At 42.0% G+C, this 144,179-nt stretch overlaps 3 protein-coding genes across 4 annotated transcripts in view; all 3 read right to left on the bottom strand.

Annotated features, from left to right (window-relative positions):
- Positions 1 to 72,572: 72,572 nt before the first annotated feature.
- On the bottom strand, positions 72,573 to 117,135 carry foxo6b (forkhead box O6 b). The gene is made up of 2 exons (XM_034600360.1): positions 115,855 to 117,135; positions 72,573 to 76,751 (listed from the first exon to the last, which is right to left on the bottom strand). Exons 1-2 carry the CDS (start codon positions 116,350 to 116,352, stop codon positions 75,054 to 75,056), a joined length of 2,196 nt encoding a protein of 731 aa, XP_034456251.1. The 5' UTR covers positions 116,353 to 117,135; the 3' UTR covers positions 72,573 to 75,053.
- Positions 117,136 to 132,829: 15,694 nt separating this feature from the next.
- On the bottom strand, positions 132,830 to 137,285 carry LOC117770528 (replication protein A 32 kDa subunit-like). Its single transcript, XM_034600063.1, has 9 exons — positions 137,138 to 137,285; positions 137,007 to 137,046; positions 136,799 to 136,900; positions 134,907 to 135,020; positions 134,743 to 134,814; positions 134,505 to 134,612; positions 134,103 to 134,195; positions 133,679 to 133,776; positions 132,830 to 133,255 (listed from the first exon to the last, which is right to left on the bottom strand). The coding sequence occupies exons 1-9, from the start codon at positions 137,152 to 137,154 to the stop codon at positions 133,171 to 133,173; spliced, it is 729 nt and encodes a 242-aa protein (XP_034455954.1). The 5' UTR covers positions 137,155 to 137,285; the 3' UTR covers positions 132,830 to 133,170.
- A 983-nt stretch (positions 137,286 to 138,268) lies between these two features.
- pdik1l (PDLIM1 interacting kinase 1 like) overlaps positions 138,269 to 144,179 on the bottom strand; it is a 13,157-nt gene continuing 7,246 nt past the window's right edge. The window contains exon 3 of one of the 2 annotated variants that reach the window (XM_034600061.1): positions 138,269 to 142,981. In XM_034600061.1, the coding sequence (XP_034455952.1) occupies positions 142,241 to 142,981 (741 nt within the window). In that variant the 3' untranslated portion in view covers positions 138,269 to 142,240. The remainder of the gene's footprint in view (positions 142,982 to 144,179) is intronic. The other variant, XM_034600062.1, reaches the window with a different exon arrangement.

The following is a 144,179-nucleotide window of genomic DNA, read 5'->3' on the forward strand; positions in this document are numbered from 1 at the left end:
CCCGCACGTGCCCTTGGGCGAGAGCCTGTGTGTGCGTGCTAACGTGAACGCGGCTCCAGGAGGATATCAGAGGACATTTAGGCTAAAAACGTGGCGTAATGAGGCCATTTCGAGTCGAATTTAAATGTCGGGGGCTTCCGAACACCACACAAGCAGTTTGGAGGCATGTTGTGGTTTTATCTTTTGTTTTTTGTTTACATTTGAAGAAGTGGTCACCAGTTTCTTCAATTTTATTTGATTTGGCTGCAATGCTGTTTACCCCTGAAACTCCCAAAGTGTTTTTTGGACTCAAACACTTCACCCACTCCTCCATCGGCATAGTGGTGAGTAGATAATGAGTTTTTTTGGGTGAACTATCCCTTTAACATGTGCAGAGATATCCTACTGTTTAATGCACATGTGGCATGATTCTGACACGTGCACAACAATGCACACAAACACCGGCACTGCTGTCGTTAATGGGCTGTCTCATCAAGGCTGATGGAAACAAAGCCTGCATTTATACTTTATGAGGTGAAGTGATGGTAAAGTATGAGGAAGACTGCTTGGTTAATCTTTTACTCCCAAAGTGCCCTTGAGCAATATCCCATGTGCAGAAACCCTGAGATAAAGGTCTGGAAAGTGTTTTAAAATTGCTCATGTTTCTGTGAGAAAAGAAAACAGCTTATTTCCCTGTTTGTTTTATCAGTCCTTGTAAAAGCTCCATCCACACAGTACCTGTGAGTCTGTACTGTACACTGTGCATTTATGATTTACACTCTTATGACGACACCCGGCCACAAGAACAACAAAACACAACGTGACGCTCGATGTGTGGGCAGGCTGGGAGGAGGGAGCCAAAGTTTCTGCATGGTAAGAAGACTTAGTCAGCCGCCCCCGTGAAGCTTAGCTGGCTGATCGACAGTTAGCTCACAGCTGCCGCCGCCGCCGCTGCTGCTGCTGTGTGCGTAGTTCTGCTTGCGCTAAGTCAACCACACAAAAAAAAACATGTGAGATAAGAAGAAGAAAGAAAACCCCCCCCACAGATGTTTGTTGCAGGGCTGAAAGAAGAACAGAAACGGATATGTGACATGAAACCCGAATCAGAAAGGGGAAGCAGCTGATGAAATGTGTTGGGTAGACTGAAACAGTGAAACCAGGTCTACAAAGTTAGCAAAAACAAGTCTTGTATACTAATGTGACATAGAGTTTGATTTTTATTAGAACTAAAATCAAAGACCATGCCGGTGTCGATATGCGAATTTCAAGTCATTTAATCCAAAATAAACTATATTAAACCCTAAAAACATTGTGTCTTGGACTGCTCAGTTTTTTTTCCTGTAATAATCACTCTAACTGTTCTCATACTAATTCCATTTACTTGAGAGAATTTGGAAGAATTTGGTGGCAAATACCATTTAAATACCAGGGACTTCAGTTGCGCTGACCCCCGCCTCGAGTGGAGGGCACTGGTGCATGTTCTGAATGGATGTGTGCTGTAGATAAATGGACAGGCGGGGGCCCTGGCAGCACAGCTCAGAACAGGCAGATTCATGGCCAGACAGTAGAAATCTGTCAGCCTCCTGGCAACGTGAGAGGACACCTGGAGGTAATGTAAGCAGAGCCCTCCCCATTCCCCCCCCCCCCCCCCCCCCTCTCCCCTCCTCTCACTCTCTCTGTTGCTTCTTTCTCTTTATCTCTCCGTCTCATCCCTCTCCCACCCCCTCCTCGTGACTCATCACCAGAACCTTAATCACCAATGAGTGGGCACTGCCTCCCCCTTCCACCAGACAGCAGTGCTGGGGGGGTGGGGGGATGTGCTGGTGCTCTGTTGCCCCCTGCTGGGTGTTGGGTTGCACTGAAGCACACCCCACATGGTGGAGAGATTTTGTGTTTGGCTTTCATGGGAACAAAGGAGCTGTAAGCAGCGACCTGTTTGCATCCAAGCACCTCACAGGGGCACTCCACCAATTTTACATGTCAAAGTCACTTTGATAATGTCTCCTGTGGCTCTGAGGGGGGGGGGGGGGGGGGGGGGGGGGGGGGGGGGGGGGTTGAACCCTGATGTCGCCATCGCAGTGCCTCTGTCAGTGAGACAAATGTATAACAGAAAACATTCATGGCAAAAGACATCACTTGCCTAATGAGCAGTGCTGGGAGTAATATGCCCTGTTCACTACACACACACCACGGTCACTAGTAGAGTAACCTATTGTGTTTTCAAATTAACATAATTACAATTTAAACAGGCTTATAGTTACTTTTCTTCTAATAGACTGGAGCAGATAAATGCTGTCATCTGCATTATTCCATACAATGTCCAAGAGTCTGATCTTTTTCTCAAGGAAATATGGACGTTGCTTTTACCTTCTTAAGCTAAAGGGAAAAAAAGACCGGGTGAGGACTTTGTCCACATCAAACCTGGTAAAAATCACAATGTAGCTCAGTTTATTCCTGCCTTCTGCATTTAAAACTAAAGTGTAAGTAGCTGCTAAGATCTACTAGTCACTAAGTCCCATGTTTGGTCACATGTTGATGCAGGCCAGTCTCTGTTCCAAGCACAGACAGTATGTAAAGATTGATGTAGATTCTGGGTCAGGAAAGTAAAGCCAATGTAGAATTGCCTGAAACCTGAATGACCAGCAGAGGGCGACTCCAGTGGATGCAAAAAGAAGTCTGTTCTATAGAAGTCTATGAGAAAATGCCTCTACTTCTCACTTGATTAATAATGTCAATAATCATTTTATGTCTCAATCGGTAGTTTCAATTCTTCTTTAAGCTACTACTGTCCAATGGATGCAGGTGGCAGAGTTAAGTGGGGGTGCAGTGCAATGTGTGGAATGAGTGCTAAGTTGGAGGAAGGAATTGTTGTCTTTGCCGGTCATGCCGTGGTAAGTGCAGCTGTAACAGGAAACAAAGCAATTTTCGACTCTAAAAGAGACAAAGAACAACTGCTATCACGCGTGAATATTCTAATGAGTTTGTTAAACTCCTTCAGGCATTTGTCAAGAGGTTTCAGGACATTAAAAGTAAACAGAAGGAACTAGAAATATATGTTGGGTCGTTTAATTTGGAACCAGCAGACGTTCCTGACAACCTACAACACAAACATACTTGAGCTGCAAAGCTATTACAACCTCAAAGCTGAGTACAACAGCTTCACTCTGCTCACGTTCAATATGCTGTATGAACGTCCTGAGGATGTCCCCATTGTGAAGAGACGTGCACTGAAGTTTGGGACAACTTACTGCTGAGAGCAAGACTGTGCATCAACACTGACTGAGCGAAACAAGACGTATTGGATGATGCCTGATATGTCAAACCTCATTCCCTGGAACCTTCCCCCTCCTTTTTGGAAGTTTTGGGCTTCTAGCTCGATGATGCATTTTGCTGTAATTCGCAATAGCTTCTTGATGAGGCAGCAAACAATAACATAGAAAGCAATGAATTTCACAAGTCAACACAGGGGTTTGTGCACGTACAGAAGTTGCGCGGAATCTTATCGCGGATGATCCGGCAGCAAGATACACAATGTGAGATGATAATAAGGGGGCGTCAGTGCACTAAATAGATGAATGAACATGAGGAGGCTTGATAAATCATAGAGTCAAGGCCGATCAAAACAATGATCAATCAAAGCCGTGAGGCATTGCGAGGGAGCAGTGCTGCCACTGCGCTGATGATGACAAAGCTTATGAGCATGTGCAAATCTACAACAGTGAACAAAGCATTTTACATTTTCTGCTGCGCTGCGCTGGGGAAAGTCAACCTGCTGGGGCTTTGTCTCTGTAGACTGGGGATGAACCTCAAGTGTTGTTCCACACTTCGACAAACCACATCACGACATCGTTACAATGACACATTAGGGACTAGAATTCTGCTTTGTTACCATTAGAATGACCAAACTGGACCTCCTGTCTGTCTCCATGCGTGGATTTCACTAAGGCAAGTTTTGAGCTTTTGGAGAACAAGCAGATCAGATACAATTACTTGACCACAAGCTTGATGTATGAATTAGACCCACTCTGACTCTATAACAGTCCCAGACAAGGCCTAACAACTGGCCTAATGGCTCATGACCATAGGGGACCCAAAAGCACTTCACATAGATTCTTGGTTTGAGTGATGACGAATACAATTTTAAAGTTCTGTTTATAATATAATATTTAAAGGTACAATATATAATTTGGCCGCAAAGAGTCTCTGATTCAAAACAATAACTAATGACCTAGTTTGATGATGTGAATTAAAGTTTTATTCACGTGACTCAGCAAACGGCAACGAATAATTGTGATCCATTACGAGTAAACAATAGAAAAAGTGGGAAGAAAAAACAGCTGACTGGCTAACTGGCTAACTGGCTAGCAGTGTCATACATTGTTTGCCCCAGAAGTTATAGCACAGATTGGCAAAGCCACCGGTAAAGCAGAAATAACATTAAAAATGGCAACTATTTTAAATATAGAATGGGGTCTCTTTGGGTTTCTGGGATTGTAGTTGGATAGCTCCCCAGTTGACCCCAAACTCAAGTTACAGTACATCATAGCGTTCATAACACTGTTGCTACGATGATGGTCAGTCCGCTGGGAAACACGACACCAGACATACACTCAGTGACCACTTCATTAGGTCATGTCAGATGGCAGAGATAATGATGATGATGATGATGATGATGATGATGATACTACTCGCAACAGTTTTAGCCCAAATAACTTACTCAAACCCATCCTCCTTTCAGAGCCCTGCCTGTAGTAGACAGTAATTACTCCCTTGTATCAAACTCCGTAATAAAACAGGTGAGTTGAGTAGTATTTGTTATATTTGTTGTTTCATCACATGCCAGAGAGAAAAACTGTCATTCGTTGTGTTGTCCTTTTATGTTTTGTTAGTATTTTGTGCCATTTGTGACAGTTCTTCGAGAACCTGCTGAATGAGGTTTCACCTTCTTATGTATCCGTTCACTCACCTTTAATCTTGCCTGTGCATCATTGTCTCTGTCTGATCGTGGTGTTATGAAAGCTGCCTATTGGGCCCCAAACTCGGCTAAAGAGCGTATATTTCATACAAGAACAATGGTGGTTTCAACTTATTCAGTTAAGCTGCAAGTTTCCAGTTGTAATGACAATGAGATTGGTCTTTTTCATCAATGGGAGTGTGTCACCACAAACTGGACCCACTGGCTTGTATTTTACTTCAACAAAAATAATTTTCTGTCAATTATTCTCAGAAAAGGGGCATCATTGTGAGGTAATATTAATTGAGGGTGTTGTACTGTATGGTATTGAGAAGTGTCCATTCCCTCATGTATGTGAATGCACACAACAAAAATGTAGGAAGCCTGTATAATACAACCTTTAGCTAAAATATGGGCATCATATAGGTAGACTTCGTGTCACTTGCATTTGATCTGTACAGGTGTACCCAGTAAATAGGCCACTGGGTCTAATTATTTAATTATTTAGAATACAAAACAATAAAAGGCAAACCATGATCTTTGCCTGGTCTTAATCAAAGTGCTTTTGCTGCTTAAGCTCATTCACAGTCCTGTGCACGGAGACCAGCTCCCATACTCCTGTATGCACCATTTGTACATTTCATCTACAGTTTCATGTTTTATTTTTAACATTCTACCTTGAAAATTAAATCACAACAGCAGAAAATCATGTCTTTGGACATTTTATTAGACAATGTGCTTGAGAATGAGATGCAGTGTGTCCCAAAGCCTCTTTTGTCACATGAAGCATGTAGCTTTCTTACTGTTCATTGTCGGACCTTGGTCTGGTTTTGTATATTGTTAGCGTACATGATGAGGTTGATGATGCAATATGAGTCAGTTGTTAGCTTTTCCGTCTTTTACTGCATGTTTCTCTGCACTACATTTGACATAGTATAAAATAATAAAGATGCAATTGTGATTTGTGTGGTAAACAAATCATTTATAGACTTTCACACTTTTCCCTACTGTTTTCTTTGGCGTTGTTAATGGTTCAGTTTCCTGAATGATTTTATTGTGCATTACAACCAGTTGAATTAAAAAGGTGGAAAAACAAGCACATTAACAGAATCAGTCTCTCTTGCTCGTGCACTTGCTCGCTTAGTAGTTGTACGTATGTGCGCACGTTGATTGGGAGGTTCTGTTCTTGTGCGTACTATGAAATGTAATCCTGGCGGCGCCCCTGGTCCTGTGCATTGTATGATTACCAGCCACAAAAATGTTGCACTTCCTTCACAAAAACAAAAACACTGTCTCTCTATATAACTGCATGTGCTCAGGAATTCCCCTCGAAATAAAACTGGCAAACCAAATGAGTTGTTTGTATTCATAATTTGTAGAGATTAGGGTTTTGGCTGCGGGAGGAAATAAACCCCAAAAACAACAATGTTAAAGTGGATCTTTCCTTGTCTGGGTGTTCTTTGTTGTAAACTGTCCAAAAAACATTGAACTCACAAAAGACTATTTTTTTAAGGTACTTTAATATTTCAGTTGCTGTCGTGTTTAATGGTAGATGTTTCAAAGTTTTGTGTTTGGATATGGTGTGTGATTTACAGGATGGGAGTACTGGTTCGTTTGTTTGGGCTCAAGGCCCAACATGATTACCCAGTATACAGGATGGTGTGCACACAGAACATGATGGAGCCTTGTAAACACATGGCACATCTAATTGAAGGAGAGGGAGTCAACAGGGGCCCTCGTCTCATGTCTGCCCCTGGGCCTCCTGCTCGGTTAATCCTGCCCTGTATCCAAAGTATTATTTACAGAGACATTTACTTTAGCCTCATTTATTTAAGTTCCTTTCTTTTTCCATGCCGTTTACTGACTAACTAGTGGAATGCACACAAGCACATTCTGTTTTCACAGGAAGTGAAACAGAACATTGAGCACAAACCGTTTAGTGTGACACAGTGACACTCTCTTCAACATCAAAAGGCATCACAAGAGCAGTACAAGCATGTTGTAAGTGCTGATGTAACTAGTTATTAGTAAGTAATGTCATAATTACATTGTATCATGAAAACAATATGAGGGAGTGTTGGAGCAGGGCCCCAGCCTGTTTAATGAGATGTTCTGGAACAACCACTTGAGGTCAGTGTTGTTCCAAGTTAAGAGCCATTTCTCCCTCCCGGTTGTGCCGATGTCCTGAATCTGAGGTCAACGTGTGTACTTCCATCCCGTGACCTGAGCGAGGAGAGGCCATGTGCCGCTTCAGCCTCAGAGGAGCCACGGCCAAGATGATAATATGATCACCTCAGTGGGAGCGGTGACAAACTGATAATGCCTGAAACAAAGGCTCACTGAAGCGCGGAGCGATGCTGAGGCAATAATTTTTATGCAAAGGAAATGCAGAGGGAAGAAAATAGCTTACAGTAAACCAGTAGAAGGGGATTACACAAAAGGTTTTATGTCATTTTTTTTCTATTAATGTAAATAGGATTTCAAGCCAAGCGTTGTGAAGATTGGTTTCGCTTGTATAACCCTCTACAGTGTATGTTTGTGTGTGTGTGTGTGTGTGTGTGTGTGTGTGTGTGTGTGTGTGTGTGTGTGTGTGTGTGTGTGTGTGTGTGTGTGTGTGTGAACATGGTGAGACAAACAGTTGTGATTACAATATGTTTAATTCTCTAACTGGAATTATGTCTGGTGAATAAAATAAGAAATAAGTTGATCTGTTTTTCTATGGAACCTCTTTAGGAAAATGGTCTGCGGTCTGTGAAAGTACGTGCTTGTTCTATTTAACACACAGCATTGTATTAATTCAATTCCTTGTGCAATTTATCCAAATGTTTTCTCCTTAAATGCGGTCGGTATCATTTTCTAGGTTTAAATCAAATTAGAAGATCTTAATCTGATCTGTGACCAGTGAGTGATATTTGTGTCAGTGTGAACTCAGGGTTCAAGACACAACAGTTAGGACGTGACCTCTGTGTCCTCAAACGTAGGTGCCATCCTGCTGCGTTCTTTCTCCTTAACCTGAGACAGATATGTAGGTGTAATTACACCTCGACACAACAACAATTTTGTAAAAGTGGCCCTAAATATGTGCTTGATGTTTACATACATTGTATTGTTCCAAAAACCTGAGGCTAAAGCAAACAGGTGCCAGACAAAGAGTCAAGTTTGTTAACATAGCTGATCATGAGCTCACTGGGAAATGATACCCGATTGGGTATCGGGGTCCGTAATGGGTCTTTAATCATGATTTAAAAATGCCTGGAAACAGTGAACAATGGCTTTCCAAGTTTCCCGAATAAGGGTGATTTTCTGCCGATCAACTAATCGATTAATCGCCTCAGCACTACACCTATTCCCGACAATGAGGCTAAACTAGGGAGGGTGAGGAGCAAGCGTGAGGACTTGGGACTCGGGTTGGTGAGTGAGCTGGACTCGCTGTGCCCCGGGGAGAGGAGAGTCACTGACCCGTGGTCAGTCTTCGTCCAGCAGCAGCACACCTTACATATTATCACCCGAGTGAGTCATCAGCGGCACGTCAACATCACTGAGGTTCTTCCAGCCAATCTTCCTATTGCTTTTTTTTTAATGCCCCCAGCGTGCTTTGTTTGAGTGATTGCTCCCTCTCTTTCTTTCTCCCTCACTTGTGCTTTATTTCCTCTAAACAGCCCCCCCTCACACACACACACACACACACACACACACACACACACACACACACACACACACACACACACACACACACACACACACACACACACACACACACACACACACGTTATCCACCCCTGCATGCTTCCATCACATTCTGCTGAAAAATTTGGAGGTCTGCCAACAGTGTTACATCGCTGCTGCCGTGCATGAAAGTGGCGAGTGTGTAGGTGTGTGTGTGTGTGTGTTTTTTTGTGGGCCTGTGCCTCCATGAGAGCACACAACAAAGTGTGTATGTGCAGATGCACATTGTGTGTGTGTGTGTGTTCACCAGTTTTAAGGACACAATGTTTTCTTGCAAACATGTGAATTCAATTGACGAATGAAGGGAGTAATCACGATGAAGTGTGTGTGTGTGTGTGTGTGTGTGTGTGTGTGTGTGTGTGTGTGTGTGTGTGTGTGTGTGTGTGTGTGTGTGTGTGTGGACAAATGGATGAATGGATAGCTGGTTTTGTGGTTTTTAGGGCTTCGTTTGTGTGTGTGTGTGTGAGCGCATGAGTTAGAGACGATATGTTGAAAAGAGTGAAAGAATGTGAGAAAAAGAGGTATTAGATGGGTGTTGTCTTACAAGCAACAACAGCACATTGCAGAAAGAGGCATTTTCAACCAATTTATTAATCCTTTTAGGCAATGTTCCCTGTTCAGAAATGCAAATTGAATCAATCTGAGTCTGACTTTTAAGACTTTCAAGTGGGATTTAATTAGAAGCCGAGGCACACAGTTTTAATGAGAGAGGGGGTGGAGAAGAAGGAGAGACAGAGGGGGAGAGAAAAGGGGGAGAAGGAGGGAGCTAGGGGAGGTGGGGTTTTAATGCTATTCCTACGGGATGAGGGTGAAGGACACATAAACCCAGCGCTGACGGCTTTCCTAAAAGAAGAAATTCCATCGTTCCATGCGGCCATCTGTCCATCCGTCCCCGCTGCCCTTCACCTTCGACTCAGCTGTTCTCACCCAGGGAGGCGTTGGAGCTCGGGGTCTGTGTGGTGACATTAAACAACACCCGATCCACTCCAAACCCACACTGCCCAACAGCAGGGAAATCGCCCCACTTCCCCTGCCAGTGGTTCTGCAATCTCCAGCCCTGAATCCTTTGTCCTTTTGTGTTGTGTTATTTACTCCAATGCCATTTTTCTTTCCTTCTCCTCCTATCCCTCGCTGAGATTCTCTAACCCTCCTCATCATCCTCCCATCATTTTCCGAGCCCTAAGCTGACTGAGCCTCCCAAAGCTATCAGGTCTGATTGTCTGATCTCGAGGCATCGAGTCCGCCGGCTGAAATGAAAAATGAGGATTCCTCTCAGCCTCTATTTTTATTCTGTTTTCATTCTCTTTTTCATTCGTCTCTCCTCGGTCTGCACCTTTTTCTTTTACCACCTCTCTTTCACAATCTCTATCATGCCTCCCCTTCGCAAACACACACACACACACACACACACACACACACACACACACACACACACACACCTCACTGCTGGCTCTTTCACTCATGTTTCTTCACCTTTTGTGGCCCTCCACGAGCCTGCCAATCTCAACCCCCCCCCCCCTGTTTCTGTGCATCTCTGTCCTCCGTCCTCCGCTGGGTTGACTGGTGAATGCTCTGACATGGGAATATGTGATGGCAGCTGAAATCACTGTTTAGTACTTTGGATTACAGCCTGCAAATCACAGTGTAAATATTGTGATCGTCTGACAAACAAAGGAAATAAGTGACAGAAAACAGTAAAAGAGGGAACACTTTAATTGCAACAAAGAACAATGAAACAGTTTATTTTACTGCCTGTGTGTTCTGTGACTACAGTTTAATTACAGCAAAATGTGAGCGGACCATAAAACACTCGTTTAAATTTCACATACTCTGTAGCTGCAGTGTAATTACAAATAAAAAAAAGATGATCATAAATAAAAAAACATTTTATTTTAAAGCCCATATTTTCTGTGACTACACTGTAACACAGTGCAAAATCAATCAATCAAATTTTATTATATAGGCCATATTCACAAATCAAAATTTGTCTCTAAAAAATTGGGCTTAAGATGCGACATCCTCTGGCCTCAGTGAGAGCAAAGAAAAACTACAAAAAAATCAGGATGGACAAAAGTCATACATTTAAAGTAAATGATGAGTGGAAAACTAATTGAGTACTTTCAATATGTATCTGCAATGTTACCCCCATTTTTTAAATAAACCAGCCACTTATTAACAATACTAACAATAATACTAATAATACTATATTATAACTATAACAATTTTATCTTCTAAGCTTTTTGAAGTACCCAATGTGACTGAACAAGGAACAATTAAAAAAAATGACTTACATGTGCACCTTACTGAGGCTTCATCCATACCACAATGTTTTCAGTTGTAACAACGCTTGTATATGATTATCCATCTTCTGGTAGCCGAGGCTAATGCCGGTTGCTTTCTTCCAGAGGAGGGTCATGTGATAGGAGCCTGATGAATCAGTGAAGATTATATCAAGACTGAACAGTCCAGATCTGCGAGAGGTTGTGAGTGTCTACGTCATCGTTTCCGAATGTCTCCACCCCTGCGTATTTAAACTTCTCTGTTTTAGTGGCTATACAACTTCACAGTAGATTGGATGCCAGGTACACATATCATAGGTGATGCATTTTCAAACAAAAATCTAGTAATGTGGACGTAGCCTGAATCAGTTATCTTGCACGGGTGTTGGACATATAATTGGCCCCTCTGTGTAAATTGTGGCCCCTTTATGACCCCTGTTTCAGAAAAATCCTAGATCTGCCACTGGGTGTATCCGGTGATTAATAAACAGGTAGTGATTACCCCCTCATTACCAAACCACTTGCCTTCTTCCCTTGTACTTGCATATATGTAAGTAATGTATTGATAACCTGTGTACAGTAAATAATTACAAGGTCATTTGCGACTGTAATCCAGAGCCTCACTAATCACTATTTTCCATGTACCATTCATTACAGTGGTCAATAGAGTTGTTTAAAAGGTGTCTTCTCTAATGCCACTGCCCCCATTAAGCTTATTTCTGTTGATAAGGCACTCTATCTTTCACTTCCCTATGACCTTGCAACTGATAATTACAGCCCCACGATCATTATAATGCCCTAGGAAATCAGTCATGCCTTATGGTAATGTTATTTTTCCTCAGTCGCGAGTAGTGTAACAAATTTATATCTTTTTTATCTCCTCTAAATATCATTTGAATTATCCCCAAACTAAATCCCAACCTGATCCCTCCGCCCGTTATCAGGTCGTCCTCTCGTATTGAGTCGAATTCGGTGAGATGTGACTCGCTGTGGGCGGATGTGCCTCGGCTTTACTGAGCGAGGAACTGTGATCAATCACAGGAAAGACAACAGGCTCATAACTAATTTTTGAAGGGGACACAAGATGTCGTGATTAACAAGGCGTCATGGAAAAAGATGTGTTTTTGTGTTGCTACATTCCAGGGAAAAGATGACTAATGACTTATTAGGACCTTACTGAGTTAAGAGACAGACTCTAATCACATTAGAAAGGAATTTTGAGACGAGGTTGCATAATCTGAATTTTTTCACATAACCTCACGGACAAAGACACTGACTGACACCAATGTAAGTTTCACAATTTAAAACACATACATCACAATCAATATTAAGGTATGTCTCCATGAGAGCATGGTACCTGGGCTCTTTATCATTCATTTGCTGTTTGGTTATGGGTCAGGCAACGGAAGTGTACCTGCTCAGGTGATACTATTTAAACTGACAAGATGTGGTGCGTGAATAGTTCCATCGCTGGACTTTCCCCCCAGGGCAGGGAGTTCGACTCCTCTAACATTATTAGCATTGACACTTTTCACTCTGACATTTGGTTGTTAAAGCAAAAAAAACACTTGGTTGGAGAAAGCTCACAAGATCGATCCTGTGATTGTCAGAAGAAACTAAAAATATGTATCTACCATTTGCACATCATTACAATATTTTGCATACTAATTAGGTGAACCTAACCTCTCACCCTGGGGAAGACCACAACCAAGGCTCTAAATGTTTATTTGTCTGTACGCACCTCTGATATGATGGACGTGAAGCAGCCCTTATTGATCACTGTACTCTGCTGATCAAGCAATTTGTTGCTGATGCCGGTTTCAAACATAAACTCCGGAGGATGTCCGCAGAATCGGGTCCGGACTTTCTCTGGAGGTTGTCTTTCATGCATGGACAATGCAGCAGGAGACACGTTCACAACAACACAGTAATCTACGGAGCGATCAGGTGAGGGGGGGTGCAGCAGGCAGAGACGTAACATCCTCGTCTGTGTCCTCTATGTGTATGGAACCCCTTTCTCATTTTTTTTTTTCAATTCTTATAAGTTTTACATTTGTCGAATTTTAGAAATGTCATCAACAATGCCCACTTGCTTGCATTGAATCCTGCAGAGGATCTCATGCTGTTTTTCTCACATGAGGTCATTAGGTCGTGTTTTTACTAAGGGGTTGGCAGATGAAACTCCAGAGAAAGTCCGGGGCCTCTCACTAAGACATTTTTGTTCCCCTGAGAATGTCAGGAGATTTTCTGTAGTTCAGGGTATGCTTGAAATTAATTAATCTAGAAGAATTGTGACAATAGATCAATCATTTTATTCATTTATCAGGCAATAAAGCCTGAAACTGACTTTCAGGAAGCTTCATAATGTGAGGATTTGCTACTTTTTATCATTACCTTTGAAGTCTGTTGTTGTTTTGGCTGAACGGAAGTTTTGAAGGCAGCATGTAGAAAAGTTTGATGGGCATTTTTCACTATTTTCAGATGTTAGAACATAATATCAAATTATTATGTGAAAAAATAAGTGACACATAAAACTAAAGGTAAAATAACTGTAAAATGGGTCAATACTAAATTGTTGCCTGTGGAAAAACCCATAACCTGACCTTATCCTGATGAATGTGTTCAATGATACTCCACAGAAGAAGGCATGAATAACTAATCACCAGGTTTATTAGATTTAAAGCTGTATAAAGTAATTTCACAGCCAGTGAAATAAGCTGTAAACACAACATTAACGTACTAAATTATTAAGTTGTTGTGGCTGACATGTTAGCAAACACTTGCCTTCATACACATCCAGCTGAGTCTGAACAACATTAGCATTTATTTAGCATTTATTGAATAGTGGCGTCCGGTATTGCCAACTTTGTCTGTTGTTGTGCAGGTAGTGCACAGTGGGTGGATCACAGCTTGTCCAATGAAATGAGGTTAATGACAGCAGAGTGTATAGAGGAGAAATCCAAAACAAAGAGCTAAAAGAGGCTAAAAGGCTTGGTGGAGCTGAGGGGAACTGCAGAGGTTAGTGATCATTCTCTGTGGGTTTGGGACACTTGACACATTGTGATTTGATCCATCACTGTGATGATTATTGATTATTGAACACTTCAGCTGAATTTTAGGGTTGAATCTCAATACCTTATAGGCTTGATTGTGATATGATTGAATGTAGGAATAAAAAAGATTAGCCACTGACAGATTTAATCCGAGGTGACTGGTTATCACCTGTAATAGATCAAATCTTTTTACTGCGTCGACCTCAGTGTCATAAAAACAGACAGAGGAGAAACTCCTGGCTGAGACGTGGCTGACAGCCGAGCCAAAATGTTGTCTGGGGTCCCCTGAAAGCATCGCTCCTGTCCAGGGTTGATGGTGAGGTGAGGCAGGGCGAGGCGGGGGTGAGGCTGCCTGGTGCCACTGTGGTAGACGAGCTGGTGGTGTGTAAGGCACAAGGTGATGGAGTGTGTGAGGTCCGGTCTATCGCTGTCATTAATAACCCAGACAGGTCTGCCAGCGCCTTGGAGCCCTGCTCCCATACATAAACCTCAGAGCAGCCGCCAGGGCCCCTGCACTGGCCCCCGAGGAGACGCACACACACATATCAGCAAACCAGTCGGACTACTGATGTTAACGTGATAGAGAGGAGTCATGTGTGGTGTGAGGAATAGTGCTGCACCTGGAGTGAAAAAGTGTCTCAGCAGAAATACCGAAGCTTATGGTCTCATCTGTGACGTTCCTACATATTTTCCTTCCCTTCACCGGGTCCACTCACCCGAGACAGACAAACCAATACAATATCTGATGGAGCCGGGCAGAAGTGTCTCTGCACTTGTCTTTGTCACAAAGCAACTTTCTTTACCGGTGAGAGTAAATCTATTAAATCAATGTGCACAATGTCCTGTGTCATTTTGGCTTTTGTCTTACTTCAGTCTCTTGACTGTTAAATCTTACTTTGTGCATCTAGTCTTAGTGTCGGATTGTTTTGCACGATTCAGGTCTTTTTGAACACTAACGACAGAGCATTTGGAGCTGTAAAACCCTTTGTTTATGAGGGAAGCAAAGATATGGCCCAGAGCGGAGACGGGATGAAGACCGAGCGTCTTCAAGGTTCCACAGCTCTTATTGATCAGTAAATCTACACAGATTTTCTTATTTTTGCCAGATATCAGCTTCGATCACTGGGTAGCTTCTCTTTTACCTTCTCTGCCTTTGAACATAGTTGAGCACCTGTCCTTCAACATCTCAATACCCGGGGGGGGATTGGTTGATGGAAAATGCAAAAGGGAAAAAGGAGATGGAATGGCAAAATAGCTCTGTGTGTTTGTGCGGGAGGAGAGGGTCCTTACCGATGGAGATGGGGGAGATAAAGATAGAGATGGATAGGAGAGGAGAGGAAAGAGGGAGAGGCTGTAATGAATTAATGACTGTTCTCACAACTAGATGCCTCCTCTCTCCAGCTCAGACGCAGCCGATGAAATAATAAATAAACACATGAATAAGTGAAAAGGCCTGGATGAGACGGCACTCCAGAGGGGGAGAAGATGGGAGTGGGGTGTGGGGTGGTACTGGGAGAGGGGGGGTTGATGGGCGGTGGAGAGGGGGAGAAAAGGGGTGGTAAGGCGGATAGGCACGCGGTGAGCCTCTCTGGTGATTTGCTCCAACATCAAGCAGCTGGAGGTTACTGAAAAATTTAGCAATGTGCAGGGAGCCAGTGAATGCTAATAGTGCAGACTGACACCCCCCCACCACCCCAACCGCCTCCCTTTACCCGCACCAACTCACCAACTCCGACCACCTTCCGTCTCTGGTGACCTTGCTCGACGGCGAGATCGAGCGGCCACCAGCATGCTAACGAGATGCTGGCTCTGGGTGTGCGGGGTTGCCAGACGCAGCAGGGCGCTAAAAGGGCAAGCAGGGGCCATCGAAATGACATGTTAGCATGGCCGGGGCCTGGACGGAGACGGGCAGGGTGCCACTCATCCGGGCCAACAAGGGCTAGCAGATTATATCAGAGAGAGAAAGAGATTTCACTTCAAGAAGAAGGCTGTTAATGAGGAGCGTTGGACTTGAAAACCACTTACAAAGGCACACAGACTGAGTCAAATGTCCAGCTCACCCATTCTTTCCTATCAGTCATAATAGATGTGTGACGATGAACTGATATTCATCCAAAAATAAACAATACAAGAGACAAAGATTTGGTTACATCCGTATCCATCTACAGATCCAACCTGAATTCTCTATGAAACTTTAAAAAAGTCAATATGTCTGGATAAAGCGAGCTTGCTTTGAGGCCTGATCACATACCAGCTTCAAGCCCTCACAACATTCATACACTGATAGAAATGCTGGACTCACATTGAAATCTTTACATTTGTCTTCAAAAGGCCATGTAGTTTAAGCAAACAGGACAAATATGTTTCTATAGGAGCCCAAAATGTACAGGCCCTTTTGAGTCTCAACGTTAGCTGAAGGCTACTATCGGTTGTCAGTTGGTCACAGTCATAAACTGTAAATAAAGATGGACAATGTGTCTCCACTTCCTCCCACTGTCCAGAAATGAAGCCAAAACATTCCAAATAAGAATGCTGCCGTCTTGGAGCCAGAAACATGCGCTCGACCAATCGTGAGTAAGTCTAAGCTGTCAATCATGACATTACTGCACATATTTTATCGCATCAAATAACTAATTACGACCAAATTTACCAGAAAAATTAACAGTTGAACATAATCATCAACTCATCAGTGTGATAGGAACTACCGCCATTGACAGAAACCATTGTTGAGAAAAACCTATGTTATATGTTATATGCATGGAGATCCTGAACTGACCCTTTAACTAGTGGACAGAAGCCGTTTATGCAAAGCAAGTAATGCTTGCTTCAATGGCTACTGCTACTTCCGAACATCAGCCATGTGATGTTTTGATAACAGGGACCCACGCTCATACAGTGTTACTAAAAAATCTAATTAAGAAGGATAGTAGTGTCCCAGGATGAGAAGAAAACACCAACCATTAGCATTTTTAGCAGCATTTTAGTGAAGAATTTAACACTACTTACTATTTTAGCCTATTATATTATTAAAGGATTTAAAAAAAAAACTGACCTCCTAATCACAGCTGAATTGGTTCACAATGTATCTACCAAACAAATCATCAGACAAGGAGACATATATGCCCATATGAGTTCCCAAGACTTAGAAGTTGTAATGAGTACAAAAATAAAAAACGGAAATTAATATTAAAAAAATGTAAGACCAGTTATTGTATTTTATTTGACCACATATAGAAAAGACATGTCTGGTTTATTGTCTCTGGTTTAGATATTAGATACCCAACATACGAGCACTGAAAACCTGATTAAATCAAGTCCTCCCACTTGTCTTTCCATCATCAGCCCAGAAAACGTTCCAAAGTTAAATATCAATGACTCTCATCCGGTAATATCATATTGTGTCTTTGTTTTAAGGTTAATGTTGAACTTGGCCAACTCCATCGAATGCTTGCTGGTGAATGACTCACGGCAAATCAAAATCTCAAATCACTGTGGTTCGTAAAAGGGGTTTCAGCTAACGCCTCATATGAGAATAAGAAAAGAGAGCAGGTCGTATTTCTGTCTTTCTCCCAACCGCTCAACCGATCTTCAGAGCTGAGGTTTATTTATCACCAGGACAGTGCCACTATTAGAACGCCAATACCATAACCTGAGTTTTACTGAGAAACAGGGTTGTTAATCATTATTGGAGTCGTTAACCGTAGTGACACAGAATCTCAAGACTGCTTGTTTCAAACTCAATGATTCTTTGCCGAACCGCAGTGATATGAACAACCATTTCGCCACGTTTCTATACGGAACATTTCTCAAAGCTAACCGAACACAGTTATGCAACAGAGGATGCCTAAAGGACCTTTTTTCTATTTGACAAACCCTTTTTGTTAAGAGTGTCGGATTACTGGAGGGTAAGCAAGCGTTACAAAGCTTTAACGTGTCTGGGCCAGTAAGCCCTCATCAGAGCAAGTGAAATGCTACTGACCCTTTGTGACAGTCGTGTCCCCTTCAGTGAACCCTCTGCAGTGTTGGTAATCTGTCATTTTCACTGCTATTTGTGGGATATGACACCTTTTACTCTGCTTGATGAAATGAAGGATTGAATTTGGGCAAATGTGGTCTTTTATAATTTTTTATAAAGAAGAGAAAAGGCTGATCAGAGGAGTTTTTGTCCACTCTCATTGGGATTTCTCCTCATTTGACCCTGATCTGTCCCCAAGCTGAGTCAACTAACACAGATAATGTTGTTCTGATCTGGGATTTCTGTTGTCACATTATGGGAGCATCACAAAATTCTACTTTATCCATTTTTCATGTTTGGAATAGGGCCAAGGGGCAGGAAAGGGCTTTGACTTATAGGAAACATTACATTCAACTGTGACAGTTATGAGTTATGAGTGATTCATTCTATTTTTGAAGGCAGGTGAAGTGTTTCTTTAGACAACTGTGACCCAAATGTCCTCACCACCAGCTCTGGTCCTGCAGGCCCTTTGGCCCGGATGGCCCCCCGGTCTCCGTCCTCCGACAGGGATGCTGACAGACTGGATTGGAGGCTCTGGGCGCCGCCGAGGAGCCCTGATGACATGATTTACGGGAAGAGCTGCCGGGGTTGCTGGGCGACGTCTCGCTGCGGTCCCCCGCCACTATAATCGGAGCTCCTCGTCCGGCTCCGAGGAGTCTGCCCAGGCTCACATCACCTCCTCCCCTCCTCTCACTCCTCCTCACCCCCTCCCCTCCTTTGCCGGCCTAACTCAACGACTCACTCCCTCTTGCCTCCCCTCGTCTTTGTAAGACAGAGGGAGGGAAGGTCAAGAGGCTCGCAACAATAGTAGCTATGTTATGAGGGCCACTCCTTTGAGGTGAAGAGACAGATGAACACGCAGACACACACACAAAAAATGCACGCACTCAGGCACACATGTACACACAGACACAGATATGCATGCAATACATAAAACAAAGAGCAACACCAACACAATGGCGCTGTGTTGTCTCTCCTTCCACTGTGGTGTGGATTTATTGGCTGCTCTGTGGCGTGCACATCCATCCCTCCTGTAAAAGCGCATTGTCTGGGCTCCTCTGAGCAGCAGCTCCAGTGCACCGGCTCTCCATATCTGAGCCTAACACCTCCACTGCTTTCCTACCCGCCCACTATAATCAGCGGAGAGCGCTGGGGAGCGACTTGGAGTCTGGCTGGCTGGCTCGGCTCGCTCCAGAGTGCTGGCTGGGAGCGAGGTCATCTGTCCAGAGCGAGTCTCCAGGGAGGGAGAGGGAGCGGGATGCAAGGGGCTATTTGAGGAGCAATGGAGGATAAGGAGAACCCTGTCCTAAGTCACGCTGGTCAAGGTTTTCCTGAGAGACTCAATTCATTTTCTCTTTGGATCTTTTATTGGCTAACCTTGGAATACTTTTCAGGATAATGTTGTTTTACCACGCTAAGATTACATAACATAAGTTCCTCACTGTTCTGTGGATTCAGATAGTTTGTTTAGTGCATTAATTGGCCAGTGTTTTGACTTTCTGACCTTTTTTTAAAAGGATGACAGAGGAAACCGCCTGTAGTGATCAAATTCATCTCGATAGGCTGACGGTTATTAAAACTTTTTTCTTCATTTCAAATGCACTTTGCCATCCAATTGACATTTGTATATATTAATTACATGAATACCAATGATAGATAAAATAACTTACTCTGTGCCATTGTCCTCTCCTGCTCTATGTCTGAATAGTGAGGGTGAAAGTATTACACTCATGAAACACACCCGCTACTGTGAGAGAACAATAGTGACGCACTCTAAAAGCTCTGGATCAGGAGGAAAGATCTCAACTGGGCCCCAAGATGCTAGGTCCATGAGCCCAGGTCTGATCAACCTGTGGTGGGCCGGCCGTAGAAGAGGGCTCCTTGTGATTAAAAGGCCGAAACACCTGATGACCTGATGATGTACACAACTGAAGATATGTCCCTAACATCTGCTGGTGGTCAGTATCATCCGCTAACATCAACTAGAGGTAGGCATTATTAAGTGCTGCAGAATATACAAGGGATATTCTCCATCTTGTCCTAAGTTCTAAAATGGGAACGTGTTTAATTTTAAAAGGCATTGAGGTATTGCTGTCTGATCTGCTGAGTGGGCCATATGGCTTTCATAGTACTGCCATAGAAGCCAGTAGCCAGACAGATTTCGGTCTGCATCATTGATTACAAGGCCAAAAGACTTGATGATGCTGAGGTGCACAACTGAGGTTATGTCCCTAACGTCCACTGGTGGCCACTAACACCTGCTAACATCTACTGGTGGTTGGTAACCTAAATTGTGCAGCAGACCTTCAAACGTACAAAGGGACATTCAACATCCTATATTCTAAATAGTACCACTCTATTATGGTGCAGCAGGCATGAGGTATTTAGCTTAGCTTAGCATAAAAAAAAAAACACCCATCAGCATATTTAAATCTCAATAATAAATGTATCTCATAATATTGTTTTAGTAGAATTTGGCCAAACAGTGCAGAACCCAAACTCCTATGTGCTATCTCTCTGATTCTTCAGTGTCCATTAATTATTTATAGCTTATGTTATTGATATGTTAACAGGTCATGCAATCGGTCAAGCTACCGGTGAATTTGATTTGCTCCAATTTACATCACTAGCACAAGATGATTGCACCTCGTGTCATATTTTGGATACAATTTTACAGTCGGAGGAAGTGGAGTCATCCATCTTTATTTACAACAGTTTCAAACATTCAAATATTTAATGTTTGTCAAGATTGGATTTAAATCAAAGAATGACAGCCTTACTGCACACACACAAGTAAACCCAGTTTTACGGTGGTAATGCATCCATTATAAAATGATTTTCAGGATAGATATTGATGGTGTAAATATAGCTTGTTTCTCTGACAAGACCCATCTTCCTTGTCATTTGCTGCATTTAAACCAAACAAAAATATTACAGGTGTATTCGCTTCAGGCAGGGCTGTAAATACACCACATCAAGGAGGACATGAGTGAAAATATAAATATAAGTAAAAGCTTTAAAATGCCAATATCCATGACATGACACATCAGTCTGCGTTTTACATTCAGCACTTGTCGACAGTGACTGGCTCTTCCATACTTTAATGAGATCAGGGCCAGTGCTGGCTCACCCATATATCGCTGTGACCCCTGTTATGGCAATCTATTCATCAGACAGCTTGTGTTTTCTCCAGCTGAGCCTGTGAAGCAGCCAAAGAGGCCGACACGACTGTGATCTGCCATGCATGAAAACGTGCGGCACATGAACAGGAAGGGGAAGAAGAGGGGAGTACTGAGGAGGCTGTGCGAGAGTTGTCTGCGCTGAGGCCTTCAACGCCGTCAACAACACAGAGCCCTGATGGAAGCAGGCCGACGAACGCTGCTGCTGGAGTTGTGTGTGTGTGAGTGTGTGTGTGTGCGCACACGTAGGTGCACGCGTGTTAGAAAGAAATTGATGGGAGCCAAAAAAATATATATATATATTTTTAAAGTTTTGATAGAAGGTTTGTCACCATAGAGCCTCTCATCACTTTTCAAAAGAGAACAGACACTTCTCAGAGATATAAACCCACTTTCTCTGCATTTTCTGAGTTTTATCACACTCGAAAAGAAACCTTCAGCTACCCCCTTTACTCTTTCCCTCTTTATCATCAATCATCTCGCTCTCTCTGACACACACACACACACACACACACAAACACATACCGTGTTGAGAGCCCAAAGTGTTGAGGTAATGACTTACACATGTCCCTATTAAGGATCTGGCACATGGCGGGGAACTTTCCCACCCGTCCATAATTGATATTAATCCCTGCTCTTTGGAGTGGCTCGGGGGAACGGTCGGAGGAGACGTTAATGCTTATACAATGCCACAGTCCTAGACCCTGTGAAAAAAACCTCCCCTTTGAAAAAAAAGGACTGGAATAAATGAGATTAAACCCCGGCAGACAACGAGGGGATGAGACAAAAATGGCAGAAAAGTGAAAATAACAAAAGGAGAATAGAAAACTCCTTCAAATGTGGACATAAAAGTAAATGAAAAAAATAGAGCCAGAATTAGGCTTATTAAATCTCTAGTATCAGATAAAAATACCTTTTGTTTGGATACTCTACCATTGAAAAGCTTTCTATTGAACCCTGGCTTTAAAAACTGAAATGCTACCTATTCAAAAAGGTACTCCTAGAAGTCATTATAAAGGGACAAAAATATCTATAGGTAGAATTTAGAGCTAAAGCAAACAACAAGATATAATAACTAAACATCTACTGCATAAATCTGTAATGCAAGGAAGGCAAATGCACCATAGTCGATCGTATTTGTAAATATTTTTGGCTTGGTTGTACTGTATATTCTTACTTACCTCGGGTGGTGTCTTTCCATGCCTCCACTGTAGCCAGATAATCAGATTGAATTAGCATTTTGTCATTCAGGCTGACATCATGTATGTGTAATGTCTATGTCCAACATCCTTCTCATCCAACATGGAAGCCGAGATTGCATTTTTCACAACAGCTTTACGAAATATGCAGAGTTAACTTCTATCTACTATTCAGTTTACAACAACCTACACTACTGTGTCATTTCCATTTCATCATTTTCTGTGTACATTATTCTGTCATTACATTTCATAAATGTAGCTTGGTGTGTGCAAACATGATAGAACCATTGAGAATATAGGATGAGATGTTAAATATACCCTTGTACTTTTGAAGGTCTTCTGCACAATGTAGGTTACCAACTACCAGTAGATGTTAGCAGGTGTTAGTGGCCACTAGCAGATGTTAGGGACATTATGTGTGCACCTTAGCGCCATCAAGTGTTTTGGCCTTGTAATCAATGATACAGGCCGGACTTGAGGGTACGCTGAGGCTAAAGGTTAATCTGACGTGGTGTGTACAAACATGATAAAACTTTATAATCCAATTATCTAAAAAACATAATCTCCATACAAACCATAATCCTACATGTTTTTTTATTGGTTTGTCTCTCCAACCTGGGGTCAGGTCAATGAGTCAATGAACCCAACACCAGAGTAACTTAATATCACTGAACAAACTGTGCAGCTATAGTGGTCTGGGACATCATCACTCTGGGGATGAACTGAATGTTGTGCTCAGTGAATTCCTGAGCAGAAAAAAAGTTTTATAAAATCAACAAAACCAAATGCAAGTGAGTTGATTCTGTCCACTGACAGGATTACTGTCTAATCAACAATATATTGATAATGTTAAGTTGGCTAGTTGGCTAATATTCAATGTTATGTTCAGATGATGACAATGTAGTGTGTATCATTGTGTGCTATCATCATCCTACCACTTAGTATTAAATATCAGCTTAATGTATTTAGCATATTTTCTCAGGGGTTAGCTTCAGCGTCCTATTCGGCAGTTTAAGATAAAGATGAGTGTGAATGGGACAAAAAGGGAAATCAGCATTTATCGTGTTAACTCTCAATCATCAACTCTGGTTAGAAACTACATAAGTAACTAAGAAAAAATGTTCCCCCTATTTTGATAAATCCGAATTAGATAATATTTTAGAAACTTTAAAGCTGGACTCAGATCTGTTTTCTATGGCTGGGTTCTGTTCTTTTGTCGGTTTACCGGTAAATGGTCTGTGTATATATATATATATGGCTCTTTTCTCGTTTTGATGTTTTACAGTACAGTTGTGCCATTGATCCATTCACACACATTTATACAGTCCATCTATTCCGTACCTTTCTATCAAACATCATTCGCACACAGCCATCAGGGGAAATTTGAGGTTCCGTGTCTTGCCCGAGGACACAGTGGCACCACTGACCTTCTGGTCAATGGACGACCTGCTCTACATCCTGAGCCACAGCCTTCCTTCTTATAATCATTTATGTATTACCCAAGTGGATCTGAGAAGCCTCGACTGTGATCAGACAACACTGATCATAATGGAAGGGCAATGTGTGTGTGTGTGTGTTTGTGTGTGTGTGCCCTGAAAAAGTGTACCTGCTCAGGAGGTGAGGTCAGCTAACAGAAGTCAGATTTGTCTGAGAGCACAGAATGACAACAATAATGTTAATTTGTGCAGCCTTGGTAACAAACGAGAAACCGTTATTATAGTTCCAAGTTAGTTATATTGTACTAGATGCAACAAAGCTGGATACACCTGCACTACGGGGTAACAGGAGGGTGTATTATAATCTGTGGCTTTTGTCTGTCACAGCTTTAGACCACATTTTAAGCACACATGCTTAATATGCAATAACTTAGCATCTATTAGCACACACTCCTGTACCTTACTTAGCCCAGATGTCAGCCTTACTTTGTGGTTGCATTTGCAAGCTACCACTTGTGTTCGACTGTCTTTCCCACGGCTCAATGTCGAGCAGATTCAGCAGCTGCTGGTGTACAGGATCCTGTCAGCTGGGTCGCTCCTTGCATCTCTGTCCAGTCCAGGGTGTGAGAGAGTGGACAGAGTTCAGAAATGAAAGAGAGTCACCTATGGTTTCCATTTCAAACTGCGTCCTTGCTATTGTGGTTGCAACAGTTTATTACCTAGTGATCTGAGTCGGTTAGTGTAAGAAATTATGGTCCTTGGTTTTTTTGTCCTTTGTTCTGTGGAAAAGTGGCATCTCCTTACTCCTCACTCTGTCAAGCAGGCTTGACAATTCCTATTATCTGGTCTACCCAGAAATGTCATAAATCAGCTACAGCTGATTCAGAACTCTGCAGCCCTTTTGCTGTCCAGGACCAGAAAAAGAGTCCACATTACTCCTGTTTTTAAGTCCAAAGATACATGTCTCATGTCCTTACAGTTTATGAACCTGTATGGCTCCTTAGTTCATCTGGTATGAGTTTGATAGCTGTTCCCAAGTGGAACTAAAACCTTTGGTGATTGTGTGTGTGTGTGATTGATTGATTGATTGACTGATTGACAAAAACAAAAACAATAGGCCCCATTAAATGAACATACAACCCTGCGGAGTGTATCTCCAAGTGTATATGTGAAAAAGACGACTTCAAGTGTTCCTTCCACTCTTTATTGAATCAACTTCTGGATGTTAAATACAATGAAGCAGAACAAATTTTATGGACAGTTATGTGCATCTAATAGGTTTGATTGATTCATCCTGCTGACCAAATTGTTCTGATTATATATATATGTTTACTGGGTTACTTGATTATATGAATTCAAATTAGAAATATCATTGGCAGTTACAGAAAAAAACTTTCCTCATTGCTTTTGAACCTGAGTGCCCAGGCTCCCTGAGGGCCCTGCACTGAGTTCCCAGCTGAGTGTCAAACACACTCTGGAGTCTGCCTGAATAGACACCCATCTGCCCCTGCTGTCTGCCTGACGAAGGAGGGAGGGAGGGAGGGATGGAGCAGTGGGGAAGGGCTGACATGGAGGTCGACCAAGCCCTTACAGTTGTAATCCGCAAAGAGGGATAAAAATGAAACTCTCCCCTCACTAAACATGACCTCATACTAGTGATTATATCAGTTTCACTCGAGTGAAGTGTTATTTCTCAAGTAAGATTAATAAAGTCATACTTGTGCAGTCAGGCGACATGCATGCTCTAGGAATATCAAAGCAAGATGTATCAGGAAACAATGAAAGGGTTGTGATCTTCACCGCTAAAGAATGACAGATGAAAATGTAGTTCTCTGAAGATTATCAGCAAAACCCAATAAACAAAGGTACAGAGCCTGACAATACATTCCCAAATACATCAGTGCAGGTCAGCTTCTAATTGTCTAATTGTCAGACTTTGTTGTAATGGACAGTCTGTTGTAAATCGGATAAAAGGTAAAAAAAAACAACTCATTTCTGAACAGTAGCCAAGAGAAAGAAATCTGAAGTGCCAGCTCAAGGAGTAAGTGTATATCTGCAATAAACTGGAAATCTAGCGACAATAAATCTCTCCAAAACTTTGAAAGTTTAGCGATTAGCTCGCTCACTGCCAGATTCGTGCTAAACTGTGGTCTTGGTAAAGCTGCTTGTCGGGCAACCAATCTCCAGAGAAGAGCATTAACTTTACACAAGTGCATTTGTCTTTGCAACTCATCCGGATGTGCTCCATGTTTCCAGCTGTAACGACGCTCAGGAACTGGACTTTGTCATCACTGTAAGTTCATCTCTATAAAGAATAAACACTGGCTTGTTTTTAACTTCTACAAAAAGATTCAATTTCTTTCAGGCAATCTGCATCTACTGCTTGTTTCTTGTAAGTCACCACGATGATCATCTGCCACACATAAGAGTGTATTTTCTTCACCCTAATCACTATTCCCCCGAATATCTCTGTATGTATTTATTATCATTAGATTTAAATAATCTCACACAATTTTGGTTGGACCACACACTATTAACCCCAATCTGCATGATCCATTGCACCTCCTCCTTCTCTTAAAGTGCAGCCATTCAGAGCAGCTACTTTTGTCTTTATAGTGAGGAAACATTACTTTGTATGTAGGATATATGCATTTTCTGCGTAGTGAATTAAATGAAATCAGGGCACACCTGCATATTTTGGATACAAATAACCAACTAATAAGTGTAATAGAGCATTTATCATCTGTCATCAACAGCAGAAGTGACCCTCCATTTCTCAGTTTGATCCTCACTTGTATTCTTTCTGTTGTTTTTCTTTCCCACAGAGTCCATTGATTACGTTCATTTATTCCTTCACAATAAAGGCTTTGACAGCTTTGTCACCGTTCTCCTGGCAACCACAGTTGCTGCCATCATGGAGAGCCTTTTGGAGAATTGACTGCACTCATATAATAGCTAAATATACAACAGGCATTCAGGAGAGACAGATTTACCTGAAAATGTTAAGAACCAAACCCTCTGTAAGGGGAATAAAAAGAAGATGGAAGTGCCGTTGCTATATTGCTAAACGTTCAGTGGTTGTATGATGTTTGGTTAAGTTTCCTCTGACACACGGGCGAGCTGATAATGACCAGATTCTTCCATTGGGCGGAACACTTTGTTCAAAGGTGGAGTTTTTCATCATTTTGTTCCGTCTGATGGCCTCGAAGATAGATGCTCTGCTGTGAGCCCTGCTGTTTCTCACCACACTGATTGGACTTCTGCAAAGACGCCCTGACCGCTCAGTGGCCCACTGGCATCCCAGAGTGATGCCTCGGAACCACACACTACTAACAACTACTACAAACAAACACACAGACACACACACACACACACACACACACACTGGCTTTTCACCATACGGATGAGCACAAAAGGATTTCAATTAGGGGCATGGATTAATGCTTTCAAATGTGTCAGGGTTTCTGTGGATGCTGTGATCTACTGTGTGTCAGAGGTGGATGTTTGCGGAAATTTCAAATGTGTGTACTTGTGCTTGGGATTGAATAAAAACTAAAGAAGAGTGGGAGAGAATTCTTAAGGGAAAGTTTTAGAATTTTGATGTGGGAACTGTTGGGTTTTCTCTTCAAACTTGAGGTCTCGACCTTATTATGTTATGATCTGGCTATTAAATTGGAGTGAACAGAATATCTTTTATTACTATCGATTCTTCATTTTTGCTATGGACTTTTTTTGTGAAGCACCTTGTAACCTCGTTTAGATAAGTGCTATGCAAATAAAGTTATAATAATTATAAATATTTTTAACATTTACATCAGCCACATTTTCTGGCTGATGTAAATGTTAAGTCATGGAAATTCAGATTACAGAATGAGGCAGTACGCCCCTGACGTAAATTATATCCACGCACCTTGACAGCAGGGGGATGATCCCTGCACGTATAGAATATGTAACAGAGTAGAGAGATAGTGTCTTTACTCAGCGTTATTTGTAATATGGTGCAAAGCAGAAAACACACAGCAAGACTGAACCAGACTAAAAAAAGTATATGTTTTTAGACCGAAATTAACCAAATACAATTTGACAACAACTTGTATTGAATGCTCACAGGCGCTTACGGTCAACCAGGAGCATTGTACGAGTAAAATATTCTTATATAATTAAACTATGTTTAACATTTGAGGATGTTGGAGGGGGCGGAGTATTAACCAGCCTCCACTGGTTCACTTGCTAGCAGCAGTTCACCAGCTATAGCCCAGTAAGATTAAGCACTATTGCTGCCTTCATATGGTGTCGTGTTTATTGTGTTCACAAGAAGAGACAATTTAAATGTCCAACTTTGGACCTCAAAGACTTCTTGAAGCGCGGAGTTCACAAGTAGCAAGGTGTTGCTGATGTTTCAGTCATGGTCACTGAAGTTAATTTTCTGTTGGATGATAAATTGTTACATTGTCATTTCAGTTGTAAAGACCTTTTCTTGTCATTTCACCATGTATCAAGTGTTGAAATCCCCAGTGGCCTTTTTTCTCTGTCCTTTGTGTTTTCTACAATACTGCTAGCTTGTTTAAGTGTGAGCCTTTGCAGCATTCATGTTGTCAAGCAGCTGTGTTCTCAGTACATCACTTGAATGCCAAGCATTTTGTGTATGTGACTTCCCATATTGTTATCACAATAAGCTCTTGAGTTTCACTTGAAGGCAGATGTGTCACCAAGACTAAATATTCTGCAAAAATGAGCAGATTACTTCACTATACCCCTTCCTGATGTGACCTCATGTAAAGATACTACTAAATCTGTGTCCGTTTGACAAAGAAATCTGTATTTGGACTTAAAACAAGTCTTCAGGGTAAACACTTGACTAGACTGCTTGATTTCATGTCAACAGTTTTTTATATATGTATATGTCCTTGGTTTACATTAAATTGATATTTACTGCTATTTACATACATTTTGCATGATGAACTTCTGTTCACAAAATGTTCATAAATGTTGGTAGTTCTCCCTGCAAGGCAAAGTACTTATTTAAATATTTGGTCAATAGCCACAGTTTAAAGTAGTCATGTTTCAACAAAAGCTGTTCCATTCACTCTCAGGCAACATCACGAAATGAATTAGTTGGTTGCCAATAACAAGAAAAGGATGAGGACCTTACCTCAACCCCTGTGGGTTTGGCTTACTTCCTGCGGTCGCTCCACTCATCCCCTGCAGCGACGTACACTCGCCATGTGCTTGGGCCAGCCATCTCTGGTCCTCTTCTCGTTTTAACAGCTGTGATCTGACCTCGGTTATCCTTCGCTTGTCATTACAGTTGCAATGAGAAATGCTCCTTTTATTCATCTGCAGTACATCACTCTCATACACAAAGAATCTCCTCTTTTCTTCTGGCAGCTACACTCATACTGACTGATATTACATCGCAATAAAAATCTGTGATGAAACCAATGTAACAATTAGAACAAAAGACTTTTCTCCAACATTTCCTCCTATGATTTAGGATGTTTGTTTCACCAGAAGATGAACGTAAAAACAGAAAGTTCTATAGCCTAGTCATGGAACATGCCGTGTAATCAGGTAATGCTTATGAGCTTTTGTAGTTTCTCTGTAAACAATTATTACACAATGTAATATTTTGACTAAAGTATTATTCCAGTCCTGTGTATTTTGTTAGGTGCTACATTTGGTGCAGACCCCCTGGAGTTGCACAGGATGTGTGTCAATACTGTTTGCTGTTTAACTTCAGGCTTTCAGCCAGTTCCTTCATCTGCCACCCTCCACCTTTTCCCTTCCCCGCTCCTCCAGCTGTTACAAGTCTTGATACCCAGGTTGAGACTGACCCTGGCTGTCGGGACCTCCCAAGGTTTGGCCTACTGGGTCAGGGACCACCAGTCAGGGGCTAACAACTCAGACGGCAGAGGAAAGAACCAAAACCAGACCCTGCACTGAGCTGAGAGCTGCTCCCTTTAGCACCAAATCAGTTTTCGGAGTGTGGAAAGACAAAAATCATTCTGAACTGCTGGGAGCCTAATTGTATAATTAATGTTTTTTTGTATAATTGAAAAGTCTCCTTGATTAAAAAAGAGCTAAGGAAAAAAGGAATAGGCTAACACACAACTTCAGGGCTTGTTATCAGCAAGCTAATGTGTTAGCTTCATCAAACCTCAAGTTCTGGATCGAAAAGAATTTGCCACCAAAACTTCCATATCTCAGGGTGTGCCCAGTCGTTCTTCTTTTAAAGCATATTTACAACTGGCTTTACGTTTTTAAGTAATTACATATTTATTATTTATTAAGCGAAGTCAATTTTTGCAGTGAAGCATTAGAGTGATAGCTAGCTAGTTATTAGATGAGGAAGAAATTAATAAATGAGATTCACATTCTTTAAAAATGTTTTGCAAACTTGACATCCAGCATCCACACAACTCTTGTCAACAACTACATGAGCTAGCAGTCTGGGCAAGGTTAGTTGTTGATTGGTTAAATTTTAATTTTAATGTGACAACACTTTAAAAAATTGTTTTTAATACACCACGCTGGTACACTACCATTGATCAGATAACAGGACAAATATCTTATTATCTTATTCACATTTAATGTTGGAGGACTTGTATTGTATAGGTTGGGCAGGGTTCGCCAAACCTTACAGCCTATGGCCCCCAATATAATGGTGCCATAGACTAAGAACCCCCATTTATCCAAAGGAGATTGATTTAACAAACTTTTATTTAGTTTGGGGATCACTGAGGGTACATCCACATTCCCTTTTAGTTTTAAAATTCATCACTGTTGCTCAATAAGGCCTTGCATCCACACTTCTCTGGAGTGTCCAAACCCCTAAAATGTAGATGTTTGGAAACGCTGCTGCTCCTGTTTTAGTTTGAAAAATCTGGGGTTGTATTGTATTGTATTGGCAGAAATTGAGATATTGGGAAACAATGAAACAGTCACCTGCATTCACCTCCTGGTTTGGTGTTATCGATCGGTGATGAATTCAAAGCGTTGCTAACACCTGCTTGCAGTACAACTCCACCTTGGTGTTTGTCCGAGAAAAGAAATGGTTACGCTTACCTTTCACTGTTGCTGATTCTCATAACAGTATTTTTCCACAACGAAGCAAACAACTTCACATAGACAATCTGCGTCCTATACATCTGTCACATAACACATAAGCCATTTTCGGAACCGGAAGTCTGTGTCATGTTCCCAGCATTGTGTCAGTGCTTTCTGCGGAGTTTACCTTTAAAACATGAACCCATTAGGAGGTTCTCCGCTCAGACGCATTCACAACGACACAGACATTTTGGGAGCGTTCAGGTTAGGACTGGTATAGCAGGCAGATATGTAACGTATGAACATTGCTCCAGAGATCACGTGTTTTTATTTACAGCACATCAATACCAGTATCAGACCTTATCACCAAAAACTCTCTTGTATGGCACTGCTGTTTTATCCTGTTTGTATTCTTTCTTTTCTAAATCTGTCGCGTGTTAGAAGCACCATCAACACGCCCACTCGCTCGCAGTGAAACCTCCGGGGAGAATATCTTGCTGTATTCTCACGTCGGCTAATTCCGACATGCTTCTCACCAGAACATTTGTGTTCTCACATACAGCCCCTCTGCAGAATGTCAGGAGATTATCCAGAGTTCAGTGCATGTCTGAAAGCAGCTTTGGTCATTTGAACCAGTGCTGATATAATTTTGTTTCTACCTTTAGATGGCGAGGATACAGTATAGTTTTTTATTTGGGTTGGAGGACTCTTCTCTTCTAACATATTTTGGTTTGAATGTGGTCCCTTGATGGTTATTCCAAAACCTCTTACACACAGCTTTTTTATGCAAGAATAAGTGAAAAGATTTCTTTTCAGATAATAGGACAGAGCGTTAGTCAGGAATGCTCTCTTTGTTCTAATATGGCTTCCAAATGCACTCTTATTATTTTGACGGCCTTTGTTCTCCAGACTGCCTCTGCGTTCTGAGGAGTTTCACACCTTCATACATACTGTATATATGTGATAATTGTCCACAGACTGCTCGCCCTCCCACCTGTAGCGTTTTCATCTTGGCAGCTTCTCCTCCATAACGATCTTGGCTCGTTTCTTTTGTGTTTTTCCGAGCCCCGCCGCCCGCTCCCTCATTCACTAATCAGAGCTCGTGCCCCTGCTGGTCCACAGTTAACCTCTAGGCACTCGGGAGATGCTCCTCCACCTCCTCTGCATATGGCCATTGTAGATCTTGGGTGGCAGCCAGAGTGCCCCCTCTCGCCGGCCCCTCCCCCACCATACGTTGGCGCAGTACTGAGGCATAAAGGCATTTGTATGCCAGTCATGTTTCGAAGGGGCCGCTGGCTCTTAAAGACTGTGGGAAAGGGGGCATTTCTGCACTGAAACAGCCCCGTTTTCACACATTCCTGAGGAGGGCATATTGAGCTCATTATCATAGCTAACTACAATGGCTCTTTGTGTGGGATACGGGATTTGGTAATGTGCCAGATATCCTTGGGTGCATGTGTAGATGCACATGTGTGAATCTCTTGTCACATTTCGGTGTGCGCTCCGAAATGTAACAGATAAATTTAGAATTGCCTGATTTGAATTATCCAGTATAACAACCCAATTTCAAAGCTCAGTTCTGTTCTTCTCACCAGAAACAAAAACTACATTCTATGTGATGCATATTATAAGAAAATGTACTAATAATTAAATTCCACATCTTTTTGTCCAATACATTTAGTAGACAAGGTTATCAAATGACTTAGTATGTATGGGTAATGTTATAATTAAACTGACTTGAGTATGAATCTAGGTAAAGCATCAAAAATGTTATTTCCAAGGTCTAATTCAAACTCTCATGCTTAATATGTATAGTACACTGATGCGTTAACTAGCAATTATTTCAACACACTTATTTACCTTATCTACTCCACTTTAAACAGATTTATCACTGCAGACTTATTTCAAGGTCTCCTACTGTACTAATGTTTTAGTGTTGTCCCTCAGCTTTAAGTCGGTTTGAAAAAAAGCATATATAGTATATTTATAGTATATTTCAATTTGAAAAGTTCAGAAACAAGTCTGAATTCTTTTTACCATTCACAAAGCAAATTTGCTTTGGTTTCTCTCCACAGCCAGAAATTACAGGAGCAGAAAGTGCAACAACCAGTATTCATAATAAGTTTGGATATTAGTGCTGTTTTACCAAATTATTTATTGACCATTAATGAGGGTATAATAATTGAGTTCAGTACAATGGCCTTTCATCAACAACAAAACCATAATTGTCCTTCCCTGTCTGTATCTCCGCCCTAAGCTCACATGGTTTCCACTGACAAGGTCGTATTTTGACTTTTAAAATAACATTTAAAACAGCTGTGGATTTTTTCAAGAAACCTTTTAGAAGATGTTGCTCAAACAGGAAGAAATACTGAAGTTGTTGGGAACTATTTTCTACAGAGGATTCATCCAGATTTGGTGATGTAGCAAATACCTCAAGGAGCAGGACAGTGTGTGTGGGATTGAGGTCAAATAAACTCAATGTTAATGAATCAACAAAATATATTGCAACAATGGGACTTATTGTTGTTCATGCATTTCTTTGGCTCCCTATTTGCTGTTACTGGCTCAAACATGACTATCCCATGATGACCCTGTTTCAGAGAACGAGTTTATTCTGAGTTTAACTCAGGACTTGGACTACACTGGAGAAAATAGCGTTCACCAATGGAGTATTTTTTTCTTTCTTCTGACACACAGTAATGTTTCCACCTCCACTGGATTAAAATGAAGGCTCCTTATTTACCTGTTGCCATGGTGAATGGTGGTATTGAAGCTTGATTGATGGAGACTTTTTTTTTATGTACAAGGTACGAGCCAATTCAGAGTGAACTTACTCAGAGATGATGTCAGGCTCAGAGTTTTTAAACCAGCTACAACTGTTTCATGTAATCATGTAAATAAAAATAAGTATTGTGCATATATACAGTACATGTGAATGTACACGCACTTGCATATAAAACAGGTAATAAACAAGAAGGAATAAAACAAAACAAGGTACAGCAGTAGTTTGTAATAAAACCAGGAATACTCCCACTGCAATCAAATGTCCACAGCTACAGTGATAACAGCACAATAAATGTGCTCATTATAATTTTGTCAGAAAAGCCTTTTGAGATGAGCTTTAACTGTTTCCACGACTCATTAAAAAGCTCTCCAACTGTTTTTATGCCTCTGAGCCGGCAGCAGCCATATTCAGAGCCATTATGTTTTCAGGTTATCCGTGCATCTGTCCGTACGTCTGTCCCTCTCTCTGCAACAGGATATCTCAGGAATGTTCCGAGGGAATTTCTTTAAACCCGGTACAAAGGTTCACCTGGACTAAAGGATGGACTGATTAGATTTGAATGGTGATGTGTCAAAGGTCAAGGTCACTATGTCCTCACAAAACAAAACGTTGTTTGCATCTTTAGTGCAGTATCTCAGGAACACCTTGAGGGAATGTTTGCTTAGACTTGAGGAGGAACTCATCAGATCTTGGTGCTCAAAAGTTCAAAGGTTGCTATGGTTTCACATTTTGGCCTATTATATGGGATCGAGGTCAAGGTCACTGTGACCTCATAAAACACATTTTTGAACATGATTGATAAGTAACGCCCAGAGGGAATTTTATTACATCTAACACAAATATTTACTTAGACTCAAATATGAGCTGATTCAATTTTGGCCATCAAAGGTCAAAGGTGACCCCACAGCACACACTTGTGGCCATAACTCAAGAATGCACATAATTATTATAACAAAATACTTCATACATTTAATTAAATTCCTTTAATTATAATGTATGAGTCTAGACAGACGGATGTAAACCAAAACTTTGAACAATCGTAATCAGGGAATATGAGGTGGTAAATTGGTAAATTCTTCCATTGAACAGCCATCCTGAATAGACCAGTTTTCTTTCCAGTATTAATTCTGTGTTGTGGAATAACCACGTTGTTCACTGTTTCTTTTCTGGTTTCATTTTAGTGCTTCCTCCTAGAAAGGGGTTATTATTTAGAAAAAAAACAGTGTGGCTGTTTCAGAAGAAATAATCCCCCTGAGGGATGTTAAGAGACAACACACCGCCCTCCTCCACCTTTGGCAGGACGTACCGAGATGCGTTCCCCCATCATCGTGTCTGAAGCGTCCAGCGTGTTGGAACAGACCAGCTGCAGATCTAAATAAAATCACAGACTAATAGTCCAGATGTGTCAAAACGTGCTGCATAACCAGCTGTGAATTTTTTTTTTATAGTTTGAGGTATTATAATACCTAATAATTAGGGAATATCAGGATTTGGGTACACACACTATAATTGTTAGGAGGCTTCTCTGATGCTTTTGGTCTTTACAGCCTAACCCTTCAATAGAACCCATACAGATCTTTGGTGTTTGCTAAATAGTTAGCGCTGTCTGTTTGCAGCCCTGGTGTGATTGCACATGCAGTGTGGTAGGTATGTTTGACTCCATGAGTGTGTGCTGTAGTAGAGCTGGTGATGGCAGACTTTGAGGAGTGTGTATTGTGTTGCACAGGAACACATTAGCAGCGCGCCACTCTGAAAGTGGCGCGCTCGTTTCCTACCAGGATGCTCCCAGCAGCCGCTCTGATCGAACCCGACATCAACGACTTTCCCTCAGCTTCCCTCCCACAACACACACACACACACACACATACACATGCAAACAGACAAACACACACATACCAGCAGCAAATCATTTTCCATCACAAAAATGGCGACAGCAGCAGAATCAATTGGAATCTTCCGTCTCCAGTGACAACAGGGAAACCGAGCCAGGCAGAAGTTACTGAAACAGATGCAGTGCCATCATCGCCGTCATGTTTCACTTTGTATTCCCACTTGCAGTCTGAAAATAGAGACCCCCACCCACCCAACCATCGCCAACGCATCACCCTATCATCTAAAGACCCCCGTCTCCGACTCGCTGCATGGGGCCAAACAGAGACGGGGGGGTGATTCTTCCTCTGCTGGGAAAAAGGTTAAAAGGGGCTGTCTTTCATCAGCTCATCATCCTCAACTCTCCCTGCATAATTTATGGGCTTGTTACTGTAATCAAAAATTCTTATTTATTTATATATTTATTTATTTAGTAATGGGGAGTGGTGGTGGGGGGGGGCATGGTGGTGGCTGTCCTCTCCCACACAAACAGTTTCCTTCGCGCCCGGGTCTTTTCATGTGAAATGAGTTTCGGCTGTGATGTCCCTCGGGTAAGAGAACACACACACACACACACACACACACACACACACACACACACACACACACACACACACACACACACACACACACACACACACACACACACACACACACACACACACACACAAAGTTGTGGAGGAAAAAAAATAAACTGTGTGTATATTCATGCAGCACAATATCTCAAACTTCCCTGTGCTCTGCTCATGAATGTTAATGAGGGCAGGATGTACAGACAGAATCACACACTGTAAACTCATCCAACGCCTGTGATGGTGTTGGTTTACAGCCTTTCATTGGTCAAACTAATTGATCACGAGGTCATGTCGTGGGTGTATCTTTTTTTTTGTTGTTGCCCACTTTGTCGGTAACAGCTGCACAGCTTCATCATGAATCTCCAAGGAACCGCTCTGGCATCCGATAAGGAGACGGCTGAGGGAAAGTCAAAGAAACAAAATTGGACAAAAATCGAATATACTACAAAGATTCTATATTTAATGATATATTCCTAAATGTGTATCATATAAAGTTTAGGAGCAACACTGATGATCTCTCTAAAACCCTATACTGAATTTGAATGATAAGGACGTCCATAATTCAAAACCGAATATCATTTGTGAAATGTTACTTAGTTTATAACCATCAAAAACTTTTATTTTAATCTGTGTGGTTAGATTCATAGAAATGATTAAACATTTTTTGATTTAGGAATTGGATGCCTGTTTTTGGATCATCAGAAGGTTTCAATTACTTATTTTCGATAAATATGACTGACTGTTTGAGGTTTGGCAAAAGCACTTGATAGCTTTATCTTAGCAACACAGATGCTAAAACATGAACTCTTGAATTTTGTGTCTGAAATCTGAAAAGCCAGTTTGACTGGACTCCAGTTTAAAATAAGAAAATATGTCACTGGATTTAAGCAATTCAAATCTATCTAAATATCTGAACCTTCATAATAATTGATTTTGAATTTGGCACAATTTAAAAAAAAGCTTTTAGACATTTTTAATGAGAGAAATTCAAACTATTTGAAATTACTCACACTATTTTCAAAGTAAATACATATATAATGTTATGTAAGATATATACATATATTTACATATACATATTATTAGTTTTAAAACATTAGTAAAATGTTAATACTGTGTATTCAATTGCTTATGCAATTCTAATCTTTATGGAGTGTCTTTGATTCCATAGATGAAGCATCAGTGTAGTTAAGAGCACTGAGTGTGCGCCTGCTCTCAGGTGATTATCTGCCAACTCTTGCAATCAGCGACTATGTTTAAACAAGTAAATCAGGAGATGTTGACGATGTCACACTCTCTCTTGTCAATCACGCGGCTCATTCCCACCTGCTACATGCTACTGTTGCTGCTCTTATTATCCTATTTCCTCTGGCATCTTGCCTTGTGAGTTACAGTTCAGTGACGGAGCTGTCTCGACATCTCTCTGGAGCTGCAGTCAGAGTCAAGTCATCCAGATGCAGTTTTTATGATTATTATCAGGGAAGGTGTTACTTAATACCAGTCATAGTGTGTATTAGACCTGACCCTAACCGTGATTTACAGACGGTTGCCCTGAGACGTCTGAGGGCCTCTGCAGGAATGCCATAGATTAGATGTTTTATGTTGGAAGTTGCCATCCTGTCTCTGCTGCTGTGATAAGGTGATCCTTAAGAGATACGCCACTTTCATGAGGATAGTGGGCATCATAACATGACTTATAGTGAGCTTGACTGTGATCTGTTCCCATTTGGTATAATACTGAAATATATAATTTACACCTGACTTAAATGTGTTGTCGGTGATCAGATTACATATAATAATCAGGTAGAGCTTGACCACATTACTATTATGTTTTTTTATTTATTTAACTTTAACTACAAGACAAGAGACAAGACATTGGCAAAACAACACAAGCAGGATGAGAACAGTGAATAAAACAGAACAGAATGAAATGACAAAGCAGAGTGTGTGTGTGTGTGTGTGTGTGTGTGTGTGTGTGTGTGTGTGTGTGTGTGTGTGTGTGTGTGTGTGTTGTTTTCTATTAAATATAATGATTAAGCAGGTAGCATTAGAGGGAGGTTCAAGAAAAAAAAAAAAAATATGAATAATCTTTTAAGTATAGGAATGAATTGATTCCTTGTATGAATATAAAAAGTGTACAGCTGGAATGCTACTTATATAGAAACATCTGTAACATGTATGTAATGAAAACATTTTTTAATTTATTTTGTGTAGCATCTTCCAAAGCAGAGCCTTTTCTGCCAAACACAACTGTTGCTCTCCACATGCATCAACATCGACACGTTGAGTTGTTCTATAACAACTTTACTTCTCCACTTCTTGCTGAGTAGCCAGGAAGGAAGTGTACTTCATCATGTTATATTGCTCTATAGATTGTCCACAGATTCAGCTGGGTGATGCTAAAGTCCTCTGCAGTGAGCCGTGCCACTGACGTCCCCTGCAGAGGCACAGAAGGGCAGGGAACGCTCTATCACTACAGCTGGAAGGGTGAGTGTTGCATGTGAACGTGCTGCATGAAAACACGCATGTGGGTTGGAATGTTGGTAAAATGTGTTTATAGTGTGTGTGTGTGTGTCAGAGAGACAAAGCTGCCGAACATGTGATGAACACTCAGGCATCTCACACTATCGGAATCTTTAACCACAGCCTTAAAATACTGTCCTGACAGTGACCGGCGGGGGGGGGGGGAGTTGTTGGCCACAGAGACCGGCGATTTCAAATGATTCAGCCGCCGGTCACCCACCTCATCAAACCCTGACCCACACCAGGGCTCTCGACAACGCAGCCTTCCTTCCCACAGGGCCACTGACGAGCTGACCTGAGAAGCTGGGCGACGAGTCTCGAGCCTGCGAGACACATTCCTGCCCGGCCACTAGACTCTCCACCCTGTGGGCTGGAGGCCCGAAGCCCATTCCTGGGCTCAGGACTTTTGGTAGCTCACTGTGCATGTGCGGAAGAGTTTAAGGTGCAACATTTTTGACAAGATAACATGAAAAGTACCCTGATCCACTGAGACAAATTAAAGCACATTTAAACAGTGAGGATATACAGTTGAGTTGGGCTGCTACGAAATAGTCACATTTGTTTCCTAACTGCATAATGTTATTTAATTTTCTTGTTTATCCTCACATCTTTAGCCTTTTGTTGCATCACTAAATATGTCTAATTTCTAAATGAAATTATGAGTAGTTTGGTTGTTGGTTCACAGTTATTTTTAATTCAAGTGCTGATTTAAAGATTAAACAAGGTGTAAATCTGCAATAAGAATTTTTTTTTGTTGATGTTGTGAACACAGTATTCATTTAGGTTTTAGGTTGATATGGTAAAAAAACAGTTGCTTATTTTACACCTTCAGCAGTCACATTATCTTTCATTTGCAAAAGAGTGAGAAATCACTCTACTTTCAACTCACCTCAACCCAGAGGACGTATACATATACATAATCAATTAATTATTCTATACATATATAAGAATCTATTGATTATGTGTAAACATTATGAATTCTGTCCCCACACCTCTTTACAGGGCAGCTGGACTTATATAAGAAACTGTTACATCTGTAATAACATTTTCTAATTATATGGGTGTAATTTGAATTTTAAGGAAATTTTGGGTGAATTTGGTGATGGTTCATATTCATCAATGGATGGCACAGGTCTTCTGACCCCGCCCTGCTCATGAGGATTTTGCTGACTCCAAGCTAAAGTTTATGGATGAACACCCCCTATGTGGAGGAGTGTTTCTACCACTGTGATACTAACTTTTTTGCTTGTCCTCCTGAAAACAGGTGCCATCAGCTACGAATGATAGAAACTTCAGAGGGAAGAGAGGCTGAGGGGAGATGAAGAGGCCTTTGAGTAACAGCTCATCTTTTATTTGGCAACACTTCAAATGTAGCCCGTTTACCACGTCTAGACGAGACAGCTTTCAAAGCCAGTGTAGGGCTCTGTTTCTTTTTTTTAACCCAAGTATATAAAAGCTATTTACTGTAACAGCAGAAGACAGACATCTCTTTTAGTTTTCCTACCACAGACACTCTGCTTCTCCTCTTCGTTGCAGATGAGTTTGTCAGATGCCTCCATCCACCTCTCTTTCTCTCAGTCGAACCCTCCTCCTCCCTCCTCTAGCAGTCTGTTTGAAGCCGTGAGAGAAGTGAGACAATCTGATCGCGTTTGATGGATAATTTGAAAAACTCCGTGTGCGAGATCAGGGCTGCGGCGATGTTCGCTTTCTGGTGGCCGGCCTTCAGAAGACAGGTCGCACAAAGGGACTTGTTCTGCTTCTTCTGCGGCCCTTTAAAGCCGACAGTCAGCGCGTTGAGACCGCTTATGTACTCCTAACTGCAACCGCCAGCTTTTCATGTGGCTCTTCATGCTGCTTCGCTGTTGAGAAACCTCGTAGTAAAAGACGTGCGGTGCAGAGGAGACTTTCTACTTCAAACAGTTGTGGTTTGAAACGGTGTTGAAACGGACGCAGGGTCGATCCCAGCATCCCTCTGTGTTCCTGCTTCCTTCAAATACAACTTAGACAAATGTCTGAATAATTAATGACAGCTTGTCATTATTTGTCACTGATATGATGGAGTTTTATAGATGGTTTAACTGTGGAATTATTCACTAATAATTCACACAGAACTGATTCCACTGAGGCATTTGATCAAATTCAACTAATGTGTGCATCAAGATATTTTATTCATTTTTATCACTGCTGGTTCTTTGAGATTTATTGCCTGATAATGGTGTCAATGTCGTTCAGCAGGTTGTGTAATCAAATATATTCTGGAATAAACCTTTTTGAAAGGTTTGAGTATCAAATTAAAAGAGTTTGAATATGGAAAGAAAATTGATTTAAATAAAAAAATTTTAAACCCATAGAGTATATATAAACCTGTGTTTCGCAATATTTATGCAAATATAATCCCACTGTGCCAGACTTACTGAAGTAATGAGCTATCCTGAGATAGAAACAGGTATGTACTCTATATATTATACATATTCGGAAGACAACTTGTTTGTTCCATAACTGTAATGGATGATGCAGGGGCAGTCAACCATGCAGCGCAAACTTCGAGGGTATTATTCCACTTTTACATGGGCACTAACCCCAAAAAATCAAACAAAAAATATCAGTTGTTAATTCACACAGGCTATAATATATGTCCATGGCATAGCTGCTTTTTAAGGCTGATTATGGTTGTCTCTCTATTATTCATCTCCATAAATAATAGAGAGACAATTTAAAGCCTATATTGATCAGATAATTATTCCACATCACATCACCAGTGACATCATGAAGAAGTCAGAAAAGTCAGAAAATACATCTTGCATAGTTCAAGAATGCATTTCATAAATTTCATTATAGAAAAAAAAGGTAGGGAGGTGCATTGAAGATACTTTAATGAAAATAAACAGGTTTAGTTAACAGTAACTGGATTACACTGTCAAGCTACTACACATTATTCCACACCATCCACCCAATCAGAATTCAGAACTTTCAGGTGCCCTTTCAGACTCCATGTCTGGTGATATTGTGGGCATCCTTCACTGCTCAAAAGAATTAAGGGAACACTTAAATCACACATCAAGTTGAAAATCTTGTGAACATTGTATAATTTGTTGAGAACAAAATGACGTGACAACAGTCGGTGGAAACAGAGATCATCAACCCATTGAGGGCTGGATTCAACACCACACTCAAAGTCAAACATTGAAATCACAGGCGGATCCAACTTGAGTGAATTTCCGCATGGCAACTCATAATGTGACTCAGTAGTGTGTATGGCCTCCACGTGCCTGTATGCACTCCCGAGAACATCTGCCAATTCGGATGTTTCTGGTGAATGCCAATCGAGCTGCACGGTGCTGGGCTGTGAGCACAGGTCCCACTAGAGGACGTTGGGCCCTCATGGAGTCAGAAACATGCATGCCAGTAGCCTGCTGGAGGTCATTTTGAAGGGCTCTGGCTGTGCTCCTCCTGTTCCTCCTGTTCCTCCTCGCACAAAGGAGCAGATACAGGTCCTGGTGCTGGGTTAATGCCCCTATCCAGCTCTCCTTGTGTAACGGCCGGTCTCCTGGTATCTCCTCCATGCTCTTGAGACTGTGCTGGGAGACACAGCAAACCTTCTCGCAAATCCCATATGGATGTGCCGGGTACCGTCTAATGCTACCAGTAGTGACAAGGACACTAGCAGTACACAGAACTAAAGAAGAATTAGTCAGGAAGGATAAAGCGAGAGCAACGGTCTGTGGCCACCACATGTACAATCATTCCCTTTTTGGGGGTATTCTTGCTTTTGCCTACATTGCACCTATTCTCACTTTCATTTGCACCAAAGCAGTGAAATTGATTCACAATCACTTGTACTTCCGAAAGGGACGGATTGATATCCCTGAAGTTTAACTGACTTGGTGTTATACTGTGACGATTAAGTCTTCCCTTAATTCTTTTTGAGCAGTGTCTATGTTCAGTCTATAATGCTAAGCTGATGTCATCATTATGACAGGATTATTTTTATCAAACTAGACAAAATCTATATAAACAGATTCTGAATTTGAATATGTAGAATCAGATTTTGGGGCTGGAAGAATTCTGGTTTCTGTTTCTACTTTGACCAATCACGTTTGAGCAGGCTTTGGTCGCCCACAGGAAAGAGGCGGGAACACTTTGACTGAAATGCTTCAGCATAGAGTAGCCAAAATATCCTCTGGACCTTAACACCTACAAAAACTTAATATAAAAAACTGTACTGTTTGTGTTTTGTGTGGATAAATGTTTGACTCATGTGATTAAAGATGGAGTCTTGGCCCCAGATATCCACTGTCTACACTGTAAACCCCCATAATATTGGCTGTTGCCCCCAGTGGCTAATTTATTGTCAGACACTAGCCAATGGTCTCCTAGAAGACATGTATGTATGTATGTATGTATGTTGTTGTTGTTTTTTCCTCATTAAAAATTCTTTCAACGATATCGACTCCTCCTCCTGCAAAATCCAGAATCTATGAATATGCAAACATATTTGTCTCCCTTCACATAATGGTCCGTTCCCAGTGTGTGTGCACTGGAGGCTACAAGTTCCCACATCAGACTGGTGTCAGCTGCACACTGCAGGCCTCTTAACTGGCTGTGGTAAAACAGATGCACGTGTTAAACAGATATTTAAGATGAGCACAGAGAAACTCTCCTCCTCCAGGAGATCAACACAAGACTTTGCACACACATCATTCTCCAAAAGCTCCAACATCCCAGTCAAAAAGAAACAGTTTCTGAATGGAGGGTTAGAGGACCACATGCTCACTCACCATGAGGTTAGGAGAGATTGAAGGCTTGAAGGCTACATTTCAAATCCTGCAGACCTGCCACACTAACTGGTGAAGTAGAGCTATGCATCCAACCCGCAGGGTGTCCTTCTCTGCCTCGCCGGTGGGATCCTGGGCTTCTCTGATGACGGGGTGCGACTGTGGCTTCTGGGGAGTGTCTGGAATGGGTGCCATCTCCCTGCGGTGCTCCACTGAGGCCTGATGACGGGAAGTGAGGGGACATTTCACCGTTTTCAAAGCGTTTATTGGCCGACATGGGAGGACGAGGAGGAGGAGGATGGGAGGTGGGTGAAAGCGGAGGGTGCATGGGAATGGCTTATTCTCTCCTCCACCGCCCAGCAGATCTGGCATATCACCAGCGTTATGGCGGTAATTGATTCTCTCTGTGCCATTAGTCTCTGAGACAAAGATGCGCCAACGAGAGGGGGTGCTGTCACTTAGATGCTGGCATGGCGCCCAGCCACACACACTCAGCACACAAATAGATACATGCAAAGATATACTCATTTTAGAGTCGCACGCACACAAACACACACATGCGCATTCGTTTTTCACACAGATGCAAAGTAGCATCACTGTAATGTCAGCTGTCAAGGTCTGCTGAAGCAAGAGCTTTGCTCATTTGCAAATAGGCCAAACATCAACAGTATATCACAAACATGGTTAATGCAGAACTCTACACACAGAAATCAAAGAGAATACAAATGACTGGTGATCAGATTTGACATTCTCCTCTTATACATGACATTATTCTGTTTGTGTTATGTTTGTGAGGTTACCGTGGTTGTGGCAGAACAACATTCCTCCATCAGACACACACACACACACACACACACTTGAATATAAAAAGAGAACTCCCCAGACAAAGAGCAGAGCATGTCTTTATCTCATTAAAGTTAACGAGGGGCTGCTGTCTTCTGCCTGCAGACCAGCGGTAATCTGATACACAGGCTGCGCTGCGGACATCAGGCCTCAGCGCCGTCACTGCCAGCGCTGTGCTGCTCATCCCATGTCATAACGCTCCTCACCGAACACGTCTCTCTCGCCGCTGCAGGCTCCTTAACGCTCATTGTCGTCATAACGATGATAGTCATCGCTGCCGTGACGGTCGTTACAGAAATCCTCACCGTCACTACATCACCATATCATCTTCACTGTTGACGCATTAATGCCAACCACTGTACACCATCTCCATGGCAATTGACTTTTGTCACCCTCATCCATGCCGTTTCTCATCACCATGGCCACGGCGGCAGTACCTGCTTCACGCAGAGGAAAAGAGGCGGAACAAAATCAGGTAGTGCACACACACCCACACACACACACACACATAAACACACACAAAGGGGGGCATGCACAGAATGCCAATTGAACAAATGAAGGATAAGCTAGCGGAGACAATAGCGCCTCAAAGTCAGTTACAAACTAATTAAGGAACATATAGCATACAATCTGAGATCACTCAGATCATTTTGCCCTTGGGCGCTGCGAGCTGCTTGATAAGCCTCCTTCCACATCTCTAAAGTGAGCCGTGCTTTTAAAGACTGGTGTAAAAGCAGGGCTATAAACTGGTGGCACCCCTCCATCACACCGGCAGAGTGAAACCAGCCATGTCTGACTTTATTCCTCTCGCCTCTCCAGGCCCGTTACTACTTGGATGCTCATTTGGAGTCTGTAATTAATTGGAGCCTCTGTTTTTTTCATCTATTTTTGTTTGGCTGCTGACCGACGTGTGGTCCTCTCACGCACTCGTCTTCAGGTCGACGTGGCTCCCTAATTAAGACTCCAGAGGACAGCTAATTGCTGTTGCATGCCTCTCGGCGGAGCAAGGGAGCCTTCTCCCGGCGCTGCCCGGAAAGAGCGCCCAAGCGCTGAATTAAAGGGGCTTATGTAAGCTTGCGGTGAAACTATTAAACACCAACCAACTTTTCCTTGTGAGGAACTGCCACTTGATTTAATGGGCCTCATTAAAAGTGCACATCACAGAGATCCAAACCACTCTCTCCAGCTTCACACGACAATGGGATAATGGTTCCTCCTCCATGCTGTCAAAGCCTAATCCTAAATATTGGACAGTGCTATTGCTCCCGCAGAACAAACCAAAATGGGCTGCAGCGTTCTTAAAAGGAAGGATTAACATCATTTGTCTTTTTTGACAAGGGGCAGAGAGGAGCAACCGAAGGAATAGATGGCACTGAGTGTTGTTTATTGGGAGAGGTAAATAGAGAAATAGGGAGCAGAAAGAAAAAAGATCCTGTACCAAGCTGAGATACTATTTTTATTGCACTCCTTAAAATTTGAAATAAGCTTCTGCGGATGGGACAAGATCAAATGCATGTTGGCGTGTTTATTAGGAGACTGGCAAGGCTGAGATGTGATTAAATGTTGCATCTATCAGTTTACACGAGTCCATTGTAATACCTTTACACGCGTGCAGAATAAAAACTACATCTGTCCTAGAGTTAATTGTTCTGCAGCGTCTTGGATTTTTGGATTTCTTATCAACGTCCCTCTTTTTTCTCTTCCTCTAAAACACATTAATACTTTTGATGACTCATCCTGCAGTCAGAAGAGAAAATATGCATTAAATTTATCAATTGCGATTTGGAGTAGCCAGACCTAACCTCTCCCACCTTACTTTGCGTTAAGTAACACATTGGGTCCTAGCTCCCTCTACAGCTGAAGGCGTCACTATGCTAGCAGATCAACAAAGGCTATAAAACAGTTTGCTACAGTCGAGCCGTTTCCAGACACAGTTGGTTCCAGACTTTCTCCGGAGTTGCCTCTCACATTTAAACAGCGCAGGAGGAGATTCTCCGCTGAGACACGTCAAAGACAGAAATCGTCAAACACAGAGCCTTCAGCTGAGGGGTGGCGCAGCACAAAGAGGAAGGAAGTCAACTATTTATTAAGCTTCGGTGATCGCACGTTTTTATTTACAGCACATCAATACCTGCCTTGGCTCTTATCACAAAAAGCTATTAAATCTAGATTTTCCAATTCGACATATTCGTTGGTATCTTCTACATGTATGACACCTCTTTTTCCTCATTCTTGTGATATTTTTCTCTTTTGTGCGTTTGCCGCGTGTTAGAAAACATCAACTCACTCCCTCCCTCACAGTGAATCCTCCCAAAAATCCTGCTTATTCTCTCAGAGGCCTCGCAGGAGAAACTCCAGAGGAAGTCCAGAGAATGTGACTCGGACATTTGCGTTCTCACATAAAGGCCTTCGGGATTAATTTCTGGAGATTATAGCCGACCAAGTAAAGGCTTTGGTCCAATGAAAGACGAGGAAAGTATAGATTCTGTGGGCGAGACCAAATGAGGAAACATAGCAGCAACAATTACTTAAAAGACACCATTTAGGCATGAGAAATGTAAAGACCACTACCACAATGGGCGCTTCGCTAGATACCCTTGAAACATTCCTTCACTTCAAACACATAACTTGTGCGTCTCATAGAAAAAAAAAATATCTCTAAGAGAAGAAAGAGATGGCGGGAGAAAAAAAAACAACAAAAACAAATCAGGAAGAAGCTGGAAATGAGTCCAACTCATGCATAACTTCAAACACGCTATCTTCAAAGTTGCATAACATTAAAAACCAAGCCCACTCCGGGTTCTCAACATCAAAACCCAGGCAGCATCGAGGGGACATTGCCGAGCCTGCTGAGCCATGCCCTCACTCTGAGGCACAACATGCACCCACCCTCCTCTTCATCTCCATCCTTTGTCGTCCCTTGCTGTCGTCCTTGGGGTATTTGTTACCACGGAGCAATACAGCATTGTGAGTAGGAGAAAGGCAAGGTGGCAACACGCACACTGACTTCCCACCCCGAAGAGCAACACAGCCAGAACACGGCAATCCTCTGAATTCTTTCCACTCCTCTCTTTTATATCACATGCATACATTTTTCTGTTTGTGTGTGAAATGCCTGTGACTACAATGGAGGCTATAAAGCCACATTTTCTGTTTGAAATACTCTCACAGCCTAAAACTCATGTTGCCCTTCAGTTTCCCCCCCGTTATCTGCTCATTTGGATTTTGAATTGATTTTAAACTGCATGTTATTTAACAATATTGATTATTGATCATTATTTTTTCCACTACGAGGTTGGTTTGGTTACTACTAAGTGGCAGGAGCTGAATGTTTCCACCATGTATTCATTGCTAAGCCTGTATTTATTTCGCTGAACAGCAGCCAATGATGCCTCATGGGACAATTACAAAACAACAGTACATGCTAAAACACACTGGAACAATAGAATGCAAAAGAGCCACAGGGCCCTACGTTACAGGGCCGCAAATCAGTGAAGAGCAGCACAAACTGGCACAAAGTGTCTTTGCTGGTTTTAGAGCAATATAGTTTTATTTTTCTGGTCAGCACCGATGTTGTTTCAATGGTAAATCTCCCTCGGAATGTGTGTGTTGGTCTTAAAGTGTGGTCAGGTGCATCCTCAAGAAAACCATACACAGCTACATAGAAGGGGGCACAACACACTGTGCTTGTTCCACACAGGGACACAGCTGTCCTTTTTCTGAGGTACAGAAATCCACAATAATGATTATGGATATGCTAGCTCCCCTGTTTTTGAAAGGGAAGGGGAGATGGCTTCTTGCATGTTACACCCAAAATACGAATGGATTTGGACATGTCGTGTTATCACTTAATACACTCAAATTGTTCAAATAGAGCCCATAAAGTCAGATATCTCACTCAGATACTATCTATCTTTCATCTATATAACGCAGTTGTAGCTAACATTAACTTACCATAAATTACTAAGATTAAGATTGTTTGATTTCTGATGAATTCAACTTTCACGTGTAAGAATGAAACTGTTTAAATGTATATTTTATAGTCCTGTTAGGGTTAGGGCCATCTAAACTTACTGTTTGACTTATTTTCAACATTTATCCAGTACTTTTAAATCACTCTAAAATAAATTCTCACATAGTTGCCAAGGTGTCCTCAGTGACAAACAGGAGTAGATTATCTTGATCGGGAGTTAATGCTGTGCAAAGGTACATTATTCAGAATTTAGCAAGTGACTTGTTTTTGTAGGCCAGAGGCAGTTCCAGCATCTGGACATCTAGCATCTGGACTTTATCTGTTTGAGCTATGAGTAGAATACTGGCTTTTCAATGACAAATTATAACATTTGAACTATTACCAATTAATTCAAGCTAATAATTACTTAAGTTTCTGATCCAGTACTTTTGGCTTTCTCAGCTGTACAGCCGATACTTCCTGATAACTTTTTGAACCATTCATATATTATATTAACCTAAATATGAACTGTAAATTCATAAGTTCTATCTAATTCACTTACTTTCAACTAACACCTTCTCTGCTGACTTGTTGATTAGGTTTGAGGTATAGTTTTCTGTAGCTTTGAGGTGCTACAGGCAGCAGCAGAATAACCACAGGAGGCACAAACAGTCCAACATGTCACATAACAGACCTGAACTCAAAGCTGCATCTTTGTGCCACAGATTTGTTCACAAAACTTTGAACAGGGGAAAGGAAGCTGACGTTTACAGCGGGGGGAGAGCTATAGGGTCAGGTGTGACGTGACAACAGGCAGATTGCAATCAGCACTTACAAAGTGTGATCGTGTAATTGATAAAATGACAAATGTATAGGAGGCAACGTGGGATAGAACACACAGCCGAGGTGTAAATATACATGGGTGTTGGTGTCTTTATGTCTTCACTTGGCTTTAAACCTTCTTTGTCACTTTCAAATGAACCTGACAAATTCGACGCTACGCTGATAAACACATACAAAATCCCGCCCACACGTTTAAAGAGAGAAAGCTCTTCAGAAACGCACCTTTCCGCCCACATATGTTGACATACGCTCATGAACAAACTGGTAATGTTCCATCAAAGCTTATGGCGCCCATTAAAAACGCAGAGACACACATGGAGCCATGCTCGTCGTTCACACCCACACACTCTTGAGTGCCGTGCCTTTCCATCACTGCAATTGCCAGTGACAATCATGTACCCCACTCAATTACACCTGGCTAATTGTTGAGATGCCACATTACCACAGAGAAACTCACTAAGACAAGTCACACACTTTCATACTTAGTCTATTTATACATTAACTTATACAATGCTGTGGTATTTCTGAGAAAATGTAAAGTATTGCACTTTTGCATAAGCCTGCAATGGCCTCATGTACTCAGATAATGGATTATTTAAGCAGCTGCTGTGCATCTCTCCATGCTATATAACCCGGTGGAGATACAGTAGATTTAGTCTCTTTCTTTCCCGGTCTCAAACAAACACATATAAGCACACACTGCACACAGTACACACTTTGCCTGAAGGATTTTAATTTGAGATGCATACTCCAGTGTCATGGTGAATGATATTAAAAGTCGTATCATGAATAAATCAGGAGACAGAGGATTCACCTCAGCAATGTGACAGATAAGCAAAGAGAAACAGCACACAGGAGGAGACAGAGTGAGGGAGTGGAAGAGGTTCCGAGTCTGAAGGGGGAAAGGCCAATAAATAAAGCCTCTTGCTTTTGAACAATACAGACAGCGGCAGTGTGCGATGTAGGCCATTAATTTATGGCAGTTCTTAACAAGGCTGTAATGACTTTACTGCTAAATCCACGACATACTTTCATCTGTCATCTGATCCCTCACGAATGCTTTTTAATGACTATTTCCAAACAAGGAACATGTTCTTAATGAAACGCTTCGTTTGTCACAAATCACTCAGCTGGAACACCAGTCGGAATGGACAATTTGTCAATTTGTCATGTATTTACCGAACAAGACAGTGTCACAGCAGGAGAGTGGTCGGCAAAGTTTCTGAAGGGCAAGATTTCATTCAAACCTGTCAAAGACTGAAATGGAGAGGGACCGCGGATGATGGAGTGATGTGTTGGTTTAGGTGATGCAAATATGTGGGACCTTGGTAGAAACCTCTAACTCGTAACAGCTCTTACCATCCTACTCTTAAGCATCACAGGTTTTAAAATAAAATGTAAACATAGGTTCCATTTTGCTTCCTCTACAAACTTAAGCTATGATTGCACTGGATGAACTGTGCTCGCTTAAACCTTTGTGCCATAAAGAAGTATCCCTTTTCACCATAAAGGAATATAACTTCCAAACCAGAAATGTATTTGATATTTAAATCAGTGGCTGTTGGTGATCGCACGCGCCAACTGTGATGTCAACGTCCCGTCTTTCCCATTTATACTCGCAAATTACTCGCTGCAGTCCTCTCCAGTGTCTTAATAACTGTAGAGACAGACCTGTATTATATATACAAATTCGATCTCTTGACTGTCCATACAGTCAGGGATTACTCACCACAATCCACTTTAATGACTGTATTAACATTTGCTACATTAGTTGTATTCTTAAGTTTTTTGTACTTTTCTTTTGTTTTCCGCCAGACTCCTCTCCTTTATATATTCTGTCACATCCAGGAATGGGAAAACATAGAGTGACAGTTTCAAGTTCAACATTTAAGGTTGTGAGGCAGCATGTATGTCTTTGCTTTGACTTTTATGCATTTACACAACCTAAACTGAAATGTATCCAAACCTTCCTTCACTGGGATGATCAAGGCCACTTTCCACGTCCATATTGGACCATTCTACCCTGTACACTTCAGAGTTTAGTTTACATCCAGTACTCAAACCACACTTTTCCAAAACCAAACTCAACTGAATTTAACACCGGACTGAAAAGCAGTGTTTTCCGTCCTTTCTGCTTCAAAATATCAAGCCTGTTGCGATGTGCTTTGTTACCTGTAGCCCCAATAACAACCAACAGTCACGACTCTACCTACGTCACTTGGAGCAAGGTAAGTTAGACCGCCGGAGTTCAGCCAAGGTAAGATTACTAGAGGATGTCAGTTTCTCCTCAACACCCAGATTGGATTGTCAGATATTGATCTTGTCATCATTTTTTGTCTGAATACACCTCACATCTTTTCTTGATGTTCCCAACACAAGAACACACAATGTCAGATATGTGAAGGACTATTACGAGATCAGATATAATGTACAAACGATGCATATTTCTTTTGCAATGAAACAAAAAGGTGAACAACACAACATTTTAGTTCTTGTTGTAGCAACCTGCCATAACACACCATACATTATTTTCTAGGAGTTGTATATAGCTGTACATATGCTAGAGACTAGAATTTCTTGAAGATGTTTCAAATATCATCCAAAAGGCTTAATCAGTTCTGACTAACTGGTCAGAGGTTACATGTCACAAAGATTTCTTGTAGTTTTATGTATTTAACACAAAGGTTTTCCTAGGTTTTCTGTTCTTTCTAGGAGTACGGACCACTGCGGCGTGGTAAAATGGGAACTGAACCTTGGATCTGAATTATGAAGTTGGCCTTCGTTATCCTGTATGTCCACAATCAATAAGCTGTTATTGCTCAGAACATACATCAGTATGTCGTTTCTATACTGTACATAAAGACACAAAGGCTTCTTGGCTGTTGTTAGAGGACAGCTGCAGCACAAGGACATGATGAGTCACTTTAACAAGGTGGAAAAATATACTGAGACCAATGAACATAGGCTGAAATCTTATGTATGTAAGAGGGAACAATGCTTGCAAAGCTTAATTCATAGACTACCAGGGGGATAATCCTGCTTCTGTAAGTACACAAAGCTTACAGTCTGTTCCTTCCAGAAAAAGCAACACCATTGGTCATTTTTTCAAATGCTGTTTCAAATAAAATTTAAAAAAGATTATATAAAAATATCTGCCTGCTCAAATAACTCAAAAGCAGCCCAATATAATGTCCTGTACTGTGTCCGCCTAAGACACATTACACTAAGTCACTGTTTTCCCACCTCTGCCAATCCAATCTAGTTTAACTGAGCAGAAAGCCAACTGTGGTACGGTATCATTAAGTCCTTGAGTGAAACTATCCTGATGTTAAAGAGTGACCAGGAGGTAAGAAAAGGCAATGCCAGAGATAAGTGATGGAGGTGCAGAAATAATATATATTTGGCTCTTTCCTCTCTGAAGGATTATTGCATAATTAAAATGTTTTGAGTAAAAAAACACTTAGTATCAGGTAATCATATAAACAGGCTTTGAGCGGTTGATGTGAGTGAGTTCCTGAGTTGCTTCACATCTAAAAACATTGAAAATTACAAATGCATATTCTCTTTTTTTTCTATATAGTTTCTCTTTTGTGTGCACAATTAAAACTTTCAAGAATATCGAACTAAATATCGGAATTTCCTACAGCAGAGGGTGTAGACATTTGTTAAAGGAACATTCTCAGAAGACTTTGATGAGAAGCTTGTTTCCACAGTCTGTGGATCACGTATAGAGCTGGAAGGCAATTAGCCTGACTTAGCAGAAAGACTAGAAGCTGTGGGAAAGAGCCAACTCCAAATTTTGAGCCAGTCTTTATGTTAAGCTGGGTCAAACCCACCCCGAGTGAAACCTGATGCTTAGCACACAGATTTATATCAATCTTTCCAGTTACGTTTTTTAAAAGATAAAAACAATTTTTTTAAGTAAGAATAGATTAATTGCGGGAAACAATTTCATCAATTACCCAGGAAAGAATGGATGGAAAACAGGCATATTTCAGAGACTGATATCTATGAGTGTGCAATTTGGTTGAAATTAAGGGAACTCTTGCAGAGGTATGTGCTCTATTGAGGGCTGTTATTGTTTTGGGACTTTTTTTTATTATCACTGCAAGGTTGAAGGTTTCCTTGCAAGTGAGAATTCCTCTCTGCAGTCTCTGAGCTACAGTACTTGTTTGTGGCTGAACCTCAGTGGTTCAGACCAAATCATTGTCCTATGAGCGCCGAACGACTTCTAGCTAGAGGCATGTCTAAGGTTTGACAACAACTGTTCGTTAACAACAATGGCAGCTCCTAAAGAGGTTACCATAGATACTGCCGTAGTATTGCTTGTATCAGAACTGATACAATATTGTCAGGTTGGGTTAGGCAGATGGACCCAGGATGCAGAGTTTAAACAAAAAGTGTCCTTTGAATGGCCAACAGAAAAAAACAACAAACAAAGGAGAATCTCAAAAAGTCAAAAACTGAAAAAACAAAAAGCACACAGGGGAAAACACTGGAAGCTTACAAGAAGACCAGAAGAAGCAGGGGACGCAAGCACAGGAGATGAAGCATAAAGACCGGAGATTACGGCAGGCAGTAAGACAGACATTAAGACAAGCACAGGAGATCACGACAAACATTATGACAACGAGCAGCACAGAGACTTATATGCACACACAGGGAAGGCAGGGGCAATTGAACACAGGTGGAACACATGAGGACTGGTGCAGACAATCACAGAGACAGGAAGTGAAGAAAACACACTAGGAACAGAGCCTACAAAATAAAACAGGAAACAGAAAACATGCGACACCGAAACAACTCATAGACAAACATAAACACAAGGATGTACAAGAAACACGAGGTAATAATTAAACAGAAAACACTCTTCATAAAGAGGCGGAACAATAAACACTCAAGGAAGACAAAACCATGACAAATATAAACATTATGACACTGAAGGCTTTTCTTCCGACTGGCTTCGATGGCCTCGGTTTGGTCCTCACCAACTCTAAGATAACTACGAAAACTGCTTGCTAACTTTGTCGTTCTTTCGGTGAACCCAGTGTTTATTGGAAAACAGTTGTGTGCAGCATCTGAAAGCAGATTTGTGAGAGAATGAATCAAAGCAGTGAAGCTGCAACCTCAGTAAGCTCCTCTTCTTCAGTAAGCTTGAAGAATCTGAAAAGATCCATTAGTTCCAGGTAACAGCAAATTGGGTTCTTAGGACTTATTGCACATACTGATTTGAAGTGTTGTATAGTTATATAAATAAATAAAATGATGATAAATAATAAATGAAATAAAATTAATTGAAAAAAAAATGTCGAGGTTGGTGGATGTTCTTCCATGGCCACGTCTTAATTAAAAAAGTCTGGAAGCCTGCAAAGAAATTTGATTTGCCAAATCCCTTCCTATTTTATTCCTCCTTAAGACTAATAATTATAAATAAAATAACATTGAAGTGAGTTGTGAAGGGGAGTTGGCCCACACTGCCTTAGGGAGTTGCAATCACTGGAGGAAATGTCTGCCATGTCTGTAGTCTGCTGAGTTTTGTCTCCCATGATGCTTTTCTACATCGCCACCCATGAGACCCCACCTGGAGCCATTAACGGCACTGAAAAGAGGGAGACAGAGAGAAAATCCTTCTGCTTATAAGCGTGTGCTGCATTTCATCTTTAGCTCTGTCTAACTAGCCAAGAGGAGCGTCCACCACGTCAACTAGTGTCTGCCGTGTGTACGTGCACGTTCGTGTACATGAATATGCATGCGTGTTTTGTGTGTCTGCGCTACGGCTACCTCTGAGGGTGAGGCAGCGGCTCTGTCGGCAGGTTAATCCAGCCCTCAGGCTAAGCATCAAACTTTCAGATCAGAGAATCAATAATTCAGACAGCAGCTTGTCAGGATCTATCACAGAACACAGACTGAGAGGCAGGCAGCGGCACGACAAAGGCACAGAGGTGATTTACAGCCTCGTACAACTCACACACACACAAATAAAGATGGACGCAGACTCCCTGCGTAATTGTGCGCCGATACACTCGCTCTAATCACAGTTACACACACGTAATGCTCAAAAGCGAGGAAACATGCGCATACATAAATTTACCGGCGCACAAAGAGCCACACCTTGACTTCCATCCTCAGAGATATTACAATATTTGTTGGCAGGGAGCTGATTGATGGCTACAATCACTTTTGTATCCCAAACCTCAGAATCTAAACTCATCCCTGACTGTGGCGTGTCACAGATCTACTGCTGTGCTTAAGATCCACCAGCTAGTCCTTGAAGCATACACCACCCTATTAATATGGCCGTGGCACTGTTGTAAATCCCCTGCAAATCAGAGAAACGTAGCAACAAACCGTGTCTGTTTAGTGTGCATTGTGGGGGAGTGAGCTGGTAGGGGGTAAGAGAAACTGAGGGATATTTCAGCGTGTGGGTGTATAATGGCTATCAGAGGTGACTTTCAGTGGGATCAACTCAAAACACTCGCACACAAACACACAAACAAGCGCTTTTATTTTTTTCCCTTTCCTCGCAGAGTCACAGAGCATTAGCTTACACAGATAACTATTTCAAATGATTGTGCAGCTCTGTGGGTGTAGGTCTGTGTTTGTATGTATGTGTGTGTTTCTGCATGAGGCAGTCATAAAGTGAAAGTGCTGACGCTCAGAGACATTTACTTGGAGCTGAGTGAACCCCTGCAGGCCTGGTAACCTTGAGTTCCATGCCGTGTATGAACAAGCCTAATTACGCATGTTTGTGTGTGTGTGTGTACATATATTACAACCAATCACAGCTCACCTTACTCTCTAGCATGTAACCCTTTACTACCGGCTTGGTGATCCACACTTTGGAGCGTGAATCTGTGGGGGTTGCACCAAACTAAGAATTTCCACCTCACATCGGCTTAATTTATTGACTTAACCGTTTCTTCTCAAACTGTCCAACCACCGAAATCCAGAGAGAGCAGAAGTAAAGTGCGTTCAGCCCTGCAGCTGCAACAGTTTGCCATAAACCTCCGACTTGTTTGCTTGTTGGGTTCTATGGAGCTTGATGGGAGGAAATGCATATGCTACTCCAGCCTGGAAAAATGACTGCCACCCCATCTTCATATATTCCATGGGAAGAAAAAATATATATATTATTTTGATTTACAGGTGACAGTGTTTAATCACAATAGTTAATAAAAAACTATATTCTCCAAATTCAGCACTATGCACCCTTAGACTATAGAGTGGTCACAGAGAGCATATGGACCCAGGAGCGAGGCAGGAGGCAGGTCCAATTCCCAAAAAACTGAATTATATGGAAACATAAAATATGGAGCAGGCCCAGCAGGAAACCAAAAGGCAAACTCGAACTGTTCAGGAAGAAACAAGGCAGGATAAGGAACTTGAAGCTGGCAGGGTCAGGGCAGCTGTATATAAAGATTGAAAACACACTCCCCAAAACTTAAGCCATAGTGTCCTCATCGCCACCGGGTGGCTGGCTGCATTATAGTTCATAAACCCTACCTCTTCCATGGTAATGGATGTCACATGGACCCAACTAAAAAGACATAAATGTTTCTTAAAGTTGGTGTCTGTTATGTTGAGAAATTGCTAAAATGTGCAAATTTTGCCGGTAATTATTCAATGTTATAAAAATGGGGTGAAATGTAATGATTGACAGCTGAGACTGACTCATGATTGTTGGAAAATGTGTGTCAAAGGTACCTTGACACTGTGGCTCCATCCCTCATTGCTACTGCACAGACTCCGGCTCCAAATGCACAAGATGATGGCGTTCGTATTAGGGATATTTTAGCTTCATTTCTTGATAGTGGGAGAAAATCAAGATGTGTTGCCCATCTTTATGTACAGTCTATGGTCAAGACCCCACAAGTGGTTACTCAGGGAGGAAATTATGTTATTTTTACATCATCCCTCCACACTTGTTCTTTATTATTTTAAATACTGTATAGTTTCACTTCCACTGTCCTAAAAAACATTAAATTCAAACATCAGACAAAGTGCTGTGGAACAGGAAAGTGCTGTTTTAGTGAAATTGCAAACAGATAATACAGATAATACAAGGATCATTAAAATAGAAGTATAAACATGAAAGTAGGATTAGTGCATTATTTACTACAATTAATACAGCATTTTTTTTAGACTACTTTTTTTAGTGTGGGCAGAGACAATACCTAATTTCACCATGAAGTATAATTGCAGGTTTGAGATAAAGTAAATGGATAAATACAGAAAACAACCCTCTATCCACATATATGATATGCCACATGACATATATAGCTTTAGTCAGGGTCTTAGTCTTCAAGGATAAGAATCAATTTAGAATTGAATCTCTCTTCAAAACTGCTTCAATAACTAGAAAAGGGGACACTGTTCCCAGGCACTTACTCCAGTCCTTCTTTGGTCCTGTGACTTGCTATAGGAAACATGACTGGCTAACAAAGGCCTTACAATGAAACAAATTAAACAGAAAAGTGTGTGGGAGCACGCAGCATACGTTTATTTAGTCATTTGGAAAAAGTTACAGTCTTCTGCCTGTCATTATGTTTACTGTGTCCCCAGCATCTGATGACACACTGCAACTGGGAAAGCCATCATTATCCTCAATGCAATGTGTTTCTCCTTGTGATCAGAACTGGCTGTAAGTTTGGTAAAGTGGTGAAGTGCTTGTTGGGTCTTTGGCTCTTTGGTGTCTCACTTAAGTCTCAGTGTGATGTTGTATGATGTTTCCATGAAATAGTAAAGTCAATATATATAAAGTAAGCAAACATTTCCACATTTCCTCTTTGGTCAAAAACGATTTTTGGAATCTGTATTAAAAAAAGTTCCACATTGTGGGAGAAAAGAATCCCATTTCTTATTTGAATAAATACTTCCAAACCGTAGGCCCCTTAGATCCTAAAGTTCAATAAAGAAAGCAATTCTCCCAGCACAAGTTTTTCTTTTGACACTTTGCTGTTTGTTCCATGAAGGAAAGGTGTAGAGATATTTGACTGGCCTGCACTCAGCCCTGACCTCAACACCCACCAACACCTTTGGGGGTAAAGTGCAACAGCAACTGTAAACCACAAAGCTCCTGTAGCTGAATGCCAGGAAATGCCTGTAGACAAGTTCCAATATCTGAATATCTAAATCATAAAGGTTTTAAAATGTAGGTTTTCAAATAGTTATGACCAAGTATAGCAATGGCCACAAACATATAGTGCAGCATTACCATAGTCTTTTATTTTATTAGTCGAACTTTTAGTTTATTGTGTCCCTTCACGTTTGATACCTTACCTACCTGAACTCATGAGGGAGAGAGCTGGGGAGCGAGTTAGAAACAAGGAGAGAGACAGAGAAAAAGAGAGGGAGGGAGAGCAATCTGACCTGAAGAGGAGAGGCAGATAAAGAGATAAAAGGATAAAGAGGGATGAGAGATGGAGGATGCAAGACAGGAAAGGGAAGGAACAGCCTGTTTGCTTCCTGTGTTCATCCATATTTCACAGCACTTTCAATTAGTACCAGTGTGGCTGCAGAGCGGCTGAGAGAGATAAAGAGCGAGAGAGGCGGAGAGAGCGAGCTTTGCTCCAGGTCACTGTGGCCTGGCACTGGCATCTCTCTCTCTTTAAAGGTGTTTGCAAACATAAAGTCTGTTTGCTTTGCCCTGCAGCAGGGCACCAGCTCCTGGTTTGTTACATCTACATATTGCTCAGGTTATTATTAATGGTGCAAATCTTCCATCACGCTAGAATTTATCAAGGGAAGCCACATGTCTTTTTGTTTGCTCCTGGGAGGCGATCAATTTCAAACTTTTTCCTCCAACACAGTGCGAGAGGAGGTCAAGTCCCCAGTACGAACAAACTCAAACCTCTGTGTTACCATCATGTTCACCAGGTGCAGACAGTTTTTGAAGTTCTTGATGACTTTGGACATAGACTTTCATTTTGGTACATTTGCAAGTTGGTAAAATGTATGTAGATTGTAGACATTACATTACATTACAGACATCTATTCAGTTATGATAAAAACATTTTTATAGAGTTAGATGACATGTTTGACCATGTCTATATGTAAAGTGTGAAGCTGCAGCCAGAAGTCAATTAGCTTAGCTTAATATAAGGACTGTTAACCATAGATGTATCAAGAGAGCTGAATATGGTGCAAATTTGTGTCTGTGGACATTTGTGGTATTGCAAACTCCTCTGTGTACCAAAAAGCCTTTTTCCAATAAACCACTTAATAAAAGGGAAATATGTATTACTAAGCACAAAATAACCAAAAAACTAACTTGTATTATGACTTTGTAAACCAAGGAAACCAAATTTATTCTAAAGAAATCTTGAAAACGTGTAATCTTGCCAAAGCAAAAAATAGAGTTTGGACCTTCAATAGAGCAATCAGCTCTATTCTCAAAACTGTGGACCATTGTGTTCAGTAGCCCTATGATTCATTATCTTAAATTGCATTTTGAGGAGGTGGCTACCCCCTAACACCTGATGGATTTGATTTTTCCAAAACCTCTTAATATCATGATCATCATCAGGAATGTGTTCCGTCTTAACATAGCACCTGCCTCTGTCTGTGTCTGTTTCCAGCCATTTCCAGCTAAAACAATGAACTGAAAGACTTTAAGAAGCACATCACTATTGAGCATTTAAAAATTGCAGACTGAGATAATACACTTTGCTCCCTTGAAGCACTGACCTCCACCTCCCAAAGTGCAGTGTGCACATGGCCAGTTGAACCTCTCCAAAGTCAAAAGCAAGTGGTCTCTACCAACTACACAGCAGAACCTGTCAGTCAAATAACAGGCTTGTTGTCAGAGCAGATCAGATGTAGTAAGGCAGTATTGATGCTACCTTCTCTGACCTGTCTGAGGTGACTGCTATTGAGTCTGAGTTCTCATCTGGGTACCACTGGCAGTACCACTGGGATTCAAGGGTCAGCAGGGTTTGACTGTAACCACTCATTACATTCACACAATCCACAGTCAGCCACAGAGGGGAGAGTCATCACTAAAATAAACTCATGTTGTTTTTTGTTAGAGTACAACTCTGAGGTGGCCTCAAAGCTAACAACGTCAAGTTGAAACATTTACTCCTGCGGAGATGTTCCCTTGGAGAAAACAAACCAGCACCAGAAAACATCTTTGAAGTTTGAGATGGGCTGCATGCTGAATATTGTGCAATCAATTACGAGATAAGAAAGTATTTCTTCTTTTGAGCCGTGTGCATGAAAGGCTTTACTGTTTCAATGAATCTTAGGCCGGTCGATGTGTGTTTGTACACCAAAGCCTCTTCACTTCATCTCCTGCAAGAACCGTTTCATCCAACATCCATCCTCGGTTTGAGTTATATTAGGAGCTCATTTCAATTTTTACGTTTCAAAATAAAATCCGCAAAGCCATCGATTGTCACAAAACAGCCAAAGGTAACAGAAAGAGATAGAGATAAAAAAAAGAGACTCTATCCTTAGAACTTGTATTGAGTGATAAATGCGATACCCAATGTGGCAACTTAACATTAGCTACCATTAGCTAGGCGGTGGTCAAAGTAACAAAACGTCAGGGTCACAAGGACTTTTTCAATCCCTAGATAAACTTTAAGTCATCAAGTCAAATTCACATTACCTTACCTGTGGTTGTTTCTCCATCTTTTACAGTATGTTTACATAATGTCTGACTTTAACATTATGGTATTGACGGACATGTCTCAGTTAAATAGTTAAATCATCATATTTAAACTAAAACTCTAAAGCAGGTGGGCAGCTTTTTAAACAGCAGTACCACAGAACATGTGGTACAGTCCTGTAGAAAACATCCCAAATTAGCACACTCGTCTGCAAGTACTACAAGAATGTGCCACAAGTATGTGTAGTGCATGTACGCAAAGGCTGTTACTGTAAATCCATCCAACAGTTGTAGAGACATATCCCTCTGAACCACAAATGTCAACATGCAGGTGGTGATCATCAAAGTCAGCGTTTATTCACGAGGGGCCATGACAGACCATGGTAATCCCCCTAATAGATCTTTAAGTTGAGACTAAAGTGATGTGGCCTTAGAAGCCTGCTGGCTTGGCTTAAAGTGCCAAGAGAGAAGATTTAAAACTGTAATATCAGCATTTTATTGCCACATTAATAATAAGAGGAGATGATAAAGATACGTGTGGGTTCTGTCACCTTTAAGAGCATATGTGTGTCACAGCTCAGGATGCATCAGAAAAGAAAACACTAGAACATCTATACGACTGAGACCACGATCTTATTTGATGGCACAACCACAAATCGCAAACATGTGACTGAAGACTTATGGATGTATATAAGAATGTGTAGTAAGAGTACCCTTGGGCCTCCATGACACCCTGTTCAAAATCGTTGCGGTGTACTGGTTGGACTGGAGAGAAGGGGAATCAGAGGTGCATGTGAGGAGCAGCCATTTCAGCTGCATCCAGCAGCTGCTATCTGGCAGCACCTGTTTCTCCAGGGAGCCGAGGCCTACAGAGAAGGGATGCCAGCCCCCAGGCATAACCCCAGGCAGTGCATGTCAGCCATATGCACGGCCTGCTGTAGGGACCAGTGCGACAGGGAAAGAATGACTCCAGTGTTGGGCTTGAGACAGAGAAACAGTGTCAGTTCAGGCTGCACTCTGGTTGATAGCTCTGCTGACGCCAGGCCGGGTCAAACCTCGGCCACGGAGGACGAGGGGTTCAGGCTCACCCCTTCAGCACTGCGGCAGACAATTTTATTGTCAAACATCCCGCCGCTTGATAAAACTGGAGCCACAGGACATAGCGCAGATCACGGGACTGGGGGGAATGATGAAGAGTGACGCATTGGGAAATTAATTAAGGTGCGGAAAGGAGTGAAGCACCTGCCTCTGGGCGTCCAGGGCAGAGCAGGCATCTGAATCAATGAGGCTTTATTCAGCTCTCTTTGACCATTCGGCCAACCTGCGGGAGTTAGAATATGAAAGTGTAATGAGATGTCCATCGCCCGGCTCAACGTCACCCCCTCTGTTTCAAACTACCCACAGCTGGATTGCAACACTGTGATATTATAGTACCTGTGACACCTTGGGAATTGCAGAGAATTGCACCCCCCCCCCCCTTAAAAAAATAAGCGAGCAGAGTCTGGAGGCGGACAGTGTTTTGAGGGAGATGATCCCTCTGTGATAGATGCAATCTACCTGCCATCCAATCTAACACTGCTGCTCTCGGCTCATCTCTCTCAGTCTCATAGTGCAGGTTTCCTCACACATACTCTGAAATGGAGCTTTAATCGTGGCAGGGTGGAGAAGAATCAACATTCCTCACCTTGGCAGGTTCGTCCTATGTCTTATGCAAACCTCAGTTTACCTAACACACATGGTGTTCCACACACTGTGAATTGTAGCCTATTATAAAGACTATTTACTTTACTGCATCCTTGGTGCTAAGTGGTTTGTGGTGGTGTTTCTCCAATTGATTTCTCAGAGTATTGTTAATCAAATTGTGTGAGGCTCCCCGTCTTTTTTTGGTCTTGTGAAGCTAGTCACTTCTTTTTTTATTAAAAATCACATGCTATTGAGAAGACAACATTCAGTCATAGCTCAAATATTCCAGAGGAACCAGAAGAATGACTTTACACATCTGTTTTGCTACCACGTCTGTGAAGAAAGTTCGGTAAAGCCTCTCATGACTCCAAAAGGAAGCTGGAAAGTCTAATAAAAGATGTCTCTTGAGTCAGTGGTGGCTGGGGTGGAAGACCATGGGGTTGTGTCTCCCTGGGTATGTGGAGCTACACAGAAGTAAACTTACAAGATGTCTGTAAATCCTTCCTCCCCTCTGCTTGAGGCTGGAGGCTCCTGTGACATTGGCCACCAGCAGCACGGAACACCCACATCTTTGACCAAACTGTCAGCGATTGAGTTAGATTTGGGGTGTCAGGGTATATTTATATCATCAAACACAGACATCTGAGCTTTCTAGCAACTTTAAAGTTGAATCACGAGCGAACCACCATCAGAGTCAGTGCTGTGATGGTAGTAAGCGCGAGGTGATGATGTCACTCTTTTTTGCCTGGTTTGATCTTTGCTCCTCTTTAATAACACTCCGTTCTCACAGCGTGTCCATCATCTGATATGGTGGTTCATTGATCTGTTTTCTCTCCGGCTTGTTTTGGCATCTCAACATGGACCCAACAGAGACGAGTCCCGGGGGCGACAGGCAAAGGGTAGAAGTGGAATCACTCAGTTCAGCCCGTATTACAGGTCAAGAAATAAGATATATGCAACAGTGTCCAGTTTTTAGTCCTTTGAGAGCTGGTTGAGAAAGAACTTGATCCCTCCTTGATGAAGGTCTCCTATTTTCTTCCTCCCGCTCTAATGTGTCAGCTGGAGACAGAAGCACCTTCTCATAACGTTATCATGAGTTAAAGAAGTTAAACATCCAGACCGTATGTGTTCATTGTATTTTCAACTAAATGCTGTTGTTCTGATTCAATTCTTTATCTTGTTTTTATTTTAATTTACACTGGAACTAATTCTTAGTCATATCCGAGTGTTATAAAGACAACATTATTATTACCGTCATTATTATTATCATCATGTAAGTGTATAGATTATCAATGACACAGATTCCGCTAACAGTAAAAGTGTTCCTCTGGGTAGGTTGACCCTTCGGTATTGTTGTGATCTAAATGTGGAGGAATTGTTGAGCACAACAGCCTAATTCCATTTATTTAAGTGTCATTTCAAACCACAGGACTGAAATGCTCATCAACTGTGACGGTAAATGGTTTGTATTTATAAAGCACTTTTCTAGTCTTGATGACTAATCAAAGTGCTTTACAGTACAGTGTATTGCCTTTCACCAATTCACACACACATTCATGCAGTGCATCTATGGGCAGCATTTTTTTTCTATGAGGGGCAATTTGGGGTTCAGCATCTTGCCCAAGGACACTTGAAAAAGTATAAGCTGTTTTGTCCAGGATCCAAAAGGTGACACTGGACTTACATTAGAGACGGGACGTGTTGGAGACCCAGTGAGATGTGTCTGATTTAATGTGATTCACCATTCCACACCAGGAGGAGAAGATTTACTTACACTTTAACGGCTGATGTGTTTCTCCCAGGGTCCACATGGCATAACTGGTCCTCAAGGTCCTCATGGATTACCAAGGAACGTGGTAGGTTTCTTTTTGAGCTTTTTAAAAGAACTTAAATTGCAAGTTATTGATGCCTGCTTGCATTTACTGTCACTGAAAAATGCTATCATGAATATGCTCACAAAGAAAATGTTACCATGCTGGTGTTTATGCCTCCAGATAACTGTCCAAGAAGCTTTACATACTAGAGGAGAGGTCAGAGGATCACTAAACTCAGGGAGATTCTTTCTGTGTGTAACATAAATTTCCAGTACAATTAGTTGACAATTTATTAGGTACACCTCCCTAACAGTAATTCAGGCTAACTGCTACTCTGCAGCTCATGTTCCGGTGTCATATTCTCAATTCCTCCATTTTGGCCAGGCCTCCACCAAAATCCCCAAACTCTTATACCAGAACACAGTAAAATAAAGACAAGTTAGGGTTATGGAAAGGATTTTGACAATTATCACATGTGAGAGAGATTAGAGACTGTAAACCATTGAGCAGCTGCAGACAGCAGGCGAGCCAGAAGGTACTCGCTGGACCTTTTTTTTCCAGCAGACTATTGTCAATAGTAATTAACCAAAGAGATGCCTAATAAATTTCATTAGCCAAAAACTGGGACAGTGGTTGATTATCACACCCTTTGCTTTGTTTCCACAGTATGATGCATAATGAACACTTGTCTGCGAGACACACTGTATGTTTTTCAGAAACACACAATGAGCTGGGAGGAATTCTGAAGATCTGGAGGCATCAATAAGAGATGTAATAGAATCACAGGGTGCATCTTTGACCAAGTAATATTACGTGCTGTTAAATAAATATGAATAAAATAAATAAGCTGTTTCTCTTTTTTAGCCAAAGGTATTGGAATAAGACCACTTTTCACACTTGTTCTTGCTGAAGATTTTCATTTCTGAAGTGTTTTTGTTATTGCCAAAGTCCACTAATGCCAGCATTTGATTAACGCAAAACCAACTCACCATCAATGCACCCACCTCCATCAGAACCAGCTCTGCAGCGGATGTGCATGCTCATCTGGAATTCCACTTCAAGACCAAGTTGCATCCAGTGCACGTTGTAGATCGTCAAAAGTTTGTATGAGTATGTAGATGTAGATTTTATGTGAGGCATTATATCGTTATAAATGGAGTAATGTGTGAGTTTAAGTTTTGACAGTGATCCTGCAAATTAAAAGGAGCATCAAATATCCAATCATTCAAACTTAGCTGTTATCAGGCCATTCAGTCTAAAGTTACTGGCGTAATGGTTTATATAATGGAACTTGAAATCTTCCCAGTTGACATCATTATTTAAGATAATTGTTTGTGTCATATCCTCCTCGCCCTGCAGGTGATTTGAAGGACCACCATGACCTGCAAAATGATGACCAACTGAAAATCATCATCAAGAAGCAGATAACATAACTTTGTGCAGCAGTGATAAAAAGACAGTAATGGTGCACACTGCCACATTTTATTAATTATTTCAAGGCAATTTAGTTTTGACCACAGAATGATATGAACAGAATGATATTTTTCATAGCAAGCTACTTTCCTTGTAAAATATAGGCTATTATCTAAGCTGTTTTCAATAATCGTAAAAATAAATAATTTAAATATTGTTTTAGATTTGAATTTTTAAATTGTCTATTGACACATGTCAATGACATCAGAATTATTAAACAACAAACGCCATCTTCAATAATTTATTTCCTCGTAAAACTAACCTAACAATATGTGTGTGTGTGTGTGTGTGTGTGTGTGTGTGTGTGTGTGTGTGTGTGTGTTTTTCAAATACATACTCATTTAAACCATGTAACCTCAGTCAGAGTGGCCCTTTGAGAATCTTCTTTGGTCTCAGCAGGTTATACATTCGCATTGGTTTTGCATGCTATTTCAGGAAGTTTCCCTAAAATAACATTTGTTACTGGGTTTAAATATTTTTATACTAAGAACAGCTTTGTATGGTTCCTTCGTAGGGTTTCAGATCTCAAGCCAGCCATAACTAGCATAAACTGGGGGGGGGTTATTAAAAAATGGTTCATGGTGTGACTACCCCATGAACACACATCTCTAACTTTTTACTGGTGAAACCAAATTCATTTTTGACAGCTGTTCGAATAATTGCTTCTGATTTAAATGATTTTATTAAACAATATCCTTCCCCACATCCTGAGAGCAAGATGACTGTCATATTGCAACACTGATAAAAGGCATTTTAAGGCCACTTTACCTCTGTATATGTCATTGTAACTTCCTTTGTCTTTCTTTCTCCCAGATAAGACCAGTAATGTTAATAAAATATGAAACACAGTGTATTTTCATACTGACTGACTAAGACACACTTCTGTGCAAGAAAAAAAATCTGTTTTCAAGTCCTCACCCTCCCCCACAGTGGTAAGAATAAACTTCCAGATCAATTAGCAGTCAGTATCAAATCTCACACAGTATGTTCTAAGCCTGTGCTGCGTATTATTGAGGGGATAATTGTTGCCTTGCGGTGGTTTGAAGTTGCTTGCTGACTGACTGACTGACACTGATACATACACATACATGAAAAGTAATTACTAACAAGCACATGAAGACACATAAAGAATGAGTGACACTGATAATTAACACACATGCAACACATGCTCTCCCCTTTGTTGTGCCTTTCAGAGGGTCCCGTGTACACCCCACTCAGAATAATCCATCTCCATCGTGTCGACACAGCGCTCTGTCTCTGGGATTGTCACACTCTCTCACTTTAATTACTCTTTAAGATAATCAGCCTGTGTGGCTGGAGATGCAGCTCCCCTCCGTGGCTCCGTCTTCCCAGGGAATGAGAGGGTTTAATCTGTGGCAAGATCAGAGCTACTGGGAGCAGGAGGAGGAGGGATGGGAGGCGGACGGAGGGAGGCGGGTGGAAATGAGAAGGAATTTGGGCATCTTAACAAACTCTTAATTACGTTCTCTATCCTCTGCTGGTGGCAGGCATAAATGGCAGTCCCCAGGGAGCCTCTGATCCACTTTCTGATCTGCTGAATTCACAGCCGAGCTGCTGATCAAAAAGATGGAGCGGCCTAGATGCTTCAAACACATGGGACCTTTTTCTAGCGTGGGACTCATAGCTTGTCACTGAGCGGAAGTTTGAATTGTCAAAATTCATGTTTAAAAAAGCAAAAAAAAAAACTCTACTGCCTTTAAAGACAAGGGATTTTTTTTTTTTTTTTTTTAAAGAAACACAGAGGGTTCAATGGCTCCATGAATTGATAATGAGCATTCATGCAACGCGCTGAAGGCGTTTGTCCCATATATGAGGCAGAATTCATTGGAGATGACCTCCACCCACATCCTCGCTGTTCTGATGCGCCTGGCACAGCTTTGATGTTCGCCATCAGCTGAATCCCTGGGGAGACTCTGCTGTAATAAACTACAGCAGGGAGCGTACTGTAACACTCTTGCCAGCAGGAAGCCCCATCAGCCTGTCCCACTGGTTCAGGAGGCCACTGAGACTGGATCACGCCACATTATTGTACAGTATGCCCGCTGACCACCAGTGTTACATATCATATCCTTTCAGGATGAGAATGGCAAAAATGTGCTGTCTTCATGCTACTTTATGGGCTGAGACAAATGATCCAAATGTTTAGACTTTCAGTCTGTAATGCCATGGCCATGAAAGAAACTAATTTCTGATTGGCTGTAAGGTTTCCATTAAGATTGCATAATGGAAAACATAAAACAAAGACATAGAGCACAGTTTGACCGCTATTAAGGTATATTATACTGCAAGTAACCATAGCAACAATGCTTCTAATTGAAGTGAAAGTGGCCATCCTTCTTTCTTTTACTCGATTTCTTTCTTTCTAGGTAGCCAAAGAATACACTCAGCAGAGATTAGTCACAGTATTCGTATTGTAAAGTATTCTGTGAAATATCGGTCACTGAGCGTAATTAGTTACTTTACTTCAATTTCAACAGTTCGATCTGTTGAAGGTGCTGCCAATTCGACCAGGGCAACGATCTCATAAAGTGACACAATGCAAGATTCATTCTCTGCTATACTCGAGCTCCCCCTACAGGTGGGATACATAATTCACTCTTGTAAATACAAGTTGCGATCTAAACCTCCCAATGTTCCCACTGTAATATTTTTTGAACGCTAACCGTCTAAACCTCAATTGAAATAGGTTTACCTGGCTTCTGACGATTAACTAGCAAGTCGACAACTTCACCTCCACAGCCCAACATTAAACAACTTTCTCTTTTCCTCTTCTTTGTTTCCTCCGACAATGTCCTGGAGCTAGTTGTCTCTTATATCTACCTGCTGGCACCAGCTCTGGTTGCTGGTGTGAGACGTATACTGTAATGTTCCAGCACGGTACACCAGATTTACCTAGTGCTGTGCGGGCATCCAGGGGGCGCTGTGGCAATGAAAGAAATGCCATTCTCCCAATTATAGGATTGTGTGCCATCAAAGTAAAATACCACCTAGTCCTGCTTTAACATAAGTACATTATACACATCTGTGATTTCAGATACTTACTCCATGTTTTGAATTGCTGACACTATTTGGAGTTGTTGAAAAATGGGCAAAATAACCACTTTACATAAACAGCCACGCAGAAGCTTTAGGCTAAGACAATGACAATGGGGTTCTTCTGTCTAATGGGGGATGATATGCAATAGCTTTAGAATCATTTAACATTTATGTTTCGACACTATGTGACACAAAATGAGGAGAGTTATCAATTTAAAAAAATGAATTGTCTTATTATGAAAGTTTGATATGGACACCCATGCTAGGTGATATGCAGTTTATGTGTTATATTAACAATTTCATTCCAGCATTGATAGAATTGGAGTTATAAAATGTATGACTATGTACTTGTCTTTATAAAAAGTAAAAATATCTTCATAAAGACTTTGAAAGTAATCTGTGCGGAGATGGTAGCAAACCACAAGGTGGATATTTTCAGGATTTTATCAAATGACCCTGTTAGCTTGTGTTGTGTTATGTTTTGTATTAAAGTTCTGTTAATCACAAGTTTAGTTTGATGTTTTTCTGTTGGCTAGAGATGGTTCCAGTTAGGTATATTGTCTACATTGGAAAAGATTGTTAACGCGTTGGAGAGGAAACACAGCCTGTGAGCATTTTAGGGGAAAAGTTCTTTAGAGTCTTTATTCTATATCATAAATGGAAAATGTTGTGTATAACAAATTTGCTCTGAAGTCAAAACTCTTAATTTTGAATGTGAACCCATTTACTTCGAAAATATGTTTTGATTTCAACAGTGGTTTTGGCTGAATTAGCATTTAATACATGCAGTTACACCAGAGGTGTGATTTCCTTCTGTTATTAACAATAAGCGCACACAGCAAGAAATCTCTGTCTACAGTCATTCAGGACTGAAGAACCTACCCTCCTGCTCTTAACCTAATGACATCTGCCTGTCATCACACACAACTGGTCACAATGCATGCACTGTACGCAGCAACACAACGTTCAGTGAGTTCATGGAGGTCATGTGTGGAGTTAAATGCAGTTAAGTGCTGGTTAGCCGCTGGCTGGACCATCCCTAACAGGTCATCAACACTTTATCATGCTATGGAGGGAAGCATATATGAATGGACATAATATAGAAAATATATATGTGTATACTCTTCTCTGTCATTAACTCAGCTTCCTGGTGATCAACACAAAATGCCAGGTGCAAAATGCATGTATTTTTATGTCTGTAGCTTTAATTATGAAGCACAAATGACTGACTATTGAAACTGAAGACACGTGGCTGTTTTTAACAATTTTAGACTATTTTTTGAAGCAGTTTGTTTTTTGAAGTAATGAAACTAAAACGAGTTACAGACATAAAAGTAGACAGAATAATGACAGTGTTTTAAATGTGTGGAGATTGATCTGAGTCAATGTTAGAGAATTATTAGCCCAGTCCAGCCGTGTTTATAGGTAGAAATAAGTACTTTTTGTCCTTCTATAGGTTTCTCCTGACGGCTGAAACCTCCCAACCTACAGGACAAAAACCGTGAACGGAATAGGTGTTTGGATTTTTTCATTTACTGCTGGTAATGTATATTCATGATCTTTATAATCACCAAACATGCACAATAACAATCTCATCATAATACATTTTTTTATATCCATTTATTACACTACACCACTGGATTTCAATTCCAGAAGAAGCTGATTTTGCACTCACAGTCTCAGGTTTCAGTGAAGAATTATTCGTGTTCCTCTCTAATATTTACTGACAGACCCTCCACATTATACAGCACCATACAGTCTATGCAGATGCAGACGCCAGTGCAGAGCTCGCATATCAGCCTACAACCTTTGTCAGATCACAAAATTCCGTATCCTGTGAAATATGGGGACGTCTCTGAACTAGCTGCTGAGGAACATGGGAGATTAGGGAGGAAAAGTGCATTAAGATGCTCCGGTTGTAAATATATACGAGGAGGGAGCGAGCGAGAGGGAGAAGGAGTGTAGGTTTTTAAGTTGCTGTCACCGGGCTGTCACCATGTCTGTCAGAACAGATCCATCACGGCTCTGACACGTCGAGCTTCACATTTGCATGGAGTGCAGCAGGAGCTTGTCCTTATTATGCATTCTGTCTCACACTAACCTCCCTCTCTCTACCAGATGAACTAACTAGCATCCGAGAGGCATATTTTATAGGATGGCATGAGCCGGGGATGATGGAGAGCTGTTATTGGCGTCTGACAGCGTGTGAGTGTATGTGTGTCTGTGTGTAGCTCTGAAGGGCGCCATCTTCCCAGGTGTACAACGATCAGCCATCTTGTCAGGTGAGCTGCTGCTAACTAACTATGTGTAGCTGTGGCTCTCTCTGTGCAGGCTGACAGTAACCAAGGTGAGGGGGCGATGAGGACACAGCCATGTGTGTGTGTGTGTGTGTGTGTGTGTGTGTGTGTGTGTGTGTGTGTGTGTGTGTGTGTGTGTGTGTGTGTGGCACAGTATGGCACTGCAGATGCAGTCAGTCCCTCAGTGAGGAAGCCTCCACTGGGACAGACACAGCTGTGGCACGGCATCGGGTTGCTAACGAGCCTTATCACACAGGCGCTAGACTAGACGCACACACACACAGGATACACACAAGCACACACACCAATATACACTCAGATGCTCACAAAACTGAGGCATGGGGGGATAGTACACTGGTGTGTTAATCACTCAGTCATACACATTGATAACACAAATGCATGGAAAGACACACGTATGCATATATATGCCAAAAAACACATATCATACAAACACACACACTTGCACATTGTCTCATCAACATACATACACACGCTCAAAAACATCCAATTACATGCAGTTGTGCATACACTCAAATCCGGATACATGAACATACACACTCATGTAATTAATCTATATACAGTATCGATTTAGTAACACATATGTAGACACTCACCTACACTTTAATGTGCACACACATGCATATACACTACAACTGATGATGAACCCTGCGCCGTAACACAACCACTGAGTCAGTGATGTCAATACATCAACTCATAAAGCGTTAATGAGAAAACCACACGACTCCAGCATTCACATTCTTTAATTTAATCCCATTTGATCTACAATGTTGTTTCTCCCATCATTTCATAATGTAATATACCACTGTATTCACGAGGTTAATTGCTAAGATCTGGGCAGTAGAAGGTTGTCAGTGAAAAATGTAAAATGCCTTCAAATGTTCAGACCAGTTTGAAAACATACCTCTGGATTGGTTACACTTTAGGCAAACTATGAAATTACTACTTAAACTGCTCATTGTAAATTCACATATCACCTTCCAGCCTGGCGTCTTTGTCAAACTGACCACAATCCTGTATTTTTAGGTTCATTCTCTTTCAGTGTTACCTCCAAATAAAGTGGTTGAGACAAAGTGGTTAGAGGGATAGTTCACCGAAAAATAAACATTCACTCATTATCTACTCACCACTATGCCGATGGAGGAGTGGGTGAAGAGTTTGAGTCCACAAAACACTTTTGGAGTTTCAGGGGTGAACAGTGTTGCAGCCAATTCCAATAAAATTGAAGTAAGTGGTGATTCTTTAGACGTAATAAAACAACACAAATATAAAATAATAACATGGTGTAAATGACGCTGTTTCTAGTCTAATTTGAATGTCGGGGCTTACGGACACTTTGGATGACACCACAGGAGCAGTATGGAGGATTTCAATGTTTCAATTCAGGATCCTTGGGCAGTGGGTGTTATATTTTGAATAGATTGTAAGGCGCTTAGAGGCAACTTTGTGAGATATGATTTTGGCTGCATAACTATCAATATAACTGACTTGACTTTATGTGTGCCTGATGGAAAACAAGTTTGGTAAGATTTCATTCACAGGCTATGAAATAACAGAGACACACAAAAAACATTTATGTTCTTATTTGTTTTTTTATTTTACGGTCACCAGATGAGCAGATACATCATTTTAAAAAACAACTTGATATTTGCAAAAAAATTATAATACAATTTTTCTCAATATAGAATATATACAGAATGAAATGTAGTCAGACTGAAAAAAGCATTCTGCCTCTTTGTCAGCAAGAAGAGAAAGCAGTGAGGGGTCTGAACGGTCCTCCAAGACCAATCTCCCTAACCAATAAATATAAACTGTATATATTAATGTATGCTGCACTCAGCCAGGCATGGACAATACCAGGGTAAGTTAGTTCTCAACAATATTCCCTTAATCAGTTCTTGTACATCACTGTGCTACACACGCACACACACTCGCACACCCACGAGAAGCTTAACACACAAATGCACACAGGCCAGAGAACAAATTACAGTTGGGTTACAATAATGGGCCATCTTAACTCATGAAACAGAAAAAAAGAAAGCAAAAGAATTGTGTATGGAAATCCTCCTCATTGTCCTTGATCAGGAGGGAGAAGTGGCTTTCTTGTCAAAGCTCGATGGAGCTGGCTGAGTAGCACTTGACATTTGGCCCGATTCAAACAGCCAATTCTACACAAAGCTACCGAGCTGGAAAATCTCTCCCAGTCTCATAGATCCTGTCGACTCATCGAGCTCCCTCCCTCCCATTCACTCTCTCACCGTATCTGTCTACCTTTCTTCTCTCTCTTGTTCCTATTCTCTCTATCTGGAGTGGGACAGGTGCCAGGACAAGGATTGGCGATTGGCCCCTTTGCCCGTTTTCCCCCAGGGAATAAGGAAAAAAAGATGCACATGAAATCTCTTATCCACGCTGTATTGGAACAGGACAGACAATTGCACAATCACGGAACAAGCACCAGAAAAGACAACAGCAAAGTAAAACTGCGACCAGGACAGGGTGGGTAATGCTTGTTAAAGGGGGATGCTTGAAGGACACTGTAAGCACACCACTCGCCAGCCGCTTTACCTTGTCACTGGGCACCACCGCTCACAAACTGCCCTCCTTGAGCTTTGTAGGGGGAAGAATTATGACTTTGTGCCAATGAGCGAATACACACACTTGCATAAATCATCCATCTTGTTTGGCGGTTAATTACTCTTGTTTACCCTCCGAGTAACCTCGGGATTGGGCGGCGCGATAGGAGGGAGCCTGGGAAGAGGAGATAGCACCAAATAGTAATCTGCTGACGGTGTTCATCAGTGTGCAATTTGCAGGAGTAAAAGCACATAGCGGGCTCGAACCTGGGTGTTAGTGAATTAGACAGGGTTGCCTGGGGTCTGAGGACGGCAGCTTCATCAACATCCTGGCCTGACCACTGCTGCTCACTAAGCTGTTCTGGGGTCAGCCGGTGAAGGAGCCATGCTGAGGCAGCCCAGTGCAGGCCAATCAGAAAGCTCCTCAGGATGTACAGCAGGCTCTGATCGTTGCTTATTTCATTATGGGGAAAGCTACATAAATCCACAAAATGGAGAGGAAGAGGCACTGAGGGAATATTTGCATTTCTCCTCTCCTATCGTCTCCCCTCAATGCCCCCCCCACCCAACTACCTCTTTCAATCCCTCCCCCATTTAGTGCAGAGTGACTTTAATCATCACTTTCGCCAAAACACATTAAGCTGGTGTGTCCGGAGCTGAAGAGAGGGAGGGGGGCTGAAAAAACACAAAGTGGCGCATTAGATTTGCAATAGTGATGCATCACTCTGGCATTACTTTGGAGATTAAAGAAGGGACGTTGCATTTCAATGGAGTGGTGCTGATGGTTGCCTGATGGATGACTGTCCTCCTGCACAGGAACAAACAGGAAACACCACTGTCCACCAGGGAGGGAAGTCACACGAACCCTGGAGTTTACTTCTTTGCTTTACTTCTAGTTTCTTCTTCCTCTAAAAATCTCCTTTTTCTTCATCCTCAAACCTCAAAGCCTTTTAACCCCAATCTGAGAACACCTCTACAATGAAAGATATTTATGCAGCTGTTTGATCATGTTCCCAAGTCAAAAACAACACCTCCTTTGTAGGAGGAGATAATACTGTGAAGTGGATTGCATACATTAAACTTAAGCCAACACTCAACGTGACTTTGCCTGTTCTTTGTGTTACTGCATCTGTATGAAAGGATGGATGTAAAGTGCTTGAGAGCTTAGGACGAGCAGGACGAGACTGAGAGGAGAGCTTAAAGAAACAGAAGAAAAAAAACTGAAGGGCATAAACAAGGGGTCTTTAGCACTAGGCTCATTGGGGGCAGGTTCAATATTGAGACAGAAAGCTTTATAAACAGAGAAGAAAGAGGAAGAGTAGGATGTGTGGTTATAGGGAGTCCCCAGGAAACAAAATGACAACAAGTATTTTGCTCTACAGTCTCAGAGAAACAGAATCACAGTCAGTCAGTCCAAGGGTAAAGCCCACCAGCAGCCTGACCCAGAGGGTGAGCTTTCCAGTTAATATGTTTATCCAAATCCCTGGACCAGGGTTCACCCTGGCACCCAGCTCTGGTTGCTGTGAGCTTGTGGAGGGCAAGCAAATGCCCCTAAGCTCATGCCCATCCCCATGCCCACACCTTGGGACAGAGAGCCATCAAAGTTGAAGTCCATGCCCTCATTTTCCATAAAGTCATTGAGCAGGATGGAGTCTACATCACAGTCCAGGCTATTAGGTATGTTCTCCATCTCCAGGTTGGCAGCCATTCGACTGTGGGAGTTGTGCTGTTGTCCATGGTAACCAGCATTCCCCTGCTGGTGGTTGTTGTGGTAGTAGCCATGCCAGGAGTTGGTCATACCCTGATGGTGAGCTCCTGGGTACGGCTGATGACGGGGGTGAGGCGCAGATGCCAGGCGACAGGGGTCCTGGGGAACGTCCATAAGCCCAGCAGGGTTGGGGGGCAGGGCTGGCGATGTTGGGAGGTGGGGTCGGGGCCCATAGTGGTTGGAGGTTTTGAGGCTATAGGGCTGCAGGATGTCAGTGCTAACCCGTGGGGAGAGAGCCTGTGGGGGAGGACCACCAGGCATGGGGTTGTGGGTGTGCATGTGACTCTGGCTGGAGCGAGGGTTGTGATCATGGCTGGGGTTAACTTTATTCCTGTGCCCATGCTCATGACTGGCACCATAGTCATGGGCAGGGTGGGGCTTGTGGCTGTGGCTGTATTCGAGGCTGGCTTGGTGTTTGTGACCCTGATTGTGGTTCTGATGGTGGGTTGTGTTCTGGTCGTGGACGGAGCCATGGCCATTGTGTAGACTGGGATTGTGAGCATGCTCTTGGCTGTGATTGTGGCTGCGATTCTGATTGTGGTTGTGCTGGTTGTGAACACCATTGGTTCCCTGTGTTATTAGTGTGTGTGTTTCCCTTCCCTGGCCTAGTACTGTGTCTTTGTTGCAGTACGCAGGACCTCCGGTGAGTAGACTCTGCAGGGCGTTGTTCTCTGAGTAGCCTCTCATTGGGCGCTGGAAGCTGACTGGCTTGTTCTCCTGGATAGTCTCCATGGGAGTGTGATGCCTGAGCATCCCCAGGGAAGGCTGTCCATACATGGGCCCGCAGTAAGAACCCTCCGCCTTGGGTCCAGGCACATAGGGATAACCGTTGCATTTGATTGGTGGTGGCTGGGGGTAGCCACTCTCATCGAGACTGATAGCACCAGTCAGATCAGTCAGCTGGGGCAGCTCCACAGTGGGGCAGTGGCCCCCAGTGCCCAGGGCCGGGGAACGGGTACTGGTGGGGCTGGGGTACAATCGAGGGGAGGCTGAACAGGACAACCCACCCTCCTCTGGTTCATCTGCCTCCGCCTCAGCCAAGATCGGGGACAGGCAGCCACTCAGCGTGGAGGCAGAGGAGGAGGTGCGGGAATGGAGATCCGTCCAGGTGTCATACTCCTCACCCCCCATGCCCACACCTCCTTTACCTGCTGGACTGCCATGCTCTGGGGAGCCTTGCAATGCTGGTCCACCCCCCTGACCATGTCCCCGTCCAAGGCCTATAGCCCCTGCTCTCTTCCGGCTGATTCGACCTTTAGTCTTCAGGTAGCGAGTCCCATTGTCTACAGAGGCTGCACGTCGTCTGGGTCCCTTTCCCATCTTCCCACCCTCTGGGTTCAGCATCCACCAAGAACTTTTCCCTGTCCCTTCGTTTTGCACCCGTATGAAGCGACTATGTAAGGACAGGTTGTGTCTGATCGAGTTCTGTAACAAGAGAGAAAATTCGGAAAGAGGTGGGGGGGGGGGCAGAAAAGGGAGAGAGAAGAAGAGAGATTAACATTAACACCCAAGGGAACATTTAGGGTTAAATAATCATTTCTTGAGAACACAAAGTCATTTCAAATTATGGCAAAACTATCAGGGCTGCATGGCAAGTGAGAAAAAAGATGGATAAAGAAAGAGAGGGAGATGGAGGGGAGAGCAAAGAGGACAGGGAGAGTAAAGGATCCAATCGATACCTCCCCTGACCAACCTCTCCTCTCCACACGCGCTCACTGAGTCATAATATGGACATGGGTGCAGCCTCCACATCAAACCATCACCAAGGTTACAGAAATGAATCACGCGAGGCAACCCAATCACAGACAGCCTGTATCGATTGCAGGGCCTCCAAATATGAGAGCCTGAGATCCAGCCAGACACTGGGAGGGAGGGAGGATTGGAGTGAGGGGAGGGGGGGCTGATTTGGCAGGAGAAGCTCTGGAAGAGCACCAGAATGAAAAAAGAAACACTCATACACAGGCCTGGAATAAGATAGAGGGAGAGTAAACAGGGGGAGGCAGGAGGGGAGGGACATGCTCATTTAACCTCTTTTAAAAATCATGGCACAATCAACATAACTGTAGGCAACGGTGGCGTTATGATGAAGTCTTCCTTCTAGGTGCTTTGAAGGGGGGGGGGTGCAGATGTGGCAGTTGTGGGCGAACCTAGAATGGGTGTCGGTGAGGGGGTGGGGGGGGGGCTAGGATAAGCCTCTCCAGACCCCTGTTTAAGTGTCTGAGTGACGGCTGTATAGTTAATCCAAGGCTCTGCAGCAGCATTTGAAGCTAGTGCCAACCTGGAGTGAGTTGATGAGATCTAAGCCTGCCTAAAGGAGAGCTTAGCAGGGATACACATCATCTCAGCTGGCCAAGTTAGTTTAAGTACAGCATGTTCATCCAAATCTTTCCTGTTTGTGTCATTATTCACACTCTCTCCAGCCTTCCGCCCATTGCTTTCTCGCCCTCACTTTCTTTCACTCTCTTTTACCTTTTTTGCTTCTTTTTTTTTTCTCTTTTGGGAGAAACCAAGCAAACCCCCCCCCCAGCCCACAACTTCTACCCCACGCACACAATCGCTCACTTTTCCTTTTTCTCCCTTGAGATATCTATCTATTTCTGCCTTGTTTATTACCTGCACATAGCTCACAATCTCTGTCTCCCGATATCTCGAGCCATTCTCTATCTTCATTCACCCCCCGCCTCCTGTCCAATTTTCCTGCTCTCGGCCCCATTCATCTCCCTCTCTGAGTCCCAGCGTCTCTTGATCACGACATTGCTCATTCTCTACCTCTCTCCACATCCATCCTCTCATCACCTTACACAACTTCCATCCTTCCCCCCTCCCATCATTCTTTCAATCAGTCATTCATTCTGAATGAAAGATGGGCAAATATCAGGAAAAAAAAAAACAGCAGGAGATGCAAATCTGTGTTCAGTAGGGGGCCAGCTTACATTTCACCCTTCAGCACAATCTATACAGTTAGCATATGTACCCCCCACCACTCCTTACTTTGGCAGAATACAGAGCCGCATGGCTGCGAACTGGACAGCCAACTGAAAGAGGTGACGGCTCTTTGTTGTTGCAGCTTAATATGAAAAGCACAGCATCCACAACAGCAGGTAATGGGTTTCTGGCAAAATGTTTACAGGGGGAATTCAGCTTTAAGTGGGTTTCAGATCAGTCTGGTATCTCGCTACTACTCTCATTCATGTAGAAAAGCCCCCTCCACATGCACCCATCCCCTCAGCATGACTCCAAACAGGTAATTTCATCCCGTCCTCTATTCAAATCACACTGCTTTGGCTAGATCGCTCTTCACAGACTTGGAAATTGGATAGGAAGGAGAGGTGTTTTTTTTCTTCTGCTACTGTTCAGAAGGGTCCACTCCAAAAAACCAGGTCGGCAAAATTGCACATGCTCAACGTTTGACGACGAAATACACAGACTTCACTTCTCAGCTGCGCCACGCCACGGAGCACAGACTTAATCAAAGCCAAATTGAACGATGACGCTGTGTGAAAGAGGCCGCCAGTGGAGGCGACCTGCATCAGGTGATCTGAGAGCGGCACCCTGACAGGTTCCTCCTCAATGTGACGGCTCTGGCTGGGCGTAGCCATGGCAACTGAGTAAACCAAAAGAGGGAGAAATGAAGAGAGTGGAGGTGATTGTGGGGGGAGAGATGGGAGTGTGGGAGGGGAGGGTTGATGCTGTTTGATGCTGCAGGCAACTCCAAACAGCCTTTTATCTGAGTCTGTCAGATTCCTGCTTCCAATCCACCAGGGAGGCTCAATCACCAGTAGTCCCAATGCCTCACTACCTGTACCAAGCTGTGATTAGCAGCAGTGTGCTTGTGTGTGTGTGTGTGTGTGTGTGTGTGTGTGTGTGTGTGTGTGTGTGTGTGTGTGTGTGTGTGTGTGTGTGTGTGTGTGTGTGAGAGAGAGAGAGCTTCTGTATAACTACCAGAGCAACAATTATACCACAACTGCTGTTCCTTCACCTGCTGATACAATGTAGAGAATATAATGTGGCATATCTCTGCATTAGTATATAATAATATGAAACTTATGGGGGGGTTTTGGGCTTCGATGGACATCTCTGTTCTGAAACTGTTATTAGTGTAAATGTGGTGCTGATACTCACCCCCTAATCTTACTATTTCTATGCCAAAATATGATTTCCAATGGTCCGCCCCCTTATCTGAACACAGGAGTGCAATAAGGCTCCAATGAATCATTAACTAATTAGCAAAAGGCATATGAATACGATCATGCGTATGAATATGTATGATCATTTTGGAGGATGTAGCTGGTGTTGCTGTTGGAGTGTATGGCATTATACTAATTATTTTCTAGCTAGTTTAAATCCTTGAGGACAGGCCAAATAACTGAAACCCCTCTCTCGCATCACTCCACGAGAGGCATCTGCCAGGCAAATTAAAGTTTGTGCATGGGGTGATTCTGCTCTAACTATTATTAAACAAAGAAAACCCGATTAAGGAACAAGGCTGGGTTAAAAAAATAATATGTGGCATGGTAAGTGTGCAGTATTATGGATGACCTGTAGAAGAAAACTGATGTAGAACCACCTGAAACAATTAAAGCTAAATCCTGCTTGTAAACTTGCTAAATGTTGCTAGTTGGCATAATAAGCCAATTAACATATTGATGAAGCCATTGCATTGTATTTGAATTCTGGCTGGTGTCAGATAATTTTAGTCATTCACGTCTCTCATACTGTCAGTGCACACGGACCTGTTGTCAAGTGCATTGAGTGTTTATGTTTCTATTGTTTTCTACTCCTTACACTCTAATCAGTGGTGTAACTTCAGTCAATCACATGGAGTTCAGCAGACCAATGATCTGTCTCTGACTCAGCCAAGTCAGTCAGTAATAACGGTTTTCTTTCTCTATACTCACCAGCCCAGCTGTTGTTCAGCCAAAAATAATGTAACTCACCATAAGCACTTTGTGGCCAAACTACATGTATCTTTTCTTGATTTATTTATGTTATTATGGGTAATTTGAATGTCTCTAGTTTCAGTGGTATGCTGAACTGATTATTGTTAATATAGTTGACACTATGAACTCACTCACTGAAAATAAGTTCCAGGCAACGTTTTATAAGCAATTAAGTTAGTTATAATGCAACTCTCTCTTTGGTCTATTCCTCCCAATAATACAAAAGCTTTCGTGACAAAGAGCAGCAGTGGGAGCTATGTGGTGGTTAGATGGGTCAACAATTCGTAGGACACCAGAAATGACTGGTATCCCATTTTCTACAGACAGTCAATGTTGGTCTCTTTTAACCAGGACCACAATTTCTCCCTAACCTACAAAGTAGTTCTTATAACCATGACAACAAACATTCCAAAACCCTAACGAAGCTGCCATTTTAACCCAAACCAACAATCAGTCCCCGACCATAGCCATGTCGTTTTTGTCCCTAGACCTAACCAAACCACAGTGGCAGCAAATGCTTCTATTTCTGCAATGGTTCAAAGGCACAGACACAAGATATTGTCCTGTCAGCACTAATGTAAATTAGTAATAATTATGTATGTAAATATATGTCTCATTGTGCGGGGTGGAATCTAGAGCACCCATTGGTAAAAAGAGCCTGTGGCATCTGTGGCGAGAGCTGAGGAAACAATTAGCCACAATAAGCTGGTAAAGATGTACTGTAAGTACTCATTAGCAAACAGCCAATAACAGCAAGTTAAATAAATGAACCTAATAGACCAAATAAATATATCCAAGGATGTTGTTATTCTCTATAGTGTTTAACTATAAACAACATACACAGTGTTTTGTGGCTAAGTGCAACAATAAAGAAAACACGACAAGGTAACAGAAAGAAATGTGGCGGCTATTTGCGAGTTCTGAACTAACAGAAGGAAGCAATTTAATCGGCCAGAAATAAACATTAAGATGCGGATTTCAGGATCGACAAAGTCAAACCAACTATTTTAATTCTGGTTAGAGGAGTGAGACCAATCACACACTGGTTTCATCATCACTGTTTATCTGGAAAACAAATTCTAAATTCAACAAAGTAGTAGTAAACAACATCTTATCTTGTCTAGCATATAGTTAACGCATTGGGGAGATCATTGATGAAAACATCTACTCCAGTGCTGTTTATAAATATTTTTCTCCAAAAAAGGATCAGCAAAAGAAAAAACTTAGACTGGAGTTTATGACAGGCTTATAAAAAGAGAAAATGGGTAATGCAATGGAAGGTTCTATTATGATGCTGAGCCAGCATCAATCACTATGGATCCAGTTCGGACGGTATGTTTGATTGATTGATTGAGAAGTACAATTTAAGCATTTGGCGTATTGGTGTGTATGTTCAGTAATAAAAGTGCTGGATGTCCTCACTGAGTTTAATCATAATTCCTCTTAGACAACTTGAGTTATGGCCAATTTCTTGTCAGGCCTCTTTCTTTGTTAGGTTTGATTGATTGATGGCAGCCATGTTTATTCAACTTGCTGCTCTATGGTAGAATTGTCAATTTCAGTCCAACCAGACTGTATACCAGATTTGGAGTTGATAGTTAGAATTCAAAACGTCTATGCCATTTTCATACTATGCAAATTAACAAAAAAACACAATGCTGGCTTTTATTGTACATTGAGCTGAGCTTGTGAGTAGAGAGTTTAATTCCTTTCCAAAATTGTAGTTTTAAGGTGTGATTAGAGTGTCATCATCTGGCCAACTGGGCTCGTGTTATATTTTTTTGTTATTTCTTTTTTGGTATTTGGCCAACTTTCATGTTAGTAGCTCCTTCCAGCTCACAGCTATTTCAACAGCTGTGGCCGACAACAAATAACGCTAAGTCTAATTCAAGAAAGGTCATATATCAGCTTGACTTGTTTGCAGGATTGGAACGTCACATGTGATGTGGATACTCCAGGTTATTATAGCAATCAAAGGCCATGTCGCAGGAGATGTCACAGATTAGCACAGTGTCAGCCACAGTGGAGGAGCTGCTCAGTGAAATCCTCCAGCATAGTCTTTGGCTGGAATGAAACCTGCGTCCTCTCAGCCCTCAGTGGCACAGCGCTGCCCGTCTGTGCTTCAGTGTATATATTAACTTGTCAGAAAGACTGATTCTGAAGTGCAGAAGCCTGTTCCCAGCGCTCTCAGCCTTTTGCCTTTCTGCTAATGCAGCAGGAGATGGACTGTTGCAGTGCAAACGGTGACTAGACCTGGCCTCACATCCACCCTGCTCCTCTACAGGGAACCAGCTGCTCTGTATCCGTCTCCACTGCTGTATTTCACACATAAAAACTGACTGAGTATGATCTTGACACAGTGCTGCTTTTACCGAGTCTGGGGATCGTCAGTCCACTGGTTAGCTAATGGCCCGAGGACACAGATCTGTCGACACACTATATTCTTGCACATTTTTAAAAAGGCGAGGAAAAATGTATGTACGTATGATTTCAATAAATCAAAGGATCAATACACAACTGAATAAAAAAAGCACAGCTTTGGGGTCAGGACCATGGGCAAAGTGTATCATTAGTGACATCATCTATAAGGGAGCACTGCCACTTGTCCTTTCAGCCTGTTTGTCCCAGTAACCACCTAATGTTACTATTTCTGAGGAGAGCTGGAAGTCTGAAGGGCCAACTTTATGCATGTTAAAGGTCCAGCGTGTACAGTGAATATAATATTGATAAAAGGCTGAAACTAAGAATCAATGTGTTTTCATTAGAATGTCCCCTTAATATTTACATGAGGAGCAGGTCTTCTTTCAAAGAGTCCACCATGTTGTAGGATCATGTTTCTACGGTAACCCAGAAATGACAAACACTAACTCTGGTGAGGGATTTTTACCTGAAGGCCACGATAGGTTCTACACATTTGGAAGGAGAGGCTGAAGGAGGTGGTTGGTTGGTTGCAAATTATAACTGCAAAATGATAAATTATGCCACTAAATCCCACACACAACAGGTCTCTCTGAACAGTATTCTTTTCTGAAATGTATTGCCTAGTTGTGCATTCAGAACAAAGTAACAGTAAGCTACCCAAAATTGTTCCAGGATAAAATATTCTCCCTTTAGAGACGTAAAGGTTGCTGTAAAAGGTTTGTGGTTTGTTTCTTAGAGAACACATTATTAGTGCAAACATTCATAAATGTCCCTAAAAAGAAAATAAAGAAGTTCAGATTCTCATAAATAAAATATAAACTATATTAGTTTTTAAAATACATTACAATTTAAAAACTCATGATCGATTTTGACATTTAACAGTTTGTGATGTGACATTAATAACCAGACACTTGCTGCCAGTTTAAACATTCAGACACATTTCAGATTAGACGAAAGTGCTTCCTTTCTTTTCTTTCCCTGATCTTTGTGTTGCTATGACGGCAGCAGCAGCCTCAGAGTCCAGCCTGGCCACAGGTCCAGCAGAGGACAAGCAGGCCTCCTGCAGCTCTGACAGTGGACTCTCTACAGTGCACACCCTGTGATTATTATTAATATCATTCACTGCAATTATGTGTCAGCCAATAAAAGAAACTGACACTTAGAAAAGGAGAAAAGCCTGAAAACTGTTGGGTTTGTTCTCATTTTTCCTGTCACTCATTTTTCCATCATGTCTGAGCTGTGATTTCTACTCACAGCCGTAACCAGCACTCATCAGTTTTTACTGCTTGTTATCTGTGAATTGGATTTTCTGTCATAGCCTCTGATTCATGTCTCAATGAAAAGTTCAAGTTAGTGTTTGAAAGTAATGTAAGAGCTCCTCTGTGACAACATTCAAACCTAAAGTAATGCAAGAACATAATTGTTTCAATTTTCATTGTGTTTTCACATATAACACTAGTTTATTATCAGTAAATGGAAAATATGTTATTGTATAAGCATAAAACTACACTTTTGCCACATTCAACGATTCTGATGTTAAAGGTTCAGTGTGCAGAATTTAGTGACATCTAGTGGTGAAGTTTCATGTGGCAGCTGAATACCCCTCACCTCACCCCTCCTTCCAAACAAGTATTTAAATATAAAGGGCCCATCCTAGGGTAAAGAAAACAACAATTCGAACAATTTAGCACTGGTGAAAACCTCACTAGGATTATTTTATATTCAATTTCTGCCAATAGATCCATTTCACTGAACCTTTAAGTAGAATTTAATGCTACAGAAAATAGTGTGTCTGATTTAATTTGAAAGTTATACTTTTTTTTTTTGATTTAAATAAAGCATCATTTCTGTAAAAAAGAACTTTCCTCAACTACAGAATGAGCTTCGTCATGTGAAAAAAGGTTGGGATTGCCAGACATTAATTAAATATGGATGATGTGCTAGGCTACCATTAATGTACCCTTCACATTGTTCATCCATATCCATGTTCTGCGCAGCCACAGCTTCACTCTCAACAAACCTCAGACTTCTCAGCTGCGCCGGGTCGTTGTTGTGTCTGCTGCTGTGAATCAGTCTAAAGGACCTTTAGTAGAAGATTCTTTCATCAAACCACTGGACCCTGGCCTTCACACAAGGCTGACTTTCTTTGTTAATCATTGACTTTTCCCTCTTCACCAACCAATTAGCGTACAACTTAACTAATTACACATGAGCAGTTATCATATGTTTGATGTTTTGTAAAGCATAAGTCATAGTCCATACATGGTCAAAATTTAAGCAACAGATACTGACTTTTATCAAAAAAAAGATCCAAAAACAATACAGCTCCTTTATTACTTTTTCCGCTCGTTCCAAAGCCACATAAAATAGCACACAACTGTCGTACTCACTGTGATGATTAAAAGAAATTTCATGTTGTGTGTGTCCTCTTGACCTGAACATGTAGAGAGAACGCACAAAGGGGACACAGAATGTGATGAATCTGTGTCAGAGTGTGAGAGGCTGACTTCCCTCTACGACTGTACATTACATTACACTATGAGTAGCTGGTATTTGGGACCCGCACCCCCATACCTATATTTGTATTGAGACCCTGTCTCCAAAATTATTTTTTAAATGATCCCTAACTGTGTGTTCTCTCCTTAGTGGGACACATGGTGTCTCATCCTCCTTTTCAGAATAGCAAAGTCAAAGTTTCTTGATTATCATTATTTTAACCCCACTGACTCCTTTTTTTTAGCTAGTTAGCTAGCTAACATTAATTACATCTTTTGCAAATTATCCAGTTTGTTGCGTAGCAACAAGAGTGATTGAACTCATTGCACCCTTTTCTCTCTTGCTGTCCCTCTGTTAGTAGCGATTCTCCAGACACAGCTTTGTGACAGAGTAGAGAAAAGCCTCCATATTAATTCTACAGAACAAATTGTATTAACATATCTCTGGACAGAGTTAAAACTAAAATAAGGTTTTCAATTCAGGGTGGTCCTGCCTGGCAGCATTGAGGCGCATTATTCCGCTGATCAACAAGAGAGCTCCTCTGCTCTTTTCTAATCACTCTGATCTGCTCGTCTCTGTAGCTAACAAAAACTGATAACCACATGTATTTAGTTATTAATCGATGGTGTCGGATCATGAATCCAGATCATTCCGGTCACTTTAACCCTGATGTCCTGATCCTGAAGCAGCGGTGGTTATAATTATGCAGCGGCGGGACATCTCTAAAAAGATTAACGTTGCGGAAAACATGAATCGATCATGTTCTGTCTCTGCATCGATGCAGAGCCGTCCACGTCTGCATCGCGATGCATCTAAGCATCGAGAAATTTCCACACCTCTAGTTCAGACACTACTGCACACACACACACACACACACACTATATTCAAACAAATGCCACTATATATACAGTATTTCACAACTTGACACATGTTCACCTCGATGTGCACGCACACACAGACTCACACACATCGCCCCCCACCCACCCCAAACTGGCAATCATGCTTAATCCCTCTCCAGCCTGAGTAATCCCCGACAATCCAAGGCTAATCCTGGTTAATTCTGGGCACTCCTCAGCTGGGTTTCACCCTGAAACCACAGAGGCAGGGTGGGGATTGGTCGGATCATGGCGACTGAGGGTGGGTGCGGTGTTGGTAGACATAATTGGTCGGGCAGTTATTGGGAGCCAAGAAAAACAAGCACAGGTTTTCACAGGCCTTCAAAATAAATCTGGATTGACCTCGTCCACGTCACATCACAGCCTCACTGTTGTCCCTGCTCATGGTAGAAAACATGTTTTTCACCAGAGTACTGTGTGTTTGCGTGTCCACGCTCTTACAAGGCCGTGGAGCTTTGTCTGACTGCTATGAGAACCTGGGCTGAGAAACAGATTGAACCTTTTTCTTTAATTTAAAGGAAAATAAACAGCTCAAATAAAAACACAAGCAGGGTAGACAGTATGAGACATTGCTCCGTTGTTAAGGGGCTTCTGAGAAGTCATTAGCCTCTATTCAATCAGCTCTACCTATCGAAGCTCCTAGCTCAATTCTTCTTAGCGGCTATCGATCCTGATTCCAAAATGAAGCACTTAAGACGCCTTGATCAAGCTGCTCCTTAATCTAGCGTTAAGGAGATTGAGACCTTTTCACCTCCTGTCTCAGACGTATTACTTTGGCACAGGGCTACAGTGACAGTCAGAGCACACTCACAGCCTCACTTTGGGTTTTATAGTCTGTTTAAGCCCCTTTGGTGCAGAGCAGGCGGCAGGAACACTCTTACTCTCTGCCATTTTGAAAAGGCTGTCAATATACACAAAGCCAAGAGTGTTAATGAAGCAATATGTCACCGACAGGGGTTGGATGGGGAGGCTTTGTTAAAAACAAGGAGGCCTCTGGTATATGCAAGCCCGACTGTGTGCCTGTTCGACTGAGTTCGCACGTGCAAACTGTTGGATATGTGCGCTCGAACTGTTGATATACTCATGAGAGCGTGAAAGCAGAAGCAAAGAGGAAACTGATTTACCTGCTGCTGCAGCTCTGTCAGCAGCGAGACGGGAAACAGGTTGCAGAGGAGTTCTGCTCCTGGACATTTGTACAGGCTGCTTTTACCTCTTGATCCTCACAGGAGATACGTCTCTTAGAGGGGATTCTGTAGAGGTTTCAGTGGAACATCATGTAGTGGATGTTTTAGTGCTTTCTGCTTCACATTTTAAGGAGCCCACCTCTAATTTATGACGCATTCCGAGGCACATTCAAGAGGAGGGTCGCGTTTTAAATCCCGCGCAGCACTCCATTAGATGTGGTCCGGCACAATTCCGCCGAGCGTGGTGGGGATTTGTTCTTAGCCGCCTTGTCGAGAAGTAGTGGGACGAGGCAAAGCTGTTTTCTCTCCTTGCTCAACCATTATTTATTAATCCATTTCACACAGCCAGGAGTCATTATGCACGGTCCTGTCAATGGGTATCTCTCTATGCTGCACATTTATTTGATAATAAGTAGGAGTGGGGGAGAAGATAAAAGCACTGACTGCGCTCATTGTGGAGCGTTTTCTGCAGGCGGGGAGACTTAAATGAGAGCAGCCAGGCTCTGTGTGGGAATGGGTCTCGTCTGCTAAGCCTGTCTGGAGGCAATCGATGGAAATTAGTCAACGCTAAAGATTCACTTCCTGTGACTGATGTCACAGGCAGCGCTTGTCTCTTTGAAGGGAAATAAAGAAGTGGGAGGCTGAGGGATTAATGGGGTTGGAGAAGGTGTGAGCATGCAGAGTTTGGGAAGGAGCTAAGCCGGGAAAAATGCTTTCCTTTTGGTGGACTGCAGGACAATAATAGGTCACAGCATCCAGACAAAGACTGTAGCTATAGGGACAATTGCGAGACAAAATAACATGGTTGTAAATAAGGCCAGCAAAAGGCACTGACCAATCATTTGCAATAAAGATGTGCAGTCACATTTTCACAAACATGGTCGTGCTGCAACTTTTAAAAAACCATGACTGACACAGTGTGGAAAGTTGCAAGTGATGAAATACTACTTAAATTGTAACAGTTAGTGAGATGTTTTGTTGCTTAGAAAATACCAAATTAGAAGATTATGTGTTTTGGCATTCTGAATTTGAGGAACATTTTGAGGAAAGACTGAATGTTAAAAATCAATAAATAACTTTTGTCGCGAAATAAGTCCTGAAATACATTTGTAAAGTTGTTCTAATTGGTGGTTCTTTAAATCATGATGGTGTTCAGAGAACCACAAACCTCATCAAAACATCTTTCAGGAATGTTTTTTTTTATAACTACGTATGATAGTGTTTCTAGCACTAGCAGCAGCAGTATCAGGTGTACACTGGCAGTAGCTGTGACAGCATGATCAGAGTTAGTGTCTCAAGCAGTTGTACTGAGGCCGCCTCCTGAAAGGTGCACCAGTTAGCTTCTCCTCAAAGTACAGCCGAGGGACTTGAGCCAGCCCTTGGGCGACAGAAGGCCTTTCACTCCCCCCTTACTCCCTGTGGAGCTACAAGCTCAGGGGGAAAAGGCAGAGAAGCAAGGCAGACAGGAAGGGGAGGTGGAGGAGAGGCAGGGAGCGAGGCATCGTCTGGGGCTAACCTGAGAAAGGTAGACGAGGAGTGAGCCTGAGGGGCCAGGGGCGGACAGCAAGCCCAGTCCCCAGCGGAGGGGCCTCTAATTGGAGCTGCCGAGGCAGCCTCTCCCTCTGCGGATGGACATAAGGAGTGAGTGAAGGCGGAGAGCCCGGAGGCGGGAGAAGAGGACAGATAAAAATAGAGCCGGCAGATTAACGAGCATCTGAAAGCAGGGCAGGGGATCGGAAAATCCTCCCTGCATGCCAGAGATGCCCGGTCCTCAGGCCACAGTCATCTCTGTAGAGACTGATGGACTCAGAGTGGACACGACTGGTGCATCCTTTCTGTTGGCTTTCCTTACATCACGATCACCGGGGGGGGGGAAGGAACACCGCTATGTCCTGTTCGAGGACTTTATTTACATTTTAATGAAGTACTTAAGTCACCAATTTGCTGGGTAAAACTTTGGACTATTAATTTAATAGAATGATCCCTGTCTTGATCTTTTTATTCATAAATCACTAATTTGAATAATATGCTCAGATATCATAACTGTACTGGTTTTATAGCGAAATAATACATAAGAGTTGTTTTCCCTCATCCCTCTTGACTTTTCTTAATTATATTGCTTTGAAGAATCTCTGCTTGATTCTTTGTTAAAATCTACAAGCAAGCTGAATACTGAACCAGAGAATTAAACAATGTGCCTGAAGTTTTACTCAGTTGGTCACTTTCAGTGCTGATTTGACTGGGTTGAGAACTCAAAGAACGATATTATTTCCATTTAACATTGCGAGGCAGCCGGATTTCACACATTAGGAGGCCATCTTTCTAAGCTTCCAGCTATTTGTAGCCAAACCACAGTGGCTCTGACCAATCAGCGCCGTATGAGGGAGGAAACACTGGCAGCAACGGGCCTGTAATAAACTTCTGTCACACCGACATTAGTTGGTATAAATAGGTTTTTAATGCAGGTTAACCTGTTAAAAAAAGGCAATTGACTCCTTTCCCATTTCCAGTAGAAAAGTATGCTTCTCTTATTATTCCCCCAGTGCATTATGTTCGAAGTCACGAACCAAAAACCAAGTGCCAAATTAGCACGTTCATCAGGGTATCTCGTTTCCTTCGGTGCCAGATCAGATAAAATCCTTTTTCTACTGCAGAGCTACTTTACTCAGGAGTGAATGCAGATAAAGGCCAGATACTAGTGGGTGTTAGTGGGTTCTTTGACCAGTGGAGACGTTGCTGTAGGTGTGATGACAGCCAGAAGCAACTGTCCTAAAGAGGTTCGCTGAATTGAAAAGGTGTTTTCTGTGATGAAAACTGTGATGGACAATGATAGAGATATTTCATCCAATCAAATACCGAGTATTTTTGGAAAGCACCTGTCCTTTCCCATGAAGCCTCTCCAGATGGTGCTGTGTAACAAACCATCTGGAGCCTCAGACAACTAAAAATGCTCACACTTATTGTTCTTTTGTTTTTAGCTATCGGGCGACTTCACGAGGAAAAAGATAGCAAATGAGGCCGACAGCAAACTAGTCTTGTTTAGCCCATTTGCTAGCTAATAGCTTTGTGAACTACCCTGATAGCTAAAAATGATTAATACCAAAATTCCACTTATTACTTACAATAATAATTAAGTGTCTAATTTAAGCTAAGCTTTGGCTGTTTTTTTGTTTTTTTTATACAACCATTTTCTACAATATCATGTATGTTTGATGCAGCCAGTTTCTGATGCAATGCTTCGTAAAGTGACAGAACTTGGAGAACAATAGTAAATGTAGTTTGTCGCCTCCACCTTTGACTCACACTCATAAAAAGGAGTCACCTCCATGTCTCCCTCCCTCGGGAGCTTTCACACGCCAGGTGGAGCATTGTGACACCTATGGGAGCCAAAGGAGAAGCTGACAAACAGGCCTGATCACACCTGCCATCGGGTCTCAGGGGCGCACCACCCGCCTCAACACTCAGCTGTCACATCCATCCAGCACACTGACGCTGTGCGACACCTCCAACAAATTCACTGATCCACAGTCAAAAGCTGATACACTGGCAGAAACGCGGGATAAGACACTCTGAATGGCACATTAATAAAAAAAGGTTAGATTGACTTTAGCTGGAGACGTACTCACAAACGGCAGACAACGCCACGCAGCTTGTTACAAGGATAACTACTACTATAACAACCCTAACCCTGACAGTTCAAAGAGGTTCCACCTTTGCACTCGGTTGCACACAAAACACTTAATTATGACGGTAAGTATTCAACACTATTCATTAAAAAGGGGATTTGTTATGTATATAATATACATACAATGAAATAATATTCAGAGCTCAAAATCTCGAGATATTTGTTTCTAAATTTTTGCTTGATCTACCAACCTATATAAATCCGCCTGTTGGTCAAGCAGGATGGACGTTTGGTTTATTTCTTTTCATTTAGTGTGCCATTGTGTTAGCAGGATAATGTTTGGATAATTCATTATAATAAATGATGAATTTCTGATCTAATACTGTAATTTATGGGAACACCTCTTGTCAGTGTGACTATGTAAGTTCAAAAATACATTTTGAAGAACAAGGCCTGTGGCAAATGAAGTTGGTATTTTCTTACTTTACAATATTTGGTTATATTTACTAAATCTTGGACAGTATTTCTCTGTTAAGCTGATGTGTCCTGGTTACAGCAACACAACATCGACACTCAACTGCCAGGACAAAGACGCTCTCTCACTTTCACTGCTGAGACTGCTGCTCCCGTTTGCCTGAGTGGCCGAGTGTCTTTTCCCAAGTCACACACCTTATAAATGCTACATTTCCTTTCCGTTCTTTCAGATGCTGACCATTCACTGATTCGTGGAAAGGGGCTACTGAGTAGGTAAATAAGTAGGTTTATTGCAGTGGCAAAACACCCGAAAATATACTTACACAAACATAGCCCCCAGTTTGACTGTGAGACTGTCCACCAATGCCTTTGTAATTTTAAAAGTATAATTTTTTGCACAAGTAACGACCAGATTTTTTCACCCATTTTACTGTAGTCACTACATAGAGCCATCAGTAGCTCTGTCAGTATACATCTGGGTGTGTGAGGGCTGTTTTAAAATGGACATTAGAATGTAAGTAGATAACTGCATCAGTTTCACCATTGCTTGTCATCATTTATGTGGCAAATTTTCAATCCAATATGATTCATAATCTCTTGCAGATCGTTGCAGTTGAAAATGCTGCCACTCCCTAATGCAATTGTAGTTGTGGGCAGCAATTCATAGATCTGGACTCACTGCACTGTAAAACTTAACATGTGACTCCTTTCATCAACTGCCACGAACATCGCAGGATTAATGACCTCAGATAGCAACATTTATCAAAACAAAATGTTGTATTTTATTTCAGTTAAACTTGGTTATTGTCTCCTTTCACAATGGATCCTCATTAGTTTCATCTTTGATTGTTTCTTAGTAACCTGACACCTGCTTTGGGGCCCACACCTAAATACCAAAGTAAGTCAGGAACAGTAATTATAGCTCATTTATGGCAATCATACACGATCACTGCAGACAATAAATGCATCAAAGTTTTGTTTGATTCAATTAGTCCTTTTTTTGAATTCGGACCAGCTTTGGAGACATTTTACAAAACTCAAGGGACTGCGACTTGAGGTTAACATTTTTTTTGCCAGAAAATGCCAATTCCTCCTGTCACACCTCTTGATAATTCAAACCTCTTTTAAGAGAAACACATCTCTCAGCAGATGTGCTATTTTTAAGTATGCCAAGAGTTTTTTGTTTATTTTTAATCAGACTCTTCTCTACATGTGCTGAGTGTTCATTATTCCAAGACAAGGTTATGTATTTCCATTCAGCAGATGCAAGCTGGGAAATTGAAGTGAAATTGATGAGAGAAGACACGGAAGGGAGCAGTGTACATATCCACAAGTCAAACATTTATCAGAAGTTATCCTGTACTACTAACTAACATCAGAGCAGAAGTCAAACCCCTCACTGACAGTGTGCACTCACACACACACAGACACACACACACACACACACACACACACACACACACACACACACACACACACACACATCTCGTGCTTCACTGGCATGGCATGCTGGGCCGGCTCATTACAACAAAGCCAAGCTACTAGTTGCTAAGGAGACCTGAGGGAGAGGGAGGGTTCCTGTTGCCATGGCAGCAAGCCTGCATCCTGCCAACTGTCTTCCCCCATGAGACCTGACCATCGTAGACAGAGAGAGAAAAAGCGATGGGGAGGAAAAGTGAGGGCAGAATGGAGTAAGGAGAGAAAGGCTGGAGGGGGTTATGGTTAAGATGTTGAAAGAGAGGGACTTGCCTGCGAGGCATCAGGCTTGTTGCAGAACCACAGAGACTGTTGAAATAATGCAAAGGGAAAATTGATGGGGTGAGAGCAAAAGAAGAGGGAGATCTTTAAAAAGAAAAAAACGTTTAAAAGCGCAAGCGTTTTCCCATGGCTAATGTGGTCGCAGCGTGGCCAACCACAACCAGATCCAGGCATTGACAAAATGACGTTAAGTACCCTGAAACCAAACCCCTTCTTGACTCCCACAATCCCCACCCCGTAATGCCACGCATGTCCCTGAGTGAACCGCCCGCCTCTCGGGCTTTTTACTACGTGAGCAGAAGATCTGACAGAGCTTTTGGATGAGCTTTCACAGAGCCCATCCGTCATGGAAAGAAATCTGCTTTGGTGAGAGTGAGCCGTAATGAACGACGGATGGGAGGGAGCGAGAAAAGAAAGCGAGAGAGAGAGAGAGAGAGAGAGAGAGAGAGAGAGAGAGAGAGAGAGAGAGCATCTGGGAGGGATGAACGGAGAGAGATTAAACTGATTGGGGAGCGCAGAAGAAAGGCGACGAGGAGGTCATACGAGGCGAAAGAAGAGAGAAGAAGTCCTCAGTCTCAAATTCAAATTAGCCTTGTTGGTTTCCAAGGACACTGAATTGTTTCCATCCTCCATCTCTCTCTCTCTCTGTGTTGCTGTCTCTCCCCCACCATCCCTCCTCCTTCCACCCCCCCATGTCTCTTGCCTTCTCCTCTTCTTCTTTTTTCTCTCTCGGACTTCACCAGCTCTCACTAAATCATTCTTTTCATTGCCCACGACTGGTCTGTCACATAGAGGTGTACATGTGTGTCAAGGGAGCAATAATTGCGGAGCTACAATATATTAACACCTGAAGCTCTTACCTCTCGCCGCCCTCTACACACACTGGAACTCTTCTACCATGATGTGAATTCAATAGTCTGAAAGGAATCTCAGGTCGGGTTTGGGTCAAACAGAAGAACTTCATTTTGTTGCCCAAGGCTTCTAACTTGTGAATGAATTTCTCTCTTCAAATCGCCAGTGCCCAACCTGACTGTCACACAAAACGTTCATGATGGACGGTTCCCCATAAAACAGTGGATTTTGATTAAAGACGTTTCATTAATGACTAATGTCAATGTTTTAATTCAAGACATCAGGCCGTATAGAACTAATAGTTGAGTTGAATGATGTAAAAAGTAACTATGACAACACAGACATGTATTAACTTGTGGAAAATTGGACTCAGTGGTTCGCTGATAAACAAGCTGCGTAGACAACTCAGGCGACTGGTGACTGGTGGACAAAACACACCATTGGCACCCGACATTTTCCACTGAAACAGTTTCCATTTATTTTTGCAGGTTTCCACGTGGACTTTTAAAATGGTCGCCCTGCTGATGTGTCGCCAGCTAATTTGTCGAGCATGTTTGTAACTGTGCTGCAGCGATGACACATCACACAGACGTGGGTAATTGCGGGTCTATTAGTTTTCTTTAAAACTTTCCACAATACTGCGGCTACACTGCGCCTACCATCCAAGAGCGTGATGCGTATTGAGTGTGCACCCGATTGACGCAGGATACAAGAGGCAACTGTCATGTTAGTTAAAGTTAAAAGCAGGTCTCAGGTTAAGAAACTAACAAAAATTGTGAAATCGTTCAACATCTCCTGCTCTGCCTGTACCAACCAGCAGCAAGGCACCACAGTGGACAGGAGCGAGTAACAACCCTGAAGACTAGCACCATGTTAAAAATAAGAAAATAGAACATGTGTAGTAAAACTAGATATTTTTATGTAAAAACTGAGCCTGCTCCCATTGACCTTTTTTTACTGCCACATGATAAATTTGGGGTTTACTTTCAGCAAGAACAGAGAGATTCCAGTTGGGATGAGTCGGGTCTCAGCTTGAGGCGTTTGCAAAACTGTAACCCCCCCCCCCACCCCACACACACACACAGACACGCAGCACATTCCCACATACTTGCTTCCAACCAATTTCGTGCAATGTGCAAACATGCTGTAACTGTCCCAACCAATTCAAAGCACTCCTCTCTCATCCTCTGGTTTTGATCACTCGTCCTCCCGCTTTCTCCAAGTCTGTTTCTCACTGTGCCGGAATGTGGAGTCTGTCTCATTGTCACAGACGCTGGGAAACAAGAAGCCTCATCACCCTGATCACCCTTATCCTCATCTGATGCTCCCCTCTTCCCTCCCTTTACTCTGTCTCACTCACTCACACACACACACACACACACACACACACACACACACACACACACACACACACACAAAGCACAGACATGTCTTTATTGACTTATTCATGCATGGGTTTGTTTCGGGGGCAGAGCTCCTGTCTGCCAGTCTGACAGACACCCAGTGAACGCTCAAGACTCCCCTCCCCATCATCCGCCGCTCTCTCTCTCTCCGCGCTCGCACAATCACACAAGCTAACATCATCCCATCCTCCCTCTCCCCCCCCCCCCCCGGGCCCCCCCCCCCCCCCCCCCCCCCCCTAACCCGAGCATGGCACAGGGAGTACTCATGGAGCAACCAGGGTTCACTCAGGTTTCTCCTCCGTCGTTTCCCCTATACTCCTCCTCTGTTGTTTCCCTCCCCCTCCTCCTCCTCCCCCTCCACCACTTTTTACTTCTCTTTTCTCTCTATGCCGGGGAGAAGGCGAAGGTATGCCCACATTTCCCAGAACAAAGACAGCCCAATTAAGTCAGTTTGAGTTAAGGTCTGTGTGGCAGAGAAGGATCGGAAGCGAGGAAGCTAAAGAGAGAAAAGCGACGGCAGAGGAGTGAACGGTGAGGAGAGGGGGAAGAGAGAGACAGTCTAACGAACAGGGAAAAGAGGGGGTAAAAAAAGTAGAAGGGAAAAAAAAGAGGAGCGCAAGTCACTTTGTAGCGGAAGCGGGTCGACTTCGTTTTTAGCTCCTCAATAGGAGACTATGAAATATTAATAACTGCTCCAGCCATATACTTCAGAGGCCTATGGTAAAACTTAAAGTCTAATGAGACGCCGCTCATGAATTGCTAATGGGGATGCTGGAATGTGTGTTTTTTGTGTGCGTTTCAGCGTCTGCACATGTGTGTGTGTGTGTGTGTGTGAGTGAAGAGGGAGGGGGGGTCAAACTGGTAGCTGGGGGGGTGGAGTACACCGCAGCGTTCAGTCTTTCAAAGAGCAGACGAGAAACTTCATTAGAGGCTTGAAGTTCTGCTGCCTGAACATCTAAGTGTCGTCGCGTTTTCTTGAACTGAGAAGTAACTCGGCTGTTCTCCACCGTCCAACCGCAGCTAACAAAGTTTGAAACCGTCCTGTTAATTGAAACAAAATGGAAATGGGTTGTGGTTTTTAACTGTGGCTGTGTGTCAATCTTTTGTAACATCTCCACTCTTTTATTTGTGGTTAGACTCCCATGTATGTTTGAAGGAAAGACATAGCTGAGAATGTAGTGATGTCTCTTAACTCCCTCCATGCTGCCCTTCACTAAGTGTTTTCCCCACGTTGCCCAAATATTTAAGAGATTCAAGCTTTAATAGTTCCATGTGCCTGAGTTGTACCCAGTTTTGCCAAGAAGGGATTTTACCATCTCAATTTGGAATGTTTGAGTGACTGTTGTAGGTCTGAGATTGCAAAATAATACAGCACTCGTGACTGCCTCTTGGAAATGTGCCTGTTCCTATTAACAAACTTTTCCATTTTCTCAAGGACCACTCATCCAAAATACTTCACAATTGCTCTGCGTTGGGTCCCCAGCAACACAACCTCCAAGTTTGAAGTCGATCAGACGAGAGAGAGAAACACAAACAGACGACATTTATACAGTTATTCACACAGTCGGACTCAAGCAAGGATTAGGTAGCTATTGTCTCTGCAAGGCTGGACTGGCTGACAATGTTGATAACAATGCTAACATGCTGATGTTTAGCAGGTACAATATTCGCCATGTTCACTGTCTGCAGTTTAGTGTGGCAGCATGCTAACATTTGCTAATTAGCACAAAACACACAGTCTGGCTGAGGCTGAAAGGAATTCATTGATCCATTATTTGTTCAAAAAGCAATGTTGAAAATGGCACCAGTTGTTAACTTAAGTTATTATAATTTAAAAATTATCTGCATGCCGAAGTGTCCATGGGCAAGATGCTGAACCCGTCATAGAAAAAAAAGAATTTGTGTGTGAATGGGTGAATGGCAAAAACTGTACTGTAAAACGCTTTGCTTCCAGACCAGACCAGCACTATATAAATACAAAACATTTACCATTTACCATTACCACCAGTTCCCCTCAGCAAGGCGGTTTATAATTTGTATGAAGGAATATTAATGATTAATTATACATTTACTAATGAGCTATCAGACAATTAGTCGTGAATACCTTTGGTGGTGTGGGTCTTCCTACATTGTCATTTTAACTACAGCGCATCCAGACCACAATGCACTTCACTATTTACCAGCATTTAGGCTGCAACTGAAGACTTGGAAGATGGATGATTGTAAAACCTTTTGTCAAGGTTTGTACATTTTAGTTTTATTTATAATTTTTTGTATTTATAATTTTCTATGTAACTCTTTTTTTAAATACTTCGTTTTATATGGTCTTATTATTCTACAATTTGTCATGATGCCTTTTATATTTCATGTAAATGTATTTTTATTGCCCTGTTGAAATGTTCTGTACAAATAAACTCGCCATGCCTTGCCATGACTTAGCCACCAATTTAATGAACACGTGTTAACTACAGAATTTGTATTTATTGGCATTTATTTATGATTTATTTTAATTTATAACTGACTTGATGCTTGTTTGAAATCGAATAACTCGTGAGCACCTAATGATTTGGCCGTCAATGACTCAACAGAAAGAGAAAACTTTTCAAAACCTGACAACCCAAACCTAGCTGTCATTAATGACGTATAGCTAATCTATAAAATGTTAATTAATAAAGCCTTTGTTACATCTTATAAACCCTTTAAAGTGGGCCTTACTGCATAAATTAGTCGTACCAAAACATTCCACTAAATAAAAATACCATCCCTGCTCCAAGTCAGCATGCTCTGTGTTCCTCTACCTCTAACGTTGGTTTACAGCCCAGCTATTTTGTACAGCAGTGAAGTACCTGGCCGAGTCTCCTGGTCTAATCGGTGCCAGGGCCTCGCAGAGCCTTGCATAACTGAGTGTAATGGCAGGGCTGAGCCATCAGCTGGGGGATTGTGGGCCATGTGCAGGCTGGGACTGAGGGGAGCCCAGGGGTGTCGCCCTACACCGCAGCGTTGCTTACTGACCTCATTTCTTTCTTCCCTGGATCTCCCCTGGCAGGGCACGGCTGCTGAAGTGGTGTGCGGGCGGCCTGAGCCGAGCGGCACTTCGATAAATTGTCTTCCAGTGATATAATGGATTGATTACATATTTGTTATCGAGTTGATCAATACCACACTGGGAATCTGAGAATAATGGTGAGAATAAATTACCCTGAATTGATTCAAATAAGTTATTTTGATCAGATATCCATATGCATGGCTGTTTATTATTAGTAAGGGCCAATTAGTAATTAGGAGCAGGAGCAGCAGGAGGATACTGTGTTAGTGTTTGAGCGCGCTCTAATGAAAGAAAGGATTGAAGTTATTACTTCCCTGAGAAAGTAGGCTACACCCACAAGCTGCAATTTGGAGGCGTTGCTAAACGTGTGAAGTGGCGGCAATTTATTTCTGAGCATCGTTTCCAATCGACTATCGTTTGTATTATGTTTAATAGAAATCTCACCTACCAGCAGGTTTATACAAGGATGTGGTTTATTCATTCAAACAGAAAACCGCAGAGAATCGGTTTAGTCCACCAGGTAAGAGTCGGTGTGAAAAGACCTTTGTGGATGGAGAAACTATTCATTTGATTTAAAGGGAAAGAAAACTGTTTACGAACAACTCAGAGATGTTTTTTTAAGTAATAATAATCTATTAGTGTGACTCCAAATCTTTTATGTTTCAACATAATATACGTACTAGGGTTGCAGCTGATGAGTGTTTTTATGTAATGCACAGCTTAGGACTCAAACTACTGTGTGAACTTTGCAAACTAATGTGAACCTACCATGTGAATCCTCTGGGAAGTTGTGTTGAAATGTATTTAATACTAATTGTTGCACAGGTTATCATGTCAATCCTGCATCATTATTCATATAACTAATACATTCCCCGCTTCATTTATTACATTATTCATCTATTACACATTTCTTTATCAACACACACAAAAACCTTCTGCCTCAACTAAGCAAAAAAAATATATTTTCTGACACTGTGGGAATTTCATTAAAATATGCCACTCTCGAGTCTATCTAATTCAGCGCGTAGTAATTTGCATAAAAATGCCATGGATGGTATAAGTCAGCTGCCCCATTAGCATGCTATTGTATGGAGGAGGAGGAGTGCTCTCTGTGGATAACGTATACAGTGTGGTCTATTTGTGTGTTTGTCATCTGCTCTACATATATGTCTGTTGACATATGAGCGAACAAATGGGCGTGATTTGTTAATGTGGATCTATCTATCTCACCGTGAGTGCTTACGCAAGTTGGCGTGCATAGTGCATGTGTGTCACATATGTATAGTAAATATGTTGCGCTGGGATGTGTAGGACTTCATTACTGTGTGTGTGTGCGTGTGTTTGTGTGTGTGTGTGTGTGTGTGGAGGGGAGGAGGGGTACAGCCTTTCCGCATGAGTGGGGCTGTCAGTGGGCATCAGTCAGCCAGGCAGCGACAGGCGGAGCAGATCATTAGCAGAGACGGAAAGGGAAGGAGAGGGTAAAGGAAAGTGGGGAAGGGAGAGGGCATGCAGGGAAGAGCGAGGACAGAGTGGAGGGAAGGCCACAGCGCTGCGTCTCTAATACTTGTCTTGTGAGTATCGCACAGACAGGCCCGTACACTGCACAGTCACGCGAACCCACAGTGCTGTATGACCATCCTGTCCTCCTCCATCCTCCCATCAGCTCCATGACTGCAGGCTTCAGCTCACATCATATCTGCCAATATCTCCGGAGTGGAGCTGCAAATTGTTTTTGATGATATTCAATACTGCTCAATTTTCATGTCAAACCGTTTCCAGGCTTTTCAAAATTGTATCCTAAACAGAGTGAAGAAAAAAACCCTCAGTTACAGCATCTGCACGGTACAGCTGAGCTCCACTGAAACAGATACAATAATATAGCCCCTCATTTCCTTAATGCTATAATAGCATCTGGTCAAAATCCTGTACTAGATTAAGATCTTCCCATCAACATATGATAATGATCATACAAGAGATCTACATCCTTTTAATCAGTGAAGACTTATTCAAATTATTATTGTTCTCCTATTAGCACTTTAGCAATACCACTACCTAAAAATGTTCATTAAAAGTAAAAGCCCAGAGTTCTAAAATAGTAGTCCAGATGCATTGAGCAGCAACTGAGTGTTGCACTTTCAAAAACTTGATCAATTCCATGAGTCCATTTTTTGTTAGACCTTGTCTGCCTTGTTAACACAAACGTGTCACATTACTAGTCTGAAATGCAAGTTTCCAATAAAATCTGTTGTTCCCGATCCCCAACTGACCTTGATGACATCATTATGACATTATCAGGGTCACGACATCATCAGCTGGCAAAACTCCTCCACAGCCACAAAGTTATGCAACTGTTTTCACAAGCTAAATCATACAAAGAAATGTGACTAGCGATGGCATGTGCTTGTTGTTTAATCTATTTTACATATAGTTAGCCAGATATAGCTTCGAAATAAATGTAGCTGAGTAAAAACTTCAATATTTGAACTGGTGAAGTTGTAATAGTGTAAAAATGTTGTCCCACCCAAAAGGTTAGTGTTTGAAATCTTAATTAAATACAGATATTAACATAATTAATTTAATTAAATGATATGATCAATTATTATTACGGATGTTTTAGGAGGTAAGCAGAATTGTGATGTTTCAGCTGGTTGACATGGAGCAAATTTTTCCTATTGTGTATTCTGCTTGGTAATTAAATCTATAAAAATGCATCATATTTTATGAGCTCATCATTATGATCACATAAATTGTCCGAAAATGTAGTGGAAAGTTATAAAGTTGTATGAAATGCACATAAAGTAAAGTATAAATACCCCAAATAAAGTACTTGAGTAATTATATTTAATAACATTTCACCACAACACACAAATGAGTAAATGTAATGTTTCACCACTGGTGTTTATCCTAACAGAGGCAGATAACACTTGGTGGCACAGATCGTACATGATAAAAACCTTTTATCATCGTCCCAATCTTAATCATTATTCTTCATTATTCATAACCTTGTTTATAACCACAGCCAATTAAACATGACGACGTCCTCACTGGGCCTCATTACCAAAAACCTGAGAGAAAAACCTGCCACAGTGTTGACTGCTGTGGGAAACACCTGAAAGAAGGTGTATGCTATGTAGTCTAAACATGTTTCAGTCTCATCCGCTATGACAAGAAGAGAAATGAAGTTACTTGTGAAATCCCATAAAATCTCACTTGAGGATGAGTTATTGAGTATTTTCAATGAATCAGCAAAGATGGAAATCGCGCTAACAGATGAAAATATCACCTGAGACATGCGTTTAGGAAAACGTCACAGCCTGTGACGACCCACTGCAAAGTTTGACAGCACTGTCTGAGACGTTTTAATGTCACACCTTGTTCAGTGACGGACCCGATCTGTCCTCTGTCCTCTGTCCCGCGCAGTGCAGAGGAAGGACCTTGTTTAATTCCACCTCTCTCCTCCACTTCTTGACTATTTTGCATTTTGCCCTTTCATCGTTTGCCGGCTGGGCCTATAACTCATCTTTTAGTGCCGCGTCTTGCCGTGGCCACCTTCCACTCAACAACACCATTAAACAGGCAGATTAATGCTGCCATTAAATCCACACATCGACTTTGGTGGCACTCATCATAGACAGTATATATGACTGGCCGTATCAAGGATTTGATGAAGTCAGACTTTCAGAGGGCCAATAAATCAGGTGGGGAGGCTCAATCTCACAGTTCACAAGGTAGGAGGCTAACAAAGAAGGAAACAGACACTGGACAAATAAGGCTTTGCAGACAGTAAACATAATAGACGTGTTTTGGGGCTGAGCAAACATTTAACCTAATAGTAACACTAGCAGGTGCATATGCCTCGGCCTTCTCTTCAGGAATAAACCGACACGTTCATGTGTATGGCTGGATTGAACTGTGAGGAGGCTCTGGAGCTAAACTTTGTCATTGGGTCCTTATTGACCAATCTCTGTGCCTCGTATATCTGTGGCCAACCAATATACGCGATAAGTGTATTTATTTAACAGTTACCTTCCTATTGATTAAACATAACTTTATTTAGCAATATGTAGCATGTGATAAAAACTATAAAAAATGTGTGGTTGAGGCAGAAGAGCGGTCTTTCTCCAACCAGAAGGGATTCCCCAGTGTCCTTGGGCAAGATCCTGCTCATAGATGCACCGTACAAATGTGTGTGTGAATAGGTGAATGGCCATGACCTGTATTGTAAAGCGCTTTGAGTGGTCATCAAGACTAGAAAAGCCCTATATAAATACAAACCATTTACCGTAAAATAATACAAGTATCATAACTAGCTTTTGGCCGTCTATATGAGACAAAGTTACCTAACACTGCTCAGTGCACTCTAGTTGTTATTCCACTTTATTGGTGCAGATTTCCTAACAAATCTGCAAGAATTAAATCACAAAAAGAACAGTTGACATGTAAGTGAACCCGGGAATTCTAAACCCCAGAGTTATTTATTTCATGGCCGATACACGTGATTACAGCAGCTAATAGGTCAATCTGCATTTCACTGCGTTGTATAATCATATTTCCCTCCTCCCTTGATGGATCTGTTAACAAGACATCACAGACACTAAAAAGCCATGCCAGTGGCCATTCAAGATAAAAAATTGCTATTAAAGCCAAAATATGAAAGTACTGGTCAGTGCCAACAGCGTTATTATGATCTGAGGAGTCTTAAAATAAGGGTCGAAATATAGTGTTTATATCGTTATAGTAATCAAATTTATTTCCTGAGGTTGACACTAAAAGAAAGATCATACACATATCAAATACAGTACAAACATGCATTCATTCATTCCCTTGGGAGCATGAAAGTGCTGAGCAAATTTAATTTAAATATAATTTAATATAATTGTTTCTTTGAGACCACTTTTCATGCACTGGAATCGGCAATGTTTTTTCGATTATGGGATATATTACTTTTACAAAAATTAAGTGAGGTAGTGTTAAAGCAAAGCAAAAGAAATATCATGCTCTAGTGAACAATAATGTGTTCAGTAAAATTTCCGACCGATATGTCGATTAGATATTTCATGTGTACAAAAGTCATACGATGCATTAAATCATTCAGACTGTTTATAACCTTGCTACTACAGTAACGTGGCTCGCTCTTGTTGTAGCGCTCTGGTGCAAGCAGAGCAGAAACTAGTGTTAGCTCAATAGCGACAAGTCCCACATTCACGGTTAAATGAGCTGTTTGCTAATGGCCGGCAGAGAGAGCCACGCATTCTCGGTCGTCCGTGTTTTGAAGGCTATGAAACAACCTTTTCTTCTGTCAAGGTAATCTAATTGGAAACAAATCAACCTTATCAGAAAATTCACTTAACAGACCTGACCTCACAGCAGTTCTTTCACTTATCTCCCCTCGCTGTTAGCTTTATATTTACCCAGTATGTGTGTTCAGTCGATTCTCCACATGCCAGAGTTGGTTGCTGTGACTTAATCGCCACAGCTCAGATGTAGCTGAACATTGAACTGGCTCATCGCTGAGTGAATTCACCTTTACGAGAGATGCTTTTTAAAGCATGCCAGTCATGAGCGATGAGGGCCTGCTCTGTGGGAGAATAATAAATCAAGCCCTTCTATTGGTGACCAAACATACTGCGGACCTTATGCTAAGCTAGGTCACTACTGGCCACAGCTGAATTATTATCCTTGTATAACTTTGCAGCACATTTATTTTCTCTTTGGAAAGTGGGACTACAATAGTCAAAAGTACATCTAAATCAAATAAATTCCACCAGATGCAGTCTATTGTGAATCTCAGCACTGGAGTGGACTAAATCTATGTAGCCACAGAAATGTCTCTACTTGAGCTTCAAGCGAGGGACACCACGGCAGAGAGTTAAAGGTTCAACAGGGTTTAGATCCCAGAGACAGACAGAGAGAGGGGGAGAAACAATGAGACAGGGAAAAAAGTCTGGGGTTCATTCGAGGGTACGGCTGTCGTCAGGCGCGGCGTCAGCCATCACATGGGCAGAATGCTAAACGCCAAGCTCTGAATCCTGACCTATTTTCATCAAACTGACACAGAAATCCACCGAGGGGTCGTCTTACGCTGCTAACCCCTGTCTGCCTCCTAGACCGCCCTCAGCAGGCCATGACACACACACACACACACACACACACACACACACACATTCACACAGGCACGCAGCACAATTGTACAATTAAAATAATTAAAATTTGCTTAGCTGTGATTCTAAGTAGTTCAATGATATTTGATTAATAATCTCCGAATACGACTTTCTCTACTGAGCTCCAGCTTGAAAGGCTTTCACTGTAATTTGTCCAAATATGTCGCAGGGCTGATGAATATTCATTAGTGAAAACACTCTACCCTGACCCTGCTTTGAGCTGACAAAAAAACAGTAGGCATGTTGTTCTCTTTCTGTGTCTCGGCTCGGCTTGACATCGTTAGCAGACACCTTCGCGGGTGTAGCAGCGGCTTTAACAGACTTTTTACAAAGACAATGAGCGAATAGCTCCGGCTGAAACACAGCAAATGATCTTGCAATTGAGACACTAATGGCTTTAATATTCTGCAGGCTTTTATCAACAACGATCTAAGTCCAATTACAGACGTCTGTAATGAAAATGGATTCAATTGCAGGAAAATGACTGTTGCTGAACAGAACCTAAACTACACTGAGAACAATGGGCATTAAGGGTGACTAATAGCACTGTTGAATTATGGAGTAGAGCTTTTCACAAATATGCTCTGTTATTCTTTAATTATTGTAACATTCATTTCCCAAAAAAAAAAAAAAAGAAACAGTAACCTTTTTCTTTCAGCCTCACCACACTGAGTGGCTGTGTGCTCATGAGATTTGATCAAAATCAATACCACAAATTGCTATATACAATAAGTCTCCCTGTTCTGCTCCATTTCTGGGTAAGTTACATTCATAAAAATGTCACCTTAGAGTCGTAAGAGGACATTTTACACCACCAAGCTTCAAACTCTGCTGTGGGAAATCTTGGGACATGAACGTAGCAAATTTATATTGTGTCAGTGGTGATACAAAGGGCCCTGAAACAATTAGGTAATGTTACTGCAGCTGTCAATGCTGTGTCAACTCAGAGTTCCATGGTGACAAAAATAAAGGATTGTTATGACATGATAAAAAAAAAAGTAATTTTGTACAAACATTACTTTGAAAGTTGATATTTGCTGCTTTGAAGGTTTTGACAAATATTTGAGGGATTCACGTTAATGTTTCCCTCGGCATCATTTGCCATCACTTGGGCAAATGCTTAACTCATCCAGTACATGTTTAATACCAGAGACTGTATCAAGATTTAAAACTGAGTCTCCACTTCCTCCCACTGTACCAAAAATGATTTAATGGCATTTGGAGCCAAAATCGGCGGAGTAGTGGAGCCACACTATCGAGGTCGTGCTGATTCACCCACTTAGCCGTCAATCTGGACGTTTCATCCCCTATTTATAGCATCAAATAAATAAATGTATGTACTTTGACTTTGGGCCATTTCCTATTCATTTACATTCAGGAGACACGGTTTATGACTTATACTGTAGCCAGCCAGCCAGCAGGGGGAAATCCATATTCTTTGTCTTTACTTTTGGAAGCTTTCATGTCACCCATCTTTATATACTGTATAGTCTATAGCCTGCAAAGATAAACACTTGTCTTGCATTTGCAATTATATAACACTAAAGTTAAATGGCTAATAGGGTCAACGTTTAAACCAACCTAGCATCAGCATGCCAGCATTGTCATTGAGACTCAAACATATGACTCAAACAAATCCATTTGGTTAAAGCCCTCATCAAACTCAATTTGAGGACATTTCTTGCATGCAGCACTTAAAAAGGAAGACCCAGTGAGTGCACATAGAAAGCTCTCTCACTTCAGTGGGCTGCAGGACCACTGAACTCCTTCTCCTCCTTCTAACTAAGTCAGACCTCTAACTCAGAGAGTCTACGAGCACAGTGTCCACTGTGCTACATGTCCGCATTCTCTCATTTTCTTATTCCAGTAAATGTATCCAACAATAGAAAAAACCCTGAACTAAAAACTCCCTGGTGAAAAGCACAGGTCCACCTATCATGACTGGATCGATTTGAAATGAAGGAATACCATCTCCAAGCCAATATCCATCTTTGACTTGACAATCGCAGGCTACAGCTGATTACTGTTTCTATGAGTGCAAGCTGCACAAAGGCTATCATCAGCAGCAGTGTGGATACAATATTGTTCATTCACATAAATCTTACCTCAGCATGACAAACAAATGTTTAAGTGCGGTATTTAGACATTGATAAGTTATGGCTATCAGATTATACTCCATCTGCGGAGGAGACTCTCATTCCCACTAACATAGGCATTGTATTGACTAAATTGACTAGTGTTCTGTATGACTAAATTTAATTCTGGCATCTGGTACAGTCACCTGTGGGGGAATCGCTGAACGGTAAGCTCACTGTGAAATACTTGGGTATTATTTTAATGCATTCACAGGTGTGATAGTACTTGTGAGGCAGCAGCAGTTCTCTTGTTTTTACACGCCCCTCCACGAGTTCGTCTCTACAGAAATCTTGGGGTTGAAAAGCCGTGATCCAGGGCATCCAGCGTGGCGCTGAGAGCTTCACTCTCCAGCAGCATTAATCACAGAGCGGCTGTCCTCCAACTGATTACCTGCCATCAATCTTAGTTTGTTGAGTCCCCCCCCCCCCTCCAACAGGAGAAAATCTCTTGTGAAGATCTGATTAAAACTGTAAGTGACTCATAATATGAGCACGTGCGTGGCCCTCGGAGTTGATACTGTGGAGTCATAATCTCTGAGTGGGATTTATCTACTCATCTCCAAATGCCCATTCACCTGCTCCAGCCCTGATCTCAGAGAGGGGACCTGCTGCACTGTGGTGGGGTCTGGTGAGATCTGTGTGTGTGTGTGTGTGTGTGTGGTAGTCATTTGCAGCTGCAGACGGGAGGGGGAGTGACTTTGAGAGTGTGTCTGAGAGGCACATCCTGCCTGCAATTAAGGTGGAATCAGAGAGAGATCTGTGCTGCCTTGATAATGAGCCTCATCTGAATTATTAACTAGAGCTGTACCCCCCGGACCTGGACTCCCATCAGGCCTCGCTACACAACAACAAGAGCAGATGCACGCACTCACACACACACACACACACACACACACACACACACAGACTCTTCAGATTCATACAAACCTCTATCAAACCCATTTTAGTGTGTGCAGGAACTCAAAAACTAATCCCATTTGCGGTGGAAGAAAAAATAAGGGCAACACATTACTTGAAGTGTTGCTCATAAGGCATTGCATCAAAAGCCCATTATAAACACACTGTGAGTGCGTGATGATTTATTAAAATTGGTACATAGTATAATGAGAACAATATGCAGAAAGTTAGGGGGTTGAATACTTTATGAGGCGACTGTGTCATTAATCACATTAAAATTTAGTGCAATTTCAGATGCATGATTACATTATAACTTTTTCCTCCTCTGATACCAGTGGGACCACAATCAGGTTGTTGCTGGTGTAGATTGATGGATTGGGGTTGTTAGGATAAATGTATTTCAAATGTAACTCCTTGCGTGACATATGACTGTAAAGGTTGTAAACTCAAACGATCCCCATGTTTTTCATTTTTAAGTACAGCAGAAATACGAAGAGCCCACCGATACATTACAACCCTCTCATAGTTTTCATGCTATCACTTTGGGAATGAGCTTTGTCTCCTTAACATGTACAGTAGGCCTACATTTAATGTGATTCTAAAATGCATGCTGTACAGTTTTTGGCAGCCATTGGTTTCTATTATTTCCATATGGTGCAAAAATCAATCAATCACATGTGCTTTGCATTACAAGCAGATTTTTTGTTTGCAACCTAGGCTGTTGTACTGTAGGGCAGCTACCACCTCAAGCAGCCATTGTTTTCCAATTCATTTCCATACGATATGAAAATCAATCACAATTCCTTTTCATCACAAATAGCAAGCCGCGCTGTCATGTTTTAGAAATTGTGTTGCCTTCGTTCCAGTGGATCCTTTATTTTCCATTCATTTCTGTATGAAAATGATTCAGTCACATAGACGTTGGATATAAAGCAGCCATTCTGCAAACCATGCAGCTGTGTTTTAGAAATTTGGATGAATGTCATCAACTGATCCAGGCAGCCATTGTTTTCCATTTGTAACCATCTGGAAAAAAGATTACTTGGTGGTAGACTCGTAAAACTTTCTCAGGTCACATTATCGGCGAACTTCATCTCTACACCAGAGCGCCTCTTTTTGTTCAGAATTCCAACTGAACTCTTTGTTAGCAGAGTCATGTGAGACAGATAACCACGACACAACGGCAACTGAAAGGTTGAACACGCAATGTCTGCAGGCATTTTGGATTTGACACCTAACATTCCCACGGCAGAGCTGAAGTCACCTGTTACACGCTTGTTCCTCCATTAAGGCAGAGGAGACGTGAATGCACTGAAAACGATTAGTCCGACGTAATTAAGGGTAGTTAAGGATATTGTCAGTGTTCTATGTGAACTCAAACAAATTCAATGTTCATTCTCATGTGTTCATATTCAAATTTTTTCAGCAATTTTGTCACCATTACATTATCTTTAAAGGATCGTATGTATGATTCACATTCTTCTGAAACATCTGTGCTGCAACAATACTGTTCTTTCGGTTGGATTATGTAATATAAGCACGTTTCAATATTCAGCTTATAAATCTTTTGGTTGCCTGAAGGGCAGAAAAATACATCACAAAAGTAATCCAAAAACATGTAGCATGCATTTTAAAATAGCTATCTACCCTCTTAATTCTACATGACTTGTTGTAAGGTTGCAGAAATGCGCGCACACACAGTGGTAATATGATAGAATGGTCATATATATATTTTTTATTGAATTATTTCTATTCCTTTAGTTGTGTGCAATCATGCAACAAGGTATAAATGACCATGTTTGATCTCATTCTTTAAAATTCCCCTCAAAGACAAATATGACTCAAGGAGTTTCTGTAATGGATTGAGTACGTTTCTGCTGACAGATTTTCATATCACATAGAAATGAATGAAAGCTTGTCAGGCCGGCTGCCTGGAGCCGTGGACTAAACACAAACTAATTTCTCAAACACAGCAGCACGGTTGTCAAAATGGTTATTTGTGATGTAAACTGTGTGTGATCTGCAGAAAATGAGCAGAGATGAAGGAGACACCCAGGTATGGTCCTTTAAGGCCTTGATAGCAATGTGGCGTCAGTACGTGCTGACCCGCTCCTGAGTCACTGTCAGACAGTCGCTTCAGACGTCCGAGCCAGACTCACAGAACATTCTGCAGCCCTTAGGTCTGGGAGACAACATGGAGAGACTGCGTGCCGGGCCGACATTTTACGACACACCACCAGGCACGGTTCCCAAGATCCGCCTGCCTCCTTGCCTGTTGTGTGTCTGGCCTCGGTTTTCTCTCTGGAATTTCCGCCCGTAGAGCGTTTCTCAACATTTTATTCCAACTGATTTATTCCAACTGATTGAAGTGTGAGGGCTGAGGGCGAGAATATTATGTTCTATTCTAACCACTATGACTCATTTAAGCAGAGAACACCCGCCTCCACTGCCGGTGCATCCCTTGTTTGCATCCCAGCCCTTCTCCAGATTGAAGTAGTATCTGCCCGCGTTCTATTCAAACGCTTTTTTGTAGCTCGCCATCAACTGACAAGGCCACCGATCCGTCTCGGATCAAAATCTGTCCATCTCCACATGGCCCCGTTTCCATTCAAGACCTCAACGACTCTTCCCAACTGTTTCCTCTCCATTCACAGGACTGATCAGATGAGGTTTACCATAGTCTCTGATTCGACAACCAACCCCCTTCTCCTTCCAAATTCCTCTTCCTATTCCCCACCCCCAGTTAACCCAGCGCCAAGCCCGCCAACTCAAGAGCTGCCTCTCCTTCTGCTGCGCCTTTGTGATAATAACAATAACTGTGTAGCGGTACAGAGGGCTTTCTGTTGAGCCAGCGCCAGGCCGGCTGGCACAGGGAACCCTCTAAGCCTGTTCCACCATCTCCAACCAATTCCCCTCTGTCTCGGCTGGCGCTGGAGCATCACAGGCATTAAGGCTGCTATCAATGTGCTCAGCAGCAGGGGCCACCGCCACCACTCTCACGCTCACTCTATCTTTTCTCTTTCTGCCTTCATCCCTCTCTCCCACTCAATTCTGAATCCAATTCAGAAAAGGTTTCATTGGCAGCAAAAATAATACCTTTGTTCTTCAAAATGTCTCCTTGCCTCCTTTTTTGCCTCTCGCTATCTCTCTCTGTGCTGTGCACCTTATTTCCCATCTCTATCGCCTGCGAGTGGAATCTCAGCAGAACAAGGTGATGACCATCGGTGTGGGCGGTAAAGTCTGTTGTGGTGCATTACAAGCAGATTAGAAGCATATTAGATGTAAAGATCCACTTTTATTCTCAGGGATATAGAAGAGGGTAAACCAACCTCAAGTCAGTCGGACTTAAATCTTGAAAGACTTTTGATGACTTTAAAAATAAATCCTATTCACTTAATAAAATTGATTTTCACCACCACAAATATTGCTCATTAAATATTATTTATTGTCTTTGTAAAGTTGTCAAAAACAAGCTCTTGCTCCTAAATTAAGAATTTATGAACAAATAAGCAGCAAATTGAAAAAGTTCACGCTTCAAAAACAAACAAACAAACATCTTCAGGTATTACTTGACGTCACCTTTTTTCAACTGAGTTCAACTCTCTTCAAACCAGTGAGGACAGATATAGGCAAAACACAAAAATACAGAAATCTCTCATGTGAAATCACTGAAACAAAACAGTTCTGGCTTGTTCGTCAGCATTTTACAGGACCCCATCACTTGCACTACGAAAGCTGATTGAAGAAACAGGCTTTCGGGGCCTTTCAAATTCTTCCTCGTCAGTCAGGCGTCTTGTTTTCTCTCACACGACTGACTGCTTGTCCTGAGGCTTGGTTGATATCCTTTCGGTATATTTACAGTAGCAGCTACTTAATAAATCTGCACCATATAAGTGTTGACAGTGTGCACAAGCTTATGTCCTATAATACAGTTCTGCACGGACCTAAAACTGAGACCTTAACCTGACTCCTACTCGCAGCTGTATATTTTCTTTATTTCATCCACTACCGACCATTAGCTTAGTAGACTAATGAAAGACCTTGGCTACACTCTGGGCTGAGTCTGAAATCACTCCTTTTTTGTTTTTTACTATACGTGAACTATGTTTACTTCCTGCCATTTCATTTGAGTGTCAGAGTGTAAACTTTATGCCCTTTACAATAACCTCTAAAAAAAGACTTGTGTATAGCTCTTCCCGCTAACAATCCCACAATGCCACGGGTTGCATTTTATGGATGCAGAAATTACGGTTGTGCAGCTGTCAGGGAGGATTCCAAAAGGATGATGATTTATAAATGCCTGAAATCTCAATGTACAGCTCATTATAGAGTTAAGTTTCGTGTTACTGTTGCAAACAAAGCTGTGAGTATGGGGAGGGAGAAATTATGACAGTGACAGTTTTTTTTACTCTTCCCGCTGGGCATTGTCACCTCTGTGCAACATAGGATGCATAGGAGGCAGAGCGACAAAGAGAGAAATGTTTTAATAAATCAAAGTTGAAACATACACACCACACACACCATCTCACAGCCAACTGGAAACCTGATTCTCAGAGGGTCAGAGGGTTTAGGTCGCTAGCAGAAATCTGCTGTATACAGGTGTGTAGGGATTATTATTATTATTATGTCAGTCTGTCAGAAGCATGTGTGGACATGCAGCTACAAACGGATGCAGATGTTTCTCAGAGTGATGCATTCATGAGAAAATATGCAGTCTAGCAAAAGAAGAAAAAATCACAATTTAGATTACGTGATGCTTAAAAAATGTTTGCAGCAGTCTTTCAGGTGCGTGGCAATCCTGCAAAAGTTCTGCAGATCAAAAGACCCGAAAAAATGTATATACTGAATTTATAACTGGTCCTTATGGGTATTGCTGCTTGTCTGTCTCATTATATCACAGCCTGATCACAACGGTCTAACACCCACACTGTTCCTTTAACATGCTGCTCTGTGAAGCCTACAGGTAGTCAGCGAGCTCCCACAGTACCTGACTGTGTACAGTACAGCCTGCAGACAGGCCGCGGCTCGGCACATCCATTCCCACGCAGAGCCACTCGTCAAATCAACAGAGCAGTGTGTGTGCGTGTGTGTGTGTGTGTGTATATGTGTGTGCGCCGCATACCCTCTCCCATCCCCACCCCCACCATGAACACCTACAGAAGTGAACTTACTTCATTACTTCATAAGACCAAACGCAGTCTCCCACCTCAGATGCAATAACAAACATGGCCAAAGCACTTGACCGCAATCACTGAACCACAGTCGGAGAAATCCATACAGTGGCCATCGTAATGGCCTCGGCTGCCAGATGCTTAAGCAACACTTTGTGTATTTATGCAGTGGAGGCATTGCTGATGTTGCGGGGACCTTAATCTGTTAACACACTGACATTATGGGGACTTGTCTTCCTTATGGGGACAAAATGCAAAACCCCATTGATGTAAATCCTTCAATTTTAAGGTGAGGTCTTGTTTTAAGGTCAGGATGGGTTGGGCAATTAGAATTAATGGTTAAGGTTAGAGTACGTGATATCCTCTCAAGCCATGGAGAGACTGTGTGTGTGAGTGTGTGTGTGCGTGTGCGTGTGCGGGTGTGTGTGTGTGTGTGTGTGTGTGTGTGTGTGTGTGTGTGTGTGTGTATGTAAACACAATCAAAGAAAATCCATAAACTACCACTGTAGACAAGAAGTGGGTGAAAGATGTGAAAGAAATCCAATCCATCGCTGTAGCCTTTGCACTTCACACTGAAGACAAGTGAGAGACACCTCGAAAGTGTGTGGGTACAGTCTGTGTATGAGTCTTTGTGTGTGAGAGGGGACCTGCTGCACTGTGGTGGGGTCTGGCGAGATCTGTGTGTGTGTGTGTGTGTGTGTGTGCGTGTGCGTGCGTGTGGTATAGAGAGGCAGGAGAAAGCTGCTGGCCCAGATGAAGACAAAGAGCCTGGCAGCCGAACTGAGCAGCAGCGTTCAGACAGGATTACACAACGGCTCTTAAAGACAGCTTTTAATAGCAGGAGTCTGACTGGATGTTGTTTCTCTCCCACTTAACCCATCCATCCATCTCTCCATCCATCCATCAACCCATAGACACCCCCATACAGGAATGTACCAGGATGTATGGTTTGTATATAATGTACTGTGTGTGTGTGTGTGTGTGTGTGTATTTGGTACCTCTGCGTCAAATCTCATTAAAATCGCTGCCAAATGTTACAGTTCAACATGTGCATGCATGTCTTTCTCTCTTTCTCTCTCTCTCTCTCTCTCTCTCTCTCTCTCTCGCTTTTGATATTATTTTGTTGTTGCCGTTTGACGAGTGTTACACTGTGATTGAATCAAGTTGTTTTTCGCCTCGACTTGGAGCCTCTCTTTCTGCCAATCAGCTCCCATTGACGCACTGGCCAATCAAAACCTCTGCACAGAGCTGGAATGGGAGCAGACATCAAGCTGGGCATCCCTGGGCAGCACAAACAAGGCCTCGGGAATTAAAGCCCACTTTAAATCCAATTTTTAAAACCCCTCCATACCATAAAGATTGGACAGGGGTTGTTGCTGCTCCGCTCAGACCTAAATCAAATGGTGATTTTATTGAGATTAATCTGTGTCCTAATACTGCTCAACTGGAGGCTGGTGTGGAGCCAAATGAGATGTCAGGCCCGGGGAGAGCGTTGAATAAACCTTGTGTGCGAGGGAGGAGAGGATGGAGACAAATATTCTATAAGAATACGAAAACATAAGGAGAAGCAGATAGATGATCAACTCAACTTCAAAATGCTTATTAATCCCACTGCAACACTTGTGTTGCCGCTTTTCGTGTATTGCTCCTATACAATGTGGAGGATTATGTGGGATGTAAAAATGAAAATAAAATACCCCCTGTGTCTCTGAAGACGGATTTAAAGTTTTTTAAAAAATAACCTTGATGATGTCACAGTGATGTCATCAGGGTCATCTCACCCTGGCCTTAAGGTTTAAACATTTGTAAGGATCTTTTGTTTCCGGAGCTTGACCCAGACCCATGACTGAAACTGGATATGCTGCTTTGAATTTGACCATTCTTTCTTAAATGTGCATGAATTGCTTGAGAGACGCTTTAAGTATGTTCCCTGACCGTCTTTAACATTATTATTATGTTAAATGGCCCGTGTCCTTTTAAAGGTCCCACAAGGAGCAGTGCCTGCTGTCAAATTTAACAAGAAGGGAGTTACCAGGGCTACTCCTGTTCTGCTGGACTCAACTATGTGTGTCTGTCGTGAAAATTCTCATTAACTACTTAACTCTTTGGTTAAACTCCCACTACAAACAAAAAGAAAGACAAGTGGAAACACAGCAAAGATACGAATGTTAAAGTATGAATGTGTACATTCAAGTAGAGTTTCTCCCTGAGCAGCAGCTGATAAGGAATATTCTCCTGCCTTTGAATAGGTTCAAATAGGAGGCATAAGAAAGACTTCGTCAAACATAAATAAGAGTGCGAGGTGGAGCTACAGTAACGGGCTTGGAAACAAAAGATTTTTAATCCTCATAGAATGAGTGGTAAACTTAAGTAGATTACAACAACCAATCTATTAGATTAACCTCATATTAATTTGAATTTAAGGGATAATCTGGGGTTACATCTGTTTGCTGTGACACCCCATGTCATCATCTCTTGTTATTGTCCTTTTAAGCCCCTCGCCTTGTGCCATGCTTTCGCCAGCCTGTGCGTAATTCAACGTGCGCACAATGGATGGCAGGGGGGCGGGGTGGCTCCAAACGCTTTATCCCGAGCGCCCAACCGGAGGCGTGGGTGCACGCTCCAGCCGAGGAGCTGCAAATCGGACCGGAGGCACACTCTGTCCCCGGTGTGACCCGGTAACTAACACAGAAACACAGGCTCGAAACCAGACACTTTACGAATGCGTCACGGCGCGTAATAGGTGCCTATCCGAAGGGAACCGTGGGGAGACGGCGTTTTGACTCCGTGTGGCTTTCCCCTATGAGCACAGGCTGCGATCCCCAAATACGATGAACCCAGTGAACCCTCATCCAACCACGCTCACCGCCCCTTTCCACACACCGCGCTGCGGAGTGACACGGGGACACGCCACTGACATAAATTGTTGGAACCAAGGGTCAATTATGTGGCTTTCAAATATGCAGAAAAGGAGTTTTGCTGCAGACTCTGGCTGAGGCTAAACATAGTGCAGCTTCTCCACTCAAACCTTCAGCATGTGGTGCGAGAGAATTCTTTCATGTGGCCTACCTTCCATCCGGCTGAACTGTTGCTGTCGCCTTTATCCTTGAAATAAGGAACAAAGCGAACCATCCAGTCATAAATCTGGGACAGGGTGAGTCTCTTCTCCGGGGTGCTCTCGATGGCACGGGTGATGAGGTCGGCGTACGACAGGTTCCCCCACGCGTTCCGCCGGGAGGACTTGGCTTTGCGCAGCTGGCCGGCCACGTCAAGCGCAGCCCCGGACATGCAGGCGGGAGCGGCGACCACCGGGGCCGGGGCGCCGGCTGGATGCTTGATCTCCGCCGGCGCGCCGCCTTTTCTCTCGGCCCGGCACGCGGGCACGTTGTACTGCTCCACTTTGACCGACGCCAGGGCCAGACCCCGGCTCGCCTCCTCTCCCCCGGGGAAATCCTCCGGACACGGCAGCGGCCAGGTGCACGACCGCGACCGACCGTGGGGCTCAAATTCCGAATCGATATCAACCTGATGCGCATCCATGCCGCTGTTCTCCATCATCATCAGCATGTTGAACTGATGTCACAGCCGGGCAAGGTCACTATAACAACAAAAGCACTGTTGACGTGGGCCAGTGAGTTCAGAAAGCCCTAAGTGGTCCCTTAATTGCGCAAAGAAAAAGAATCAAAATGTGTTGCTTCACACACAGAGCTGGTGAACCAGTATGACAGAGCCGGCAGCGGTGTGGGATATTCTCATTCTCCTCAGCGCAACAATGTGGCATCCCATCAGGACAGAGGAAGGTGTATCCGAGGCACCAACAACAGTATCAGTCTCTCTTCCATGTTAATTGCACAACGCCGGCTGTGAGGCTGCATGCGGGGGGAGCAGGGGACGGCCACACATCCATGATGAGAGGCGGACACACTTGGAGGACGTGTGTTGCGCTCGCTCCGGCTGCAGCAACAGTTGATCCCGTCTGACGGACGAGGTCCAGGGCAGGTGAAAAGCAGGGGCGCATCAAACTCCCCTCAATTAATTGACTTCGCAGTTTTCCCCTCCAGCCCTCTGGTCCCAGTTCCCGCTGCACACTGGCTTCAGCTGGAACTCACCGCGAGCGCAATTACTCCCATGGAAAACGTGGGGAAGCAGGCGCTAATGAATCATTTATACGGTGCCGTGGATTTCCAGACGGGAGAAGGAGCCCCTCGTGGATTCGACGTGGAGCATCCTCCGCGTCTCCTCTGAACGCAGCCAGACGCTCTCCCTGCACACTGGAGCAGAGCTTTTCTACCTTTTGTCTGCAGCTTTCTGTTCACATGTCACATGGGTATCGCCTCTGCGCGCACTGCTCTGCCCTCACACTTACAAGCCGTGTGTCTCTGAAGGCTTCATGCCACTTAACTGGAGCCTGAAATAAAGTGGAATAAGTGCTGCCTCCATATAATTGGACGCCGCCTGGATCAAGTCACTCCCTCCAGAACAGGTTTTCCAGAGGAGGAGGAGTGTGTGTGCGTGCGTGTGTGCGCGTGTGCCTGTGTGTGTATGTGAACACCAAACAATACAATTTTCCGAGCTATAGTCATTCATATTGAGACAAAGTCAGCCAAATGCTTTCATCACAGACCGTTTTTCTTGAGTTTGAAATCACTTGTAATCAGTTTACTTCCTATGCTTTGTGTGTATTCTTATTTTTGGGCTAATCAGCAATAGATTGTGCATCAAATCAATCAATAAGAGCCTGTTCAAAGAAACCCGTGGCTTTTAATATGTCTGAACATTTGAATTTCTGCCTGACTGTGCCGTGAAAGAAATTCCAAAAAGCAAGAGCCTGCACTTCATCTGCAAACCCTCAAGAAGGTTATACGTGGTGTTTCCATGCATTTTGGTTTGATGAGGCAGCCTACAGCTTCATGAGATGCAGCCTTGAATTATGTTATTTATCATTTATGCCGACCTTTGGTCAACATTAATGAGTTTTCTAATGTAGTAATCCATAAGCAAGGCATGGCTCCATGTGTCCTGAATGCTTTCTTCCATTCAGAGCCTCTGCCAGGATTTGAAAGATCCTGGGGTCACGAGTCCTCAGATTCACCCCCCATCACCACATGGAAGTTTCTATTTTCATATTTAATTTATTCAGAGTTATATATTTATACTTTTTCTAATGTGCAAATGCTGTTTCAAAGCCTTCTCCACGCTCACAGGAATATGCTTTAATTTGTTTGACATTTAGTTGGCCTAAAAGATTCACAATTTAAAGATATCCAGTGGTTGAGAATAGGGAATAAGTGTATAAAATACTGTGAACATTTTTACTGACAAGAACATCAATATTGAATAAAACCCTGAGGTGTGATCCCTGATGTTTTGTCGCTTTTTTCAATATTTACATCTATTATAATTGAACGATTTTTTGTTTTAGACATTATCGGCACATAAGTATAGAGACAGACTAAGGAGGCTAAGGAGTGGTCAGGGATTAAAAACACGTAGTTAAGGTGAGAGAGAAATTGTGTTTTTTATTTAATAAAAAGGACCTCCTCACCCTAATAAAAAAATCTGTTTTAATTAAAAAAGAAAAAATATTATTTGAGAACATGTCCTCATCATCCTCAAATGTTCCTTTTTGATCAAATATGATGGAATCGCAGGCACAAAATGAAGGAACTAAAACTCAAATTGTCACGTCGTGGTTTCAGAGATGTTCAGCGTTGCAGCTTAGTTCCATGACAATTAAAAAGTACCACCTTCCAGAACCAGGCCTTTTTTTCAACCCAGGAACTCTAGTGGAGGGACTTCATGTTGACCCTGTTTCCTCCAATCAGAAGACTAAGTGGTAGCTTTCCCTTCACTTTCCTTAAACTACTTTCAGACGTGCACTGAACTCTGGATGATTCTCCGGAAAAATGAAAAAAACAAAAATAATACAAATATCTCAGGATGAACACGTAGAAGACAGAGACAAAAGATGTCAGGAGAGCTTTTGTTGTGTGAATGCGTCTGAACCGAGAATCTACTGCTGCATTGTTCATGTGAAAGGCCGCAGACTGTCCGCGGACTTGGGTCCAGACTTGAAAACGATGTCTGATGTCTGATGTCTGAAAACAGCTTTATCGTGTCCACTTTTCCACCATCTACATTTTCAACACATTTTACTTGCTTTATACCTTTGTACTGTTTATTATTTGCTTTTTTCTTCATAATTATTTGAAGTTCTCTCAACACAACTAAATTGTGCAAATCAACTGTGTAAAATCAGATGAGACTAACGCTGCTTCCTGATGATTTAAACTCAGAGGGTCAAAGACTCAAACTACCAAATCCCACTTGCCGTCTTTGTCACACACCATTTCCTTTGGTGGGTCTGAGTCCATAAAGCCAGGCTCCATCAATAGTCGCTCTGTGTGCTGTGAGCGCTGGTGGAAACCCCCAACATTGATAGAGGCTGCCACTCTCTGACAACCGGTTGTCAGTGACAACCATAACCTCAAATGCACCTTAATGGAATGCTTTCATGAGGGCTAAAAGGGCCAATCAACACGAATGCGGCGGACGCTCAGTGTTCAGTGTGTGCATGTGTGACAGAGTGAGAGAGATGGGACGGAAGAAGAAGAAGAAATGGGGAGAGACTCTGTAAATGGGAACAAACAGTGGGAAAATTCAAAACACATGGCTCTGCGGCTTGGAGGGGAGATTTTTTATGTGCCGCAGAGAAGTTGTAACAGGAATGTGGTGTGACTCCTATCATATGGAATGAAAACACTGAAGCCGTGCCAGCAGGGTGGATGTAGGGTGTTTGGAGAGAGCCCTGTGGCTTACAGCAAAGTCCTCATCATCACGGCGAGGTGATGTGCCGCCGCAGCGCAAACACGAAAAACATGAGTCACACGGTTGGACACGGCATGAGGTAGACGGAGAATTATGTGGTTTCACACAGGGGGGGGATGCGTGTGGGGTGCGGGGTGTATTTGTCAAAGATATTGTGGCTATTTGTGCAAAAAAAAAAAAAAAAATGAAGTGACTACAAGAAGAGCCTGAACGCTCAGTTCGTTCAACATGTTTTTACAGCAACGTTTCATTCCCAGCCAAGCCATGATTTGTCAGATTAAGTGCTTCAGCCAACTGGATTTGTGCTGAGATTCATGTTTATCCATTGTCCCTTTATTTTCCCAGCATCTAGTATTAATGATATGCATATTGACTGTCGCTGCCGCCTCCATCAAGATGCCTCTTTCCTGGTGAGCTCCACATCCACTGATGCCCAAATGAAGGGGAACAGTGAAGAGCAAATAACCCAACACAGCAAACAAAAAAAATCTGTTTACACATGCTTTATGATGGAATAAACATGTTTGCCACCAAACCAACAGTCAGGCAAGAGGAGTGGTGTGAAGTGCATTTGTACATCTAGTGCAAACATTATGCAGGACCAGGAAATGTTAGCTTAGCATTGTATAAAGACTAAAATTAGAAGGAAACTGTTAGTGCAAGTCAAATCAAATGCCAGCTCTAAAGGCGTCTTCACTTGACAAGAACAACAGCATCCATTGTTGACAACAATCTAAGTTAATGTTCACTGGACGAGGGACGTCTTGTGGTCACACATAATGACTGACTGTGGCATAGCGTGACATGGTGCCATAAATGGAGCGACGCCTGCGAGCTAGTTCAGGCAGGCCAACTCGAGCTGCGCTGCTCCAATCATGTGACACACATCATGTGACATACCTCACTCTCCAAAACCAGTTGCTTCAGCCCCTCCAGCAATCCTATAGGCTCCGACGATTATTTCAACACCAACATGTTCTGCTGTTGCAATAAACATTTAGACGTGAGTTGTCTGACTGAACATCACTTAAGGAGGCAGTTGAGGTGCATGAACCGGCAGCATCCTGACTAAGGCTTCTTGTGACAGAGACCATGATCTTTTCTGAACGTTAACCAATTATGGCTTTAGATGCACAAATGGAACCAACCATAAAGCTGCACTAATCAATTTTTTTTACATTAGCAATAGGTCACATGACGGTGTGTGCAATGTGAGAGGGGTCACACAAAATGAAGAACCCACAGAGAATTGTCACCCAACGTATGTTTTAGCTCTGCTGGTTATTCCCAGATCCCTGATGGTGACCAGCGTTCAAAGTTGACGTATTCCTTAGTGTCCTCTACGAGAAAGACTCCTCTTTTCATCCTGATGCATTTGTGTTTTCTGTTGTTTTGTTAGTTCTTTTCGGTTTTAAATCCATCACGTGTTAGAAACACCAACATGCCCACTCAACATTTTCCTGCTGTATTCTTGCATGGGCTCACTCGGACATTCTCCGGATGTTTTGCCACAGCAAATTAGTGCTGTGGAATTTCCAAAGCAATTGACGCGGACATTTGCTTTCTCACATACAGCCCCTCTCGATAATTCCAGGAGAATATCCAGAGTTCTGTGCATGTCTGAAAGCAGCATTAGAGTGACTGGGCCTTTGCTGTTAGAGCCCCCAAAGTGTCCAACAGCTTACCTATTGAGATCAAGCAGGCAACATCCTCAGTGCCATTCTTGAACATTTTTAATTGGACGGTTTTCATGAATGTCTGCCGCACTAATTAAGATGCCAACCACCAGTTCATGTTAGTGGATAGGGACATATCTTCAGTTGCGTAACATTGCATTCTGCATCCTCCAATTTTCCTTCTTTTAAGCACTTTGTAACTGTTCAGAAAATAGTCATATAAATACATTGTATTACAAGTTTATTATTATCAGCTCTTTCAGCTTCCTTCAGCTCATTGACTTGAATTTCACGGCTCACAACATTAGTGCTTTTTGGTTCTCATCACTCTCATGAACCTTATTTCCAGCTGAACTCAGCAAACTCCAAAAGTCCTACCCACAAACAATAAGAAGATAATTTTTTTTCAAATAGCTACAGACAGTTGACTTCAGTGAGTGTTACTGTTGCTCCAAAGGGCAAGTATTTGCAAATATGTTCACCATATCAAATAAGGTGATAATATGTCATTGTTGTGTTTATAGCCAACTTAGATTCACACCCCTTTTCCACTTATGCAGCTTTAATCATAAAGGTGGCAGATCGAGAAAAAAAAACAGGTTACATGAAATACATGGGTTGTTTTGTAAGGCACTGTCATGACCAACTTTGTCATGTAAATATGGAAACTTGTGAAACCCAGAAACCACAGTGTCTTAATTTTACATAACTGTCTCTACATCGCACGAGAGGGGAAGCTTTGGAGTTGCTGCGAGGCCTGTTTTTGTACTTCAGGCCCAGGCTGTGTCCCCCTGCCTCCAGTTTTTTGTGCTAGAGTTTGGCACCCAGCCCTGACCATACTGCTGCTGAACGCACAGGGATGAAGGGCTGTCTAGGGCTACATCCACTCTACTTTGTTTCAGTGTGAAATTTTCTAAATTAAAATGATCTCAACACAACTCTGTATCCTTGTCGATACTAACACACCTGAAAAAGCACATCATATGTACACTGGGCATTCACATGCCGGTGTACAAAGGAAGAATTTGGTTGTTAGTTGGATAATTGTCGCAGATTGCTTGATTAACAGCTCATCTCCTACGCATTTAAGTAGTTGTATCATTGTAAAATGCTAAATTTAACTGCACAATAGCTTTTACTAAAGACAACAGGGTCAGCAACGTTTGTAATTGATTATCAATGTAGCCTGCCACACTGGTAGCCGAGGGTTATGTTTGTTGTTTTCTTCTGGAAGACGGTCATGTGATAGGAGCCTGACGAATCCGCAAAGGTTACTTCATGGCTGAAAAGACCCAATCAGCAAGCAGTTCTGTCTACGTCATCCAATCATTGTCATTTCTGCCCATCCAGACTAAAATGCAGCCACAGTTTTCAAACAAAAACGGAGCAAGAAGTGTTTCCAACTTTCTCTGTTGAAGCGTCTCTAAAACTCTAGTTTAGTATAGACGTCAATCCTATCCACAGTAGAGTGGATGTAGCCCAAAATGTCTCACCGTTCCTTTAAATTCATGGTATTGTGAATACTGTCCAGCGAATTTTTAAAAAAAAACGACTTTATAATTGGTTCATAAAAGGGAAAAATTCACTTCTTTCTGGGAAACTAATTGATTTTTCTTTTACTTGACAGTTGTTTGCATTAGGCTGATCACCTGAGGGTTTACACTACATCACTTACAATTCCAAGGCCCTGTATACCTGAGAGTGAACACTAATTGCTTCTTCTTCACAGGTTTTCCTTCTTCATTTTCATGCCTTATCCGGCAAGCCAGTCCGTCAACCTGCAGGATTATTGATGTGTTTACTGGCGGAGGGGGGACGCCACTCCCTGCCTTGGGAAACCCTGAGGCTTTCAACTGTTGAGTAACACCGTCTGCTGCCACCGGTGGCTTCAATCAGGAAAGTTGGGGCGGGCACTTCTCTGCTCATAATGAAGCAAAACACAAAGAAAGAGATAGAGGTTTGGACTCACTTAATTTAATTATTAAGCTGAGTCTCAACTATGACTTGTAGATATCTCCAAGGCAATAAATCTGTCAAGGCCTCTCAGCTCCTTTAAGAAGCTTGAACCAGAAGCTTTTCAAGGTAATTTATTCAAATATTTTGACCATCATTGATAATATTAACACAATGCGCTAACGAATTACAGAGACCTGGGAGCACAGCAACAGCGCTTAAGAGAGATCATACAAGTCAAGAAACTTGTATGCCCACACAATTAGACAGGTTGTAAACAAGGTTCAGCTCTGAGCTAAAAACATTTTTTCTTACTCTAGTCAGGAGTTAGGTGCAGAGGATGTCTCTATTAACATTAACCAAGCCCTATGTTTTTTATTTCCTACCTCAACTCGAGCCCAATGTTTTCCCCAAAAAGTAGAACCCGACCCAAACCCAAATATCATTACAAAAGTTTTGTCTGAACCTGGGCATCCACAATCTCAGACTTCAGATGTCGGTTTCTAATTTCTTTGACCTTCTAGGATTTCCACATATATGGAATCATGTTCCCGCCCAATATCCAAAGGAAATACAGTGTGGTAATGCCAATACTTCAATGTGGTAAGTGTCTGTCTTTTGCTGCCACCTTGGTAGCATACAGTGGCTTTAGGATAACTTTTGCTCCTGGAAACAAGGTTGTCGAAAAGATAGTAAAACGATTCCTAGCTAGAGCTGAACTGAATTCAAATTCTCAAAGGGGCAATTTCTGTATGTGATCACTTTTTTATATAACACAAAGTAAATTGACCGGTTCGTAATGTATAAATACCAATTAGTGCAGCTTTAAATCTTTAAAACAATGATGTAGCTGCAAGTGCTAATGAGCCCTGACAAAGGCTAAAACATGTTGCTTATTTCAAAGACTACAGCAGCAAGTCATTAATTAGCACATGTGCAACCAGAGAGAAAAGGACTGGGACTGGAATCACCTGCTGGAGAAGTCCTGCACGCTGAACCTCCATGGCGCCTATTGGGAGCCTCTAGCTTAGTATATAAACTAGCTTCGGGAAAGTCAATTACAGTACTCTACTTTGTTTCAGTCTCCAGCCTTAAACAACCTCCCATCTTTTTTCCCCTTCTTTTGCTTCATCACTCCATAATCCTTTCCTCCAGCCCTCCCTTTTCTTTACAACCAACCCCAGTTACATAAGAGCGCTGGAACAGTTTCCTAGCGGGACACACTGCTGTGTGCGGAAACTGTGGGAGCAGAGGGATGGGCATCTCAGCCCGTACTCTGCCGAAGGCCATCCCAGGAATGCATCCTCTCCGTGGGTCTGGGCCACAGCCAACCATGTGGCCTCCCAATGTCACCGAGGCGCTGAGACAAAAAAGAGACAGAGCACTTTTTGAGGTTTTTCCTCCCCCCTGCATTTTGCTCCCAAATTGGCAGTACATGTTGAGGTTGTCTAATACTGCACTCGTGGATTCTTTCTTCTGCTTTTTATAGGTAGAAACCACAACCGTGTGTGCTTCTCCTGCCTGCCTCACAGCCCTTTGATGAATACAAATACAGTTTTAGTAATATTTAAAGAATCCCCCTCAAGCAGAGTTGAGTGCTGAAAGGATTCAGCCGGATGCAATGACAGACTTCTCTCAGCCGTACCTGACATAAAGTGGTTTAGCTAACACTACCCAACACCTACTGTTAATCCTATTTCAAATTGCACTCTCAAGCATGAAATCCACTCACAAGAGGAAAAAAAAAATACACAGTGATACAGTGCAGACGTGTTACAAAGATAATCTTTCCCCTGCCACTTTCCACCACTGGCTTTGAGGCAACAAAAGCAAGCAGGTACAATTAAGCATGTGTAGGTCTTCTGAGCGAGAAAAGGCAAAGGGATGAAGGTTTTAGTGAAATGAAGTTATGTGGGAAAAATAAAACGGGAAATAGTATCACACTGTGTCAGCGGGTGGTGCCAGACATGTGGCAGACATTGGTGGTAAGGTTTTTTTGTGTGCCAAAGCTTGATTTGACCCAGTACTTTAAAGCTTCCTGATGGTGGTTGCAGAAAACTTAATCACATGAACTCTTCCAGGCCTTGCGGTCTGCTGACCCAGCACTGATCCCAGAAATCAGGCGTGGGTCTGGACAGCCATTTTTTTCCAGTGCAACATGGCCTGTGCATGACCGTCATGACTGAGAGTTCACAGAGAGGAGCAACACGAACAAGGCCTCTGGGCTAGACGACAAATTAGGCTGAGGTTCAGAGCTCATTCTTGACCTTGGAAATGGAAGTCGAGAAAAGAGCTACAGTGTTTGGTAGCATCTCTGGAGCCTTCAGTGATATCACATGATCCTCATCAGCAAATGGAGTTTGTCCAGTTTTCATGAAAACTGCTCACGTCTCCATGTTTTTTTGGAGCACTTTATGGTGATGGACTTTGTCTCCTGGGACTTAAGACTCACAATTTGTAACAAATAGTCTATTGGTGTTGAGTTTAAAGATGTGGGCCTTCATCAGTCACTGAGGGTTTAATGAAAGACGTTATCAAGTTTCATCTACCTACTAATTCCACAAATGTCTGTCTATCAGTCTTTCTGTCTGTCTGTGCATATGTTCAACTTATCGACCTCACACTTGGCATGTGTATTCTTGATGACGCAGGAAAGTGCAGTGTAGAAATATGTGCGATTTGGACCTGTGATACTTTCAATAGTCTATTAATAAAAATTGAAAAAAACTGGCACCCAGCGACCTGTAGCTGTCAGTGAGGGCCGGGCAGTGTGCCTTCAATGTGTGGACTGAGCTGAGCATGTCTTCTTCTAAGTCCTCAGATAAACCCTAATATGGCCGACATGCAATTTATGAAAAAATAACAACAGTTAAAGGTCCAGTGTGTAAGATTTAGATGAAAGGGATCTATTGGCAGAAATTGAATATAAAATAATCCAAGTGATGTTTTCATTAGTGTGTTTCCTCTAAATTGTAAAAATGCTTGTTTTCTTTACCCTAGAATAGGCCCTTTATATTTAAATATTTTATATTTACATCTGGAGTGGGTCCTCTCTATGGAGGCCGCCATGTTACAGTAGCCCAGACTGGACAAACTAAACACCTTTTGAGTTTTTATGACAACTGAAGGCTACCACAGGTTCTCTTTCATGTTTGGAAGGAGGGGTGAGATGAGGGGTATTCAGCTGCTACATGCAACTTCACCACTAGATGTCACTAAATTCTACACACTGAACCTTTAAGTAAACCATTCAAACTGATAGTAATGAAGCAAATTCAGTTTGATTTTATAAAAAACATTGACCATAAGATCATCACTGCAGATGAGTTTTTTAACTTCGCTCTGCACCATAGACTGTTTATTAAAAAATCTCTGAACACAACGTCCAGCACTTAACAATAAAAAGTTACAATATATTTTAAAACTGTTTGAGGAGGACTCACTAATGACAAGGAATTGTGAAGTAGCTCCTGAGCATTAACAGGTAGGTTTAGAACGATCACAATATTTAAGGTAAATGTAGGATCCAGAGTTTCTACATAGCTACTTTATAGCTACTAACTACTTGTTTCTTTCTTTCCAAGTGACAACAGTCTTTTGAATGATTGAAAGAGTTTGCTTGTCAAAGAAACGCACCCACAGATTGTTTTAACTTTGTTACTGACCAAACACATGAAGGTTAGTTTTCTGGCAGCCTCAGTTCCACAAATAAGGGCTTTAGATGAGAGAAGCTGATATTTTTGGGCTGATACTGATGATCTGGGGCATTTTAACGCCAAAAAACTTCACAATTTTTTACCAGTTTATTCTTGGCAAGTTGAACAGTAACTATAGAGAGCACTCAACTTGTAAATCAAATCCCAGTACTGGCCCAAAACAGTTGTTTTCCATGCAGAACTTTTACATTTCTGACTAAAGGATGTCAAAAACTAGCTGAAAATAACTTGGAGGCAGGGTGGATTCTGGCCAGTGAGGGGGCCACAGGCTGACAGGAGGCAGGAAAGGAAGGCGGCAGACAGAAGGGGAGGCTTCCTGTGACAGGGGAGGCAGGGTGGGTGTCACCAGGTACGATTCCCCCTGTCTCGGTGTATCTCAAGAGTTTCGGCTGGCTGATCAGGGACGACGGGACCGCTGCTCCCAACCTTCAGTCAGCTGTCACGCAGGGGTCGCAGCACAAGACAAAATATGTGAGTCACACGCTGTACAGGCCAGACACACGTCGGAGACATGCTTCGGCATTCAGTACGGGCACTTGTGCTGCATGTGAAGTCTGACACCACCTGTTCACTCCTGCCCGGGCGTGCATGGGCCACCAGGAAATGATGTGGTGCTGAATTTAATTTCTCCATCATTTCTATTATCTTGGCGGTCACGGGTTAACACCGGGGAGTTAAGATGGAGGAATAAAAACACAACAACTTGGATTAGAGAGGAAAAAATGAGGGAGTTCACAGGGTCGTATATCATTAAGCAATTGAGAAAGTTAATTAGGCAGCTCTGATAATTATTGCCATGGCAACCTGAGCGCACTCATGCAGATTTGATTAACGAGGTGCCATTTATCTGTACTGGCGAGGCAGCAGGGCTGCGCAGAGCTTGAGAGACCCCTAAAGGTGGAAGACATGTAATGTGCGCTTTACTCACAGCCACAATGTACTCTTATGTTTCATTTAATGGATGCAAAATACAGACTGCAGCCTCCAGTGTAGAAAAAAAGCAAGATAATCTGGCAGGGTTTATTGAATCACTCATATTAAGTGGAAATTTGAGGTGAAACAAAGCTGTAGTTTTCCATTTACCCTGATTCTCTAAAACCACTGAGAGGTAATTTGTAAAGTGAAGCTACCGAGGAGGTTTCTCTTCATAATAAATGACATTTCTGTATCAATAAGAGTCTGTCAGTGGCATTTAGTATTGAGAAGAAAATTGTAGCATAAAGAAAGGATGTGATTTGCATCCAGACTGAGTGTGGAGCGAAGGAGAGTCAGGGGGGGTGTTTGTGGATTACAGTACACATGTTGCCCTCTGGTGGAAAAACAACAACATTTAAGCTTGCATGCTTTGCTGCTGAACGGGCGTCTGGAGTCCTGCTTAGCAGCAGGCAGCATATTGTCTGAAACAGAGGCACTTCATTATGTGGTGGGGACAATTATTAACGGCTGTTAAGAGAGCACAGCACAGTTGTAATGTGAAAAATAACGCAATAAAACAAAACCCCACACTGCATTTAAAACAAACAAAAGAAAAACAGCTGAGCCGAGCGATTTCAAAAGAAATACCTGTCACCAATCAGGATACAATTCAAAAAGAAAGAACAGGTAGGTGCTCAAAATCTTCAGAGAATATCTTCATCAACGTGGCGAGAAAATGACACATTGAGCATGTGCTGGAGACATGCTATCAATATCAGTTTGCAAACAGAGAAAAAAACTTAATTAGCATTCTCAAGAGTTTTTTTTTTTGTCATAGATGGCACCCTCGGCAGCATGCAGACAAAAGTGAACACATGAAAGTAAAGTACGCTCAGTGTGAGATTTCTCCAGGGACCCGCTAATCCTCATCCACATCATTTCACACGCAGCAAGTGAGAGGTATGGATTATAGTTTATTATACAAATATCAAGCATAGTCGTTTTCTAATAACAGTCATATCAATTACAGCTCTCTCACTCTTAGGGTTTTATAAATATCTGACAGTGGCAGTTTCATGGAAAGCCACGTTCTGGTGTAAAAATAGAAGAAGAAGGGGGGGGGGCATTGATGTTACTGTCACAAATACCAGTTTCTTTATTGAGTTCATTTGAAGTCAATCTTCACCCACAGTTCACGGCCTTGTCACCGTCTATTACAGCCATGTCTGCTTTCCTGGTGTGTGACATTTTCTTCCTATACTTTTATGAGTAAATCATCTGCTCACCAAACAAACCTTAAACGAAGAGGAACCCGTACCGTGAGAGATGAAGAAAACATACAAGTGTAGAAAGAAACACAAAGAGCTCTAAGACTAAAATGGAGAAAAGGGTGCAACGACAGTTAGAGTTGCCCCACACTGGCTAATACAGTGTGCACTCATGTAAAAACATCACATTTCCAGTGAGATATAGAACCTGCATGAATTAAATAAATGATAAATAAGTAGGAGAAAACTAGAGCTATACAAATTGATCATAGTTTTTAATGATCTGCTGAGGTGGTTATGATTTTATCCATTTGTTGGTTAATTTAATAATTCATGATGAAAAAAATCTGATCTATTCAGGGAACTGATATCAATGAGTGTGAGAATTTCGGTGCAGCTTGACTGAATTTCAGAGGACTGTTGGGCCTTGGCGGATATATGCGCTCCACTGAGTGCCTGTCTAGTTTCCACAGTGAATGATGACAGACGACAGTCATCAAACTCTGCAGTTCACCTCAGCTCTACGAAGCCTTTTAGCTTCTTTCAGCTCACTGGTGTGTTTCTGTTTTTTGTTTCCAGTCCACAATCTCCACAGCAGGGAGCAGTTTTCTGGAAACTGAGTTGGTGGTGACTAAAACAGAGCTTAAAGGCAAGTGAACATTATATATTACTTAAATGTATCAGGTGGCCTAAAACACAATAACCACATGAAAAGGTGTAAAGAGTAAAAGTAACCGTTTGTCAACACATACACACATCTCTATCACCTTGAGCACACCATTAGCTGGTCAATAAGGAAAATATATATAAATATATAATAAAATAGGTCCACATCATAGACAAGAGGTAGATGAAATGTTCAAACTAAATAAATTTCTTCTGCCTTTATGAAATCCTTAGGCCAGTTAAAATTTTCTGGGGACATTACCTTGAATTCATCTCCAGACTGAATGGACACAGATTTATATTCTGACCTAAAGCCACTGTGTGTAGAATGTAAACACTGATACATTTCTTACCCCTTTTGATACCATCAATATTAGTATCCACAATTTGTGAACATATATTACAAACATGTTTTATTATTAACACTGTGTACATACGTTAAGAGATATGCCATATCATTATTGTTCATGACATCAGCTGTATAAATAAAGGTTGTAACATCTTGATATCAACTTTTTTTTATTTTAACAGCGGCTGAGGACGTGGGTTTAAGAGAAATAGGGTTTTTAGATGCCAACATTGACCACAAGATGAAATCAGAGGCAGATAATGACCAGAAATATTGGAATCTTATAAGCAACTGAATGCGTAATAGTGAAATTTAATCACTACTAAAATGTTAAGGCTAAAATTTAAATGACACCAAGTTTACAGCATCAAAAATATTTAATTATTGAATCCATCAAATCTTTCAATTGTCAATTTCAAGAAAGTTATTTCCAGTACATATATATTCAGGCCTCACAAATAAAAGAAAATACATATTTCCAATCCAAAATGTTCAAAAATAATATTCAGTTCAATTTAAATTAAGATCAATCCGGTTGTTCATATTTCACACAGGTTGAGCCTTACAAGTGCTAATTATGACACAAGATTGAGTTTAATTTTTTTAATCTGAATCCTGGGGTTTCCTTTGCGTTTTAATTCCAGACATCCAAAAAACACAAAATGAATAAATATATCAACTTGAGAAGCTTGACAATAATAGTTTTTTTTCCCCACCAAAAAAAATCTAGAATTATATTAAAATTTGTTAAACCAAATTGTTTATTCTTACTTGTTAGACGTTGGATTTTGCTTCTTGAGGCAACTGCCTTGTGTTTAAAATGAAAACCGGCTCAAGCTATAAATTATTAATGCCTACAGCTGTCAATCTTCAGCTCCGTCAGATCTGCAGTTTTTTGTTTTTTTTGCAAATGCTTCTGGAGTTTGGGGCTGCTCACACTCAGAGTTGTTGCAAAGAAAAGAGGGATTCCCCTTTGAATCCAGAATTTTTTTAACACCCTGCTGAGAGCCAACTTTTGCAAACAAAAGATTGAGACCGTGCACGTTGAGTTCCGTCTCCTCTTCAGGCAATCCCAGCAGGCCTTTCAGCTCTTCATCCTCCCTTGCCTTCAGCTCCCCTGGTGCAGTGTTTCTTTGGGTCTGGGTTATTTTTTTTGCTGCAGAACATAGACCCCAGAAGTACATGGTGGAGTTTAATGGAACCTGCTGGGGCCTGTGTGGTTCCAGGAGTATTCGTCCCATGAAAGTCCCCTGTGCTGAAAAAGAAACATCGGAGCCAAGGACCAGTTTTCATTTCTTACGATATTGTCGCTTGGCAACTCTTAATGGAAGAGTTGCTAGATTGAGAATACAGGAGGTGGGAAGAAAAAGTAGGTGAAGCCTTTTTGAGGGTTCAATTATGTGCATTTAAATTTGTTTTAAAATATGATCAGATCTTCATCTAACTTACAACTATGATTAAATACAATGCATTTTACATTATGTAAAAATGTATTCAACAAAAGCTAATGAGTCAGGAGTCCAATCAGTGAAACGAGAGGTGTGGATGAGCGCTACGATGAAGAATTGTCATTTTCATGAGACTGGAAAAGGTTACAAAGTAATCTCAGAGTTTAGATATTCATCAGTCCGCAGGCAGACAAACTGTCTGAAATTGAAACTTAAGAAGGGTGGAGAAAGCTCCGTAATTAGGCACCGTTTTGCTGCCTCTTGGCCGAGGAAGCATCATGGAGGGGAAAATTAAATCCCATGTTTATCTTACAGGATAATGTCAGGGTGGCTGTCCGCCAGCTGACGCTCAGCAGAAGTTGACGGTGATGCAGCAGGAAAATGATCCGAAGCATCAAAGTAAATCTTCTAGCGAATGACTCCAAACAAAGAACATCACCCTTCTGGAGAGGCCCAGTCCGAGCCCAGTTTTTAATCCAGCTGAAATGTTGATGGGAGAGAGAGCTGTTCACATCGGACATCCCAAGAATGCGGCTGATTTGAAGCAGCTCTGGAGAAAGACTGGTCCAAAACTTATTCCTGGATGTTGTTCAGGTCTGATCTGCAGCTACTGGAGGAGCTGGTCCGAGATTATAGGAGGCCAAAGGAGGTTTGATCAGGTAATAAATTAAACTAGCAGGACTAATTTATACATGTTCAATAAAAGAAAAGAAAGTATAGTGAGTATAAAGTATAGTAAAAACTATAGTTGTCTCAATTCAGGGGCTACACCCTTCAGGAGGGAATGAAAACCGCCTCTTTTGTGTTGACCATGAAAGACAAATCAAAATGAGATGGGCTGGTCTACAGAGGCTCTCCGTGATCGGCATCACCAACCCCTCCTGCCCTTATTTCTGTTGCCTAGCAGCAGTGCTGAAGTTTGAATGACAAAACAATTTTAACGCCCCTTGGTTTTATTAATATGTGTTCCATTAGCTGTTCAGTTGAGTTGAAGCCTGATACTCAAGCATTGGACGTTTTGTTGCATGCTGGCACCAAAACGTCTTTGAAAAGCATTTAGTCACTGAGGTGCTTCAATCGATTGGTCTTCAAATGCAAAAAAAAAAAAAAAAACCCTAGTTGGAAAAATAGATCTAAAGGATAATAATACAACCTACAGTAGCATTTAGATGTATAGGGCCTGTAGTTCAATGGGGAAAGTAATTTAAATACAAATGACACAAGATATGATTTAGACATGATTCTTTATATGCAGCTTTCATTCAAAGGGTCCTCAGAAAGCAGAGCATAAATAAACTATAATAATAATAATAATGTTAAACTGAACAAAGCCTTAACATCCATCAGAACATGCAGGAGTTTCTAACAGGCAACAAATGATTCACTATAATAAACTATATGAGCTTTAGACCAAAGCCGACAAAGCCATTAGCTGCAGTGGCTCATAAATAATGACTGGATTTAACCAGAACAACAATTCAACCGTAAGATGGATTTACATTACATTCTGATCAGCTGTAGTTTCAGGCCAGCGATGCGTTGATGTTTCTCTGGCCTTAGGGCAGCCTAGTTATATCCTGTTGTCTTAAAATGATGCTCATCGATGGTGCAGAAGACTTCGCCTTCATTTAAGAGAAAGGTCAAGGAGGATCTGTGAGCACAGGGACAGATTGCAAATATAAGCATTCCATTCTGGTTTACCCTCTTTCAGAAGATTCACATTTTTCCCCTGTATTCCCCAGACAGATGCTGGTTCTTGTAAACCCTTCTAACAATTAAGTTTACAGAATCACCAGTTATGTGAGGCTACATACAAATTAAAATCATATGCTCTTGCAGCAAGTTTTATCTGAGGTCAATCAGAAGCAGAGCAAAGACATGGTAAAAATAACTGCGTGCAAGCCGAGCTGTAATTTAGTTTTAGCTAAGTCCAAATTAAAAAAGTTGCCTTGCTTTCATTGCAGTTAGCTTGGATGTGGTTATGGTCAATTATCGCCCAGCATGTTAAAATGCTTCAATATTAGCATGGCCTGGAAAAACATCCATAGGAACACATGTGCTGGTGAGCTCATACCTGATGTCTGTCATTCTGAGGAAATGCAGCTGAGTCTTCAGGTCATTGAAACTGATGCCTTCATCATGGTCAGAGGACTTCCTGATTGCATTGAACACCTTAGACAGGAAGCAAGAAATGACTTCCCAAACACTGTTAATTGATCATCACACACAGTCTTTCAACGAATCTTTTCAACTAAATATTGCTATATATTAAAAAAATAATATGTCACACATAGGTGTAATTCATATGAATGAAAGCTGTATTCCATATACAGTGTCCCTGTATTGTTCATGCTGGCTCACTGTTACGGATTACAGGGGCACTTGAATACAAACACAGTCATTGTTAAGGTTATTAGCAGACACATGTTTTTCTTACTTTGGTAAGAAAAGTGACAGGAAAGAAAAGGGAATAGTAAAAACCCTTTAAACCCTCTAACCTGGTCCTGGATGGTGGACAAACCTTTAGGATGTCCACTGCTGTAACTCCCAGACAGTGAGGGAAGAGAGGTGTTCATATTCACATCATACACCTGGAATAACAACATGAACACATATGAGGAAATAAATATATATTACATTAAGCTGACGATTTAATCCAAAGCGACAATAACTGCATTCAACTATGAGGTAACAAACCCAGAACAGCAAAAGTCAAGTAAGTACAATTTGCTTCAAAGAGCCAAACTACAAGTGCTAAATTTAAGTGCAACTAAACTTAATTTTTTTAAATATAAACAGAGGTGACAGTGTTTTATTAGACATCATAAATATATAAATAAAAAGAATAAATATTAATCAAAGCATTAAGCAGCCTGTTACTGTTCCACAGGGTCACACACCTTCCCAGTAAGCTGCATATGGGCTTGTACCACCTCCAACATGTGGGATGTGATCTCATTCATGTCCTCGATGCAGTGGATATTCATTGCCATCAAATACCTTTGACCCTTAGGCAAAAATAAAATAGAGTTGGTTATATGAGAGATAGATGGATAGATAGATAGATGATACAGCAAATCAAAAGAACCTCACTGCTTCACTCCAATCATCTTTAAACCCGTTCTTTGTGTAACTCACTTTGAAATTACGCAGACTTCCTGTGACCTTCACGTATGTTCCAGGAGAAGCATCGGCCATGGCCGCACAGTCCTGTGAGAAATTTGAAACCGATCATTTACCACAATGGTTCAGTTTGCAGTTTCCATTTGTGGCCCTGAACAGAGCGAGCTGATGCCACTGGCCTCTTTGTTGACCCACTGCTTCACATTTAACGGTGGACCCGTCATGTCGTCCACAGAGTACTGGACGTTGGTCTTGAAGGGGGAAAGTCCTCGGATGACGCCCACAACGGACACCTGCAGCAAAACAAGTGCAGCAAATACAAATCAGCACAAGTAGTTCTACTCAGATCAAACTCCTTTGAAGAATTCCGCTTATTAAATTGTTAACGTTTTCATTTACTTAGGAAAGCACGAGTGTGAATTTGAGTGTTTTACTTCCCTTTTAAAGATTCATGTGGCAGGATTGAGAGGACACACAGCTACAGAACCATGTAACATGCATCACTAAACTGTGAATGATGAGGACCTTGGGCCGTGTTGCAGACGAGGGGGCAAGTCCATCTCAAATCGTGGCTAAGAAGTCCTGAGTCAAACTAATCCCCAAAGAGACGAGTCCAAGTCCTCAGCTTTGTGTTTCAAGTCACTAAACATTTGAGTTTCACCGTCTGTTCACGACTTTCCAGCTCAGCTCTAGAGGCATTTAGATGTTCATGGTGGAATTTGCTAACGTCACATATGAGTCCCAGTTTTTATTAAAGAACCATCTTTGTAAAGTCGGTAAACAAATGCACATTTCCTTCCTGCACGCACAACAGAATTGTCTGCAGTCGCTCACTTAAGATTCATTGACAGGACTTTGCTGCACACTTTTTTTTTTTTTTTTTAAATACCATAATGATAGAGAGCAACACTTTCCCATTCATTTTATCCATCAACGTTTCAGAAAATCCATATAAAAAGACTTTTAAGCCTGGAGCCAGGCCGACCAGCTTCGAGACAAATCGTGATTATAAAACATTTGAGTCAGAGCAAAATTATTTTGGAAAATGGAAAAAAGGGCACAGGCATAAGAATGTGTAGCTAATTATTTTAAGATTGAAGGAACTACTAATAAACCATTGCGCATGATCTCATTCCAATGACTTCCAGTGCACTTCTTCTTGAATTTAACCATGTTAATATAGCGTTGGAATATATTGTAGTTTGTGTTTGGTATGTATATATAAGGTTTCATATAGTGTAGAGTAACTGTGAATGATGCAATCGCAATTGTAGCAAACATGATTTTTGCAGTTGTGGTAAACATTTCCATGGTAACAACAAGCTCCGCCAATCAGAGATGTAGCTACTTCACCTGAGGATTTTGCGTTGTGTCGTAATTCTCCTTGACATCTCGATTTAAAACACTTACTTTAAACGTAGTTGATGTCATAGCGACTCGTGGCTTCTACAGGAGCATTTAACATTGCTTCCTTATAGCTTGTGGTAAGTTATTATAGCCGATGATCAAAATCTCTATTCACAAAAGGAATGGGATGTTTACTTCCAGAACCAAGCAGTCAGGCGCCATTGTAAGCCACACTAGCAGAATGTTTTTTTTATACATCAGTCAACCACTTAAAAATCTCAAATGCTATTTAATGGATTTACTTTATATGTTATACATTATATTTTAAAAACACATTTATGGTTTTTGACTGTCTTTGGTGACTGACTTCACCTCAGCACATTTGTGGGTCGTAGTGTTCGATGGTTTAAGATCTTATTTGCTGCAGATATTCAATGTCTATTTGGGAATATATTTCCTTAATATTGATGATCCCCTGACTTTCCTTTCTAGTCTCCTTCACACAAACACTCATACTCCACTTCTATACACAGCACTTGGTCTATTACATACACTGTCAGCACAGGGGCAACAAAGAATGGACGACCCTCTACCTCCTGGGTCACCCTCACCCCACGTGATCCCCTGGATGTTTCATCAGTCAGGTCAACATCCCAGTTAGTCCATTACTTTGTTAAAGACAAAACCCCCCCCAAAACGCACAAGATTCCACTTGTCCCCGTACCTGGTTGAGTTCACGGTCACAGACTGCAAAGGTATCATTGCTGATTTCAGGCGCGGACAGAAGCTGCGACACTGTGCAGGGCAGAATCTGAAGAGTGGCGTTCTGTGGCGAGATCAGAGTGAGAGAATTAATGAATCTGATCTCACTCAACATATTGAACACATTTCCCTCAGATCCTCATGTAGTGTTTCATAGAAGATGGACACACCTTCCATTTCCCTGCACTGCGTCTTGGGGTCCCACTGATGGATTGACTGCCAACTGTGTCAAAGGAGAAGTTAAAGGAAAAAGACATTATGGAGTTAGAAACACAAAGGGACTGTTTGAAGCAAAGTAAACTCACCTTGGTTCCACATGACAAAGTATGTCACTGTCACACGAGCAGCTAAAGGGGCTCTTCACTATAAGGAGACTTCAGGACCGTCAGAGGCCAGCAGGTAAACAACACTCAGGTTTGTTAGGTCTACTCAGGTGATCTGAATTACCACAATTACCCATGGTGCAATGCAGGACAAAGGAAAATAGCCTGAGGAGTAAATAATCACTCATAATCCCATTCACATGCTCCATTTCAAGTCAGTTATTATTTCATTTATTTCTTTTATTCAAAATTCATCAATTCAACAGTGATTGACAGATGTTCACACCACTTTTGATAAACTTCATTGTATCCCTTCAAAATATCTTACAATGACATGAGAGCAAAAACTGTTCATACCAATGTGAGAGTGTGTTTTTCATCTGACACTGGAACAACACACACCCTGTCGTTGCAGTCAGTGAGCAGATGATAAAACTTGTTGTGGAAGAGAAGTCTGACCAGATGGTTGGCAACGTATAAGGTTTAGGGACTGTTATCAATAAGGGGCCAATAACATTCCCCAACATGGTTTACTGGGCACTAATTGTTTCCATTCATGTTTTAGCTATATTGCTTATCCTTTGACGGCTGGAGCCAATCAGCCGAGAGGCGTGGCTCACCCTGGACAGGTCTCCAGCGTATTGCGGGGCCCACGCTTAGAGACACCAACTATTCCCACCTACAGGTAAAATGAGGCCATATTGTTATAATTATGAACACATGCCTCATGACAGCCTAATAACTCGGTTTAACAAAAAACACATTTTAATGGAGTGTTAAATTGTCAATGTGCAATATTTTAACCAACCTCTATCAGCCAGAAGATTTGTACTGTGAACACTCAAATCTTTTCTAGACCTACCATCCACACTATGGGATGTGCATGCATGATGTTTCCTAAATATAGTTTGTGACCACCAGTGACAGCACTGAGCAAAATACTGCCAAGCACCAGTAGAGGCGAGACAAAAACAAGTACCATCATCCTCCTGCTCCGTCCATGCTTTTTTTTTAAAGGTTTTTATTGAATGTTATGTCATGATTACATCCTTTGTACTGAGCTTTTCTTCCCAGTCACCAAAACAAACTGCCTCCCATCAGGTGAGGTCTTGTTTTCAACATCTTTAATGTAACAAATTCATGAGCCACACAGTGACTGAAACATCCAAGTCCCAGGACACAGCATGAACAGTGCCGTGGTACATTATGTGATGGTCCTGGATCAGATCTACGTAAAGTGGTGAATTTGATTCACGTCCCAGAATTCAAAGTGAGACTGTTCTATTTCCAGATAGTCCAGTACCAGACAGAAAAGACGACAAAGTTGACCAAAGTTGTATATCAGCTTTTGCTTTGACAAAAAAATCACAAACAATAGGCCAATGTAAAACATACAATTATCACTAGCACACCGACATTATTAACCTGTAAATATATCACAACTTTTCAATGATTGAAGTAAACTGAAGCGCAATTAAGAGCTGAAGAAAAACTGATTCCATCACAGCAATTTACAAACAAGTCTGGCTCTTGAAAACAGAGCACATCCAGTCAAAAGTACACCACCCTCGTTCATCCCGTTGATCATATACAGTATTTACACATGTGCAAAGGAATTGAATACAATAAATCAAAAAAGGGTGACATCTCTTGATACCACAGATCTAGCATTTGTTTGGCAAACCTCACAGGAAATTAAATGCCCCCCCCCCTTTTTCTTTACAAGGGTTAAAGTAAGAAATCAAATCGGAAGTGACTCTCCCCGTCATTCTCTGCTCGGCTTTGAGCTCTGAGGTTATGGGTGACCTACTTTGTGTACAGGAAGACACAAATCACATTCTTGAAGCAGCGCAACATTGTCCGAAGCAGCGTAGATGTCTTGTAGTAAAGGCAGGCATTTTAATACTGGTTCGTGGTATTGCTGTTCATACCAAAAAGCACCTCGCTGAGTCAGTAAATCCGGGTGCATCTCAAGCACAACCTCTGCCAATTCTGCGTTTGAGTATAATATTGATGAGGCCACTCTAGTGTCAAAATGAAAGTGAAATAAGGCAAATTTTGATCGCATCATGAGGAAACTATTACAGCTACGGGGAGAATTTAAGGCCGTGTATCAGATAAATGTTGGCAACAAGTCGAGGGAAACCTGATCTTTTGCCAGAGTTTGAGAGCAACAAAGAAGCCAAGACTGTTTGGTTTTTACAGGGTTTTGTAAAATTTGCAAAAGTGCACAAATTATGTATGACCTGAAAGGCAAAAGGGGTCCCGGGCCTGATCCTCTGCCAAGTGCTGCAACAACTTAATAGGCTTAGAATTAGCCTGTCGGAAGCATGAAGAAAGGGATTACTGTAAGATCCAGAGCCCGAGGAAACGAGGAGCAGTGACACAGTGAAAGGAGATCAAGTTAAACACAACAGTATTATGTGTCAAAGGATAAAATAAAAGAAAAAAAGAAAAAGAGCAGAGATCATCTGGCTCATGGAGGATTGTGCGAGCTGGTGTCTTCTCTCGCTTCTTCCCTGAAGGTGAGAGGCACTGCATGCCTAAGTAGACTGTTGGCTGACATTGTGTTTGCCTGATAAACAAATAGCAACCCAGTTATCACACGCAGTCCAGCCTCACAGAGCTCCTCCATATGATGCAGACTGTAGTTACTGGGACTAAATATAAAGCCCCAAATCAAAGTGCTGTCACTAAACGCCTCACCGCTTTGGCTCAATCAGGTCTAAATGGACGAGGAAGTGAATATTCATGCCACTGCTCTTATAATTCAAGCGGCTCACGCTTCACATGATTTAATGTATGTTTAGGCAACGTAGCGAGTTCTGTCATCATGGTTGTTTGCCATGTGTGGGCGAGTCCTCTGAACACACAGCACACCTCTTCATTGTAGTGCTCGCTAAGTTTAAATTTTCATCTCATTATTATTGATGATTCTGGTGTTTTCAGACTTGTGGACATTATTTCTACTGTCTAGGATAACATCGTATGTATCCTACAGAGCATGGTACCATTATAATCAAGAAAGATGAGGCAAAAATAACACAAAAAAATATGAACAGGTCGTAAACTCGCCAACAAATTATATAAAAACACTCTAAACGGAAACAAAGTGTTTCCAAAGTTATCGTAATAATAACTCATTACGCATAAGAAGTTATCATGTGCACAGTGACTATTATGGTAGCCCAAAGCTGAACCAGGAGTGTGGGTGACGCCTTTGTTTTCTCTTCCAGTAACTAAAGAGAGTCACGCAGTAGGTGATTACCATGTATAAGTACGTGACATGGATCAATGCCACGTATCTCAGCATTTACAACCTGAGCTTGTTTGCAATGACCATCACCATTAGCTCAGTATATTATGTGGGGCTACATTAGTACATTAGAATAAGCCTCGTTCACAGCTGATACATTCACAGTGTGAGAGTCTGTGTAACACAGAGGCTACTGTTTCAGAGTTGTTTTACTGAATTTAAAGAAGTTGACGTGAAACGTGTCAACAAAGGTCGCCTGGACTAAGGTGTCACACTGATGTGTCCATGATGTTTTTATTGTAAACATCTGAATGGCAGTATCTTTGTTTTACTAAAACTAAAGATATTTTTTTATTATAAATAAAATATTAATACATTTATTATTAACTCTTTTAGTTATTATTGATGAATCCATAATGAAGATTAGTGGAAAAGGTCAACAACAGTCTTTTTGCTGTTCCCGAGAGTTTAAAGTGATGTATTCAAATGTCTTGTTTTCTTCGATCAAGAGTCCAAAACCCAAATACATTCAATTTGTAATCAAAACAGACTCAGGAAACCAGACAATATTCACAATGAAGGAGATGGTACCAGAGAATTTCGGCATTTCTTTAAAAAACTAAACAAATGAAACTATTATCTGCAGCTTAAGTTTGTTTGATTATGTGGTATAGAATTATTGTAAAGGCTAAATCGTGGGTTCTCCATCTGTAAAATATTAACATCAAAAGGTGCAGCAGCAATAACTTAACTAAAGTGGGGGGGTCAATTAACTTTGAGAATACATAGTTATTATCAATAGGATTATTGCCCAAATTGTGACAAACCAGATTCATCCTCTAAGCTCTCATCGTCACCAACTGTGTGAAGCACTTTGTCATTATGTTGGGTGTGTTTGTGTTTAAGGCTCTCTACAAATAAAGGTTGCCTGTCACGATCATTTTACATTCTCTAGTTAGGGGTGTGTCTTCACTTATCTTGAAGTTTGCAATGGGGTGAAAGAAGAGGACGCCAACACAAGAACCTGCAGGCTGGATATCAACTGATAAACCGTCCTCCACCCACAAAACCAACGGAAACTATTTGTTATCTTCCAGCACCAAAGTTTGGTTTTCTTACCCCCTAAGTCCAACCTTGTTAGTAGATATTTGTCTACAAATACCACCACACTGTATGTTTGTATTACCTGAGCATTCAGTGCATATCTGCATTTGATGCCAAAACAGGATCAAATCTGGATGTACATATTAGTGCTGGTGGTGATGTCCAGGCAGAAATCAGTTTGTAAGTCTGGTTCTGTTAAAGCCACACGCAGCTTCACAACATTCTACATACTGAGGTGACTGGGTTTTTGGATAAATGTACACTTTAAAAATCACAGGGTTATGTCTCATATTGCATTTGGTAACAATTAGCACCGAGTCCAAGGTGGTATTTGTAGACAAACGGTTTTACTTTCACTTCTAAATGAATCGAGGACTTTTGGGGTCATTCGCCTCCTTCATCATGCTTGAGTGGATCGGTTAGGACGAAGTGGAAGCTGTGGTGTGATTAGCCTGAGACTAAGCTGCAGTTTGAGGAGGAGGAGGAGCAGCAGCAGCAGCAGCAGCAGCAGCAGTTGGTGTCACACCTCTCCTCTTCATTATAAAGACAAAGCTAGCAGAGGACTGAATGCTCTTGGAAAGTGGATGAGGTTTCAGCCATGATGCAAACAATGACTAGTCTAGTTATTGTTCTCTCGTTAAAAAAAAAAAAAAAAGTTAAGAGTAGCTGATGAGATGTGTACATGTGCTTGATCGACTGAGTATGTGGTCCATCACATCCATCACGTGTCCCAGTCCAGTTCTCTGCAGGCAATACGGACCAGTCTGAGCTCCAGCTCAAAGGCGTCGGGCCGTTCCTGAGGGTTGGCCGACAGCATGTCCCTGATCAGCTGCTTCATGTGGCTGTTCATGCTCTTTTTCCTGGCGGGGATCAGCAGCTCCATCTTTGGGTTCTCCAACAGGGCTTCCCCTAAGGGTACAATCTCTGTGCCCTGCTGCACATAGCTCCCTAGCAGCTCCTTCTGAGTCTCCACGTCCACAAAGGTGATGCGCTCCACCATGGCCCAGATAATCACCCCCAGGGCAAAGATATCCGCCTTGGCAGTGTAGTGGCCTTCCCAGACCTCCGGGGCCATGTAGAAGTCTGTTCCACAAGCTGTGGACAGGAAGCACTTGTTGACACTGGCTGGCTCCTCTGGGTTGAGCCCGGAGGTGGAGCAGACTTTGCTCAGGCCAAAGTCGGCCACTTTGAGGGTGGGCTCAGACGACCCGGCCGGTGTGCAGGCCTGCGAGATGAGGATGTTATCCGGTTTGAGGTCGCGGTGTATGATCTGGTTGCGGTGAAGGAAGGCCAGGGCACTGCCCAGCTGTAGCATGAAGCTGGTGTTGGTCTTGCGACTGGGCTTGCGGGATAGAAGGTAGGCGTTCATGTCACCCCCATCACAGAAGTCCATGACGAACCACAAATAGTAGGCACAGCACGGGTCAAAGGTGATCTCGCCTTTAAGAGACGTCTCCACCAGCTGTGGCAGAAAGACAAAAAAAGAAATACAAGTCAGTGGTGATGGCTGAGGAGAAGGCAGCTTCTGATAGTCACACGTTTGAATGAACCAGTGCCACATAATGATACTGTAGCCCAAAATACCATCATAACACAGTTTAATTTACTTTTGTCATGCATTCCTAAAATCCTACTGTGTGAGGTGAAATATTGTTCAGTTATTCAGTTGACACCATGAACACCATGAATCCTCTACTGCAGCATTGTACTATGCAACGGAATTGACAGAAAATTAACTTGAAAGCACGTTGGTTGTAAAAGTTGATAAGAGATTATTTTGAATGCTTTATTTCTCAATTGATTTCCTTCAGATGTTAATGCTGATAAACAAACAAACAAAATTAAAACTGTCCACACACACACAGAAATGAACTGTGATGGACCAGGGTTCACTTACACCAGCCAGTCACCACATGATCACAAGGGTTGATCAAAAACGTGGAAATGAAACTTTTGCTACCAGTGAAACCGAAACTGCAGAGACGTAAAGTGTAAGAATGTTGGTAGACAGAAGAAGACTGACAAGGAGCATGGTTTGCTATCCCCTCCGAGTATGATCTGCCTCCATTTGACCAGGAGTAAAAGGTGCTCCCCAAAAAATCCCAGTAGCATCACCAGCACATTAACAGAAAATGCACACGTGTCTCTAGCAAAAATAAAAGCGGATATGATCCTGCTGAACACATGAGAAAAAGGATCTATACAGCCAAGAGTAAGCTGACAGCTTGTATTAACTCAACAGAAAGGGCTGAAACAAGCACAACCTAAAAAATGGTATCATGTTAGGTCTGTAATAACTTACACGTTCACTGATGCAGTGGAAAGCTCTACGGTACGAAGAGAACAACTCACACCTGGAAAAGGCAGACTGCTGTGGCTTTGTATTCCTAACATGTCGTCTACCACCTTTCATTGTGGGCCATTTTTTAAGCTGCGTGAGAGGCCTCTCATCTTTTATCCCCTCCGCAGGAAGTGAGTTCATTTAATCTCCCTCTTTCACAGTGGACCACAAATCTGTGACGCGTCATCCATCTCACATTAAATTAAGATTAAATGGGATGTGATTGTGGAATTTGATCGATGGTGTTTTGGATGCAACACAGAAAAGCTACAGGTCTGTAAAACAATAAATTAAACTTGAAAATAAATATCTGGGAAAA

This window comes from Hippoglossus hippoglossus, chromosome 11 (genome assembly GCF_009819705.1).
Source record: "Hippoglossus hippoglossus isolate fHipHip1 chromosome 11, fHipHip1.pri, whole genome shotgun sequence".
Taxonomy (NCBI): domain Eukaryota; kingdom Metazoa; phylum Chordata; class Actinopteri; order Pleuronectiformes; family Pleuronectidae; genus Hippoglossus; species Hippoglossus hippoglossus.

Bases quoted from the DNA above. Each gene is read 5' to 3' on its own strand.
- LOC117770528 (XM_034600063.1), bottom strand. The intron at 136,901-137,006 runs GTGTGTCCATCT...ATCTCGCCACAG, and splicing joins GCAGTGCAGGGAAATGGAAG to AACGCCACTCTTCAGATTCT. The intron at 134,196-134,504 runs GTGTGTGACCCT...TTGTTATTCCAG, and splicing joins ATATGCAGCTTACTGGGAAG to GTGTATGATGTGAATATGAA.
- foxo6b (XM_034600360.1), bottom strand. From the start codon at position 116,352: ATGCTGATGATGATGGAGAACAGCGGCATGGATGCGCATCAGGTTGAT. The intron at 76,752-115,854 runs GTAGGCCACATG...CTCTTGTTACAG, and splicing joins ACAGTTCAGCCGGATGGAAG to AACTCGATCAGACACAACCT.